The sequence below is a fragment of the Trematomus bernacchii genome, unplaced genomic scaffold, assembly GCF_902827165.1.
Source record: "Trematomus bernacchii unplaced genomic scaffold, fTreBer1.1, whole genome shotgun sequence".
NCBI classification, from domain to species: Eukaryota; Metazoa; Chordata; class Actinopteri; order Perciformes; family Nototheniidae; genus Trematomus; species Trematomus bernacchii.
In genome coordinates this window covers 6086939-6207310 of record NW_022987973.1, presented here as the reverse complement: position 1 = coordinate 6207310, position 120372 = coordinate 6086939, and the positions used below count along the sequence as shown (strand labels likewise).

The 120372-nt window shown below is 40.7% G+C and overlaps 7 protein-coding genes across 9 annotated transcripts in view; 2 read left to right on the top strand and 5 right to left on the bottom strand.

Moving 5' to 3' along the window:
- Positions 1-19429, bottom strand: part of gse1 (Gse1 coiled-coil protein) — a 163601-nt gene extending 144172 nt beyond the window's left edge. Inside the window, 1 exon segment of the mRNA XM_034116187.1 lies at positions 16723-19429. Within this exon segment, the coding sequence (XP_033972078.1) occupies positions 16723-19212 (2490 nt within the window). The 5' untranslated portion in view covers positions 19213-19429.
- A 26037-nt stretch (positions 19430-45466) lies between these two features.
- LOC117471371 (protein phosphatase 1 regulatory subunit 3E) lies at positions 45467-50604 on the bottom strand. Its single transcript, XM_034116334.1, has one exon. It carries the CDS (start codon positions 50004-50006, stop codon positions 49083-49085), a length of 924 nt encoding a protein of 307 aa, XP_033972225.1. The 5' UTR covers positions 50007-50604; the 3' UTR covers positions 45467-49082.
- On the top strand, positions 49679-53947 carry LOC117471370. Of its 2 annotated transcripts, XM_034116331.1 has the most exons (4): positions 49679-49839; positions 50667-50939; positions 51042-51269; positions 51873-53947. In XM_034116331.1, the coding sequence occupies exons 3-4, from the start codon at positions 51075-51077 to the stop codon at positions 52722-52724; spliced, it is 1047 nt and encodes a 348-aa protein (XP_033972222.1). In that variant the 5' UTR covers positions 49679-49839; positions 50667-50939; positions 51042-51074; the 3' UTR covers positions 52725-53947. The 2 variants fall into 2 exon arrangements, with proteins under 2 accessions (XP_033972222.1, XP_033972224.1); XM_034116333.1 differs by lacking the exons at positions 49679-49839; positions 50667-50939 and having other exon boundaries at positions 50955-51269.
- On the bottom strand, positions 53788-61759 carry atmin (ATM interactor). The gene is made up of 4 exons (XM_034116330.1): positions 61407-61759; positions 58839-58964; positions 57690-57889; positions 53788-57583 (listed from the first exon to the last, which is right to left on the bottom strand). Exons 1-4 carry the CDS (start codon positions 61635-61637, stop codon positions 55867-55869), a joined length of 2274 nt encoding a protein of 757 aa, XP_033972221.1. The 5' UTR covers positions 61638-61759; the 3' UTR covers positions 53788-55866.
- A 1283-nt stretch (positions 61760-63042) lies between these two features.
- cenpn (centromere protein N) lies at positions 63043-68761 on the bottom strand. Its single transcript, XM_034116656.1, has 10 exons — positions 68462-68761; positions 68297-68342; positions 68141-68200; positions 65301-65374; positions 65009-65182; positions 64819-64920; positions 64212-64266; positions 63942-64051; positions 63666-63789; positions 63043-63414 (listed from the first exon to the last, which is right to left on the bottom strand). Exons 1-10 carry the CDS (start codon positions 68630-68632, stop codon positions 63293-63295), a joined length of 1038 nt encoding a protein of 345 aa, XP_033972547.1. The 5' UTR covers positions 68633-68761; the 3' UTR covers positions 63043-63292.
- Positions 68762-69968: 1207 nt separating this feature from the next.
- cmc2 (C-x(9)-C motif containing 2) lies at positions 69969-72420 on the top strand. Of its 2 annotated transcripts, XM_034117140.1 has the most exons (5): positions 69969-70249; positions 70469-70536; positions 71088-71158; positions 71242-71313; positions 71419-72420. In XM_034117140.1, the coding sequence occupies exons 2-5, from the start codon at positions 70500-70502 to the stop codon at positions 71500-71502; spliced, it is 264 nt and encodes an 87-aa protein (XP_033973031.1). In that variant the 5' UTR covers positions 69969-70249; positions 70469-70499; the 3' UTR covers positions 71503-72420. The 2 variants fall into 2 exon arrangements, with proteins under 2 accessions (XP_033973031.1, XP_033973032.1); XM_034117141.1 differs by lacking the exon at positions 70469-70536 and having other exon boundaries at positions 71042-71158.
- A 1618-nt stretch (positions 72421-74038) lies between these two features.
- Positions 74039-119449, bottom strand: cdyl (chromodomain protein, Y-like). Its single transcript, XM_034117098.1, has 7 exons — positions 119119-119449; positions 103740-104349; positions 99530-99753; positions 77946-78118; positions 77652-77862; positions 77351-77494; positions 74039-77262 (listed from the first exon to the last, which is right to left on the bottom strand). Exons 1-7 carry the CDS (start codon positions 119140-119142, stop codon positions 77104-77106), a joined length of 1545 nt encoding a protein of 514 aa, XP_033972989.1. The 5' UTR covers positions 119143-119449; the 3' UTR covers positions 74039-77103.
- Positions 119450-120372: the final 923 nt, after the last annotated feature.

Below are 120372 nucleotides of genomic sequence, written 5' to 3'. Positions count from 1 at the left end.
CCGTGCATGTAAACTCAGGCCACTGACCGACTCAGCAACACTCAATAAAAGCAGCTCAAGCCTCCACACACACCGACTCAGCCAAGAGCTACAAAACAACAGGGAGAGACAGCTTTGATGTAGACGGACAGATACTCACACTCAAGATGCTTCACTGGTCAAAATGCTCGCACATGTGTGTGCACGCAAACATAAAAGCTAACACTATCTCACACAATCACTGGCTTTTACACACAGCCCTGAACAACTGTGACACCTGTGGAGCTGCGCAGTGTTGGAGCCCCTCCAGAGCCTGCTATCAGTCCAGCACCGAGCACACATGTTCCTTATTTAGTGGAAGTCAAACAGCATCTGATCACTGCTCGGCCAGCGTCAGTCTGTCTGAGGCTCTGGTTTGTAGCTTTGCTGGGCTTCCCGCTCTCCTGAGGCAAACCAACAGGTGGACAACTATCAGCTCACTAAAATCCCATCTGGCCTGGACCAAACACACAGTGTTATCATAGGCACAGAACAGTGAGGACAAGGTTAGTAAGACGTTATGGATGGCATTCCTTAAAGGGTCCACTAATCCACACAGACTCACATGTCACATTGTATTCATTGATCTGCAGTGGACTGGGTTTGAGCCATATTGGATCGGAGATCAAAGAGGACATTAGGTTATTTTAGTTACAAAAACATGTATGATAAAAAAAACTAACTGCTGATGAATCTCACAGATCATGAAATGTACGACCGGCAAAAAGTAATGGGCTTATTAAAGAATACAATTTCAGACTGGTATTATAATAAGAGTTTGAAGTTATATTTGGTTATATTTCATGGATTTTAATGGAGAATTGATTTTCTCTAAACCAACATGTGTATTGGTTTCACCGAAAGACTCCTCTGTGTGAATTTAAACAAAAGGAAAATTACTTTTTTATTTTACAATCTCTTCCGCTGATCTTTAAAAAAAAACTTGGATATCATAAAGAAATTGCCTTCATGTTAAATGCTGAGGTCATACTTTATTTGAGTTACCTAGGGGGATTTCATAATTTACTATAATTAAACACTATAAACTATTTGTTGATTATTTTTAGACTTTTGAATTTGACTAGTTCACACAATTTTCAAGACATTTTAAAATAAGGTAATTTGTAGGCAGCATTACAAAAAAGTTACTTAAATTTGTTACCAAAAAATCCAAGTGATGACTTTATTCCAGATATCTTTAAAGATCTGATTTAATTTCTTGTCAAAAGTCTGTGAGAATTGGAGGGTTTTCGGGGAGACTAGTACCTTCAGCTTTTCTTATGTCCTGGCCACAGCCCCAGTTTTCATGTGTGAAGGTACACTCCATTATATAGACTAGCATAAGGTAATGAGTGGACATAAGCACATTTAGGTAAGGTAATAAGTCGGGCACAAGCCAATTTATGTCAACTGAGTGTAACCTTGACAGATAAATATTCATTAGCAGGCTGCTAAGCTACCTGACCTGTGACCTGCTCACTTCCTCTCCTCTGAGGGTATCTAGGAGCAGAGCTTCAAGCGGATATGAAGCCTAATAAAGAATTCTCTCGTCCTTACCCATCTACTCTTTTCGTCCTTCCTGTTTGATGTGTAGCTGTCTGCATTTGAAGTGGTTTTCAAAAAGACGAGCATGCAGTAACAGAGGGGATGTCTCCCTAGAGAAAGGTCTCCCTACACATCACAGGAATAATACGTGTTGATTGTGATAACACTTTCAAATGTGGCATTAAATTAAAAAAAAACTCAAATTCAAGAAAGTTCTCTAAGCAGCCGTTTCCTCCAGGAACTCAAACACACCTCTCTTATCCTTTTCAAACTCTTACAGTACACGGATAACATGTGTCTCCAACCGGAAGGCACAACAGGCAGTAGGAATGACTTATGTTCATTCAGAGGAAATAAGCATCTGTGCCAAAGTACAATGGCCCTGACATCCTCCACAATAAGTCATACACACACAAGGATCTCCTCTCACTCTATATATACGGACTTCATTCCTGCATCGCTTCAGTCCACATAAGTGACCTTCTCCATGCTCTCTCGTTTGATACTATCAGTATAACCAAGTTCTCAGTCGAATCACTGTCACCAAACTAAAACAGTCTCTGACGACACTGGACAGAGGTTAGGAGACAGAAAATGAAACATCAGTGATGTAATCAAATAAACACGATAGTGAGAGAAAGTGAGTAGATGTAAACATTGGAGAACTCGAGGATATAAATAAGCTAAATAAACAAGTCCAGAGAGAAGAGTTAGGAGAACGGAAGAGCCAAAACAATAAAGGTTTTATGAATTAAGAGGAGAAAAGACGAGAACAAGGAACATGTGTGCGCTTTTGTTGAGGCTCAGAATAATGTTGAGAAAGACTAAGAATTGGTCATGCTGTGACACATGCACACACAGTCATAAAAAGATAAACACACTGAATGTTTTCACTTTACAACACACACACACACACACAAACCCTCTAGTTCCTGGCTGAAGTTTGTCATGGAGTGCGGTAATATTTCAGAAGGAACAAAATATGGACATCTGGATACTGACTGATATTCCTAAAAACACATGGCCTCATAGCTGATCTTTCATTCATATCTTTTCAAAATCATCAGCTCATCATAATTATAAGACAATAATCTACATACATTCTATGTATGTGCAAACTTAAACACGATGCCCTGCATCATAATGCATGTGGGATTAAAGTGATTTTATTCTTAGAAATATAACAAATAAAATGATTATATAAACACATGATTTAACATTAATCAGGATATTGAATGAAACAGTTTCACAGGAGACTACTTACTATAGGGAGTGGATTCAATTAGATTTGATTTTGTAGTTGGCAAAGTATACAAACTGAACGTACACAATATAAAAAGTTTGCCGTCTGAAAATTCAATATGTCAAACTGCTGATTCTGAGATAATTCAGCTGTTCAAATGACCAGACCAATAATTGACTAATAACTCTTCCCTCATTCTCAAATGTACTTCACTGTGTCTTGCGGTCTGCTTTGATGTGTGCTACGTCATCTGATTTAGAGAGATTTTAGTGATCATGACTTCTTCTCGCTGAACTCTGTGTCAAGAAGAGGAATATGTAGAAGAGTGAAAGAACAGGAAAGGACCAGAGAGAGAGAGAGATAAGGTACGAAGAGAGAGCAGATGTGTGGAGAGGGAGGTCAGGAGTTATCACCTACACTGTAGGTGACCTGAGGCGATGTGATAGGACTTGTCATCACCTTCGCAATCAGAGAGCAAGACATTGAATCAAAGCAAGACAGAAAGAGCCAATGCACGGACATTAAACCCAGAAACCATCTGCTTTATGTGCACAACGTTTTGCAAGGTTGTGCATGTGGTCCTCTGCATGTGTTTATCCAGCAGAGATACTTCTCTTTTCCAGTGTGAGAGGCAAACTGTTGTTCATATGGTTTTGTTCAGAAGACCCCCACCAGAATGGGACACCTCCACAGTCTTTAATGCCCCTTCCTGAGGTGTGAGATCATGTCTGCACCAGGGATGAACGGAGAAGCATGCACAAACCAACGTGTGTGTGTGTGTGTGTGTGTGTGTGTGTGTGTGTGTGTGTGTGTGTGTGTGTGTGTGTGTGTGTGTGTGTGTGTGTGTGTGTGTGTGTGTGTGTGTGTGTGTGTGTGCATATGTATGTAAGCATGTGTGTGAAGCAGATGGGAGGAAAGAAAGAAATTAGAGAGGGGTAAAAGGAGAGTAGCGACAGAAAGTCTGCAAGAGCATGTGTGTGTGTCTCCGTGTGTGTGTGTGTTGGACTGAGAGGGCTGTGAGGGGTTAGGGGGAGGCGGAAGGGAGAGGAGAGGGGGAGCACTGTGGTTAGGCATCCAGAGTCAGTGAACATTTTTCTGGCAGGCCCTCTCTATGCTCCTGGCTGCTTGCCCGGCTCTGAAGCAAACTTAAACAAACTCCTGTTGCAGCCATCTGCTGGGCCCGCGGGATAAATCACAGCACTGCTCCGCTCCGTACAACTCAGCCGCACCACTATCAGGTTACTGTGTTAGTGGCCTCACACACATTCACACACACACACACACACACACACGCTCTCTCTTAGGCATGCAGGCACACATTGAAGTCTCTCTCATCCACACGCACAGACACACACACCGAGCTACGCGTCAGCCTGGAGCCAGGGCCTGCCATGGGGCTCACACCGCCAGGAGAGGCCAGCAACATGTGGCCCTGCTAATACCACAGGGAAAGATGAAGAGGATGGGGGGGGAGAAAAAGAGGGAAGAGGGGTGAAAGAAGGGGGGTGAAGAGATAGAGAGAGGAAGGCTGAAGTGATGGGGGGACAAGGGGGAAAAGGTGAGAGATGGACAGAAGAGAAAAATGGGAAGAGACCTCTGACACCTAACTCGAGCTGTGTGATATTTTGATAGCGCCCCGTAGAAGAGAAGAACATAAAAACATCTACAACCCCTCTGCCTCTGTTGGCTTTCATAACAATTTATTTTTATAACGGGGGCTCTCTTTAAGGAGGAAACACATTTTAACAACACATTCTTCTTTCTGTTATTTCTTTGGTCAAGGATCTAACCTTAAACTACCATTGCCAATAAATCTTGATACAACACCATGGTAATGTCATGTACAGTCAGTAACGGTGCAGCTGTACCCCAAGGAGGTAGGGGATCACTCGCAAATTCGGTTAAATCTACTCTGGTGGCTTACCACTCCTCCCTGTGGCCTTGAGGCTGTGCTCTTCACATTAACCATGACTAGCCCATTGGTCCACATTGCACACAGCTCCTGACCGTGTGGGAAATACCACTGACCAAGTTGGCAGGTCGTATGTTAGCACACTGCTAGCCCGATAGCATTGGATTAGGACATGCTTTCAATAAGTCACGGACATAATCAGCATCTGTAAACAGCCTCATGAAATATAAAATAATAACATTCCAAAAGTGCAAATGGCGTACTTGAAAGAGAAAGCAGGGAAAAAGTTACAAATAAAATAATGACAGGCCTTGGGGAAGTATCTGTGGTATCTATCTGTAACACAGATGGGGAAACTGTATCGGTTTATGTCTGGCTCATAGCATGGACATGTCAGTGGGGGGGGGAGTCTTACCCATGGAAACTATTTACAAAGTCCCTTTAGCTCTTCACTATGTATGTGTGCTCATGCATTTGTGTTCATGTTTATGTGTGTGTCCACTCATGGATGGCTAATGTTGAGGATTCTCAGAGTAATCTTTCTCTGTTTGAAATGTGCTTTGGATTACTAACTGGATCACATGAACAACCCAAACTAAACTTTATCAAATGTGTACCGTTAGTATGCCACTTACACCCACTAAACGACAACTTCAGACAGCTTTTCAAACAGGCAATATCTAAGGAAATAAGTTCCTTTACAGCTCATGAAGGCTACCAATACTCTACTTTGAGCATACAGTGCAGACACTACATAACATCAAATGATTTAGAGCTACTGTATAGTCTGTGAACTGCATTCTTCCAGAGGTATCAGTCTCTAGCCTCATGGGAGGATCAGTCCTCTGTCTATTTCTTCCCAGCTGTCCCGGAGCTGGCAGCACAAGCTGAGTATGTGAGAGACCAGGTGGCTGGACCGGCATTTGTGGGGGTGGGGTGGTGGGGGAGTCACGGCCAGGACTTGGGGATACTGACGGGAGGAGGGAGTAATCCAAGGAGGGAATGTCTTCTTCAGCCAAAATAAGCACCCTGAAGATCACCAGCAATGCTTATCATTATCTCTCCTCTGGTTGGCTGACAGAAAGAGGGTGAAGCTGTCTGGCGTCTGGTTGGTCAGAGCCAGTGGTTGAGAGTAGGGCAAGAGGTTGTGAGGTATATTTAGTCCACTACAGGGGGCCTATTTTGGCTCAAGCAGACATCTTTAGTTGGCCTGTCAGCAGGGTGGGAGCAAATCTTCCTTATTTTCACCCCATTGGTAGTATTAGCAGAAAAGAGGGGAAAAGGTAAGACATGAGGATGCGAGAGCAAACAAAGTATGAAGTGAGGATGAAGACCCAAATAACGAGTCACACAGATGTTGAGCAGCACTTGGGAGGTCTGAAAGAGCAAGACTAATGAGCAGCACTTAATAGCAATGAATTATATCCAGTCTGCTAAGAGCATAAGTTATATGTTAAATGTCTGGCAAGGAAATAGGTCTGCCATTAGCTACTGTGTTATCACACACTCCCGCCGTGTCCAGGTGCAGAACCACACACACAGACACGCACACTTTCACACACGCACAGCTGTGGCACAATCCAGCTGCATTTTCCAGCAAGAGAGCAAACACCTGCCAGTGCTCCCAACCACCTGGCAGACACACGTGCACAAACACAAGCATGCAGCTGTTCTGTATGTACATTTTGTTCAATGACTACATACTGTATGTGTGGATGCAAGTGCATGTCTACGAATGTATGCATTTATACGTGACTGTGGGTGAGAGCGCGTTTGGCCGGAGGGCAGCTGGCAGAGAGAGCTGAGCTATAGTCGCATTACACTCCGTCCTCTATAATTACCACAGTCAAACCAGGTTTACTGCTGTAAAACCCAGACTCCAGGGAAGTAAAGCACAGCGGCCTTTACAGCATCACTTCTCTATCGAATTGGCCTCTTGCCGTGCCATGCCAGCCTCCGGTCTGGTAAGAACCAATTACTAAAAAACAGACGTACAGTATAGAAATTGCCAAACATCATGATTTGAGAATGTGCACCTGCCTAAAATAATATGGTATTCCCAAAAAAATGTACATTGGCTCTCTTCTAGATAAAAGAAAAAGTTGAAAGGCTTTAAATAAAAAGGTTTCACCCAGCAGAGTTACACAAACATTTGTACAAAACAAAACGAGAAATTGTTAGCAGCGTAAGAATGACAGAATGGTCCTTTGACCATGTAGGAAGCTAGGACAGTGTCCTGATCACAAAGTAAGAATGCTGAATCCCAAAAGGACTGCTCAAACCCTTAGCATTAACTCCCTCTAATGTCGACATAAAGAGGACTTCCTTAAATATCCCATTGCACACAAATATTACAAAAACTCCCAAATAACACTTTAAATGTTACACAATTACCTTTACAGTAGCAGTACCTACTGCTAATGCCACTTTTTCTGAGGTGCATCTCTGAAGCATGCTAATAGCTGACAAATAAGCTGGCAGGAAACGCAAGTCCAAGTTTCAAAACATCTCTTTAAAAATCTGTTGGTGAAATGACTATGCCCATGAGAGCTCTTCAACCTGCATGTAGTTATTTACTATATATAGGTCTTGTTCCATACTATAATTGTCTTAGGTAGTCCAGAAATGTAAAGTGCAGGGACAAGAGGAAAAAAGGGAAATGGGTAGAAGAGTAAACACCATAAGCGTGCGGCACACAGCCCATTCTTCACTAAAGCTAAGAATGAAAGGAGAGAAGCAGGAAATAATGTAAAATGTATGATAGAGAAGACAGAAGTACACAGTATGTGTTCAAGCATTGACAATTAAAATGATCCTTATTTTCAATCAGGCTCTGAAAATAATGATTAAAAAAGCCTATCAGGTGGCTTCACTGTTGAATACAATAAAAGGCTAAATCTCCTCGCTTTGAGAGCTTTACTCCCTTTTGTTTTCTCAAATAGTTGAATTGGTGTATACAGCATGTATGTGTATTTCTGCGTTTTGGTGTGTGTATTATGTGATGTGCATTTTATTGTGTTGTATTTTTAAATCTGCGAAGTGTAATATGCACGCCAAATCAGTTTCATGCTCTGTATTTTTAAATCATCTTCCCAGTGAAATAAATACAAATTCAATTATGTGGCTGGAAACGTCACACTCCCACGTCCAATCACAGCACAGCCATCTAGTTCACATATAGTTTACTATGTGTCCCCAACCTGACCTTTTGCATACACACATTTTGGTGCCAAATGTTCACAGCAGGGTTCATGGATGCAGGGTTTAGAGGGACACTGCCCTCTCTGTTCCTCTTTCACCCTGTCCACTCAAGTGTATTTGGACATTTGTTTTAATGAAGGCAAGATTGCCAGGCACAATTAATGATAGGCTATCAAAGAGTTTTGTTTCACTGACATTAAAAGAAACAACTGTTTCTGATTTGTAAACGTATACAACAGAATTTAGTCTGTAATATAACCAGCTAAAGGCACCTGTAACAATCTATTCCTGCAATCAGCTGACCTGTTGTGATAACAGACAATTAGCCATATTTAGGCTGATTATATCTCTTCTCAGTTTAGAGCTGTGGATAAACTGGGAGGTTGTTCTGGTCACCTAACTCTACTAATAGGGATCATAAAGGTGTAGGTTGTCCCGCCCTAATAGGTACAACAAAGCTGACAGGATACTGAGGGAGATGTCAATCAAGCAAAGTTCATACATGCTAACAGTTCTTAGAGGAATAATCAGCCAAAAAACTTAAAACAGTGAGGGAGTCAATGTTTGACTATGACCTGACACAGCTGTGGAAGACATTCAATACAAACCAATTAATACCAAGAGATGCCAAAAATAGGAAGATCCAGAATAAAAAGAGTGTAACCTGGCTCAACCATTGCCGAATAGCAGCATTTGTCCAGTGATTTCTACATTCAACATCCTAATTGTTGCCATGACGAACAAATAATTGCAGCTGTAAAGTTTTTCCAGATTTTTTAAATCCTGAATGCTATCAACAACATGGCAAGTGATAACCTTTTACAATTATTGGATCAGCCACTCAAAAAGATTGCATTTAATTATCACTTATTATCCCATATGAGTTTTCATACTGCATGATAAAATGCCGAATGTGCCCACATTTGAAGGCACAGGTGTGTGATACAGGTCCCTTACCTCCAATATAACACATGACCTTTGCTGACCCTATCCCTGAGTGCTGAGAAAATACTCACCTCTCCGCTTGGTTCTGCAGGGTGAGAAGGTCAGTATGCCTTATCTGTCAGCTACTAACTAGATGGAAGTCTGCACCCAGACAAGCCCCAAAACCACACCTTCCTTTTCAACTATCCTGCATCAAAAAACAAGCTTTAAGCAGTGGTGCTACGCTCTTATTCACTTAAAAACGACAGTGAGCTGCAACCGCGTCATTCACTCTTTGCACTCAATGACATTCCTATGTGTACAGTACCAACACAGGATGCGAGGAAACTTCTGACAATGCTTGATTCAATTACTCTCCTTTCCTATTTGGTAATCTCCTGCTTTTAAGATTATAGTGTCTGTTATGATCCTATTTGTCATATATTTATCAATTTGGACTGCCAACCAATGAAAACAAATCTCAGAAAAAAAATGTTTTGGGGTGAAGTACAGACATATCCCCTTAGGTTTGCTAGTTTATTTGTAACTTGCATAACAAACTCACCTGCATGCCAGGGTTGGTTTTCGGTCTTTGCCTTTTCACTTTCCTCTTTCTTTCTGCATTTCCTGCATCAAATCAAACTACATCAAAATGCAGCCTTGTGTCAAAAGCCAGAAAGCTGCCAGTCAAATAATTGTAATAACAACCATAAATTACATAATTTATATTTAAATGCAGATAACTTAAAAAGATTACAGTAAAGATTAAAAGTAAAAAAAAACTGACGGTGTGTCTTTGCTAACGTTGTTAGGTTAAAAGGATAAAGCCAGTTAAAAGCTAGCGAACTAGCTAACCTACCAAAGTAAATTGGCTGGTGTTTACACATTCAGCACTAACAACCCTGTACTTGACACATTTACACAAATAGCTCATAAATTGCTTAAGGGCTGGATTACTCACCACTCACAGCAAACTCACAATTTACAGAGAGAAACAAAAGAGTATTTACTCTAGTAGCATTAATTAAAAAAAAAGAGGCAACAAGGAATGGACCAAACCAAGTGTTACGAGGGGGGAGGACAGGGTATTGATAAACTATTATATCTGGTGGATGCTGATGTAATCAGATTGAATATTTCTTGCTGTCACTTATAACATGACAGGATATTGTGTAAGATTGTTTAAACTACACAATTACATGAACACACATATAAATTGCAACCTCATATTGTACACTTATCGACATTGCATTGATGTTTGTATTTGACCCTGCAACTACTGACTGTCTGTCCCAGTGGCCAAAGGTGGTACTGCAAAAAAAAAAAAAAATGGATTTCTCTCATACGGACCGTCCACACAGCAGCGTTAAAAAAATCTTGAAACGCTTCTGCCCATTCACTTTGAATGGGGTGACGTCACTTTCCCTCACTTTTCGCCGAACTGCATTGTGGGCAGGCGAGCGGAGATTTTCAGGATTTTCAGGATTCAAAGTTGAGCAATGTTCAACTTTTGAGGCTGAGGTGGAAGCGTCAGCCAATCAAATCCCGTGTACGCAAATCTGACAGTTCAAGCTCTAGCCAATCAAACGGCGTGTATGCTGGGAGAGACATACCGCAGGTCATTTCCTCATATTCCCAAAAATGGAGGAGAAATTAGCGGTAGGGAATCACCCGGTGCCTTATGACCAGTCCCTATTTACCTACCGGGATATAAACCGGAGGAGCCAGGCATGGAGGGAGGTGGCAGAGACAGTGGTATGTTTTCGCCTGTTTGGGGAGTTTATATCCAGTTTACTTCAAACTTTTTTGCTTCGTATGTCGGGGGCGGGAGATGCATGTGATTGGTTGTTGGTGCCTTGCTCGCAAAAAATCCCCAAACTTCAGATACGCCCACCTCCAAGATTTTTTTAACGTTGCTGTGTGGACGGTCCGATAGACCACTATTATACAACTTTTTTTTTTTTTTTAAATTGTATTTAAAACTGTTGTCACGTCGCCTCCAACTGCAAATAAGAATAGTCATTAATGTTTTTAGCATCATTTTTAATCCATAAATGTTTTACATTTAAAAAAATACCCAGAACACAGAAGAGCAATTATTTATTTTACTGACAACCTCCCAATGTAAAGCTTATAGGCTATGCAAGACCAAGTGAGTAGATAACTGATAAGAGGCATTCCAGAAAGTGAAATCACTTTTTTGACTTATGTGCTGGGCCAATTTTCACTCAGATGATTGGACACCATCATGGAGTAAGATCCAGTTCATAATACTTCCATGAAGGAGAGTTGGCCATGTGACCAATTTGTTTGAATGACCAAATATGATAACAACAACAATTAGTGCTGTGGGAGATCTATGAAGAGCCTTTGCAGGGCCTAGACATAAAAGGGAAGACAAAGAATAAAATAATAGAACATCTCACTCTCATCTGCTCCATACAGGATCTCCTTATTCAGATATGGGCAAGAATGTAGTGCTGAGGGATGTTAGCGGGAAGAGGGTGATTAAAGCTTTGAGCACTTAATCAAAAGCCACCTCCAGCAGCTTTGAAAGTAAGCTCCTTAAATACCAAAAGGATTCCCTGTGAAACCCACGGCTGTCAATCAGACAGCACCGCTGGAAGAGACCCAGCTGCAGGAACTTTAAAGAATATGTGCAATACAAACAGTTTTCATTAACCAAACATTCATACACATAGACGGGCATAACAACAGCACACACCATATGTTAAGACTGTACCACATTGCATGCTTCAAATTAACACAGTTTTAATAGAAACCCATTTTAAACCAGGCTGTGTGGCCAGCATGCTGTTATATATCCTTCTATGATGAATTGATGTAAAAAATGAGACTCCTTTTTCTTCTGTTTTCCTCTGGCTGCAATTTAAATCCCATTAACCCCCTCACCTTCTCTCAGCCTCCCACTCTTCTTTTCTCCTTATTTTTCTTTTTTTTCTCCAATAATTCACTTAGGATAATCTTTCTCTCCCTTTTCAACTTCACATCCAGATTTGATGTGTAATGTTACCCTCACTCCTTCTTTCACTACACTATAAATCTTCCTTGGCGACACTGTCAAGATGCCGGCATGTTTTTCCTGTGACAGCAAATACCTCCTTTACAGGATATGAGCCGTGCAGTGAGAACACACTCGATCTTTAAAACCAAGCACACATACATACAAAACTAGCAGCATATCAACAGACAAAAACACAAGCCACAGCACAAGACGTAACACACACACACACACACACACACACACACACACACACACACACACACACACACACACACACACACACACACACACACACACACACACACACACACACCACACACACACACACACACACACACACACACACACACACACACACACACACACACACACACACACACACACACACACACACACACACACACACACACACACACACACACACACACACACACACACACACACACACACACACACACACAGCGACTGAATGATTGAACTCAGTCACAGAAACCTGTCTCCGCTCGTCTAACAGGTCAACAATAATCATCCACTCAAAACAGTCAGACCACCATACAAAAATAAACACCCTGTGAGGATACAGACACACACACACACATATACATATGGGTGTTTAGGAGAAGTAGAGGCTTAATATGTTTGTGTTCCGAATCTGCGTAGAATTATGAAGTATTTATCTTTGCAAGGCTTGACTAATGGTTCATTGATTTGCTCTTTCAGTCCCTTATGTTCTTGTACAAGCAGAAGACACACTGTTAATGACTATGGAGGCTGTTGATTTAGCTATACGCCTTAATTATACACATCTATATCAAAGGAATGCAATCAATCCCAATAATTGCAACAACACAGTTATGCAGCCCTGGATCAGTTTACGCAGGGCCTAAGAAATGAACCATATCATAATTTCACCATATTTTTGTTCAAGACCACAATACGCAGTTAAGATTGATCTGTTACTAGAAAGCATACACAATTAACTGCTTCTACAATTACATTGAAAGATCATTTTCTACTATTAATATTTATTGATAATGGGGTTTAAGAGTTCGCCTTCACCTTACTTTACTTGCACAGCTGATTATTTTATCTTCATATGCAGAATATTCTGACAGTGAAATGACTTTAAAATGGAGTGAAAACCAGTATATCCATAACAATTTCAAACTATCACATTTATTATACCTCCTTAAAGGACAAGTTCACATTTTTCAACATTACCCACACATGCCTATTAGTATATTAACAAGTGCTATCGGCTGTTTCGCCTTCCCATATTGTTCTTTTAGTTTAACTGAATATAAGACTTCAGCAGTCTGACTTGAGCAGTGTCTTACAGTTTTTTTATTACAAAATACTTTCACAGAAAAAGTATTGAGCTGCAGCAGGGGGATAGTAAAATAAAAAGTGAGTTCCTATTGAAAGATGGTTACTTTGGGAGCACACTTTACTGTTTTGACACATGGTACACCATGAGTCAGCGTTAAACTACTTCCACGGCTCTGCATCAGTTTGATAAACAACACACTCATCTTTATGTGCAGAGTGTAGAAATGAGGCACAAAGAGATTTATTTTAAATATAGCCTTCATTGTGTTGCTTAAAAAGCACCTCAGAAGAACAAATGCAATATCTCCCATCTAGGCTATCCTGATCCCATAAAATACACAACTACGTGAATGCAACAGTTTGAGCAACAACAAAGCCACTGACATCTGTTTTACGGAGAGTGCAAGTGAAAGATCTTCTGACCAGCAGCCCCTCCCCAGACGGCGGCTGGTGATCTATACTTAAACGCCTGTCAAAGGTCATGTTCAACATACTAATTAAACACAGGGCAGCAGAACAGAGAACATGATAACCACCCATCACTTCTGTGTGTGTGTGTGTGTGTGTGTGTGTGTGTGTGTGTGTGTGTGTGTGTGTGTGTGTGTGTGTGTGTGTGTGTATACATAATACATGCAGGGAAAACAGACAGCACAGCAATCCACCCTTTTTCACAGAATAAGAATATGGAGTGCGCAATAATGTTTACACCGTATCGAGCAGTATAATGGGGAAAGATCCGATCTCATACTAGTCTTCATCAAACATTTAATTTGTCACTGTGTTTTGGTCTTGGTATTGACTCTGAATTTGGAATATTAAACAGAAAAAAGTATTTGAACTGGGGTATTTGTCACTTTTTTTAATGACATATTAAAATCTCTGTAACAATGCCTGAAGGAAGGGGGATGCTGACTGACCTATAGTGTAAACACACTTTCTCTTGACCTGGAAACTCTCTAACCGTGTGCACACAACCTATGCTCTGACTGAGTTATTGCAGAAAAGGTGTACTTAAAAATACATTTTAGTTGTAAAAACATTTAAAAGACAACTTTAAAAGAATTTCCTGATAATCTCTAAGATCCAGTCTGAAGTCACGGATACAGCTCCAGCCGGCATCTTTCTTAAGCCTTCGTATCAAATGCTTTGAGGCTCAAAAGAACGTATGATATTTGACCGGAGTTTATTCATTTGTCCGGAAATTGAAAGCTTCCAAGATACCTGGAACGCCACCAATTGTTTCTAAAGGAAAACTATCCTTGGTGTGCAGCTTTGTGTAACATGATAAACTACAATCAAAAAACAATAGAATACAAAGGAATAGAAAAGGAAAGAACAATTAGGGTATGTTTATCTTTGTACTGTCCCTTCCACCAGGCACACACAGTGCAGGGGAACCAGATGGGCCCTCCCTCTTGACAGCCCAAACCCCAGTGATGACAGAACCTCTCAAGTATACAGCGTGACATTAGAGGACAAAGCACCTGTTGCCGAGCAGCACTTTCACACCTCCCCTTCCTCACAGAAACACACACTGGCACTCTCTCAGCCATGAGGTCACTGTCTCACCCAGGCCAAAACTGGCTGTGCCACCTGCAACCATACCAGTCCAAAATGATCACTCGAAACCTAGCCTGCCCAGACCCCCCTCTCACCCGCCCACTCTTCAATGCGTAAATCTTGACAGGCAGAAAGAGCTGGTCCCAAAATTATACTCTTTATCACGAGTATTCCCTCACATACTTATTGTATAACAAATACTGAAGTCTGGAGACCATAAGAGTATCCGCCACTCAAATGCTTCTTTAAAAAGACAGAAAAGACGTTAGGTAGACAACTCAAGACAGCTGGTGTGAGTGTGCAGCGACTGAGGTTGCTGCTCAGGGTGAATGGCATTCACAGATGTTTTTACATGTCCTGCATGGCTGGACAGTTAGTGTCTGTTTGCATGAGAGAGCTGTTCACAGAGACAATTGTCTGTCTATGCTCCTCATCAACACATCATCATCCTCGTTTGCCCTGCACTTGTCCCAGATATAACCCAAAACACTTCTTTTTTTTACTATAGGAAAAGAAGGGTTGAGAACGACAGGGATTGTATGTGTGTTGTTGAAAGAAGAGTGAGAAGAAACCAACATTTGGATACAGAAAAAAGCAAGAAAGTTAATGATGACAGAATGATCTCTCTTCAGAGCAAGTGTGTAAATGTACTGTTCACTGAGCTGACCCATCTGGACCACCTATGCAAGTATCTTTACTCATCAGAATCACTTATTCTAATGATGACATGTTGTATTTTCTCAAGAATATGAATGAGAACCATTCAAATGGATGTAAAGTATGAAGTCTTGAAACACACATCACTGCCACTGCATATGTTTTGACATGAAAAGGGAAAGCAATGAAAGTCATGTTTCTTATTGGAGTCTTAATCTTAGTATCATGGGTATTTCCCTCCCAAATCTTACAATGGAATCATGAATAAGGCAATAGATAAATAGGCATGTGTTCTAAACTTTATATTGATAAAGATCAAAATAATATTATATTGAGATTAATATTACAAACATAAAAACTTAAAACTGAACACTTGATAAAGCTGATGTATTTGAAGGAAATTAAGTGTATACATGCTAATATAACGAATTAGCAGACCATTATTTTGCATAAGTGTTATGATTATTGTCATCACAATAAGTATTGTATGGGAACTCTAGATTTGCTTTAAACAAACTTCATTGAAAGTATTCTTTAAGATCTTCAACATGCTCAAACCAAAACAAACTGTTCAGCACGGGGTGGGACATACTCAGTCATGCTTACCAAAATAAACACACTCACACACACATGGACACAGCAAACACACGGCTGGCCTTGGCAGTCAGATCCCCATCGTTTTCCTCTGGTGTTGATAGAAGTAAGTTTTGATAAAAGTGTTTGTCTCATCATCATTGTTCAGCCAAGTTGTGTCATCCACCCCAACTAAGCGTTTCATTTTCAAGCCACACACACACACACACACACACACACACACACACACACACACACACACACACACACACACACACACACACACACACACACACACACACACACACACACACACACACACACACACACACACACACACACACACACACACACACACACACACACACACACACACACACACACACACCTGTTTGAGGCCTATTCTTCTGCAAAAAAAGGCTATACTCCATGGCACGATAAGCAGTTTCAAAGATATTAATGCATTCAGCCGAAATGTTTATGTAAAACAGTCAAAAGCACCATCTGCATCACAGTGATTTTCAATTCTTTATCACAGATATTCCACTATGCAAAGTGTTAAACTCATCCCTTGCCATGTGACTCAGAGGTCATATCAGGGCAAACACAGTCTGCGCTGCACTGTGGGAATGCAGAGGGGATTAAAAGGTGATGGGAGACTTTAACCAAGCTTGTCATTGCATTTAGACACATTTGAGGACAATTGGAAAAAAGAAACCTTTAGCATGTGCTTACCTTATGTCTAGTCTGTAGCAAGGCTGATTCTGGTTCTTTCTTCTCCCCGTCTGAAGATCCATGTCCAAGCCTATCCCTGTCCTGCTGCATGCTCTGTCCCACCTGCACCATGGCCTTACATTCCACACATGCGCCAATCACCAACCTCCTCCCATCATCCACCAGGAGCGTGCGTGTGCTGCGAGGTGCGTACAGGAAGACAGGTAGCCTGGCCACAGTGACAGCGCACAGCCTACCCTTCCTGTGCTGCTCCTTCCTGCAGAAGAAACACACAAAAGCCTCACAGCTGTACTGGCGTGCCCATGGGGAGCTCGGAGGTTGCTGGTTGGCACTGGATAAACTAGAGGTAGAAGGGGTGGAGGGACCCTGGCCCTTACTCTCATGTTGGGCCCACTGGGAGTGTAGGTCATGATAGCAGAGATTACAAGCTGACACCAGGCCTGTGGCGTCAACTGGCTTGGCCCGTGGTGCAGGAGGATGGACTGTGAGGAAGGGGAAGAAAGGCTCGCTCTCCCCACAACGCCCAGGCGGGTTGACATGGAGCTGGTACTCTCCACCTGCGCAGAGCTCGCCTCCACACAGGTAACACACTGACATGGAGCTGCAGGGGCGAGAGGCCACAGCTGTCTGGGAATGGGCCGGTCCAGAGCCCTCAATTGCCATGGCAGCGTGGTACCTGACTAGGAAGGAGCTGACAGACGTGATGAGGTCTTCACTGAGGCTGAGTCGATATGCCCCCCAGATCTCTTCCAGGATAAAATGGCACTGTGGGCAACAGTGCACACGGCCATTCCTCACCCCCTGGGCATTAGGTGGGCAAGGCAACATGTTGATGAAAGGAAAATACATTGCACCCCGGGATTTGCCAACACCAGCCTGTGCATATGCCACCCTCATATCTCCTGCACAGTCCTGACCACAGAGGAAACAGGCCTCGTGGGAAGCCATGGGTTCATTATTACACTCTATGGACTCTGAGGAAGTTGGTTGGGAAGGCTGGAGAGAACTGGTGTCGTGGTTGAGGGGGACTACATACAAACGTTGAAGGACAGGCACATCCGCCAGCTGGAAGCTCTGCCACTGCTGCATGAGAGAAGTGTGACAGCTGCCACACACCAAGGTTGTACCCGCTGGACTGATGGGTACTGCACCCCGGGGAGGGGAGTGAAGCCACAGGAAGGGGAAGAAGGGCTCGCCCTGTGCCCTCTCCTGTTTCTGAACACTGACTTTGAAACGGCCATCATGTCTGAGCCCAGTGCCACAGACAAAGCACACACACTCCTCTGCACAGGTGTCCACAGTGGGGTGAGACTTTCTTACTGAAAGGTTTCTGACATGTCTAAACTTTGCTGTAGTGCTTGTCTTTCTCTCATACATGTCTACATCATCATCACTTGTAATGTTAATCTCATCTTCATCAGAGCTGTCAGAGGTATTCTTCCTGGGAACAGCCATGTTACATTTAGTGGTGACAGCAGTGGTGCCAACTGATGACAGAGCAGTGTCGGGGTGATCCTCTGTCCTTCCTCGGTACAGCAGGGATGTATGTCTGGACGAGGCACAGCTGCTGTCGACAACACGCTGATTCTGACGCGGCTCTGCATGTCTGACATTCCCCTCCTCAAGCCATCGCCTGTTGCGCATAATGACCCCGTTGTCTTGCACAGGTGTGTCAGTGAAGGGACTGTCATAGCATCGCTGAGGGAATCTCTCCTGGGATTTAGCCAGGGATTCTGATGATTGACAGACATTATTTATAATTTTAGCACCGCGCCTCGCCGGCAGAACACTCTCCGCTTGTGGCGATCCCTGCGCCCCATAAACACCCACCGGGTAGCGCATTGCCCGCTGTGAATCTGGACTGTTTTTAACACTGATGACATTGTTCTTCTTGTTACTGTCTCTTGGCGATTTGCCAGATGCTGTCATGCACTTGTCTTTGCTCATACTGGCTCTGTCGACTAAATCCATCTCCTGGTCTGACATGTTCTCGTTGTCAGAAAAAGAAGAGAAATCAGAGTCTGCGCCCCCACTGATTCTCCTCTCCAGATCATAGGAAAGGTTCCACTCCTGTGGGACCCGACGAGAGTCGCACTGATAGGGTCGTTTCAGCCAGTACATGCGCTTCTCAATGGGCGTCCTGCTCCGCTCGAAAGAGTTCCACTGCTCGGACAGAAAAAAGTGGCACACAGCGCAAACCAGCGTATGTCCATCCGGGCTCAGTTCACACGCACCCGGGGCTGGCTCCTGATTTTGTAGGAAAGGGAAAAACGGAAGCCTCTCTTTTTGATATGTCACTTGTAGCCTCAATTCCTTCCCTGGCGTAACTCCGCTTCCACATATAAAACAGTGAACCAGTCCCCCTAATCCATTCCGGTCAGTCATGGAAGTGTTGCCGGGCAATAGGCTGTCCTCCTCGGGCATAGCTGCAGCCATGAGTCGGTGTTTGCGAGATAAGGCTGCCAGTTCGATGTCACAGGGGGAGTTCATCGTTTTTAAACATCAAAGACGCTACATGACAAGACGTCAACAGTCAAGTTATGCTCATGATTAACACTTATCTGCAGCTCAGTAAACCATAATCAAAGTTACTCACTGGGTGATAAGATACACGATAGTCCATTGAAACGACAGCATGCAGCGAAAGCAGCAAACCGTTTGTCTCTCATGGACACCGCCGAAAAAGTAAAAACAGTCCAGGCTAATTGAAGTCTGTAATCCGGATGTTTGCACTTTAAATCCGTAGGTATATGATTTGGGATCACGGGTCGCTTCTCCAGCGAACTTTCTGCCTGCGCGCAGCAAACTTTGGCTGCGGACTCGCTCACACTGTACAGAGCGCCATCCCCGATTCATGGGACCCGCTTCGACACCCCAAAGACAACCTCCACCCCCTGCCAGCCCCCAGTAATAATTTTACAGAGATTATGAGCACACACTCCCGCATTAGCTGCCCATTCTTCTAAGTGCAGGATTTCCACTGTATAACAGGGGCGTGAATTGGATAAACAGACTCCCAGCAGCATGCATGTTACCAACTGCAAGCAAACATTTGTGACTCATTAGCCTGTGTCAATTAATACTAGACACTTTAGGACGACTGTTAATGAGTTTTCGCACACTTTAAAAAAAGTTTTACATATTTCTGGTTATTTTAGTTTTGAACACAGTGTCAAGCCACATGAGACACAGATATTGATGCAACACATTTACAAAGCCTACAGAGCTCTGTTTTGAGTTAACAGTTAAGTCATTTCATCAAATAGGAATAAAAAAAAAAACACAAAATATTCAATTGCGTAAATACTTACCCACACTGAAAACTCATGTCATAACTTGTGCGGGCAGCTGTATTTTGATGTGTGTTATTGATGACAGGTCAAAGTTCAACCTTAGTCAGTTTCCTGGCATGAGTACAAAATATCATTCCCAAACATCAAAAGCTCTTTTTTTTTAAGTAACTTCAGAAAATGGATACAAGAACATTTAAAAGCACTGAATATCCAACCAAGTACTTGGGTCAGTCTCTTAAAAAGTGGTCTGATAATAGGGCCCAGCTGTACATCAGAGCAGGCTTTCCTTAACGGAGTGTCTGTGAGAAAAGGGAGAATGCCAATAAGAGCTGAAGGAGCTTCTTTATCGTTGGGTTGGGAGAGACAGTTCTCCAGGGGCTTCACAATTTGAAACGAGAAATCCACTTTTGAGAGAAATCTATGAATTTCTCTGGCCTTAGAAAACTAAAACTGGCATTTTTGGCAGCTTATTTAATATTTAGGACAATCGCAGCACGTCAGCAGAAACAATGCAACACATTCAGAGAAATCTATGTATCTATGTATGTATGTATGTATGTATGTATGTATGTATGTATGTATGTATGTATGTATGTATGTATGTATGTATGTATGTATGTATGTATCCATCCATCTATCTATCTATCTATCTATCTATCTATCTATCTATCTATCTATCTATCTATCTATCTATCTATCTATCTATCTATCTATCTATCTATCTATCTATCTATCTATCTATCTATCTATCTATCTATCTATCTATCTATCTATCTATCTATCTATCTATCTATCTATCTGGCAGCATGTTGGTCTGTTTTTGTGTGTTATGATGTTCAGAATCGGGTCTTTAAGGAAGGTGAGAAAGAGAGGCATGTAAAGAAAGGCTGACAACACAGTGGATATCCTCCTCACGCCATGCCTCATACTTCCCTCCTATTGCCGAACTCCAATATCTTTGACCAAGACAAGACAGCGAGTTGAGTAATCAACCCTTAAACATTTACGTCATCTAACCATAACACGCATAAACATTTATGTCTGTCCGCTCCACTGTGTGTGGCCCCTGGCCTCCTCTACTGTCTAGTGACTCAATGATGTTAGAGAGTCAGGGACTACCTCTACCTTAATACCTCTGCATTTCACCCTGATACCCTCTTCATCATCACTATGTACCCTGAAGACAAATTACATTTCCTCTTCAGCCTTCCAACCTAGAACTTAAAAAGGTTTATTTTAAATGACACTGCCAAGTTTCACTTTTACTTCTTGCACCCCCAAGATTCTCTTCAGCATGGCAACCAAGAAAGATCACAAAAAAAGACATTCCTGAGTGATGCTGACTTGTTTCTACTGACAATTGCTACAGAAAAAATTAGAAGTGGGGGAGGGGGAGTAAATATACAGTATATGTTTTATACTAGTTATTCTAATTAACATATCCATAGTGCATATTCTAAGAACCTGTCAAAGACATACACAAAACATAGGAAAAAGCACTGATGATGTCCAGCTAAAAGTTTCAACACTGACACGTGGTGTTCAATCTTAGTACTGCATAATTTGGGAGATCCCCATATGCACCAGTCAGACTGCATGGGGCTCATGTGGGCATATCACAGTCAGGCAGAAGAAAGAATGAAGGAGAGCAAGCAAGCAAATGCTATTAGGGGAAAGAAAACTAGAGAAAGCTGTAGCTAAAAATAATCATATTTATTTTCCCCTCTCCTTCTTTTATTTGTCTTACTTTCTCAGTGCAGTGGTTCTCTAAGAGCAATGCAAATCTGAGGTTCAGAAGGTGATAAGGTTGAAACAAATAAATAAAATATGTATTTTCCGCAAAACGTCTTCATCAATCTACAGATTCAAACCTTTTGTGAAATACTGGCTACTTTGACCTCTTACAGCCTCCACACTTCATAATATGGCCATCAGCTGTGATGTAGGACCCCTTAAAAAATAAAACATCACACTGTGACTGCTCATATGGTGTACATTATACTTACATGTACACTTTGTCTCTATGCACTTATGTGCATATATTTAGTATCAGAATCATTGCCTAGTACCTATAGAGGCAGGTCATACAATGTTCATTTTTCTGTTCATGTTAATTAAAAACTATAGCAACAAATATTACATTTCTATACTCACTTCAAGACCCACGATGCAAATCTTGTGCTTTACACCGTAACACATGGATATGGAGATTTTGACTTAATCTCTGAAACTGTGTTCAGTCCCTGGCAGATGCTTTAATGTGCATGTGTGTAATAATGATCTGTGTGTGCACATTCCCTGCTGCCGTTATGTAGGTCTCATGTGATTGAGATGACCGCAGTATTGCTCTTCATACTCTGTATGGAAATTGCTCTGCTCTGACAGACCCTCAGGCTGGGGAGAGTGGAAAGGGAGATGGGATTGAGGGGGGACTGGGATGTGTGTGTGTGTGTGTGTGTGTGTGTGTGTGTGTGTGTGTGTGTGTGTGTGTGTGTGTGTGTGGTGTGTGTGTGTGTGTGTGTGTGTGTGTGTGTGTGTGTGTGTGTGTGTGTGTGTGTGTGTGTGTGTGTGTGTGTGTGTGTGTGTGTGTGTGTGTGTGTGTGTGTGTGTGTGTGTGTGTGTGTGTGTGTGTGTGTGTGTGTGTTGAGATGGGGTTAGCGAGGGGAGAAAGTGGGAGGGTGATCTGAATAAAATCCTCTTGTTGAGTAGTGTAGACCCTCAAGGAGTTTTAAAACAAGGTGATGACAGGGGCAGGAAGAGGGCAAAGACACTACACTGTGTGTGAGTGTGTGTGGGTCTAGGTGTGTGTAATAGTAAGACGTCCCACCCAATGTCCTGCAGGCTGTCTGTTTCAATTTCCATAGACAATTGGAGGACAGTGGAGTGTCCTCAGCAGATTAAGCAATGTACTTCCTCCTGCCTCTTCTATTTTACAGCTCTGAGATATAACCCACCGCGCATCACATTCTTATTCTTTTTCATCAAAGGCACACAGCAGTCTTTTAAGTCTTATAAAATAGGCTGGAAATAAGTTGTGGAGCTGTGTCGTATTATTACTGGTGCTACCTTTAATAACTCTTAGCACCTGTTTCAAGTGAGGGTCATGTAACGTTCTTTACATGTTGAGTTCAGATGCTTCCATTGGGCGGAGGTTTAGACCCCCTCAAAGGTAGCGCTAATAGATACAGATAGCTCTTTCTCCCATCTGTTTTTGTTTTTTTAAACAAACTATAACTCCGGATGTCATGTCATTCCGTCTTCTCTGTCCATGATTTATGGTGACAGTGCAGGAGATATATGTGCTGTGTTGTATATGATGTGTTTTATGATATGAATGATGCATTGTTTGCTTTTGTAATTGATTATTGTCTTTAAAGCAAATTTCCCCTCTGGGACATTTTTAATCTTGAATTATATGCTGCATATGATGCATTGCTGGAAGCGTTGATTTCTGTATTAACTTTACCTTTGTCACACTCCCTGAACAAACTTGTGATCATAGCACCTAAGCATTTAAAAAAAAGAAATCCAGCATTTTTGTGTGTATGCATAAACAGCTCATTCACAGAAAATGCTCAAAGGTTTAGCCTGCGTATCATGTTTTCTGATACTTAAGGCTTGTGACAGATACTGCACGTCATAAATACACCTGATTCCTCCATAGGTAATATATTACCAACGGACTCTCTGTAGTCAAAGATCACCGTATGTGCATGTGCAGTGCAAGCATAAAGTATGTCATCCTTTATGTGTCTGGGCTTTCAAGGCCATCTGGGAGGAATTATTTGACCGTTGCACCAGAGGACTCCAAACTTAAGCACAGTGATCTCCTGGGATCTGAACATGTCAGTAGGTGTGAGAGAGAATATAGGTATAGTGTACTTATAAGAAAAAGTACTTTTTTCAAGCAGGGTGAGTGCAATTCCAGAGTTTTACCAAAGGAAAAAAAAAGTATTGGCTGTGTATAGCACAGAAGATTATTGTAAAAATCCTAAATATACATCAACAGAAGTGATATTGTGCAGAAGCACATTGTCAAAATGTAAAAATAATTTACAAAGCAAGGAAACCTAGACAGAGCTAAGATATAACAGCCTGCATGTATGCCAACAGCTATGATTAGGTTCAATACTAAAACACAACTAAGCAAGTAAGGCCCATATTTTGTTCTCAGAGACTACTCAGCAAAGCTAGCGTTAAGATATGTTCTTGGTGTTTATCTAAAACTCTTTTCTCAGATCAAATTGATTTTACGCCTCAGATTTATTAACAATGACAGGTACAGTAACACATCTCTGTGTCTCCAGCAGCCTCTAACCTCTGCTTCATTAACAGCTTAACAGCCCTTCCACTCTCCTGTTAATACAGCTTGATCTGCTCTTTCTGTCACATCTTCTGCTTCAAAAAAGTGCATGTACACCTAACACAGATGTTTTCTCTCATTTTTGCCTGATTAGCCCAATCCCGAGGACTGATTAGACTCAATCAAACTGGCAAGATAGACATGTCTGTTGACTTTTTAGTCACTCAGTGCCTTCCTTTCCTCTCCTCTTCACTCCTTTTCCCCTTTTCCTCCCTGTCCTTCTATTGTACTCCTGTTGCTCTACTACTCCTCTTGTGTCTCAATATAACTCTGTTGATGAAGATTTCAACATACTTGTAGAAATATTTCTTATTCCTTTTAAGTATTTGATGTAGACATTGCTGTAGTAATTGCTTATGTGTAAGTCTTATGATTAGTGTATAATTGATCTTCTTGGTCAGCCTCTCATAACTTGGTTTTTCTTACACCGATCATGTCAAAAGGTCTGCTGTGAAAAAGGCCTATTATAGCCAGTGTCAAGCATGCACTACATTTAAGAAGAGAGGACATTACTGTAAAGTTGTTTCAAGTAAACAGGTGAAAAATAAAAGAATAGGACACATTCAATCAGTAGATTAATGTTGAAAGGAAATATAATATAAATAATTGTTATAAAGAGATGTGGATCCTCCAACAGGAAGGGCAGGACAAATGTGAGAGCACGATCACTGAGTAGTCCTCTTTGTGTGATAACATTTTAATGGCTATTGTGTTTATTGACGTTGAAAAGCAGCTGTTACCTTATGAGGCTAGAAATAACAGCCATGCTTAGCTGCCAACCACTGCTTTGCATCCTGGCAGGCAGGAAGTTGGGTGAACGAGGTCATTCCAGGAAAGGTGACACAGGAAGTAAACCGAGCCAAAGTGTCAGCAGTTCAGTTCCTTGATGAAGAGTCATCATAGAGGCTGATAAACAAATCATACATCATTCATCACTCACTGAAAAAAGAAATACAAAATAACCTAGCGCCAAGGTTGTGTGAGGTATTAAGGAGGACTTCTCGTTAAAGTAACAATTGTAACAACATGCACCTTCAAATCATTGTCAAAAAATATGAAAGTATCCAGTTCTATCAGAAGCACACACACACACACACACCCGCCCACCCACACACACACACACACACACACACACACACCACACACACACACACCACACACACACACACACACACACACACACACACACACACACACACACACACACACACACAACCTCTGGAGAAAAGCCTGGATTTTCTCCTTGTTGTTTATTTATTCATTTATTTCTGCAGGATCTCTTCCCTCTATCCAAGGTCAAAGGTGCAACAAAGGAATGTGTTTCCTCCGAAAAAGGAAAAACTAGCATGTCCAGCTCATACAGTGTAGACTGGGCCACAGTTCATTTAGTTTTCTGGACCCTACCATCCTGCTTAAATTGGCATTCCACAAAATGAAATGCAATTTTCTACAAGGTAGTTAAAGCTGTGGCCTCAACTTCAAGGCAAACACTTTGAGAAAATCATTAATTTTAAACTCCTTTTTTTGAATCCTTTCTTCAGTGAAATCATCTTCGGTAAGATTTCTTTCCACTTCTTGTGTCTGTGAACATGTTGTTAAAGATAAATGCAAACTAGAGAGACTGTAGGCTCTATCACAGATTAATATAGTCATTGGACATGTGTGGGTCAGAGTGCTTCCACTTTCCCTTGTAGCTAACCCCATCACAGCTGTAGTTGACCTCTTAACTCTTTCCCAGAGAGGCATAGTCTGGTTGGAGCCTGTGTGTGTCCTCATAAAGTTGACCTAATCTGCTTTCACCTGTACTTGTCAGTCAGTCATGAGGCCCCTCCCAGGCCAGAGGCTCCGGGCCCCTCCCACCAGAGACCTTGAAGAGTCTTGACATACTTCTGATGAACATTCCTCCCCTCTCAGGTCACAGAGACCCAACGGAAGAAGAAGAGAACATATATGAGGGCAGGGGGGGGGTGGACAAGGAGAGAACAAGAAACCAGAAGAGAGAGACAGAAAGAAGGAGAGGACGTGTGGAGAAGTGAGGACGAGTGATAAGAGGCCCGATGGTGTGTTTCCCTGCTGGGTCATCAGTGATCGGCTTGGAACTGGAGATCCTGGGACACCTGTTCTCTGCAGCAGATGTTAGCAAACTATCTCTCACTCTGTCATCCATCTCTAGGTTACAGTATGATGTCCTGCTTGAAATGCAGTCAGCAACTTTAGAGACACAATTTTGGAAAACTGTTTCACTTGACCTTGTTTAACCCAAAAGTAAAAAAGACGTTTGAATTTTGCAGGATGTAGATGAGGATGAAATGGGAAATAAGTGAAATTACAAAACACACACACACACAAAGTTGTTAGGTCCCCACAAGTATAGTAATGCTAGGCCACACACACACACACACACACACACACACACACACACACACACACACACACACACACACACACACACACACACACACACATACCATGTATACATCACTTCAGGGGACATTACATTGACTTACAGTACATGCATTTCCTGGAGACTTATCCTAACCTTAACCATAACCAACACATGCCTAACCCTAACCCTTAACCTTACCCTTACCCTAACCCTAAACCTAACCAAGTCTTCACCCTAAAATTAATGATTCCCCTCATGGGGACCTCCATTTTGTCCCCATAAGGGAGGCGAGTCCCCACACGTGACTGTGTAAACAGATTTAGGTCCCCACAAGTATAGTAATGCTAGGCCACACACACACACACACACACACACACACACACACACACACACACACACACACACACACACACACACACACACACACAGGCTTTTTAGCAGAGGAAGCCTTCCAATCTTCTGAACCTCCTCCTCCTTCCTTCTGCTCTCTTTGACACATCACCGTCTTCCGCATTTGCAGCGACAGCTTATAACCAAAAACTAATGGTGAGGATGAAAACACAGGACATCAGGGGCGAGAGGAAAAGGCCAGCCGAATCCGGTGATGGTGCTGCTCGTAAAGAGTCGCCTGGAATAATGGGAAAGGAATGTAGTGTAACGACTCCCCTGGGACATCCAGCCGAAGGCCCTCTGGCTCGAGAACAACAAACGGGAACGCTTGAGGAGCACAGGGTGCACACATAAGGGCTTTAACAGCACCCCCCCCTCCCCTGCCCCATTCACACACATACACTCATAGATCCACACAAACACACACTCAAACCCCCCCCCACACACCACCCCCTTCCTGTGCCGACCCTACTGGAGTCGGCTGTTGTTGTTGGCTGCCTGCCACCTTCGGAAGAAGCGCGCCCTCAGCCTCTCCCCCTCTCCCCCTCTCTTTACTCCCTTCTTCCCTCCCTCTCTCACTTTGGAGCAAGCTGCCAGGGAAATGCTGATGACATGACATCTTCAGAGAGGTCCCTGGAAAGAGTGATTACCGCCCACCCCCGTCCATATCAAATAATCCTATTCCTTGTCTACCACCCCACCTTAGAGTCTATTCAGCACTCAATATCCACCACATCTACCAGGCTGTCACCTTGCTGTCTCCATCTCCTATCGCCCGTCTATCTTTGTGTGTGTGTGTGTGTGTGTATGTGTGTGTGTGTGTGTGTATGTGTGTGTGTGTGTGTGTGTGTGTGTGTGTGTGTGTGTGTGTGTGTGTGTGTGTGTGTGTGTGTGTGTGTGTGTGCGTGCATGTGTGCGTGCGTGCGTGCGTGCGTGCGTGCGTGCGTGCGTGTGTGTGTGTGGTCATGTATTTCTCTTTATATTAGCAGCTAGATCACTTGTCCTCTGACCCAGTGAGGAGCAAATACATTTATTGTCAACCCCTGGCGAACGCATTTCCTCACATGCAGTCGCAGCTGTCAAGAGCGAGCGTTTCCTTCTCAGGTTCTGCCCTTTAACCTGTGTAATCACATGTGTGTGTTTCCGTGTCTCTGTGAGCGGAGTGTTCAAGCCAGGTAGGAAAGCCCCTTGTCTCCTGTTCATTTTTGCTCCAGTGAACAGAGGTGCTGTCTGATACATGAGGTGCCTCACATGCACGCAACTTACATAAGGAGTCTTTAATTCCCTGCTTACACACAAGAGCACACACACACACACACACACACACACACACACACACACACACAATGTCCTCTCGAGGCTTTTCTGGATTCCTGGGGTGCTTCGGTCACGCGAGGAGCAGTGTGAGAAGAAAGATGAGGATAAAAAGTTTGGTTTGAAGCCATCTTTACATCCAGACCCCTGACTCACAGCTTGGTCCCTGTAGTCAAAGCTATTACAAGTAAACTAAATCAAATTTCCAGACGATGTCTTGGGAGACAGCGAGGAAACAATTAGGTGTCTTACTCACTAAATATTTCGGAGCACATATTTGTTGTAAAACTGTTTAGGGCAAAGATAATAGACATTTAATTTCTGAATGAGGTGATGAATGATGTGCTGATGTCTATGTATTGTAATGTTTCTCTTTGATACCTATTTTTCTTTCCATATGCAATTCCCAAAGATTACTTCATAGTTGTGGTGTTTTATTTCGAGTGGTGTGGCTCTAGGAATGTTGCTCACCAGTCCACAGACTGAAATATCTCAACAACTACTGGATGAGCTGCCATGACATTGTGCCCTGATGATGAATCCATAATGACTTTGGCTTTTTTTAAGCACCATTGTAGGTCAATTTATTTTTAGATATCAACATATACTTGATGGATTGGCACACAATTTTGTTCAGATATTCATGCCTCACATATGATGATTCCTAATTACAATGTACTTTGTTGATCCTGTGACCACAGTAGTACACCGCAGTGTGTGTGTGTACCAACAGCTACAGGTAGACACACACTTTCAATGTCAGAAAAACTAATGATATTCCCATTAGCCTCAGCTAGCCCTTGCAAATGTAAGCACACTACGACACATAGTAACTGATTTTATTGATGTTAGCATGTAGCTCAAAGAGCCACACTGCCCAATTCAAGCCTTACAGAGCCTCGAGCTTGGCTGTAGACTTTAACTTTTGTCATTGTGGTTTCTGTTGCTCATCCTAATTAAAAAACCATATCAGCATGAAAAATGTCATTTATTTGTCAGAGAAAAGCTTCCCTCACATTCTTTATTAGTTGAGCCTATTTAACAGATCATTCAAAGTAGCGACATCAAGGGGACCATTGCCATGCATCTACAGAGAGTGAGGCTTTTTTTTCGTCTCCTATATGTCTTTCTATTCTCCTGCTCTCTTCCATGACAACCCCTTTCACAATCCCCTTTCCTGAGCCATGCCGGGCTTTGGGCCAGAGAGCAAAAGAGGCGTCTATCTTCTTCTTTCTCTCAGACAACACAGTTCCATCACATTGAAACCGCAGTCTCCAGTACTATTGCTCCTCCAGGCTGCTCATCATACAATTTGAATTAGACAGTGCATCAAAGGTTAGCCATGACAGGAGCTTGGTCCTGGTTTGATGTTGAATGTAATTGAGAAGCCACATATAAATCTCACCCATTTTTCTGTCTTAGTCATACTGTAGCCTCTCCCACTTTAAACAGGGCTATTGTCTCATATGTTATATACACTAACAAAAACAAACAGACATGATTCTTCAGTTTGGAAGTTGACAGAGTTGGATATGGCTCTCAACTAGATTTCTCTCATATTGAAAAGTACTTTTACTTGTGTTGCCAAAAGAAGAGATTCTCTATTTCTTCATCATCATCTCAGCAAAGGAATCTAAAATGTAAATGGACCATGGTGGATAAAGTCTTCTGTGTCTTAGTTGTCTCGGAGTAAATGTTGTAATACTATTAGAGTACATTAGTCATTACGGATCTGGGTGTCCTCTACATCCAGGAATGCGCTGTTGTGATTGTCTGACAGTGTGTTTCCATGTGGTGTGAATCATATGAATAAATGTGAATGTGCATGTGTCTGAGTATGCATATATTACTGCATGTAAAAAGGAAGTTTACGTGTGGTACATTGCTCATCTCCAGATGTGCGGAGCAGGTGGCCACCATTACTCTCTTCTGAGCTAAACTGCATTCAGGGAAAGACACACTCCACAGCTCATATATACTAATTCTCATGTATCACCATTTACCTGACAACAGAAAGAGCACAGAATCAAAAGGCAGCCTATGTGCATTTAATTGAGTTTCACCCTGTCTCTGCATAGATGTCTGCAGGTTCTCATGTGTGTGTGTGATTGAGCACATGTGTGTTTATCATGATGCCTCACCTCAGCTCTCCCACAGCTTCCCAGCAGTTTCCCGAGGATGAAAGCGAGTGAAACCCCAGACTAGTGGGGCTCCACAGCCAATTAGGATTGTTTATTTAGCCAGCCACGGCCGCCTCGCAGAACAGGAGCACACAGCCAGCCACACAGCCCTGCATTGGAAACCTCTTTCTCTCTCTCTCCCCCTCTTTTTCCACTCCTTCAAACTTCTTTGGCACCATCTCCTCTCTTGCCTCTCTCAACCCTTTGCCCTTTTTCTCCAACGTTTATTACCCTCCAGTCAGATGAAACCTTTCCAGGTTTTTTTTTAGAAGTCATAAGCTCATAATGGTCATCAATAAATTGGAGATGTTTTGTTTTGTTTACCCAGCAATTTCTTTATTTCTTTAGGGATGCATTTGTTGCTGCTAGCATCAGCACCTATCATCAAGCCTTGCATAAAGCACACATATACATAAAGACTTGATCAAAAGTTATTATTCCTCTCTCAAACTCTCGATATTCATCCTCTGACAACATAACACTTTAGTTGTTGTAAGGCCTGTCAAACAATGTTGCATTTCCAAGCAGTCTAGTGTTGAAATGTAACCAATCTTCCATTGTTGGAAGCAGATCATGACAGTATTGTGGTTTCTCCCTTTTTGAGTGTTACTGATTTCTGACCAGTATAAATCCTCGAGCCTTTTGTCTGATGTTTCCACTGCAGAGAACTGACATTATAAGTACTTTCTGTGCAAGGGTTATCACCCATGTTGCTGCTAAATAGGCAGGAGTTATCTGGAGAGAAAAACAATAAAAAACTTGCAGATTACACATATACCCAAGGGTTCACACACACATTCATGCAACCTACATGTACACACACACACACACACACACACACACACACACACACACACACACACACACACATTTGTTCCAACCTCACCTCTCACTCTCAACTTCTCCCTCCAGGTTTCCAATGTTCCTTCACACCAGCAATCAGCCAGCATCCTCATCCTCATCCAACACTGTAATCAGGGCTCTACATCTTCTCCCTTTCTGACCCTAACCTCTTTTCCTTTCTTTCTCTGCTTTTTTTCCCTTTTCTTCACATCAGCGCAAACTTCCCATGATGGATTGGCTCACTGACTGATGCCTTAGGGGGGTTTTAGTGCTATGTGCACCGGTGTGTGCGTTTGGGGGTATTGGACAGAAGCAATCTGCTGGGAAGAGAGAATAAGGGGGAAGTAGGCAACATGATATCCCACAAAGATACATTCCGTTTGTGTCCAATACCTTCACTGGGGAAAGATAAGTCTTTATTCAATCAACCACTCCAACACACCTCATACATTTGTAAACATATATTTTATGGAGTTGGTTTGAGGTGTTTGTTCTGGAAAAAAATCAGCTGGTTGCCCCCTAGAGTCCTCTTTAACTCGAAACACCCAGAGGTTTCCAAGTGTTTTTGTATATACACAAGCAGTAACACACACATGTACGCATGCATACATTAGCACACACAGGGCGCCCAGGGCTTCCAGGAGAGTGGAAAATGTAAAAGGATCTTTGTGTACCTCTGCACAGACCGGCTGTGCCTGGGCTCCTGAATAGGTGGGGAAGTACCTGTTTACTTCGACACACAGTTAGTAACCCAATCAGTGTGTCAGACAGGTACTGGGGGGCCAAACGGGCTGCACGTCTCTCGCTGGGCAACAGGCCAACTAAGAGAGTTCACCCCAAGGTCACAGAGCAGGCAAACTCATTCCTACAAGTTAAAGGGTCAGCATCCAAACTGGACAAAAGCAACTTATTGAGATAAGTTCAGTATTTTGAACTACTTTTGGTAGTCATAAAACTGGCAGCGCACACATAACTAATTGACAGTAAAAATAATTGACCCTCACAGTTTGAGTGTTGGAATGAGTTGGTTTACTCAAAGAGCAGCTCAGTGCAAGAATCAAGGTCTGTTCACTGACCTGTTCCACATGGGTGCCTGTGGTTTGGGCCTGTCGTGCCAACACTGTGTGTGTGTGTGTGTGTGTGTGTGTGTGTGTGTGTGTGTGTGTGTGGTGTGTGTGTGTGTGTGTTGTGTGTGTGTGTGTGTGTGTGTGTGTGTGTGTGCGTGTGTGTTCTCTTACCCTTCCTTCACCATCACTCAAAAACGTGTGCATGACTGCAGAGACCAAATGATCATGGAAACCAACCACCCTTTACAAGACCTGACAGCTTCCTGATGAGTAAACCTAGACTGCTGGAAAGTAAGCGTTGACTAATTTATTTTCATTCCTCACAAAGGTGTTTTATGACCAACCTGAACATGTCATTAAGCATACACTTTACACGAAAAAATTAACACCTAAAATGATTAAGGAGTGCTTAAAGGTAGGGTAGGTAAGTTTGAGAAACCGGCTCGAGATCGCTAGAATTTGAAATAACACAACCGGAGAAAATCTGCCACTTCCTTATAGAGCCCCTCCTCCAACACACACGAACGCGCACATGACCAATGAGGGCACGAGATAAGTTTGTGCACAGATGGAAGGCTGACAGGCAGGTAGGCCATCCAGTTATTTTAGCCGGGTCGGCTAAAATGATTGGTCGTACTTTTTACAGTATTACGGCTTCCACAGATGACATTTTTTTATGGATTTTTTGTCAAAGCACTTAAGATATTCATTGCTATCGGGATGTTAAGAGCATTCCATGGAATATAACAAAAAGTGTATCTCGAGCCGGTTTCTCAAACTTACCTACCCCACCTTTAATCTTTAAATGGCATATTTTATACAAAAATATAGTTGTTAATAAAAGATCTGTGTTAAAACTATTTTGCCTGGGTCTGCATGACAAAAGACTGGTTGCTAATAATGATGCTTTTAATCTAAGAAAGATACTGAAAAACAATCACATGATCATGGAGGTGGTGTATAACTATCCCAAAAACTGAAATAGACCTTGGAGTTTGTAATAATAATCTGAAAATATTTTATTTAGATCTGACAATATTTCCATAAACATTTACTTTCAAATTGAAATATACATTGAGTAGTCATGCTACTAAGTCATGCTACTGTAATAAGGCATTCACCTTTTAAAAAATAGATAACAGTATCAAATTCTTTTTTTCTGGGGGGAGACATTTTAATTGTTGGTGTTATCACAGCACAGTTTAGAGATCAAAGTGACCCCTGAAACAAATATATATCTTAGAATAGAAAACTACAACAAAAATAGACCAACTAATGGAAATGTTATCATTTCCAGTAAGTATTGCTGTTGTATTGACCCCTCCATACTATTCTGGGCGAAAATTTGGCTCCCATTAAAAGGCGGCTCACATAAAAAGATAAAAGTTGGTTTCACATCCAGCATGTTAAATACCCAAAGGCCTCATCAATCTGGGGTTGGCAAGATAAATACTATAGACTGTCATGCTCAATCAATCTCCTTAATTCACCCCCCATGTGAAACACTACTGTCTGGACTGTGCTTGGTACATCGCAGTCTTTCTCTCATGGCCTCTTACTGTCAGGTTGGCAGAGCGGTTGCTGGCCTGCGACTGGCAGGGCTATTGTTTTCATTTCCCTTCCATTAAACACAGCCTTGGGAGAAAAGAGAGGGAAAGTAGGAGAGGAAAGTGGAGAGGAGGGGTGGGGAACCATCTTGGGAGGATCTGTTGCTACTAGACAGTGTGTTTATCATAACAGCTGCTGTCCGCAGGGGAAACTTGGCAGGCTACATCAAAGGCTCATTCACAGCCCACCTCGACCATCCGACACACATAGACAACCGTGCATACAGGCACTCGCAGAAGAACGTGCCATCTTCCCATTCAAGGTGCAATATGTATTGAAAGAAAAGCCTATAAAAGGCTCATTCTAAGGTTAAAGGAAGTTATGTTCCAGATTTTATTACCTAAGCTGTTAGCTCTCAGCAGTGAGGACTTTTTACGATTGTTCTGGTTTTTGTGTAAATGAATTAAAGTTCCATTTGAGTGGCGCCCCTTGTATATGCCAACACATTCTTCAGATGGAGAGCTGCGCTGGCCTCACTTCAACACATCTCTCTCACAGACCCTTGTTAATAGGCAGCAGTCCTTACAATTCCTCCCCTGAAGACAGAGAGAGAGAGAGAGAGAGAGACAGAGAGAGAGAGAGAGAGACAGACAGAGGGTAGGGAAAGCCAATGAGAGCACTTTTATACAGCAATTTTACCAGACTCCTCAAAGGCTCAGAGGATGAGGTTACAATTTATTTCCTTGTTAAATTTCCCCCTGCTCTGTGAGAAGAACACAATCATGTTACTTTGCTGCCATCATGAGGCCGAAAAATCAAAAATCAACTACTAACTATCCATCCATACAAATCACAGTTACATTCTAGAGGTTGCATTCGAACACCATACTATTCAATATGCCAGAAAAATATGTAGTAAATACCAATACATGGTAAATGCAGTATGCCAAAAATATCAGTGTACTTCATCCAGTTGCATTTTACTGTTTGCGAGCCAGTATGCTTTTCTATTCTGACCCAATCGCTTGTGCAGTAGATATATGAGCAAGAGGGTCAAAGTGTATGGCGGATTGTTATGATGAGGTAGTATGCTCCAATTTTCACACTGCATGCAACAGTAAATACTTTGTAACAGAAGCTGCAATAATAACAGTTTGAAAAAAAGTATGTGATTTGCCACACAAATGATTATGCGTCTTAAAAAAGACTTGTCTTGGGAAATGTTGAATATAAGTTCAACGAAATTCATGAATGTTGGGAGCAGCTCATACCTAAAAAGTGGGAAAAATATAATGTTGCAAGGTCAGATTAATCAACTAAACATTGTAATGTACATATTATTCATGTTTATATTGTGATAAATATAGCTAATACAAAGAAAAGGACGCTTGATTTGTGCCATGGTGCACATGCACACTGGATTTTTGATTATAAAGAGTTTGAAATCAACGTAAAATGAAATATGTTGTTACAATGTTGTAATTGTGCTGCATTGTTTACAGTATACATCCATGAATTAAGTGCAAAGCCATATAAAAGGCATCTATCAGTTGGTCAGGCTGGATGCATAAAGGAAATATTCTCCAAAATGATGAGCAAGATTTCTGCATTGTCAATTTTTAATTCTTCTATATATATTCTTGATGTGCTATGATTAGAGTAAAATAAATATTTCAAAGGCTAATCTGATGTGTGTTTTTCTGTAAGGCATCTCTGGTTTTTAATAGGCCTAATCAAAATGTGCAAGTACTGAGACAAACACCACCAGAGCTGTAATGAAACATAATCAAAGAAGTCAATATTGTACTAAAAATATATTATCATTGTTATTTTATTTTGTATCTCTATGTATATAATCAGAACTGTTCATGTGAAAAGCAAGGAACAGACATTCAAAAAGGCTGAGAAAGAACTCTATTTTGGTTTAAAAAAATATCAGACAGGCAGAGAGACTGCTGACAAACTATGTTTTTGTACATGGAGACTGATTAATAAATCGAACAAAATAAAACATTAGGGGCAGACTGCACTCAGGGGGCACGAGTTGAGAAAGTCCTCCTCTATTACAGCAAACATTTTGACTTGAAATCGAAGGAGTAACTAATAACATAAACGACAGCTGTGTTCTATTCAAGAGTCTCAGCAAGTCGTAGCACTAAGAGTAAGCATGCAACAAGAGGACACTAAAACTGAAGCAGATAAATAGGATGCAGCCAACATGTTCTCGTCAGCAAGTCAGCAGGGTTGCTTGTTTGGTTGCTCTGTTTACACACGAAAAACAGTTGTTACGTTTGTTGGCACTCTTTTTATTATCTAACTCAAACATGCATAACTGGCAGATGATTATACCCTCAGTCCTTTGTTTAGCCCCTGTACAGCTAGACTAGGGAACAAAGCAACTCTCATGCTGATTTCCACAAATTGCTTTTAGATGTAAAACAGAACATGCTGTCTTTTTGTCCCTCACTGTAGATAAAAATGTATTCCATACTTTCCTCTGTGCTATAATCAATCAACTCGATGACTGTGGAGCTATTTTTGCCCTCAGCAAAGATAAATTGCCCAACACAAGTTTACTCAAGTTTTGAAATCTGTTAGGTGGTACAATGAAACAGAGAATATTCTGTTTACAAAATGAGTAAGCTCTAAGACATTCAAAACTGAAAGCATGCCATTTCAGCTAGACAGCTTATAAATGTAAAATGACAGTAAATGAATGCTACATACTCTCATCATCATTTTGTTCCCATTGAATGCATACATGAATAATATTCAGCCCTGCCCTGGTGGCTGAATATGAACCATAACTACTGTTTTAGAAAGGCTGCTACTGTATGACCTGAGAATTCATTTTAAACCAAGTCACAACAACTGTTTCTGTCTCATTTGTGTGTGTAACCATAAAACATAAAAGCACCTGTTATCACATGCTGAGGCCCCAAATGCAATATAGCTCCAGTTCAACCATCTGGGGATTGTATTCACACATACAAAAACAGGCACGTACACACTGAGCTATGTCTGGATGACATCAACACAAAGATAGTGACGTCAGTGTGGAGCACCTTTCATATTTCACCCTGTTCCAGTCTGTCAGGATTGATCAAGGTCATTATTGTTTCCACACAATGTAAGTGTCTGGAGATTAAAGTGATTAACGAGGAATATATCTTATCATTTTTAACCTAGAATCAATGTTTTGGTCTGTCTGTCTGTCTGTCTGTCTGTCTGTCTGTCTGTCTGTCTGTCTGTCTGTCTGTCTGTCTGTCTGTCTGTCTGTCTGTCTGTCTGTCTTGTTAAAATCCTCCCCTCTGGATCTCTCCCCGCTGCCCGTGGCTGCCCAGCTGAAACAACATGGAGTGGAGGACATTTAAGAGCCATGCTCCATCCTCTCTCACACACTCACACAGGGCCGCCAAAATCATAAGCCCTCCACTCATCTTCTGCCAAAACCTCTTCCTCGTGGCACGGAAGTGTCAGCTCTGTTTGACAGCTGCTGTGATGAATTGTTTCTATTAACCCCTCATCGGCTTTTCAAAATGATAAATACAGAGATCCAGGGTGGTTAATCTGCTGGTATATCACCTGACACATAATTGGGGAGTTAGGGGTCTCACCTATGCTGGAGTAGTAGGTCACCAAGGCAACAGGGAAGTCTATGGAGAGATGAAAGCAAGTGAGTGAGAGGGAGACAGGGAGTGAGAAAAGCATACCTGGTAAAAACGTGTTCTCATACTCACTGGATAAGAGAATCCATTTTCTTTTTTTTCTGATGTGACGCCTTGAAAGAATTTGGGAAAAATTGGGGCCTATTTTTTCAGTTTGTTAAGAGGATAGATTTCCCGGTTATTCCTGATATAAGTTTTTGCATTATGGAGAGTTTCCAGCATTGCTTTGGTGATAAGCACTGCAGATCGAAATGAGCTATTAGCTCAAATTAGCTCATTAATGTTTTTGTATGCATGGTCCTTGTTCAAATAAATACATACACAATTATTATTTGCTCTTTTGTTTAGCAACTGTTGCTTTTTCCACTGTAATTTACCGCAAATAATTGCCTACTACTTATGATACACACTCTGCTGTAACAACTGTATGCTGTTGCAAAACCGAAATAAATGTGCTGTTCTACATAAACTTATGTTGGCATGTCTGTGGTATCTGCAACATCACAGCGGGTGAGATCATTACATATGTATTAGGGTGTGCAAGAATATTGAGGAACATGCAAACAAGAAACATATAACAAACATACATAACAGTACATTTCCGACAGCATATGTGTGTGATTGGCCTGCATACGATGGTGATATAATGGTCATGTTGACACACAAACACACACACAACCACCCACCCACACACTCAAACACAAACACACGTACACAGTAAAGGAGGAGAGCAGATGGATTGTGAGAGGGTGATAGAGGAGAGAGATTGTGTCCTTCGGGCAGATGGAGGCAGTGATGCTGTCTCTGATGACGGGGCCCCAGAGACAGGAGCCATTGCCTCTCTGTGGCAGCAGGCTCATACTCTGGGTTTGTTCTCGGTAGTCTGCTAACCTGTAGAGCATCTGGACAGATGAGACCATTTTTGAAGGTTATGAGCAACACAACACATTAGATGAGGCATCAAACAAAGCCTCTTTTAATAACTTAAAGATTTACACCACTTGTGCTCTGTGTGTGTTTACATGAGAGCAAAATATGATTAGTCCCCTTAAGGACAGTCTCACTGAGGAGTTCTTAACCTTTTCTGTAGCACTGGAAAGCAAATATTCTCTAAACATGTTTGCCCAACAGAGGGCAGCAGAGATTAAGCTTGAACCTCAGGAGTAAAAGTCACCATATGCAGAGTCTGAGTGCACACATGCATGAAGGGAATCAAATAGGTTCATCATCACACAGATACACTTCCTCCCACACGTGCAAGGCCCTGAACAACCCTTAAATAAACACATGACGAAGGCCTGCATATGCTCCACAGTCTGGATGTGTGCTACAGATGGGTTTAAGTGCACATAACCAGCATTATAATCACATTTTGTTATGTCTACATCTCTTTTCAAGGAAAAAGTACTGTATCTAAAGATAATGTATCAGGACCACAGAATAAAACAAGATGTCAAGAATTATACATTTAAAAAACATTGAAATGTTGTATTGAAATTATGAGTCTGATGGTCCAATCTTAAAACATGTCATTGGCTCTGTCAGTCTAATTGACCAAATGGAAACACACTGAGACTCATAAAGAAATGACACCCAGGCACGTACAGTACGTGAGCTAAGGGCCGCTGGTGAAGGAAGGCTACAGCGTGTCCAGTCACACGTTCGCTCCATGTGACCTGTCTCTGGTTGAGGGGGGGTCAGTGAGACATAAGAGAGTGCTTTGGGATAGAAGCCAGACACACAGAGAGGTGTGTGAGGGGTCCAGCTACATCATTATTTAATGAGACCTGTTGTGAGTGCTCTGCAGTGAACCCAAAGGCAACAGGGCTCATAGAGATGTAGCCACCAGGGGGACATTTGATATGATTCAGGGTACCATAAGGCAGAGAGACACAGAGAGAGAGGGCATCCTAAATATACACACATCATTCCCTGAGCCACACAGATGTGTATACAAAAATGAACTTTCAGTATTTTCATGTTCACACATCCATGACTGCTTCTTCGTGCCTGGTGCATCTCCAGCACCCATCTCCAGGAAGAGACGCCCCCTAACAGGCTAACAAATATTTGACCTGACAGCAGTCACGTTTCGCTGAATCACTCGCGCGCCCTGTCCTGCTCCCTAACAGCAGACAGGGTTTTATTTTGGAAATAAGGGTGGGGGTAAGAGTCAGTGACGTCATTCCTGGTGAAAAAGCCCACGATTGCCCTGCAGGGGTGATGATGGTGAGAACGGAGAATTGTGGGACTTGAGTCACCCAGCGTAAACAGGGTAAACAGTGAGAGACAAACCGGCATCTTTGGCTCCTGTTACAGACACACTGGAGAGACACACAGATCCTGTTCAGCACTGTTCAGTATTGTTAAGGGTGACCTTTTTCTTTACTGCTGAGTGTATTCTCTCTTTTTTTATCTCTGGCAGACCCCAATCCACTCTGAAAAGACACACTAATGTACACACAATGTATTTGTATGAACCAAAAAGCTAATCTAATTGGATGGTTTTACCCAGGGGACTAAAGTCTGTCCCAGAATGGATTGGGTGCATATCCTGAACATTGTCATGCCTAACAAACCAGCACAGAGCTTAACACACTCTGATGTTCTAATATTCTATAAAGCTTCATGAAAGTCAGGACTTTTTCATTTACTCTGCTCTATTTCGTCATTCATGACACATCTAAGGTACACAGGTTGGATCCTGTCCTTTCATATTTGTTCTGATTCTTAAAATCCAAGAAGCAAATCCTTCCTATTATCCAATCAAGTAAGTCCAATACTACCGCTCCTCTCTCTTACATTCAACATTCAACCACAACCTTCCACCCCTGTCTGCATAGTTTTGGTCTGTGGCTGTTTCTCATGGTTATGCCCCTAAGATCCAACTGAGGGAAATCTTAATACTATATAGGGAATAGTATTCTACACCTCAGTCCTGACCTCAACCCTATCCAACACCTTTGAAATGAACATGACAGACTACGAGCCAGGCCTTATCGCTCAACCTCAGTTCCCAACATCATGCATGTGTGCCTAGACGGGAACACATTCCTGCAGCCAGATTAATGTGGAAGGCCTTACCAGGACACTGCTATTACAGTTTATAAGAAGTTCAACAATAAAAATAAAGTAATGCTTTTGTATTTCCAAAAATAGACCATGTAGTTTATGTAGTATATATATATATATATATATAGTCAACTTATAGGAAGCTATATTTACTCTCTTTAGCACTATAGCTATAAAACATTTACCATATTTTGCGTTGCGTCCCAACAGTTTTGTCTGAGGAGAAAGTTCTTCAAATGTCCCCAATTCATTACCTATTTTGGCGTGACAGACAGGCCATTTTTAGAGCGGCAGTAACAGACCTGTCAGCTGGGAACTGATGATGCTTGATGTTCAACTGATTATCTCGGCTGGTCACATGGTCCTTCAGCATGGGATTGAATGCACTGGTGTGTGAGCTTTTTATTTAAGTCCCCATAGCCGACTAAGATGGTCTTTCCACCCGCTTGTCAATGAGATGTCTTCTGTTTATCCATCTTAGGTCAGACTGACATGATGCAAAGCTCATGAGAGTGTGGATACAATCTGGATGTGTGGATTATTTACGAGTGTGCCTCTGGCCCAGTGTTCTTCACTGGTGCCACTGCAAGAAATGCACTTTTCTGCTGTCTGAATGCTCATTGCTTTGAATATCAGATACATCCAGAAGGACAGTGAGAGCATAGAGGTCAAGTGAGGACAGAGTGAGTTGAGAGGGGAAAGGAGAAGTATGCAATGAACAGAATGGAATAAGAACCATTTCATTCATTGGAGAGCGTTGAGAAGAGAGCATGGGAATGAAAACAATGAAGAGAATGGAGGAAAAGAAAGAGATTACAATTTCAAAATAAGAAAGGAAGTGCTTATCTAATCCTTTTGTTTTATTCAGAGCAATATCTCCCGCTGTATTCATATGAAACAGAACTTTGGGGTTTTATTACAGGAGGCTTGGTAGACCTGAGGTCACGAGATGAGCAGGACATAGTTATTAAAGGTGGACAGAACCGCCTCTACAGCTCTTTGTATTCACATCACACACAGGACAAGATAACTGCTTCTCAAGATTCTTTCAACTACAATTCAGTTTTGCAATATCAGGCGTATACCATTTCATGCATATTGAATTGGGAATAGCTAGTTGGATAGCATTAGTGCTATTGCAGCCTTCTGTGCCTCTTTCAAGCATTGCAGAAACATTAAAAAAGGACATCTTCTTTGTGACTTTGGAGGAAGTTATCAATCACATTAGGTTTATCTGACTAACTTTGGAATGCAGCCTTGGCACATGGCCATTGTTTTGTTGGGAAAGCATTTCCTCCCTAACCTGTTTTCTTTACCATGTCTAAATATGGTGTGTTGGCATACTTCCACTGAGAGCTCCATGTCCGGAAAGACCCCGCTGATAAAGATACGCCCAATGTAATAGGATGGTTTGGTTATCTGTATGTGTGCTTATGTTTCTCCCTAGCTTTCTGTTGACCTATAGGTTTCACATAAATGGGACAAAAGCTAAACCTGCATCTTCTTCAGTTCGCTGCACTTCCTGATGCAACTTGGGTTTCCACCTTCATCAAAATTTCATGATCCTCTATCTCTCAGTGAATCGTTAAAAAACTCTAAAAACAACAACACGCTCTGCAGTCTTTGGATATTTCATGAGACACTTTCGTGTGTGAATATTTGAGCTCCCTTTGGCTTTCATAAAAGAAATCAGATAATTCCAGCACAAATCAAGAAAATGCATCACTGTTAGGTACAGTAGCAGCACCATAATCATGTATAGGATGAAGTATACCTCAACACAAATATAAATATTATATATGGCAATAAACACAGAAAATTTAAAAAAATTATTTTGAAGATGAAATGCGTAAGGAGTCGGTGGGAGAAGGAGATAAGAATTGTGCTGTACAGAGGGAAAGAAAGGAAAGGTGAGAGCAGGCTGTTTGACAAAGATTCAGTCTGACTCCTGCCTATGTGATTTCCACCTTTTTGTGAAAGAGTGAAGGTGCGTGTATAAAGGGAACTCTGTCCTTTGAAAGTTCAGTTTTAACAGGTTTTGGGGAAAGCGACATAATGGTTGCTTCACCCTGAGGGGAACAAAGATGATGAATGTAAAAGAAGAAGCTGCAGTGAAATGAAAAAGGAAGACATTTTGGTGGGCTGTCTAAGTAGACAATTCAAAACAACAACATTACTTTTCCAAAGTTGTCAAGACCTTTTAGCTGATTAATTATTCAGATCCAGTGCTCACTAAAATGAGGTTATGACTGTTCTACATGGCATCTGCTGAGTCAGGATTAATGTCATGTCACAGCATTTCTCTAAATGCCCCACATTCAGTTTTCAAACTAGAAATCATGAGACCTATTTGTGTTACGAACTTACGACGACTTGACCACGTTATCAGAGCTGTAGGACACACTTAGCATGAGAAGCTACGCAGGTGTGGAGAAAATGGCTCTGCGGTTGCAGTTTAATAAAGCCAGACGCCTGAGGGAGAGAACAATCAAAACGTCATCATCACACGAACACAGCCGTTACATAAGCAGCTGTTGTTACACAGCATGACAATGTTTCCTATACCACGGCTTGTTTTTACTCAGGCAAGCACACAAAACACTTGCCTTTGTATATTGACTGACTGGATTCACACTCGACCAAAAAGTCAAATATATAGAAATGAGATCAAATGAAAGTTAAATGTTTCTAAGTATAAGTGAAATAAATCCACAGAAGATAAATTAACCACGTTGCAGGAAAAGCCAACCGTGAATATCTTAATTCCCTGCTTCACCACTCACTGAGAGCGGGTATTTTAATCTCTCTTTATCTGTATTCTGCGGATTTATTTCATGTTCTGCTTCAAGCTAACTGCTGAGTAGCTCTAATCTTAGAATTAAATTGGGATCTCACAGCAGGTTTTTATTGACTGGCCTCATGGATTCACACTGACTGGTTACTGAAAGCACTGAGCTGGAATACAGAGCAGCAACAAACAGTCAGGATGCCTTCAACACGACTATAGGTAAACAACGTTGAACTGAACTTCCTCTGACTGGGGGTCAACACATCACTCATCACTGCTTTAGGTTAACATGAAGATTAGGCAGGATTGTGTTTCCTAACACATAAACTCCCAAATACAACACCTAAACAACATACACTTACTACACATGCACGGATAAGCTTCAAATACAGCACATATCCATTGTGTTCCAATAAGTGGATAGGCTGTAAATGCATGTTTGTTGTGTTCCACATACAACACTTCGCTTCACTTTCCATCAGTCAAGGTCGCATTAAATCACTGTGCCGTTATCAGCCATTTAATTCAGTTAATGAAATAATTGGAGGCTTTGTCGATGTGCTTTAGAGGCTGTGGCTTTATCTAATTGCCTGCCAGTTGGCTAACTATTTATTATATGAGAATGGCCTTCGCTATTTAGAGAGAGCTTTAGAGCTTTAGTAAAGAGATTGCAAAATTATTGTATTTTGCTCTATTAATAATATTTATATTATTTGGACCACTAACACAGAAATAAATTGAAATAAAAGAAAACACAAATAAGCTATGAATCTTAGAGGATATAGTCAATGCATCGGTTGGTATGAGCATCTAAGGCAGGGCTCTCAAACTCAAGGCCCGGGGGCCAAATCCGGCCCGCGACTTCATTTTATGTGGCCCGCAAGAGCTTGCAAAGAATATAATACGTTTATTATATGGTTACATGCATCTCGTTTTGTGACATGCGCACTGAAGAGACTTGCAATTATTTGCCCTGGACTTCTGCTTTCAGACGTAGTTAATTACTAAGTTATTATCCTATCCGATAATAATCCAATTCAGACGCAATAATGTAATATAATACATTATTTTATATATATATTATATATTTATATAGTTACAACCGGCCCTTTGAGTGCAACCTTTATGCGAATGTGGCCCACGATGAAATTGAGTTTGACACCCCTGATCTAAGATGTTGAAGTGCAGGGATATTTTTAAATGTTCAGATCTAATATGATTAAAAGACTACTAATAGCTGATTAAAGTAAAGCTAAACACACAGCTGCATTAAGTCTGTCTGAAGTTAAATATATGCACTTACTCTTTGAGCCATGAGAGCATACTTATATTTATATGGTAGGGATACAACAACAACAAAAAGGTCAAATAAATGGTGTTATTTCAAGCTTTTTTCCCATCTTTTACATGCTGTGTATTGCACATTTTCTCAGCTCTCTTGCTCCAACCCCTCCCATTCCAACAACAGAAAGGGGGCGTGATGTCGGACTGTGATCAATTCAAGGACATGTCCGCAGCCATGACAACAATGGCGATGGCTGCAGCCCTCTGCAGTGTGCTGCTTTATGAATGGGCGCCAGCAGCAGCTGAGACGCTCAGCTGATCTAAGTCAGACACCTCGGGAACACACACAGGAACAGCCCTGCACATTAGAACACATGCACTCTATTATCTTATTTAAATTATTATAATAAATACTGTGGAGTTTCTCTAGATTCTAAGAGATGTGATTTATTGATTGATTACCATTAAGCAATACAATTAGGAGCTATAAGGATTATAAAGGCTAGGTATTGAGATAACATTTTTGATAGTTTCAAGTACGGGCAGAGTAATTGTTTCCATCACAAATGTCTTTATTAACCATTGTTTTAACAAAATATAGGTTACATTAGAAAACTAAGCATTAAATGTAAATAAATGTATGTCACAGTTGTTCATGCAAACATGGTTAATAATAAAGTTCACTGCAAGAGACAAAATAAAAGACAGCTCACAATATAGATTAACACAGTCCGATGACTGAGGTGTTACAAACAGAAGCGGTTGCATAGAATACACAAAATTTAGAAAACTCACTGAAATAAATTCTATGTCATACAATGGCTATACATAAAACAGACGTGATTGAGGCTTTTCACAGTGAGAGAAAAGAGCAGAAGAATGGAAAAACATCTTGGTTAGTAGCTATGCACAGGAGAATATGTCATTTACAATGTACAGTGACGTAATCCTTTCCTTGTTCCCACTTGTGCATTGGACCTGCTTCGACAAAGTCTGCACAGTGTCAGCTACAATCATACGTCATTCATGCCAAAACTTATCTACTATCAAAGTGCATCTTGCTTTCCCTTTCTTGCACATATTTGTCCCTTTGTCATGTCTACAGTGCACATGTTTCCACCCATTAGAAATCACATTATTTCTCGACAAACAAGCACTTGCATTCTTCCATCTTGCTTCATGTCTCTTAGTAAACTTTTTAATAAGGCATTGCACACCCATATTTGTGCACATGGGTTTCCGAAGTTCTCATTTCATTCAGATACACTGCTCACATTTTGGTACCTATTTTAGGGAAATTCTGCAATACCTTTCTGATATATCACAACGTTCTTTTGAGACAAATTATTGCAGCGATTGGTATAACCAATATTACAAGCAGCCTTATTTTAACTTATATTTAATAAAGGTTTGATAATTAAATCTAATAGTAAGTGTGCTTTGGGAATTTGGTTGGGCACATACAGTATATTATTTTCCAACTTCACAGACTTTTACCTCTCGCTTCCCTCAATACTGCTTTCATAATGCTTCAAAATACACACAACATAGAATAGTAACAGGAAGACATTCAATATGAAACATTAACACATTTACATACATATTTAAATATCAGTGAGATCGGATGCAAAATGTTACGTTGAGGTGAAAATCTAATTAGACCAGAAGCCCTTCGTTTTCTTTATGGTAGGGATGCACCAATAACAACAGCAGTGTTGTTGTAACCAGCCTAAAACTGGACACTGCTATCTTACAGTTTCCAAACTTTTGGAAACTTTAACCAGAGAGTCACATGGGAGGAAAAATGGAGAAAGGATCATATTCCGACAGTCATTTATGTCAAGTAATCTCAAACTAATTGACCGAGCAAATATTGTTAGGACTTGTTAAAACCCAATGTTAAAACCTAAAAAACACAATCTGTTTTGGCAGTGATTAATTGGTATTGATGCATCTCAGTACCCACGTCAGACTGGATAGTTAATGCTTTCTGGTGTTGCACAGCATCAAGGCTTGAACAAAGTTTACACAGGCCAAAGCAGACAATATGCAAATACCGACTGATTTAAAAACATAGCACACAGTAAGCTCTGCCGTGGCAGTGTATTGAAATAAAAAAATAAAAAATAAAAAAAGCAGGTCTAGATGTGATAAAAGTAGAGAAAGCAAATATGAACTCAGTGCTGGCCACCTCTCACTTTGGCAAAACGATTCTAACAACAGGTATAGCTTCAGAAACCGTGTTGGATTTATAGACAAACAATACTGATGGAAACACAGTGGAACTGCTCCAAAAACGAAGTGGTTACAGGAAGAGTCTTTATCCCCATCCCAACATGATGGCCTCATTGAAGGAAAGCTTCCCTCTGATGCCAAGATGATGTAAACACAGGACACAGAAGTGTTGTTCAGATTAAAGTCAGAGCACTGGAATTAAAAGCATCCCGTCTGTTGTTTCTCTTGCTGAACTGAAATCAAGTTTCTACACTAAAAACATAAATAATATCATACACCTCAAAATCAGCATGATGAATATTGACATTTTCAAATCAAAGTATATGACTATGACATATTATAGCCTGTTTGCCACAGAGTACATTATCAGAAATGGTCGGAAGAAAATTTGGAAGATTACCCGATAAAAAAAAACGTATGACTGCTGTTGTATGGAGATATCAGACTAGTTGTTTAACATCAATCTGTGCATATGGTTTGGAAATGAAGTAATTTGATTACAGTTTGCCAACTAAGGATGGATATATCAGGCTCAGGAGGTTCAAAATGTTTAAGGAGCAGCTCTATTCTTGCACAGTGGCGAATGAGGATATTATCGTGTACCTTTAAAGCCCTGTAAATACAGTCATCCGTGAAATAGCTACTTTGTCTATAAACAACAGTGCTCTAAGAAAACAGAGTTACACATGAATAAAGAACATTAAAAATGATTACACATTGTGTTTTGATTCAGCACATTTGCAATAATTCTTTTCTGATTCAATGTATCCATTGTAAAATAATTCCTGTGAAAATAACATCTGTTTTAAAACGGTCTACCTGAAATAGAAGAGAAAAGGTTTGCTAGTAATGAGGTAAATTTTACTTTGCAACCATTGCTACTAAATGTATTTTCTTTGGTGGTACAAAAACCACACTCAAGTTGTTAATTCTGATCACAGTACAGCATGGGATAACTGAAATTCACCCTTTATAAACACAGCGTTTATGATTTGATGGAATATGCTTAATGGTTTAATCATTAAAGAAAACGTTTTCATAGTCTTGAACTTTGGTAAGGGTTTCTTGATTTTCGAATTTAGCAAAAACAATTATTCAGCAAAAATGTAAAATGGGTGTGGGATAGATGCTGCTGGTTTATGACTAAGTATGGTGTCCCTGGATTGAAAGCCTATGGACACTGACTGATTCCCAGTACCTAAAGGGCCTTATTTAAAATGTAATCTAATGCTTTCAAGCCTGATGAAGAGAATACTGTACAATATTCAATGCACAACTTCCCAAATCATGGCTTAAAATAAGGCATTTTTCCATGGCATGACAGTGGGAAATCATACATTGAATGTTTTAATAACACAACCTGCCACTTCTTTCTGTCTGTCAAATAAGACAATGTGGGTGTTTCTCCCAGCCTGCAGGAGAATGCTGGATGAATATGCACTAGGTTATCTTGGCATCCATATTAGCCAAGATGCCATGCTTTCTGCTTCCCATCAAGCCAATATGAATGCACGCACGCACGCATGCAAAGCAAACTAATTCAAACAGCTCCGTGCCCCCGACCATTTAACAGCTTCACCTAACAGGGACTGTGATGCCTATAGTCGGCATTGCCTGGCACGTTTTTCCGTGGCACGTGTTTCTATATTACATAACGTGAACATGCCCTCCCAAAGGGCACCAAGCTGTACAGAGAGCCCTGACATCAAGGCAAATTATCAAAGAGCATCCCTAACCAGGCACCTATCAAAGGCTTATGCTGTATATTCGCCACTCGATCTGTTAACGCAGCGGGACAAATATTTGAATTATTGTGGTAGAATTGTGAGTGTCACAGCATGTGACATGTTTTTTTTTTCATACTTAAGGTTTCCAGGGATCAGTTACGCGCAAATTACGCACGCAGTGTGCCACTTAAGACGACAAAGCTCAAATAAAATGAATCCATCCATTCTCCCATTCTCGCGGCGGGGACATCTTGAGTCGGTGACGCCTCACTTTGTAGTTGTTCCCATTATTATTGTCCCAGAACTCTTGCCCTCCGACGCAGTATTTAATTGCAAACTGAAACGTGCCTCCGTTGTCAAGGTAAGTAGGCATGACGATCTTGAAACGGAACTTATCGGTGTCACCGTTGGTTGAGTTTGGTACGTAGGAAGCCAGGCTGTCCATAAATGTTATCCAGTTGTTAAGGGAATACCGCAGAGAGACGCTCTTTTCAAACGCCATGTTTAACACGCGCACAACCCCGGAAAGGTTGTATTCATCTGCCTCCACTGTCTCTAACAAGACTTTCACCTCCCTCACTCTCAGCTCAAACTCGGGTAGTGTGCCTGGGTTGGTGAATTGCAACTCCATGAATACAGGCTGCGCAGGAGTACGTGGGAACTGTGTGTCCAAATGAGTAAGGTGTAGGTGTCCTTTGGGTAATTTGGCCAAAATGCGCTCAGGCACATTTGGCTCATCTGTATCATCGAAATGCTTGACTGAAATGAGCTCCAAGCCCAGGGAGTCGGCGAACCGAACCCTTTTCTGACTGGTTGGACTCCTGCTGCGGGAGATCTCTAACTTGGCCCTCTCTGTGGGTGTGGGCAGAGACTTGCATCTCCGACGCAGATTTGGACTCTGTGGAGGCTTCAGGCAGATCTCTCTTCCCCGGGGTCTCTCCTCCACCACGGGGCTATCGGTAGGTACACAGTTATCGTTGATCATGTCAAAATCTTCCCCATCATCAAGCCTCGGGTTTGCCGCTGCCAGGCTTCCGAACAGTCCGGCTATGCAGCTGTAGTTCCTGGGAAGGCAGTTCTTTGGGGGCAGCATGACCACGACAGGATGCAGAGAGTCCGCTTCCATAAAACACAGCAGAATATGCACTGCAGATCCGAAGTGGTCGTGATGAAAAAGACCGGCGTGGAGAGATGGAGCCGTCAGGTGTCAGTGTCCCCCTCGCGGATAGGTGCTCCGGCTGCGTCAGAGGTCGACACTGTGCAGCTCTGGACCAATAAACCAAGCCGTGGCTATGCGTGCACCAACAAAGAGCGAGTCTAACTATTGCAGATCTTGTATTTTAAGGTTGTGAAGAATATATGCCATCGCTTCACAAAAAAAGAGAATACTTTCCCATCGGCAGCGTCCCTCACATCATGTGGGGTTCTCTCTCGTGACGTGAGCCTGCGTGACGTCTGTTGCTCTACGTGCAGAAGTGAACGTTGCAATTTACCAATATGGTTTCCTCCTTCACAAGCCAGTAACTTCCTTCTTTTCAAATTGTAACACGACTACACGAGAGACCCAAATGCTGACAGAAAATGCAAAAATAACTGTCTTTTATCACATTTTATTGAATGTTGGCATGTTCTGTGTGAGGACGGTTCGGCTCATTCATAATAATAATTAATAATTAATTACATTTATCATGAACAGCCTCCTAACATAAGTCTCAGTTTTCTTATGTTTTACTATAATATATATTGTACTGCATAAGAGTGTAACTGAATATTTTTGGCTTACCAGGGAAGTAATAATTGATCTGAATGGGGAGCAGGAGCCCTCCCCTTTTCTCTACGTCACATCTCCCCCGTGCTGCCTCTACGGGTTGCTATGACGACGTCGTTGCAGCTCGTCTGTAATGGCATTCAGAGTCTCTGCACTTGTGTTTGGGAAAACTCTGTGGACCGGAAAGACAGATCACCACGATAGTTATCTGTGAATGCTGCTTTCTGCTATGGGAATACGTATACAAATCCGTGTAATGCGTTTAATGGGACTACAGATTTCTTCCTTTTGGTGAGTGAAGTTTAAAACAAAATAAGTATAAGTGTAACATCTAAATGTAGCCTGAGCCAGCTCTTTCCTGTTATTCTGGTATATTTTTTTCTCTCTGTCTAGATTTCACCATGAAGCACATGAGTTAACTACATAATGTCGACTTTAAAAGAAGTGGATACCTCATCTGTGAATGGATCATACAAGGAGCTTTCAACACAGGGGGAGGCAGTGGGGGAGCAGACACCAGAAAGGAGACATGCTGATGCCCTTCTAGATTTGAGTGAGGAGGTCTTCATGAACGAACTGGAGCCCCATGAGTATCATTGTTACCCTGGTTGGGAAGAAGCTGTACGTATCTTATTACTGCAAACCTTTTTCTACTGCCTGCCTTAATCTGATTTTGTGAATTATATTACAGTGTATGTTGATCATGAGTAAGTGTTTTCTAACACAGGAGTCAACATGATGTTAAAATAAGAACAACTATTGTATAAACGTTTACTTAAATGTCTAAATAATTATATTTACACATGTTGATGTATCCCTTATATACAGCTCTGGAAAAAATTAAGAGACTATTCCAAATTGTTCTTAAATCGAAATCTCTACATGTATGGTAGCCATTCCATTCCAGTGTCTGTTGATTTTCAACACAGAGAAATGTTGTCAGTAGTTTATAGAATAAAATAAAAAACATTAATTTGACTCAAACACATACCTATAACTAGTCAAACCAGAGAAACTGATAATGCTACAGTGCTCTCTTAATTTTAAATCCTGTATATCTTTTGTTCATGATATTATGTAATACACTTAGGAATGAGGTAACAATATTAGCATAATTTCCACTACCTTACTTTTAAATTTGACTTAGCAATCCTTGTCGGTTTTCAGTTTAAACATATCACAACTGTTGTATTTATATTAACATTATATTTCATTTGACAACAGGTTCATGGTTGGGCCAGAGTTGCTCCACTGAGCTGCATACTTTTGAATCAGAAGATATACAAGAAACCGAAGCCTAAGGAGGCTGAGACCCTGACCCCCTTGTATGTTGACCCAACAATCCCTAAAGCAGACAGCTCAGCCAGCATTGCAGAGCAACACTGTGAGTCTGAAGAGGGCCTGCATGACAGCTTTAAGAAGGCCATGTCACTAAACCAGCCGACGGAATACTGGATTAACCCTGCTGCTGCAGCTCTGCAGAAAGACGCCTCAGATTGGCCTGTCCCCAGTGCAATGCAGGACCCCATGTCTAATTTATTACACAAAGAGAAGACAGAGAAGGAAGGGATGCTCAGAGAGACCCTGCAGCATCACCATCTACCCTCCAGATACTCAGAGAACAGGCACACTAAGCCTCAAATACACAGACATAGGCCAAAGAACATGGTGGTTCCCATTAAAAACTTCACATTTTTACCACCAATTATATCACAACATCAGAATCCTCTAAAAGGCCAGCCCTGCAGTGGACGGAAGGCTCCAGAAGGAGAAATCCCGGAAGAAAACTTAACGATGTTTGATAAGAAAAGTGGATCAAGAGTGGACCGTATTGCTAAGCCTGAGCTTCCTGCTAACTCTGCAGCAATGGCCACCAAGTACCGGACATGTCAGCAAAACCCCCACTTGTTCTCTGCTGTGAGTGTCTCCAGGAGGTATCAAGTACCAGTGTCTTCCAAACCTGACACAGTGCACGGCGCCAGCTACTCAATGGGAAAGAGCCTCACTCAGGCCCTCCACCCTGGCACTGCAGGTGCACAAGCCCATATGCACACCGGCAAGACTGTGTGTATGTAATGTGCAACTCAGGATTAACCAAGTAAAAACCGATTTTATCTAATGTGTATCATGCATGTCTTAGCCTCACCACCACATACAATGTTAACATCAACATTTGGTATGAGACATACAACTCATTGCAGAGAATGTGGTACAACATACTATCAATACCGATGACAGTCAAGTTAGCATTTACATGTTAGGCTTTTTAATTGCTTTAGACCTTTATTTTGTCATGAACAAATCCCACAAGTGCTCATTAAGCTGTTCTAGTTACCTAGCAACTGTGTAACTACCTCATAAGAAACATGGCTGTGCGTCTGCTTCACACTTTCTACTATTTAAACCTCAGCCACATTGGTCAAAACTAGCGAATTGTGAAACTGTAGCCTTGGACTATAAATGCTAAAGATATAACCTGTTGCCAAACTGCATGTGCTCTATCAAATGTAATTGTAGACAATTTTAGTTTTATATCAGCCAGTGTGTTAGGCTTCCTGGTAATTGGAATCTGGGTTATGTAAATGTAATACAAGGGTTATCAGTGCTGCACTATATGCTGGGATCATACTGTACTGTATGTCATGTTGGTCTCCAAAGGACAGCCAATTACTGCCACATGATTTACAACTGGCATGATCCTGTTACTTTGTTTTTTTTTACTACCTCTTTGTATAGCTGCCCTGTTAAATACAAAATTATCCACGATCCGCTTGTGGCATTGTTATATAATCAAAAGACCTGCGGTGTTAACTTACTAGACTAAACTCTCGTCTTACCTGAATGTGCATGTAAAATAAAATGGTTACTCCAAAGTAACATTTGCAAGGAGTTGCTATATCCAGCACAAGCCAGGACTCAAGAGGAAACTGCATCACGGAGAAAATATGAAAGACATTACATTTCAGTTAAGTACAGGGAAACTTGTAAAATGTTTCTTTTCTTTTCAAGGAGAACGTTTCGATAAGCAAGCCGAGTGATATGTGTGTGTGAGAAACCTTTGTACTGATCCTGGTTGAGTGCAATGTTTTTTCTTCTTCCACTTTTATCCTATAAAAAAAGTCACAAGTAGCACAACGTACACTTTCCAGCAGTTTATTTAGAACATCTGTAGTGTAGCATCAACAATTAATCAAGGCAACCATTAGCACTACACATATAGGCAACATAAACGTCAATTCCGCTTAGACAAATATTTTGTGCTGGGAAAATATCTGCATGCACTCCCTACAGAGAAAAAATAAAGCACTGTAACAGACACTTGAGACTGACAAGGCTTCTACAGAGATCTGTATTAAAGCAAGGCATTCCCCTGTGCCACTAAACCAGCAGGGAGCAGCTGTAATGCTGTATTTGCATTCAGGAACCACGAACGAGAAGTATTTAACTCAATACAAGAAATATTGAAATGTAGCATAGGGTAAAAATCGTTATTAACACAGGGAAATGATCCTTGAACCGTTTGGTGTGTGCAAAAAATAGAGCATGTTTATCTTGGGCAGTGTATGTTCTGTACATTCTTCAGTTGAAATCTAACAAAGTATTAACAACCCTTCCAAAAAGGAGTCAAATGGTCTTGAACAAATGATGTTAAATTAAATGCTGCACAGCATTATTTTTCAAGTGACAAACCATAAATCTTTCCATTGAAACCATGGAGGACAGTCCGATATTTCATGCAAACAGGATGAAAATACCAACATAGAATAGATTAATCATGCAAAGGAACAGAATCAAAGGATTATGACAAGTTGGATACTTTTCCAAAACAAGTAGCATTAATAATAAATGACTTTGAAGCAGCAAATCGTATGTAACAGAACTAAAGTTAGTACTTGGGTTAAGGCACCAACATAACTAAATGAACAAATAATCAAGGCCTATAGCATGTTTCCCCATGTACAACACAGTCTGGTGCCTGTGTTTAGAGAGGTAACTTAGTGCAACAATACAATCAAATCAAAACATTCAGAATAATATAAACAAATAGCAATAAATTAAAAATACTGTTCTGATTGTTAAGGGTTGAAAATCTGATGATGGAATATATTCAACAAGGTTATTTTCAGTCAAAATCAGGTTGTGGATACATACGATAGCTCTGAGCTAATCCTTGCTCTAATCCCCTTTGTGTTTCTGTACAGTAACACAGCACTGCTACTGTATACTCTAACAGCTAGCTAATGAATAAGTCAAAGACACCGACAGCTTAGTCTGCTTACTGATTTGAACAGACTGCTTAGCTATAGAGGCCCATACACACAAAAGTGTTTACACAACATCAAACTTCACAATCACATTTCAATGAAAAGTGTGCAACAATAAGACAAACAATTACTTTTCACTTGTGCCACATCTGCATGAGTAATGGTGTGTTTCAGAGATGCCTCTTAACAGCTTTTAGCGATGCTTTGTTCACTGTTAAAGGTTTAATGGGGTTTTGTTTTGGAAAACATAAAGCTAGTCAAGTTTTCCACTGGCTGTAAAGCTCACAGGATGTTATTCAGATGTTATAGTCTTGCTGCCACTGATGAACCACTATCAACAAGGGAGCAAGCTGAGAATAGATATATGATGTGACTGTGCTGACCAAGTAAAGGCTTCATGCACATTTCAAAACATGTACGTAAACTCAATGCAAAATGTTGTTTGCTGAGATGACATTGTTTTCATGCAGTAAATGCACATCAGAATGCTGTCATAACCTTTGTATACGCCAGTTTTCTTGACAGTCACGCACAGCTAAAGATGTTATCCCTTTTTAGTGCAGATCTAACATTGATGAAATCTGTCATTTTTAAATGGCAAAAGTAAGACCAGAGTGAAAATCAGATTGGTTATACACTGAAACATAGAAGTAAACTGGCATTTAAGAGAAGACACAAACAATATGTTACTTAATGTGCAAATAAATATGTAAACGGTCACAGGAGCTATCAAATCATGCCCATTGAGCTAATAAAGTGCAGGAGAGCTGTGAGGATGTACACCTGGAAAGGCTCTGGACAAGATGTCTACAGTGGAATGTTCAAAGACATTTTCGCAGACGGCTAACTGCTAGGACTGTGGTCCGCTGGAGGACAGCAGGGACTGATTCCTCTCACAGGAACAGAACGGCATGAGAGACCTGTACTGCAGGAGCAGCTTCACTAAGAGGGCTTCAGCTGTTGGGTTTCTCCGGGTTCTGCAGGAGAGCACAGAGCTCCTCGCATGTCTGGGTTTCCACGGAGCTGAAATGAGACTCCATATTCCAGGCCAGGTCTGCTGACAAGAAGTCATCCATGACGGTTTGTGTTTCGTTGCTAGTTAGGAAGAGGTTTCCCAGGCTGTCTGACTGGCTGGTCACAGTCTGAGTCTCTGTGCTGTTCAGCAGCCGGGCCTGCTCACCCTGACTCAGAGGAGTCGGAGCAGAGAGACCTGTTGCAAATGAAGGGATATCAGTCTGTGTTTCTGTATCTGAAGACTCAGTGCTCATGGAAAAGCTTGAATGTCGTAAGATGCTGCTCAGGGGCATGTGGCTTCCGGCGTTCAACAGGAAATGGAGGTCAGTCTGAGTTTGAGTATCAAATAGCTCCAGGTCACTGGCCTGGGTCCGACTTGGTCCCTCACTTTGGTCCAGTTCATCCATCAGGAGGAAGTCAGTCTGGGTCTGGATGTCCAGAGACTCCAGAGGCGTGTCCCCACCCAGTCCTCCCAGCTCACTCTCCTCTGTCTGGGTCTGGATGTGCACAGCATTAAGAAACTCTTCAAAGTCAAAGTCTATGCCAGTGTGTTGCTCCTGAACAGATCCCAGACCTGCTCCACAGCCTGCAGAGGCCACTGAGAGCACCTGGTGGCCTGACATGCTGTCGGACAGAATATTTTCGAGGTCATTTAACAAGGTCATTGTTTGGGTCTGGTTATCTGCCATGTTGTTTGAGTTGAGCTCATCAGTCTGCACCCCAAAACACATACCACCTCCCGCAGCATTGAGGGTGTCGTCCATCTCCAGAGCGGTCTGAGTGGAGACGCTGTCGAATAGGTCGGAGCACATGATGGCCTGGTCCTGCACCTTCTCCTCTGGCTGTGGCACAAAAACATATGTCTGCGTCTGCCTGGTTTTGTATGGGGGCAGAGATGAGGAGGAGCAGGGAATTTGACTCGTGCACTGGCTGTCTGTCTGAGCCGCAATAGAAGATGTGGCTCTGGCCCGGGGGGGGAATGTCTGTGTTTCAACGCTGACTGGCAGGAGGACTTGGGCACTCACGCTGATGTCTGTTTGGGAGCAGGACGACACCGAGGACTCACCCAAAGAGCACAATGCCAGGCCCTCACCAACCCCTACTCCTGTTGGCATTTTCGACAAGTATGATTTGTCCGTCTGAATGTTGGTGGAGGTGCTTCCTACTCTATGTCCTGCCAGGCTAGCTGAGTCATCTGCAGGGTCCAGACTGACCTGTACCCCTGTGCTGATAGGCCCAAGGCTGGAGCGGGACGTAGGCATGCTATTTTTGAAACACAGACTCTTAGCATCAATTTGGGGATGTGACAGAAGGTGAAGGGTGCGGACGGAGCCATGGCTGTCCACTGCCAGCATGACAGACCTCAGAGTCCCCCCTTCTGCAGATGGAAGGAGGACAGGCAGGTGGGCCAGGTGCATCACAGGAACACTGACCAGCGCCATCTTGGGCTTTGGGAGGAGCATCTTCTGGAGGCTCTTACGGGGGTTTGAACTCTGATTCCCCGAGTCCTGGATATGGATGGTTGTGTGAGAAGAAAGAGCAGTGTCTGTCAGCTCTTGACTCACTGACATGATCCGACAGGTCGACTCGTTTATCTTTACCTTTTCAGAGCCTCCTAACAGTTTCTCCATCTTTCGCTTTTTTACTGGAGGAATTCTGTAAAGCAGGACAATAGAAGAGAGAAAGCGAGCCAAATTAATATTTAGCCATATCTATTTGAATGGCTTCAATATAAATCAGTCTGAGCCATGCAGGTACATGCCTGTGTTCTGTAGGGATCTCGTGTCCTGTCCTGTAGATGTGGGAGAGGAGAGCAGCTCTGCTAGCATAGGGGCAGCCACAGGTACAGTGGTAGGTCTTCCCACAGTCTTCTATGTGCCTCTTGAGGTCCCACTCAGTGCTGTAGCCATTGTTGCATTTAAAACACTTGTGTTTCTTCTCTGCATGCATCTTCATGAAGTGCTACAATGAAACAGATACATGAGCAAGAAATTAATTGCATACAATTGTTTTGCTTTTTTTAAACTAAAATGTCCCAATTTGGGATCAATAAAGTACCTCTTATCTTATATTTTTGTTTAATCTTGAAGGTGACTTGATTTTAACAGTAAGTAACAGTTGGTCTCAGCAATGTGCGATTGGTTAAATATCTAAGAGGATATGAGGTACGCTGATAAATAATGCTAACAGCTTGTTGTTGTTGATCAACACATGGCAGTAGAAAAGTATTTGGGTATATATATATATATATATATATATATATATATATATATATATATACTTTAGCTGTACTAATTTGATTCTGTAAAATGTACATGTGTAACATTTTTGGTACCGATCAGTGAAAAAAAGTATACAGATATTTTGCTAATTAGTTATACCAGTGTGAAAAAAAGCGTAGAATGTGTTACTGGTTTAAATCCTGCATTTAAAATGTTACTCAAGTATGAGAACAAAAGTATCATCAAAATATAATTCAATTACCAGAAGGAAGAGTACTCATTAAGCAGAATACTCTATTTCAGTATTATATATTTCTATATTACAATTGTAGATGCAATTACTATCCCTTTATTGTTGAAAGCTGTAAAGCTTATTTAATGTTGTACTGCAGGGTAGCTTAATAAGATAAAGTAATAACATGATTAGAATTAGAATTTGCAAAGTTACTAAGGCTGTCAGACCAATGTAGTCGAGTTTACACTATTTCTCTCAAACATCATATAAAGTAGAAGTAGTAAGTAACATAAGTGCTTCAGTTAATGTACTTAGTTATTCATATTAGTTTATTTGTTATGACCGCTGGTACCAAGTGAAACATTTGGAGCTGTTACCACATAACTGAAACCTCATCATTTTTGCTATATTACTTGCATGGACAGGATAACAGATCCTTGGAGAAAAGGCTTACTTGTTTCACCAGGGAGAACTGGGAGAAGGGTCTGTTCGGCCCCCTGGGACAACCCTCAATTGGACAGCAGTAGAGCTTCTGAGAGCCCTTCATGTCTTTTCTGACCGTAGGATTGACAAGACCATCCTGAGGGTGACAAAGTCGGTGAAAGACAAAAGAGAGAGGAAAGTCAGAAAAAATGTTTGCATGTTTATATCATGCCCTTAATCATCATGGCTTACAGTGAGCGTTGCACAACTCAATGAATTATGCGATTACCATAAATACAAGCAACCATCAAATAGCACTACAATGCTTATGTGTTATTCTAAGGGTTGAGCAAAGTTTTAAGATGGCAATCTAACAAGTTTACTGTTAAAGACCTTTAAGATTTTAGCGGATAAACTTAGGTTTTACTTGAACTACAATATATCTTACATTAACCGATGTGAAAGGCACACAACACCAACTGTATACCTCAAATTCAACAATGTTGTCTTTATGTACTCAATTTGAATCCATCTTAAAAAGGCATCATTATGTCTGCCACAAATATAAGTGATAGTTGCAAATGTGTTTCTTCCCTTCCTCAGTGTAGCTAAATATGCTATGTGCTTTATCATAACCTTTTGAAGAAATCTAGGCTCTGCTTTACATAACTGAAAACTAATGAGCTTGGCAGTATGGGATGTAACTGTTTCCTGTCCCAAGGCAGATGTTACCATATTGTACATCATTGTAGAAAAGACAAGCAAATCTTACTCATTACAGAGAAAAGCACCAACACTGATTATAAGTTGCATGGGGGAATCAGACAAAACCCATGACGCGATCAAACACTGCCGCCTTCCAGCGGTCAAGGTGACCTCGATCTGCTTTAACACTGAAGGGAACAGAACAGCTAAAGCTGACACCATTTTGTTTGTCATAAGGAGTTAGTATAAACAGATGTTTTGCTCTCATTGAATGTTGTGTTTAGTTGACTTCATCTACATCATCTGGTCATATAGGCTTAAGCCTGAGTCATGTCAAGATATTATTAGTCATTAGTCAGTAGCTGGATGTGGTCTAAAACTGGTTGAAATGCACTGCTCTGATACTAAGGGGCTACACAGCCATTTATGTGGCTATAGCCTTGGTCCTTTCTTATTTCTGGGAGACATTTTAATAAGTCAGAGTAATAGTGTAATTCTGCTTCTCCTTGCTGCCAAAGTAGGTGATAGAGATGAAAAGGCCAATAGCCAAGCACGAAGCGGGCGCATTAAACTTAGGAAAGGTATCCAAACTGGGCTGAGTGAATGAGTTGGTATGAAATGTATTAGTGTTCATGGCCAGTAAGAACTAGGAGTAATGATCAGCTAATATACATATATTATTACTTCTGTCTTGTGATGCGGTAGAGCTACAGTGGTGTTAAAGTGGCTTTAATAAAACCAGATATGATGCCCCACATATCATTCTTGCGGTCTGACTCAATAGAATTAGGCAGTAGTGAGCTTTTTCAACATATGCTAACTTTGTCATCATCAAACAGTACATCTCTGCCCCTGTTGACATAAGTTGTACATAGCTGTCGAGTTAAAATAACATGTTTTATTTCTTTACATTTCTTTAAGGCCTAGTCTTAGAGAGTGGGGCTCCTTTTAAAGAGAATAATGAACATGAAGCGCAAGTACATTTGGATTTTAGAAGTCAACTGTAGTTCTTAAAAGGTTTGTCTACACCAGTAATATTCAGGCATTGGAGTAAAGAGGGCTTACATTTGAATTGTAAATAAAAAGCCAGATGGTACCTCAAATGTTCAGTAGGGCCACAAATCAGGCATTTAAACACACCTTTTCAGCTTGGCAAAAGTAACTACTTCTGAGATCTAATTCAAACGATCGTTTTCACCTACAAAGGGCTTAGTCTAATTCAGGACAAAATGCAGCCTTTTCCATCAAAGAACTTCATTCATGGAGGGGAAACAGTGAATGACTGCCTTCCACGAAAAGCCATGGTCAGTGAGGACAAAAGGGCCAGGGTCAAAAGTAGACTCTGGTCAAAATGCATCGACTTCCTCCACTTGGATGTCTGTTAAGTATTGGAAGTAGAATGTATACTGTCCTGTGATCATATTTCGAAATGTAAAGAAACTCCCTAAAGAGATTTCCCTTTACAGCCTATCGTTAGCCAAACCAATAATATCCTCCCCAAAACTACAAACAGTCCATTAGTTGAAGGTGTTAGGATGTAATCTTAGCTGTATAAAACATGTTGATACGGTCAGTTCAGCACCAACCATGACACGCGACCCTAATCATTAATTGATGACATACGTTAGCTAGTTACCATGAAGCTAGCTCCCTAAATGCAACTGTCATGGAGATTCACTGGAATAAGTCAACATTTACCAAACGTTTAACCATGACTTCGTGTTCAACAAGCATCACTATCGTTCGTCACGTCAGCTTAAATTAACTTGTTGTGGATGACTTGCGTTTTCCTGTTTGTTGACAGCGTTTTCACGAGAATGAGTTAGCTAAGCTAGCATTGCCGTTAAGCGAAAGGCTAACGTTAAGCACTAACCAGGTTTAGTTAAGGGTTTACCTTTATCCTGTGTGACTTAACAAGATGCATGTTCAATGCAGGTGTGTTGGGGAGAATCTTGCCACATCCTTCCACGGTGCAGAGGATGTTCGTCCTCACTTCTTTGGTCAGCTCCGTGATGGTAGGTTTAATTATTTCCCGTGACTGCGACAAAGACTCTTCATGGCATCTCGGACTGTCTTTAGTGGCGTTACCTCTGTTATTCGCCCTGCTCGTCGCAGAAGCAGCCATGTTTCTATGTTGACAGTCCGTTTGTTTTCTGCTGAGACCTCCAGCAGCATCATTGAATTAACATTGGCATGTCTTCCCTCAGCTTTGCCTGAAAGGCTGCAACACTCCACTATTAGCACGACTGAACCAGCTGATCTTACGTCACACCCGGTTTAATGACGTGCTTCCGTTTTACAAGAAACAAGTAAACCATCAAACTAAAGTTTTCTAATGTGGCTGACTCCTTTAATATGTTTATGATATGACTAATGCACTGCTATGTTTGAAGCACTAAAACTGCATTTTTCTTCTAGAAGCTGTAACTCCTTTTTTCAACCAAAACTGTTGATATAATATAGTTTGATCTCACACAGACATTTTCTAGAAATTGTTTAAATCAAACCGACTTTTGTAGGTTGTAGCTGATAGCAAAATTTAAAAAAATAGAATCCAGTTTAGCAATTCCATAGCCTAGCTCTACAGAGGAACCAAAGAGAACTGATGGTTATAACAGCCTGTTTTCATTTTATTGTTAAAGGGAGGTATCACAGATCTACCGTACAACATAAGGAGGGGTCATTGTGGGTTAAACATGGGGGGCTATTGACAACATAGACTGTGGGTGTTTCTCAATCGCGAGTAAAGCTGCTTCAGAGCCACTATTTCAAGCATACTACGTCAGAGTGCCGCCGAAGTACTGTTCCAATCTCCAGTATACTTGGAAATCTACCGAGCCCGGCGTACTCCGTTTGGAGAAATATCGTGTGCACATGAGTAGACTTCGCGGTCTTAAAGTCCCCACAATGCTTTGCGCACGGACCAATTTCCCCAAATCTGTGGCGGAAGATGTAAGGCGGGGCCTCTCATATGACGCACACCTGCACACTTGCTAGCCTGTTCCACTCTTTGTTTTCCGAATGTCAGGAAGTATTCTTGACTCGCTTCTGAAGCAAGATGCTCGGCAGACATGTGCTACCAAGCAAGCGTACTCACGATTGAGAAACACCCCGAAACTTTGGAAAATACTCAATTGACATGGCTAAATCTTATGAGCGTTGGGTATTTTGATCACAGTGTAGTTGTGATGAGAAGAATCTCTTTGTGGGCAGCTTGCACAGGAGACTCCAGTAACTGTTCTATGCACATATGGGAATGCAAGTACAGTTTCAAGACAAACCTGAAAAAAGTTTGAACGTATCCTTTAAAAACGTTGTGCTGAGACAATGGAGCTTAAATAAACCCTGTAATATCGACTGTAAACGCCAAATTATGAGGAGCGTGAATACCAAAGTTCACTCTCACAAGCTGTTACTCCACAAAACAATGTTATAACACTATATCTGATGAAAAATACTTGAAGTTGAAATGACAGGAAGAGGATACAAGTTACAAACTTCAAAACATTTTTATTTTTTTAAAACAGCTTTATATTCAATTTGGGACATATGTTTCATAGAAATAACATTCTTGCACTAACAAACATAAAAATGACAATTATCGATTGTTAACTAAGATATTTGCAACTGGGTAATAAAGGTACATTCATTTCTACAGATCTTGGAGGGGCAGTGGCTCTTGAACAAGGAGATTGATGATAGAACAATAAGAGCAAACCCTGGGTTGACCAGACATGGCGCCATGCTTTGACTCCTTTAAAATCAAGTTCCTGTCACCCATCAGTTCTGTGTTTGGCGCATTTGTGAGGAAGGACCAGGTCCATTGTCTGTGATGACAAAATAATTCTTTCCTTTTAGGGGTATAGATGAAAGCAGAGGTGTGACTGGGGTGGATGCAATTCCTGTAAAAAAAACAAAATGACCGTAAATTATTTTTGATTGATTTAAGAAAAACACTTTGAATGCACCGACCAAAATATTCATGATAGATAATGTCACAAGAGCATTACAGAGGGGATAATTCAACGTGTGTTTATGTGCCCTCGTGTGGTCATTTATGGAAATTGCAGAATTATGAAACATTCAATAGTTTTTTATTTTACAATGTTAGTATAATTTCCTTTCTAAAAACATAAATGGCTGTGACAAATACCTGAAGATGCGCAGTTTTTGAGTGACTCCAGGAGGTTTGTGCTGGAAAATTTGACAACACATCTGAAGGGCTCCTCTCGCTCCGTCATGAGTGTGTTGGTGTGGTCTTTGAACTTTGTCTCCAGCTGAGTAAAGATTACAGAGCATAAATTAGATGATCACAGCACCAAGTGATGCTGACTCTGTGCAATTCATGCCTTTTGTTTACTAGACTTTGATACTTAGCTATTAAAGATGAAGCTAAGTATTTTAATACACAAAGCATGCCTCGGGATACCTTGTAAACTGCAGACTGTAGCTGAGGTAACGTCCCACCACCAAAGGCCTCACAGGCCATCTGAAGTCTGTTTGCTGCAGGCTTAGCTTGTTCTCTTTCTACGTGTGGGTCTGTAAACAGAATGAAAGCCAAATATATCCAATCACATTGCAAAAATCAACCAGAAGTACATGTTAATGCCAAATATACATAGCTAAACAAACAATGTTAAAGTAAGTGTAACATAATATGAAAAACTGGCTTTTGGTCATGATGATTTGATAAACATACTTGTGACTGTTTGTTTTCTTTCTGTGAGAGGGCTGGGATACTTGGTGGGGAAGACCTTAAAATTAGAACAAAAAACATTTCAATTTTGTTTTTTCCTGTACAGTGGTACTCTTAATTGCATGACAATTCTGACAGTAAAATAAATAGGTTTACAGCAAATCCATAATTCAACTTTATTTTCTAAATCACTGGAAGTATTGTGAACCCTCAAAAAAAAGGGGTGCAATGGGTAAACTTGAACGAGAAATTAGCTCAACAACATGATTGACAATAGATGTATACTGTAAAGCCTTTGATAAAACTTCCCTTTTTTAATGGCAAATATCTAAATGACATTTAAAATGACATTGTAAGTATTATTTAAGTTCTGTGTTATTAATATTTAAAAAAAAAACTTCCACTACAAAAATGATACATTGCCATTTCGGAGCAATTTTAGGTGGTCAACAATGTAAATAAGATATTAAAGATGCATTAAAGTCATAAACTATTCATTTTGGAAGTGTTTGTGTCAGGACACTTCTTAACACATGGACGCTTATAAGTAATATTTGGACTGGGCATACAGAGCTTTGTGTGGTGTGTGTGTAGTTGAAAAACACCTAACCTGTTGATATTTCCTCATCAGCAGGTCCCTAATGGCAGTGAGATTCCGGCCACTGAGGTTGGCATCCTTGAAATATAGATACCTGGTGGACAGAACCATGGCCTGTAAAGAACATACATCTGTTAAACGGGAATGGAAAGACAAAAGAAACAACAACCTGGTAACCAACTATATAAAAGTGAACCCTCACCTGGGATAACATGGGCTTTTGCTTTGAAGTCAGACGGGTCACAAAGACATATGGTGTTTGAAGATAGTGAACAACATATGTTGGTTTGAGATGGTCGGGGTGATTGGAGGCGTCTCCCCATGCAATCCGAATCCAAACGGCTTCATCCGTGTGTTTTTTTATTTTGATGGACACCTTGAATGCAATGTTTAAATCATACTTTAAATATAGGATGTTAAACGGTGATATCTTTCAATGTTGAAACGTTATAGTTTATATGATTTTGCCGTGTGAGGAGGAATATTGGACTTACTTCTCTCACAAGTTCTCTTAGGTGAGATTTAAATTGTTCCTTGAACTGCGTCAGATCTACAGATTGAGCATCATCTGTGGAAAAGGGAAATTATTAAATAGACAATACGGGTTTGCAAAGTAAATTAAAATGTATCCCAATAATGTTTTAAATCCCTGGAACAAACAGATAAAGAATACATGTGTGACAAGACCATATCATCAATTAACCCTACACTATAACTAACCAAACTCCAACAGATAAGCCAGTGTTTCCCCTATATACAAATAGTGGCGGCGCCGCTGCTATGGGGCGCCAGCCAGGTACCCAAAAAAAAAAGTCTTACTGTATGTTCAATAAAGGTGTATTTTTGCTAAATCTTGAGACATTGCCACTGTATGTACTAGGCAGGGCCGATTTTTGGCATAGGCAGTTGCCTAGGGCGCCAGATCTGGGGGGCGCTGCGCTGGTAGCTCTGGGAGGGGAAAAAACATTTTTGACCGTTGGCGCTCATCCTAATTTTCGGCCTTGATGTAACAACATTCATCATTAAGTAAATGTAACACCTTTTTCACCCCGGTTACACTTTTCATTTTCCCTGTACGATGGGTGCTGTAAGTGATGAAAGTGGGGGATGTTGGCTTATCAGGCGCCCGCAGCTCACAGCCAAAGTGCGAGCATGGGAGCGAGAGAGCGAGCGAGGGAGAGAGAGAGAGAGAGGGCGCACCGGTACCGGCGCTGTTGTTATTCGAATCTGGTGCTAGCTGCGCTAACGGATATAAGAAGAAGATGTTTCTACAACCAGGGTGGAGGAGAGCTCTCCTGTCAGACTGAGAGGATCAGTGAGGTAAAGGACTCTCTGAGTGTTTAGATAGTTCATTTTAGTCTAAGTTATCTCAGTGGGTCTCAAACGTTTTGATCACAAATTATGTAAACACATATTTCCAAGGCACTCCTTTATAATTATTAGGATAAATAAAAACAGGTTTGAAATCATTCCAATGTATACTATAGGACAGTAAACCAAAAATATCGTTTAAAGTTGGAGAGATACAAAAATATGCATAAATAAATAAATGTTAACTAGGTAAAATAAGATATGAATGTTGAAAACAACAAAAATAAAATAAGTTACATGTATTTGTTATTGGCTATGGTAGGTTATTGGTTATGTTAATATACTTATTTGATTATTAAAATGTAAACCGATCTTTTTCATATGGGTGTTTTAGAGTTGTACCCCCTAGATCAGGTCTCTAGTAATTGTGTGCTCAAAGTGCACCAGATTGAAGCATTTTACTTGTTCAAAAAAATCTTCCCGGGGGGGGGGGATACCCCCGGACCACCCTAGGGGATGTGACGTCCACCCCCCAATTCAAACATGTTCATACAATACTGAATACATTTGAAGCCATTTTGACGTATATTACCTATGTCAATAAGTTTCTGTTTTTGTAGTGTATTTGTCTTTTGTAGAGATCTTTCATTTATTCTTTATATATAAAATCTCGCCTAGGGCGCGAGCTTGGAAATATAATTGGCGGCGATTTCATTTGAACGGGGGCACGGCTCAAAACGAGAAGCATTCGGATCCAAGTAGACGGAAGGAATGAGGTATTTGCGGTCTACAATGACAGAGAAGAGACTGTCAAGTTTGGCTGTACTCAGCATTGAATCAAAACGCACTAAAGCTTTGAATCTTAATCAGTTTGTGAGGCGTTTTGCTGAACAAGATGGTAATCGCCGCATTCAGCTGTAATAGGCATGCCAAACTTGATGCTCTGCTCACGGATGACTCGATGAGCATAACAAACTGTTAAGATGCTGACCTTGTATGTGTGTATATTTTTCTTTTTCTTTGTCTGCCCCCAAAAAACTGTTTTAAGTCCTGAGAAAGTCAAATAAGACGGTGTGTCACAGCTACACTGCCAGCCAAAAAAAAGTAACCACTTTGATTTAACTAGGCCAGTAGGTAAGGACTTTCCACTGGATAATAACTGCAGCGATGTATATGTTTTAGCTGAATACACGTTTTTTAACCCTAACTGATGCAGTTAGTCACTTCTTTAATGTTTGTTCTTTCTGATGTAAAGTCAAGGTTGTAACTGTTTGCAGTAAAGTGGTGGGGCGCTGAACTGTTCCTTTGAATCTTTTGAATTTTGATACATGATAGTAATTACTTGTCTTTCAAATTTGAAGGAGGGTGAGCAGGAACATTCATCATTAACTCCTCCAACAACTATAGTTTATTCAATAATAAATGAATATGTGAATCATAACAGTGATTGACAGCTGATAGGAATAATATGATTGTTAATATTATCATATTAATTCAGACAAACATCGATGAGACAGTTAATTAATGTACTTATTGCAGCAGTCTTCATAGATTTGGTACCCCTGCTGGTCTAAGAGTGAAACAAACTCATTCAGTTATTGTTCAGTTAAAATTCATTAAATTATGCCTGCCACCTTATATATTTATATGTAAGGCTTTACTGATGTGCCACAATAATGTCACCTATGTTATTGAGTTAAAATATAAATATTGTGGCTTTCCAAGTTAACATTGATTGATATGACTGCGATTAAATCAGCATACTTCTGCCAGGGGATGCCACCCCTCAAAATCTCCTGCCACCCTCTTGCCACCCCATGAATATTTGTCTAGATCCACCCCTGTGCTGGGCCCACGTGCCTTAGCACCGCTGCTATGACTCCATCCTAGGGGAAACACTGTAAGCTGACTGGTTGAAGTAACCAACATTTCACTCGTAAACCCACCAGTAGCTGTAGTGTTTGGTTAGAATATAGCTGTAAACTTCCAGCCATCCATAGTACTAATAAGTATTTTAAATTACCTTCAGGGTCAGTAAGCTGGAAGGCATACCACATCCCGTGGTCTGGATTGTCTATCATATCTAGAGACAATGACAAAAGGGGACACAAGAAGGGTTATTGGATTGGACTTGGCATTACCTTTACCCAAATGAGATAAATAGTTTCACTTTACTTACAAATCATCTCGAGTTCTGTGAGGTGTTTAACTGCCAACTCGTTTTCCTAGGTACAGAAAAAAGCGAAATCACTACTACTTCAGCTTGCATTTTCATAGAAAATGTACTGTTTTACACTGTTTATCAAACAGAAGAACCTATAATATCAGAGAAGTGTCTGCTTACCTCGCAAATAGCGAGTAGGTTTTCCGTTAACGCCCATTTTGAATGAACGCTATCCATGGCCCGCTGCTGTTCCCCGGTCAAACGGCCCCACTTCTCCAGCGTTGTTTTCAGCATTTTAGTCGGTATCTTTCTCATGAGTCGTTGCACTAGGCGTTTCTTAGATTCATCCATCCTTCCTCAGATAATAATGCTATAATATTAGCAGTTTTATTGGATCGTTTTTTGAGTTAATTAAACTGTTGAATCCTTACAGCTTGCAGTGTGACAGGAGAACAAATCCAAACAAACCGCCTACCAAAGAGAACACGAATGGACCAATCAGATATGTCGAGAACAGTGCACGTGACCCCTTTAGCGCCCTCTGTTGTTTCGGAGTGGTATTGCTCCTATCACTGTAATTATTTAATTATATGACTCACATTCTATGCTCACATTAGGAACATCTGCAAAACGGTGGAAGACATATTTAGACCCTTTACTTAACAAGCATCACTACAATATTCTAAAAATTAGTGATTACTAGTTAAATACTTATTTCACCTATCATTCTGCCGTAAAATAGCAAAAGTGTATTAAGTAGGCTACATGTTTTACAGCAACTGGCTCTGCACGTTTCCCCAGCCATGACATAACAATGCTAATACTGACCAATGTTTACATATTGATTTCATATTTTACACTTACACGTACCTGGTCTTGGTGGGGTTAGAAAACGAGTTTATTCTGATTTTAAAAAGCAGTTCCTAAACTTGTAGTCAGGTTGCTTTAAAATGGTAATAATAAGCCGTAGGGATTGAGAGATCATTTATAGCAGGGGGAAGAAGAAAGTAGAAAGTTGTGATACACAAATCTATTTTAATTTTGTTTTACTTTCTGAAATGTTTGATTGTCTTGTAAATATTTGGTAATTTAAAAATGTTCAGTTTAAGAAGTTTAGATGGAAATAAAGGATTCTTTAGCAATCTGAATAGAAATTAACAAGTAAATATAAATTCCAAAAATGTAGTCAATTGCTATATTTCAAACACAAATAGAAAATAATTTGTACCTGGGAATGTACCCTTTTTATTTGATAATTGCAGGGGTACACTAACAATATTGTCAATAATACATATCAATAATAAATCTCTCTTAACATATTTTTTGTTAAACTTACAACAATATTGTTAGTTGGAAACATGCAAATAAAGCATACATTTTTGTTATTACATAAACCAATACATGGCCTTTAAATACAAATAAAATAAGACAGGAAACACTGTATTTAGTTTTTACAACAGCACTATTAGCAAACATGTAACCACAGAGAGAGTTTTTTTTGGTAGTTGAATCCATAAGTAAAAGCGGAAGTACGTTGAAGGGATATATCTTGTTTCGTCTCTGAACTTCCGTCAGCAGATGTCCCGCCTTTTATGAGAAGAACGCATGCCATTGGTGCGTTGCGAAAAAAGACTGACGCTGATTCGCTGTATAGCATTATCAATTTACTATCACCAAACAACAGTTACGAAAACCAAAAGTGTTGCCAGACAGACGTCCTTCAAGTTCTTGCTGTTTTTGTAGGTTAAATTCATGTTAGACAGTTTCAAGACTAGTATAGTTATCTTATATTGTAGTAATCTGCGTTTCTATTCTACGGAAGACCAAAGCCATACGTATATCTTCAGTGGTTGATTGGGTTGATGCTGTGTTACATACGGTTAACGTTAGCAGAGGCCTAGCACTGAGCTAACGTGATAATTCACCAGCGTTTTCTGGGACTTCTCAGATGATACACTCTCCCCACTGGTAAGTGTATCACCTTTACATGCAGCCGGCAGTGCACTGTGTAATCAAATAGCTTAAAATAAACCAGTTGACATGATGTAGCATAATGTGTGAGAGAAACTAAAAACACCTAGTGTATCTCTAGTGAAGGCTGAATTGTTATCATGATTCAATAGGTTCAGGGTGAATGCAGGTAGTTGCATTGTTTTATATTCTCCTTCTCTCTGTGTGTGTCTGCAGCTAAGTGTCCACTGGAAAAAACAGCATCACAATGACAGCTCAGGAAGGAGAGGGATGGGGAGGCATTAGTATCCTTTAGAAAAAACATGTCCTTTACCTGAGTATAACAATGCTGAGATGACATGGTGGAAAGTGGCACAGAAACAATAAGTCCTTGTTAAAATCGATTCATTGTTTGATCCAATTTTTAAATCAAAAGTTCCAGATGCTTTTATATCATTGTATATTTGAAATTGACTATGTTTGGCTTTTGGTTTGTTCGCCAGGCAAATCAGACAATTTGGAGATTTCCTCAAATTCTGATTTCACAAATGTTATACAGTAGTCACAATCAATACAATTCAATACCAGATATAAAGTTATTAATGAAAATAACCATTGGTTCAAACCTGAGAATGTTAAGCATATTCCTATTCTATGAGAGTACAGCATAAAGTGTGTTTAATGGTAAACGTGCCTCCACCAAATGACGTGTATGACAGTGATTTCAGTAAAATCCCACCGTAATTGTCAACTCAGTGCTCCTCAATCAGTGCTCCTCAATCAGTGCTCCTCTTGTTTTGTGGATTTCAGTATTGCCGCAGTGACACAGTAAGACCTTAACTCAGCATGCACCCTGACCTTTCATCTCACCTGCACAATGAAGAGTGTAACCAACTCATCACTCTTCTGAGGCAGTGCCACACAGAGGTATGTCATGCTCCTAAACAATGTTTTTGCTTCATTTACACAAAACATAACAATATAAATCTTGTTTTTTTTCTACCCTCAAGCACAATGTCGCAAAGTTCTTTGGCACGTGTAACGAAGTGGACCGTGCCATGCGTCAGTGCCTGAAGAAAGAGGTCTGTCAGTTATTTTTAAGCACCTTGTGAATGACCGACATCAAGAAATCTGATTATTGAGCTTTGTTCATTCATTGTTTTCTTTGTTTGTTTACCATTCAACAGAGACTGGATAAGCGGGAACTCAGCAAGCAGCATGCCAAAGACATGAACAAGAGGCTGAAAGCAGGGATAATAGAGGATCTCTGAAGGACATTTCAATGCAACTTTAACACTGCCACTACCAGTTTGAAGGAGTGAGATAATGAGACACTGAATTAAGCATGACACTGTGTAACAGGCCTTCCCTATGGTCTCAGGAAGGTGACAACTTCTGTCTCTTTGAAAATTCAAAGGAGTGTGGATTATATAAGTAATTAAGCATTGAGGTCTAAGTGTCATGTGCTATACATCATTTTGATATTATTTGAAAGGAAAGGTTATTTAAAATATGATGTGCATATACCAATAATGATATGGTTAAGATGCAAAGCTTACTTACAACATGTTTGACTCGTTATCACCTGGACAGACTGGGATTTACAGCGTTACCAGAACATTTTTTAGTAAAAACAACATAATCGAGAACTTTGGATGAAAGATTGCTGTTAGGCAGAAGCCTTCCATCAAACTGTTGAAGTTAGCAAGACACCTCAGGACTATTCTTCTACCATCGTCTTGGGATTCCAAAGCCAAGCAAAAAAAAAAAAAGAGAAATCAGTATGATTTTAAACCAGACCAACACAATGTCTAAGAAGTCAATTAGTAAATAAGTAAGTGACTGGTTTTCTAACCCTAATGGAGTCTTTGGTCAAATAACTGCCAAACTGCGTGTTTGTAGCCAAGTGACTTTATTCAACTACAAGTGTTGTTTTAGATCTTAAGTGAAAGCGTGTTGTTAGCAAGACACCTCAGGACTATTCTTCTACCAGTTTCAGGGTATTAGAGATGCAAGTAAAAGATGACCTAAACCCGGATGAGCAGTGGCTCTTAATGTCAACACACACCCATGAACATGCAGAGTGAACACATTCATTTTTGTTTGATTGTTTATTTGAATGGGGAATCATATTGATTCGTTACAAGTTTAACTGCTTTCAAATAAAGTGATATTATCCTTATATTAATCCATGCTTCAATATCGTGTCATCATTGTAAATCATAATTTCTATAACTGATTAAAACTTTGTATGCAGCTCTTGAAAAGAACTAAACGTATTTACATGATACTTCATAGGATGCATTAGAAGATGGTGAAGGCTTCCATCTTTTTTCGCCTGCTGTAGGCTGTAATAACAATTAAATAGATTAAATGTTTTTGAATCCATTTGCTCTTAGGAGATCCTATACATATATGGCTAAGATGCATGCGGAATAGGCAAGGGCCTGTTTTTGCAAAAATGTTTAGATATAAATATTTGTAGTAATTTAAAAAAAGGTATTAAATTGAGTTATATTGAAATAGAAATATCTTACAGTCTGTTGACTTGGTGAACTGCGTAAAAACCCTGGTCAAGTTGTAAAGAAAATCTAAACTCAAAGGTCAGGTAGTAAATATTTTAGAGATTTCAACTGCATCTCATGCTCTCCATTCAGCAACTGGAGCTGGTAAAGGTGTCATGTCAGCTGCTGGTCATATGACCCCTCTCTTTGTGTAAGGATGGTCTTCTCAATCTTTCTCTTGCTCTTGACTGGTTCGTGTTGGTTGACCTTTGTGTTCACGTGATTGAAAAGTCACATTTATGTCTTGAAATACACCTGAACTGTCTTATTTGTCTGAATACCATGAGATGCTGCAGAGTTCTCAGAATCACAGGTAAGTGGACCTTTGAGTTGCCTTGTGTTGAAAAGGTGCTATATAAATAAACTTGCCTTGCCTTACCTTTTAGCTTGGGTCCTCTTCATCTACGTAATGCAGGGGTGTCAAACTCAATTTCATGGCGGGCCACATTAGCATTATGGTTGCACTCAAAGGGCCGGTTGTAACTTTAAGACTATATAAATATACATATAAATATATAATAAATATAAAATAATGTATTATATTACATTATTGGCTCTGCATTGGATTATTGTCAGTTCTGGTAATAACTTCATAAATAACTACGTCTGAAATTAGAGGTCTAGGGCAAATAATTGAAAGCACATATTCAACAATTACACCAATTGTATTGTATATTATATTCTTTGCAAGCTCATGCAGGCCACATAAAATGAGGCCGTGGGCCGCATTTGGCCCGCGGGCCTTGAGTTTGACACCCCTGATCTAATGGTATTGTTCCCAAAGCTCTTATTTTTATTTATATTTCAGAGTAGGCTACAAATGAATGAATCAGGCCTGTTCATCAATGAGAAAAGACTCTTAATTTCTAATCAACACAAGAAATAACAATTCACTCTCTTTCCAGCAACTGTAATGAGGTAAAAGACAACACTACTAAAAGATGTGCCCAGAAAACCAATCAGAATAAAGCTCAAATCTTTTATACTGTATTGTAATAATATTCTATTACATTTTGCAGTATGACAGTCAAGAGACATTGACTGCAAAGTCACTATTTTAGTGACTATGATAATTAATACTGGAGTTGGTCATTGGGGTTTGATATTTGATCTTATCCTGACAAGTCAGAGTTTTGTTAAGGGGCAGTGAGTGTTGGGTGGTTTGGTTAGCTGACTGAAATGAATGGGAAATGATCAACAAATGCAGAGATAGTTGTTTGAGAAATGTAAAACAAACAACACATTGTGAAAGCACTGTTTCTTTATTTGAATCAGCTCAACCTTTACAACGCATGGATACATCCTTGACAGATATTTATATTGTAAGGCACCCCAAGGTGTGCTTTGAGACAATGTTTGGAGAAAGAAAAAAACATGTCAAAATAGAGATACATGGGCCAATATATGATATTGTGGTTATAAAAGACAGAAGCACAGAAGCCTGTCAAAACACAGTCATTTGCAATAAATAATGGAGCAAATATGAGTTGTTCTTTTTAGTAATAACTTAGTTACTTCAAGTTTTGTAATCAATCACACTTCAAAAACAAGCTAAGGGGAGAATTTGGATCCAATGTCTAAAACAGAAACATATAGTTCAAAACAAGTAAAGAGATGTGTTTTACAACTAAAGTTTCACAAATGTAATTAATTAATTTCACAAATGTTTGCACTTTTATTGTCATTACACAGTACAGGTACTATGTAATGAAATGGTTTCTCTGCATTTGACCCATCCTAGTGTTAGGAGCAGTGGGCTGCCATTATGAACGGCGCCCGGGGAGCAGTGTAGGGAACGGTGCCTTGCTCAGGGACACCTCGGTAGCACTTGGTCTTGCCTGGACTTGAACTGGTGACCTTCCAGTTGCCAAGCAAAGTCCCCATGGACTTCGCCACCACCGCCCACATAAACACCCATGTCTCAAAGGAACAGTGTGAGTTACGTTCAGTGGACCTGAGTCATTTGCATTCAGTAGCCACATTACACAGATCCCTCTCATCGTCTTGGGATTCCAAAGCCAAGCAAAAAAAAACAGAGAAATAAGTGTGATTTTAAACCAGACTAACACAATGTCGAAGAAGTCAATTAGTAATGAAGTCTTTGGTCAAATAACTGCCAAACTGCGTGTTTTTAGCCAAGTTACTTTATTCAACTACAAGTGTTGTTTTTAGATCTTAAGTGAAAGCGTGTTGTTTTTTGTTAATTTTATTTGAGTACTGAATGACTTAAAAATCATAAAATGCTGCATTAAACCACTTTTTATTCCCTGTAATGACATAAAACTGACAAATAAAAACCATTTGACAAACCTTGTGGAGCATTATATATTATATGCTTCAAATAGATAAATCTGAAATAAAATATTTGTTTTGATTATCTTTTCATTCTAATATTATACATTATATTATCTGACATTCCTTTGATGTTTTAAAACTAAATACATAATCTGATAATGTCAACTGAAAGGATACATTTACACCTTTTTAGTTTTGAAATATACATTATTTAACCCATTTTGTTCAGTTATTTATGGGATGATTTAGAAAGGATGATTAAAGGGGGCTTCTGGTGAAACGAAACAAAATGGCACTGCACATCCAAACAGTTATTTGAAATAAATAGAAAAATAAACTACACCATTTCTAACAATACTTACAATATTTATACAAAATATACCCCGACATACAAGGTATTCAGACAGGCAACACATGATATGTACAGCATATTACATGCCATTAGTCACACAAAGCAGTCTACATTATATATTATTCTATACTGCATAACAGGGACAAATATCTTCTTTTTTTTACAAAACAATTTTCACAAACCTACATTCTTTTGGTAAAACAAAATAGATCCCTACATATAATGTACATTAATTGAAAATGTACTTTATCTTTACTCCTCACATGCAGATGAGGACAAAGTAGACTCCAACTATACGACTGTTGCATTTCCACAATATCGATCACTGACAATTAGTGTAGTCACAATGTGATTACCATGAGGACCAAACACTTATCATCTTTTTTGTGTGCTCTAAACATCCAAGCAACAAAAAAAACTGTCAGCTCATATCAACATAATGATCACACATTTTAAACGATAATATCTGCATTGTTAACTGGAAGCCTTGTTATACGTACTAGCCAACACAGTACTGAACACGGCTACTAAATGTAGCTTAAACTAAATGGGATAAAATCCACCACTAATCCTGGTAGTTTATCATGAGACACGTGCCAACGATGTATTTAATCACATAAAGTGATTTAGTACTCAACTCAAGATGCCATCTGATTAAGGGTAGACATGTTTGTATACTTAGTGCTAGCCTTCACATAAAGCTTCCATTGTTGTCTATTTGCATTTAATTCAAGTGTTCCTTCAAAGAAATCCTAACCTCAATGGAATTTTATTTGAATAAATAGAATAAAATAATAAAATAACTCAGGACAGATGGATGTTGATAAAATGAGGATATTTATAGCCTCATGACTACATAAGCACTTCTCTTGGTTTCATGTGACAGAAGCAAATTTAATGAGATTATTGTAACACATTTACTGGCTGTTTTCTGTGTAATAGACTAGACTTAATGAAGATAAATAGACTTCTACAGTATGAACAATGAATAGTGTAATAAAAAAAAGAGTATGTTTAATTATCCAGAGTGTTTAATGAAGATTCAAGCACTGAATGTGATCCACTGATTGTATGAGCATATGAGTATTTGCGGCCATTTTTCTCTTTAATAGAGAGGATGGAATGTGCACGTAAGGATCCCCATGAAAACCTTGATTTCAATTCAAAACAATAAGCGACAAAAAGAAAATCCTTATATTCAGAAAGCAACTCTTTCACACAATTGCAATAAATATATTTTTAACATATATATTATCACCTATTTATGTGCTCTCAGACATTAACTGATTTCTTACATCCTGACAATTTCAAAGACACATATGTACAGAAACACTGTACCTCCTGAAGAACCTCCTTCAGACTTTACTTAGGCAATGCACATTTGGCCCTTTGCTCTTTGATTTCTATACAATAAACAGCTGGACAGTTATGGGTCCAATAAATATATAACAGAAGTAGATTCACAATAGAAGAATACCAGGAAGTTGTTGTTGGTAGACATGTGAGCAAACAGAACTCCAGAGAATCCCCTCTGCTGATGGATGGAAACAAAGACCCTTAATGCAACTTTTCCTTTAGTTTGAGACTGCACATTTTCATCAAGGATGTCCCTCTATGGATAACCTTTGATCCACATCAATCAGTTTTCTGGGTGTGGGTGCTCATTTCTCATACGTCTTGTTTTGCAGATAACTGAAGAGTGCCTCTAGTCCTTTGGTGGAACACCAGAGCTGCTTCAACATCTGACACTCCTTCTCATTCACCTCCTCCAGGACTGACATGATAATGCTCCTCACCAGGCATTTGGATTCTTCTAAAACCTTAAAAACACACGTAAAAAAGGAGTGGAAGTTTTGGTTATATTCTAGTAAAAGCTTTGCCCTCTGCGTCGTCTATATCAAGACTTACCACTGCATTACACGATGCCATTTCCTTCACACGCAGCATCACTTCTTGGTTAAATGTGGTTGGCCAGAAGACCTGCGACACCAGACCTCGACTGCATGCTTCTTGTGCCGTGAGTTTTCTTCCACAAAACAGCATCTCGTTGGCCTGCCATCAGGAAAAGCAAGGGGGAAATACAGAGATTTTCAATATATAATGCATTCCAAAATGTTTGCGTAAAAAAAGGGAAATTAGTTGGTTATAAGAGGAAACAAATTAGCTGAAGTGGTATTTGCAATAAAGCCTTGATAGTGCTGGCACCCACCAGAGCTACACCCAGGATCTGGGGAAAGGTGTAAGAGGAGCATCCAGAGGGGGTGAGGTGAAGGGCGGCACATGGAGTTTGGAACCAGGCTCTCTCACTGGCCCACACCACATCACACAGGGGCAGGATCGAGGCCCCTAAGCCCAGGGCAGGCCCATTTATTGCTGCCACGATGGGTTTCTTGAAGTGGATGAAGGCCAACACAAACTCCCTAAAGGGGAGAAAAAACAATCAGTACAAACTCTGTCAAGAGTTAGAAAAAGTCAGTGTTATAGGAGAAATATTGACTCTTACCTGACAGCCTCTGCGATGCGGCTGCTCTCTTTCCTGCGGTCAGTGGACAGGCGGCCTATCAGGTACGAAGGCTCCAGGCCGCTGCAGAAGACGGTCCCCACGGAGCTGAGCAGTAATAATTTACTGTCATCAGCAGCTGCATTACCAAGAGCTCGACACAATTCCTTCATGATCTGAAAAGAGATAGGAGGAATTGGCATTACATTCTTAACTCATGTGACACATTGAGAAAGGTTGAGCAAAAAAGGATGAAATATACTGTAGGTATTCAATCCTGAGACCAAGGGCTGACTTCGACTCAGAAACACTTTTGGCAGACAGGCCTAAGAGTTAATGAGAAACACTGGGTGTGCAAGAATGCTTATTTCCATTCCTACAACACTAACAGTTTATGGAAATTATTACAATATAGTGTTTCATTTGTTACAAAAACTATACAAAAAAGGATAATAACGTAAATTGCTAGTTTCTAACCTGTTAGGCCCCAAGCCTGTTTTTCAGGTCTCAGGCTCGAAAATGACATTTCCAGAACAAATGACCATAACTACACTTCTAAAAGGGGAAAATTGATAATCTTTTTTCTCAAAGTAATGATAAACCTGTGAGTTGGATGTAGAAAAGTCAGAATCAATATAGATGTTTTTTATTTTAAAGAAAATTCAGATTGAACATAGTAAAAAACTGTAAATTATAGTGTCCGTCCAAATATTCTTTTTTACTTATAGTGAAAACTACCCTTGGATGATGGGTTAGTAGACTAAAAGCTTTAGGAATCCAAAGTACAACATATAATAAGTACCCTGTATCAAGATTGATGCAAAACAAGTGACATTTGACCTTTTTAGAGAGGTTTAGCAAAGAAAAAACACTTCTGGGGTCATTTGGGTGGATTGTACCTATCTCTGGCCCCCCTTGGTCAATTTTGATGATTGACATCTCTTTTTAACCGCTAGAGCCAATAGAATCGAGGGAAAGTTCCACATACACACACACAGGTTACCAAATAAGGAGTGAGAGTGACGCGTAGCCAAAACCTGAGCTGCGACACAGTCTGGTGGCTACCATCAGCTAATTTGTATTCTCCGATTTTTGCATAAAAATGGAATTATGGATTATCAATAATTTTTTCAAAGTGACAGACACATTGGATTAACCTATGGATTAACCTTCAGCCGCGTTTTGCCTCGTTTTAATGCCATTGAACACGACTTTTGATCAGAATAACAGCTAAGGTGAGCATATCTCCTTGTTTTGCTACCTACAGTATGTGTTGTCCTGTCTCAGTGTGAACATAGATTAAACAGCCAGCCAAACTCTTTTGAGAGCCAGGGAATGAGCAGCCATGCTCCTTTATTGACTTATTTGCAGTTCACTGACATTGAAACGGAGTGAAACTATAAAAAAAGAAATTATAAGGCACTTAATGATCTCATACATGCAAGTGTAACATACACAGATTAACACATAGGACCGCTAAGTGTAAACAAGGTAAATATAGCTAATGCTAGCTGTGCAATAAGCATGTATACAGGCTAGTATGGCTAACGCTAGCATGTATGCTAACACTACTGTGTATTAGTAATACATACATTACAGTGTAGAGGGCCGTCCCGCATTTTTATAAATGTAAGAGCATTCAAGCATTGTAGTTTGACAACGTGGACCAAATGTAGATACTACAAATACTGTGTAGATTACTGGTGCAGCACGGCAATAAACCATATCAGCATATCAGGTCTTTTACATGTGCAAAGTAACTAGTAACTGTGAGTGCTTAAGTAAATGTGGTGGAGTAAAAAGTAAAATATTTTCCTTGGAAATGAAGAGATTTGCTCACTGAAGGCTACTTTTTTATTTGAACACTGGGCAGCAAATGTTGTTGCACTATGCCACTTTCAGAAAAACATCCATCACAAATTCTTGAAATGTAAATGGTTGATAACTCAACATTTATTGATTAAAGAAAATTGACAAACGTGAAAATAAAACATATAATCAATCAATCAATCAACAAAAAAACACTTTATTACAGACTCAGGGTACAGATAAAAGACAAGACATTACATAGATAAAAGACAAGACTACATATAATAAATGACATATAATAAATTACATACACAGCATAGAGCTCAATACTATTCAACCATAAACAACGACCAACAATATCAACAAAGAAAACTGTTTTCAACCATAAATAATTTACTCCGCCCCATTGCATCCCCACAACCTCCTGGTGTTCGTGGCCTCTGCTCGGACTTCCTGGATTTCTTCCAGGCCAAAGTGAATAACGCACCTGCCCCCCCTGCTCCGCACACAGCTCATACTCCAAGCACCGCTGCTCCAGCTGCATGCTCCTCATACTGCCACCTCTCTGCCTTCTCCCCTGTGGATGCTATCCAGGTCGCTAAGCTGGTCTCTAAGGCCAAGCCCTCCACCTGCTCTCTGGACCCAATGCCCACTGTCCTGGTTAAGGCAACCCTACCCTCTGTTCTGCCCACCATTGTGGACATCATTAACTCCTCCCTGTTAACTGCCATCTACCCAACATCCTTCAAAACCGCCTCAGTCACCCCCATTCTCAAGAAACCCGGACTTGACCCAACTGACCTCAATAACTACCGGCCGATCTCAAACCTTCCCTTCCTTAGTAAAATCTTGGAAAGAGCAGTCGCCGACCAACTCCACCATCACATGTCCAACCATGAGCTCTATGAACCCTTTTAATCTGCCTACCGGACCCTCCACAGCACGAGACCACCCTGATCAAAATCACCAATGACCTCCTCATCGCGGCTGACTCAGGTTTCATCACTACACTAATTCTCCTAGACTTCTCTGCAGCCTTTGACACCATCTTCCATAACATCCTCCTTACTCGCCTGTCTGAACTCCATGGCCTCACTGACTCCGCCCTCTCCTTCTTCCACTCATACCTCTCTGATCGGACACAGTTTGTCACACACGCTGGCTGCAGCTCCCCCTGTGCTTCCGTCAATCATGGAGTCCCCCAAGGCTCGGTGCTCGGTCCCCTATTTACAATACACTTCCTTCCGATTGGTGATATCATCCGCAGCCATGGTCTCTGTTTCCACTCCTATGCTGACGACACCCAACTGTACATCAGCACAAAACCCTCTGCCCATCTCCCCCCTCAGTCACTAATTAACTGCCTCCATGAAATTAAAACCTGGATGACCACCAACCTACTCAAACTTAACAGTAATACAACTGAGCTCATGGTTGTGGCCCCCAAGGCACTGCTCGGGAAGGTTGAAGATCTGCTCCTCAACATCGACGGTTCCATCATCTCACCATCCCCTCAGGTCCGCAACCTTGGCGTTGTATTGGATTCAACCCTTTCATTTCAGAACCACATCAAGTCAGTATCAAAATCAGCCTTCTTCCACCTCAGAAACATATCCAGACTCCGGCCATCACTCTCCGACTCTGTTGCGGAGAAGCTCATTCACTGTTTCATTACCTCCCGCCTGGACTACTGCAACGGACTCCTGTCCGTGTTTCCCAGCAAAACCCTGGACAGGCTCCACTACATCCAGAACTCAGCTGCCAGGGTTCTCACACGCACCAAGCCCTGGCAGCACATCACCCCCACTCTCTTCAACCTCCACTGGCTCCTGGTCAAGTCCTGCATCACCTACAAACTCCTGCTCCTCACCTACAAGTCCCTCCATGCCCTCTCCCCTCAGTACCTCACAGATCTCTTCTACCCATATATCCCGTCCCGCACCCTTCAATCCTCAGACTCCGGCCTGCTCTCCATTCCCCGTTCACGCCTCCGCGCCTTCAGTGTCGCTGCCCCCACCCTCTGGAACTCCCTCCCTGCTGAAATCTGTAACGCCCCATCTCTGAACATCCTCAAATCAACCCTGAAAACTCATCTGTTCAACAAAGCCTTCGAACATTAACTCACTCTTACCCCCCCCCCCCTGCAATGTAACACTTTCTGCCCCCTGTTTTATGTCTTGTCCTTATGTTTCTTGTTAAGCAACCTTGGGTTGATGAAAGGCGCTATATAAATTAAAGTTATTATTATTATGATTATTATAAAAAAAAAATTATAGTTTAAGAATAATTTAAATTAGTGTCCTACAAAGAAACAACAATACCAATGTAATAACAATAATGTGGTATTAGTAATATCACCACGAAAGCTACTCAAAGGACCATGTGTTGAGATTGTTGTCATACGTTATCAATCAATCAACGTTTATTTGTATGGCCCAATATCACTAATTTTACATTTATCTCGGGGGACTTTACAGTTCGTACAGAATATAAATAGCATAAAAAGACACCCTCTGTCCTTAGACCCTCACATCGGAAAAGGAAACATTTCCAAAGAAACCTGACAGTTACCGCGTGGAAAAATGGGAAAAACCTAGGGGAAAGCAATAGCGGACAGACGTGCAACAGATGTTTTGTGAAAATAAAAAAAGATAATACATTTAAAAAAAAATACATAGTGAAAATTATAACAAAAAAACATATTTGCGTCGGTGCCAGTCGCACACTCAAAATGTCCTTGGAGGATCATTTTCTAGTGTGCTGTACAATTTGACTGGAAGAGATATGGACTGAAGTCTGGGCGTGGGTTTCCTTGAACATTGCTGAGCCTCTCATGTCTGAGTTGGAGGGCGGTGTGAGTCCTGAGCAGCTCACGATACTCAGCGTTGATGTCGCAGTGCCTCCTCCCCAGATTGGTGTACTCCTGCTGCAGGTGGTAAAGCGCCTTATTGCTCTCATCCAGGGAATATTTCTGCTCCCTGAGCCTGAACTCGGTGTCACTGATGTTTCCAAATTTGTAGTTTGTCTCTGCACGTTGTTTTTCCTGAAGCCTGGGGAAGGTTTCCTGAGCCTTCTGCAGCGACAAGGTCAATTTGTTGTTTTCCTCCAGAGTTGTGATCTGCTTCTTCAAAGCTTCTTGAAGCTCGTCGCGGTGCTTCTCACACCTGGTCCTTTCTTTGTCCAAACTGGAGGAGATCTGATCAACAGTATGGTGCAGCTCAGAGTTTCTTGTCTTTTCCTGTTTGAGGGCTTCTTCGAGATCGGCCTGTCTCATCTTGATCTTTGACTCCTTTGCTTTGAACTCATTTACAATGCACTGTAGATTAGTGATGGTAAACTGATTGTCAGAAATGCTATCATTTTTCCTTGACAGCATCTCTTCTTGGCCCGCAGAGAGAGAGCGGAGTTCAAATCTTTCTCTGTCATATTCTCTCTCCAGGACAAGGAACTTAGCCCTGATGTCAGCATTCTCCCTCCTTAATGTCTGCATGTCGTACGCAGATGCTTCTCTCAGTTGTTGAGTGAGGATTGAAAGAGGTCCAGCTGACGCCTGCTTTCCAACCATCCTCTCAAATCGCTTCTTCTCACTTTTTAGAGACAACTTTAGGAGTTTCTCGGCTGTCAGGCTTTTTTCCAAAGCCAGGGTCTTCTCAGACAGCTCTTTCTCTTGGCTCTGGATCTTCTTTGAGGCTCTGGAGAAACGAGCCTCCTCCTTCTTAATGGCCTCCTCCAGTCTACTGCAAGCTCCTCTGTCGCCCTGAAGCTTCTTCTCTTCAATGTGCTGCTTATTGAGAGCAGCCAGTTCACTTTGCAGTCTTTTGTTCTCACAGGCGAGGTGTTGGTTCCCCCGAGTCAGGCGGGCCAGTTCTTCTGCTTCCTTCTTCTGCAGAGAGACGGCCGCCTCGTAGTCCCTCTGCAGTGAGCTGCTTTTTGTTTGCTCCTCTGTGAGGTCTGAGGCACACTTGTTCACTCTCTCCTGTAGTGAGGTAACAATGCTGACCTTGGCTACAATGTCGCTTTGGAGATTCAGGACATTTGAGTGCAGGGATTCAATGTGTTTGTCTTTTTTCAGACTTCCCTCCTGCAGCTCAGTGAGGCGGTCCTTTATTGCTGTAACTGAGGCAGTATTCAACACCATCAGCAGTGAGGTGTCTCTTTGGTGCTGGCTGGAGGATGCATGATGATCTATCTGGAGCTTCTCAATCAGCTTCTTGTCCTCTTCACGCTCAGAAGTCATTAAAGTGATTTTGTTTTTCAGCTTTGTTTCGCCACGCTGCGGCTCTTTTTGTGACCGTGTCAGAGCAGCGTTTATGAGCTTTATTCTGTCACGAAGGGAATTATTTTCATCTTGCTCATACTTCAGAGCCTTTGCAAGAGCGTCTTTTTCTTTTTGCTCGTCCTTCAGGGCTGCTTTGTGCTGAGCTGTAGATGTTTTCTCCTTCATCAAAGCCTCTTCAAGAGCAGCTCTGGATTTTCTCTCCTCATCCAGGGCTTCCTGAAGGCCAGATGATTTGTCAGATCTCGTATTTCTCGCAGATGAATTGTCAGATCTCTTATGGCGCAGTTCCACTGCAGCGCGGAGCTCGCTTTAAGCGTGCCGTGTCGTGCCGTCCCCTTTTTTGGTTGTGCTTCCACTAGGCCAATTACCGGCGCGGCACGGCGCGGGGCCACTTTTTCACCTCTTTTCTGGCCCTAGAAAATTGTGGTTCTATCGGGGCCAACAAACAGGGCTGAGTCGGGCTGAGTATGCTAAACTAGAGAGAGGAGCGCTGGCAAGAGGGCTAGAACTACAACAAGATGGACATATTTGACCGTGATTTAATTGTAATACACGTTTCAAAATGATGCCGAAGTAACAACATACTGATACCGGTTAGTAAAAACCATGAATTAATGCTTTGTCAAGTCTGCAGACAGACGGCAGGCGAAAAAACCTTTTAAAATTCGTGTTTTTCTAGATGGAGATTGGCTAAGCTAACGCAGTATATGCCCCGACCGTCCACACTCACAACAACGGCCTATACAGACATAAATAAAGCAGCGACTGTATTCACCATGACACAGGCAGTCTGTGGTGTGTACTTGTTTAACTTTTGTCGAGTTTCTGAACATATATAAGGAGCTGTGAGCTCTGAGTGCTAACAGCTAACGGCTGTGTTGTGTTTCTGGATTTCTCATTGAAGATGACGTCACGGCTCCGCCTACACTGCGTTACTATAGTAACTACCCCAGTTCCTAAACTGTAATGGAAGCGCAGCATGAAGTGAGTCGGCCCTGTTAAGGCCCAACGCGGCCAAGCCGTACCGACCCGTACCGAGTGTGGCCGAGGCCGACCGTGTAGTGGAAATGCGCCATCAGAGTCCTCTGTCTGTGAAACATAAAACAATTATTATTGTGTTGTCTATGTGCAGTGTTTTTTATTAAGAAAACAGAAGTGGAGTTAACTCTGCATCAATGGGTGTGAACAAGTATGCTGTGATCAATTGCATTAAAGATGATATACTATTTTGATATATATATTATTTTTTAAACTGTAGTAAAGAAACTAAAGCGTTGAGTATTAGCTTTTTTACAGTTTTCATGAGTGTAAGTGTAGACATGTGTGCCACTGAATCTTACCTCAGCAAAGGAAGTGTTGCTGTAGTTTTCTCTGTTGCCGGAGATGGAGGTCTGCTCCTTAATATCTTCCTCCACCTCCTCAACAAACTCAAGAATCTCTTCGATTTCTGACTGTCTTATCTTCAAAGTTCGCAATCTCGTTGATTTCGGACTGTTTCTCATCATTCAAGTCCAAAATATCTTCGTTTTCAGACTCTGTCTCATCTAGGTCAGACATTTCTTTAATTTCGGACTCTTCCTCATCATGAAGGCCCAATGAATCTTCGAAGTCTTCATCCACCTTCGCATGCTCATGTGGGTAAAAGTTGGTTCTCTGTAAAAATGTAAGAGTACGGTCTTGACCTGCTCTACAGATGGAGCGTCTTATTTTGGACAGTTTGAAACGCGAGGGTCGTGATTGGTCCGTGATTGGTCCGTGATCGGCCCGTGATCGGCCCGTGATGAAGAGCCGGCCCCCAGTCTGACTTGATACCGCCCCCGTGATAAATAAATGTAATTATTGTGAAGCCAGCTGCAATGGATCATTGATCCACCAGGGGGTGCAGTGGGGTTCCACACTGGAGCTCATGTGAAATCAACTTCGATACAGTAAACTGGATGTTGTGGTGCCAAGAGACGGGAGTCGGAGGCGGGGTATCAAAAGTACAAGCTAAACTTTTATTTAGCATCTGAACACACATGTAAACAACTTCATGCCCGGGAAGCGAAGACCGGCGGAAACAGCTGGTCTGGTTCACTAAAATGTCCGTGCGGAACAATACCCCAACCCATAGATCCGTGGGTGAATAATGTCAATCACCACAATGTACAGTATGTCTGGTACTAATGTATAGCGGATCTTTGTTAAGATCCATATGTCACGGATAGGATCATAGTCTGTGCTAAATAAGACATGTAATCATTTATAAAACATCACCATGTTGTTATTTAACAAAATAATGTTGTTTAGTCGAAAAAAAAAGAACGAGAGGAAATGCGGAGGGATCTTGATCCCTGGGTGTTATTTTTCCCCATAATGACCAAGTCGCTGCAAATTATCTCGCTTATTACATGGCCACATTCTCAACAAAGTAACGACATGACTCCCAATATTAATTGAAATGCTTTTATGGATTTAGAAAATGTTTTTATTGATTTAAAAAATAGTTGTATGTATTGATTTAAATTGACATGCATCCGCCAAGAAAAATAGTCCGTTGTTACCGTTTTTTAAACAGTCAGAATGAAACGGCAGCTCTCAGCTGTGTGTTTACACACCTAATGGCCCATCACCCACAGCTCTCTCCCCCCCTGATCTTTCTTTTCCAACAGTTAAGTTAACTGTAGGTTACTCTGAGTGACAAGCTTACATATCACATCATAATGTATCATATATTTCCTTATCTGAGTCAGCTTCTTGAGCCGTATCTGGCCGTGCAACACACAGTGTCATATACTGTATGCAGAAGTATTATTTTAAGCAACACATTAAGTTGACGAAACACTCGAGTCAAATGTAATTAAAGTCAGATCCACTCGTGTCTTATACGGGGCAGTGATATCATAAACCTGTTAATGTACGCATTCAAACGCTTTTTCTTTTACCAGCTGTATTCACCTTGCAGGTGCAGCTATGTGGCTTTTATCCTGAATAAAGTGTTTAAGTCATGGATGTTTAAAGTTTAACTTCTTCATATTTGACTAATATTAAAGTTCACTTTTCATTCAGGAAGTATGACGCTGCGATGTCAGTACGCTTGTCCATGTTTGAGATTGGTCGAATGCTCCAAATACCACCCCTTTCATGTGAACGCGCACCTAATTAGATAGGACACGGCTGGCTTAAGCGATCCACTTGATAACCAGCGTCGTAGTACAGTTTAGCGAGAGCGCGTATGTTTTGGATTGGGCCAACCGGCTAACTCAAACATATCCAGGTTAGGAAAATCCGGCTTCGTAGTACAGGCCTCTGGCTGTTTCATTCTAACATAACGCTCCAAATATGACTGTTTCCACTCGGACTTCAATACAGCAACACCATTGTTTGGTTTCCATGGTAGCGTGTCTCTTTAGTAGCGTGCACTCCTTTCCTGTAAATTACTAAATTAGTTTTTAACTGAAATGATCAAATAAAGTCAAAATGTCACAGTGTTTACAAACATTGACCATACCGTTCACCAGCCCCCACCCCCCTATGTTGAGTAGGCTATACTCTTTGTTTAAAACTAATTGGCCATCGGAATGTGTGTGTCCCAACCCCCCCCTGTGATATCTCTTCTCCAGCAGTCTGTAGGTTTGTGTTCGCATATTTATGCTGTCGCAGTTCTTGTTGTTTCTATCGCGCATTGCCGGTATGAAAGGGTCTGTGCCGGAAATATCAAGATAACACGGCAGGGTCCGTTACAGTTTGTTTTCATCTGATTTCAAATAAACAAAGTCTTGGCTTTCAGAATATTAAACTTGTTTCGGCAAATTTAGATGATAAATACAACTATGAAGCTTGTAACGGCATAATTACTTAAGCGGAGAACGGAGTAATTTAACGTTACAGCAGGCATAACAACAGCCGGTGTTTATTTTATTATTATATATAGTCGTTATTCATTTGTTTTAAAGCTCAATAAGGAAGATTTAAACTTTCACACACAGCTTTTTCCAGCGGTATCCATAAATCTCTTAATTTTGACCTCAAAGTGCACCAGATTGATGCATTTAACTTCAATATAAAGAAAAACATCTTCTGTTGTAACAACAATAACATTATAAATAGTAACATAGCTGAACATGACTGAGGCTTTTTAACATAGACTTTTCCAATGTCTGAGTGTAATATCTGCATTTTCTATTTTGGTTTGATAACTATATCTATGGATTTCAATGGCTACTTTTTTTACGATGTTGTATTTTATTGTTGCCTCTGTGTTTAGTGTCCTGTCTGTCTGTAACTTTGTGTGGTAGTGTTACCACTGACAGGTCTCTCTTGGAAATGAGACCTTAGGTGCGTTCACACCGGAGTACTTTGGTGTACTTTTCCCACAATAGTTCATCAGAACTACGATATATTTGCGTTCACACCAAAAAGCCCCAGGAACTAAAGTAGCTCAACTTAGTTCGCAAGACTCGCTTTTCAGTCCCTGCTACAGAGCAGGGTCTGTCGTGGGAGAATGTAGTTCGTACGTCTGATTGGCTGTGCGGAATGCAAACCACGCCCGTTTGACTCAGAATTTTTTGTTGTAAGCGGCCATTGTATTTCCTCGCTGGACAGCACATCCGAAGAGATTCCTTTTGTGAAAGCAGTTATTATAGCAACACTAAATAAATCAATTGGAGTGATGAGGATGTGTCTGCGCTTCTGGCGATTTACTCGAAGGACGCGAAGCGCCACATTCAGAAGCTTCTACTGCATGCAGTTTCAGTGGATCAGCAAAGTTAGCAGACCTGGCAAAGTCATGTCGGGACGACTACGAAGGTAAAATAAAATACATGCACTGCACTGTTTTAATCTGCACAATACTGGTCTTAGATGTACTTTTATTTGCTCAGTAGATCGAGCTAGCCATGGTAGAACTTGCTAACGTTAGGTCCAAGCTGGCTAATAACATCTAGCTAGCTAGCTATTCTCATCCATGCCCGCTATGAACACGTTTTGACTTGTGAATAAGTGCAATGTTCTGTAATTTGCTTCACTAACTCATGGCACTAATCGTGTGTTTCAGACGAGGTGTTTCTCTCAGGATTAGAAACTAGTTTTCCCCTCCGGGATAAAAACGATAATATAACGTTAGCAATTAGCATGCTAGCTGGACATAATGCTACCTCTGTGGCTAATGCATAGAGGTAAACAACAGATTGTAGTTGCTATAATTTCAAGTAATTTGCAACATTCATTCTACATGTTAATGGTAAAAGCTTAAACAGTTGATTACCTGCATGCCACAAAGACTGATGTTCTAATATTTTTGCACATTTAAGTAGAAATGTAATTGAAATTCTATTTACTGCCTAAACATTGTTCCTTCTCATAGTATTATCCTAAATAGTTTGACCTTGTTTCCTCAGAAGGCTTCTCAGACTACATGGAGGATCCCTCAGAGAAACACAGTTTCCACGTTCAGTTCCCCCCCGCTGAGAGTAGGCAGCCTGTGCCCGGTCAGCGGACACCATCAGGACCACTATCTGATCACAGAGGATCCCATCCTGACCGCTGCTGCCATACTGCAGCAAACGGGAGGGAACGGAGGTGAAAACACACTTTATACATTTAGATATGTGGAGCACAAAGAAAAGTGTTGAGTTTAACTATAAAAATATTAGGTTCAACTAACCTAATACTGTTATATGAACTTTGCTGTGTTTTCAGCGTAGCTTTGTAAAGGTAACATTTAGCAGCTAAACTGTGGATAACAAGTAAACCACATTGGTTTGTTATTCAATATGGCCACCAAAAGCTTTTTGAATCATTACATGTCACTTGTTAGACGCTTTTATCCAAAGCTTACCTACTCAATACTGTGGGCAATCCCCACAACGACATGCTACACCCTACCCCTACACACTACCCCTCCGTTTGCGCGTTCGCGCGGAGGGTCCGCCACATTAAGTGCTGTTCCAAACCAACGAGTGTGGAGAGGTGTGGAGGGGGAGTGGGCTATCAAGCCCTCAAACAGCGAGTCTGCATCGGTGCTGACTTGAGACCGGTCTCTACCTGACCGGAGTCACGCTGTGTGTGTCCGTCAGGAAACACGCTGTTAAAAAGTAGTTCCAGCAAACATCCACTGATAAATTGCGATGTTAACAACCTCATGATAACCTCATATCTTTTTAACTTAGGATCATACCTGTGTTTAGTCTAGAAAAAGGTAAATGTGTGCATTTTATTATAAAGTTGTGTATATTTACAGACTGTTGCAAAAACTAAGAAACTTATAAACATCAGGTTTAAAACTAAAAGAGCTTTACAGAAAAAGTAACACAATGAAAGATGTTTGGAGTTTTATTTTAGTTATTAATTTACATTTTTTGTCTAAGAGAAGCTGATTTGAAACCGTTGTTACATACAGTTACGGCATTTCCTGTTTCTGCCGGAGAGAGGGGAGTTTGTCCCAAAGCTTGCCGCTGTATTTACTCCCTCCATCTGACAGGAGGGAGCCTCGTTGAGCTGCGAGTGTGGCTACAGACGGAGTTCACTCCGTCACGGAGGGGTAGGGTCGAGGGAGTGGTTTGGGATTGGGCCTCAGAGGTGGAGATCGCCCACAGTGATGACTCTGACGTGGGGGGCTCTCTGTTATGGGCTGCTCCCCTTCTGGTATTTGGACAATGTTGTGTCGTTGTTGCGATTAAACTGATCTTGTATCTTGCATATTTCACCTTAGGAAAGTGGGCACGCGATGACAGCTTCCTTGACACCATCATGGCGATGGACTGCCGTGCCATGGTCAGCAAGGAGAATGAGGACCTGCGTGCCAAGGAGATGCACGACGAACGGCTGCTGCATTCACACAAGGCCCAGGAATCGAGGTGGAGCAACAAAATACCTTTCAGGCTGGGCTTCTGGCAGTGCTAAGCGAGCTGATTAAATCCAACAGGCCTTCAATACAAAAATTAAGAAAAACTTGTCGTCGTTCATAAACTGTACAATGACTTGTTGGGAGGCGTGTGGTGCAGTGGTCTGGTGCGTTGGTGTTCGGATCAGGGGAGCACAGGTTCAAACCCCACTGCAGTCAGGATGTCGTTGTGTCCCTGGGCAAGACACTTCACCCCAAATTGCCTACACCTGGGAGAGTTCATTTTGTATTATTGTGATTATATATATATATATATATGCCACTGTTATTAATACTGACACTTCACTTTGCACTCTATGTTCTATATCTATTGTTATTATATATATATATATATATATATATATATATATATATATATATATATATATATATATTGCCACTGTTATTATATTGTTTTGATACTACTGACACTTATTGATCTGCTGCTGATAAATAAAAGAGAACCTACATTGCGATTAAACAGAAAATGTATCTTGCTTATTTCTCCTGACACTTTATCTTTATGGTGACCTGTGTAGCATCCTATACATCACATGTAAGTGATTATTCTGATACCATCATGACACCATGAAACTGGCGAAGCTTTATTTATTGTGTCCCACCCCATATATGTGTCTTTGAAAAAGATCATTCAATTGTATTTCAAAATGGCGTCCATCAACACAAACACTATTTATAGAAAGATAAATGGTTAAGTTTGTAATTAACAGTGTTGTGAGTTCAATATTTTAATTAATTATAGTAAGGGAACATAGGAGGATATATAATAAAGGTGTTAACTGCTGAGCCTATTTACTGTGCAATACTACAGACATGTTAGTGGTATTATTTTTTATCTAACTCTTTCCTATGGTCAGACAAATCAGAAGTCATTTAAACAATTTGAGATTGTTCTTTTTGTTTCTCAATTGATTTTCCAGAATATGCACCACCTAGGCACAGACTTTATATCACAAATAAATGAATGACATGTACTACAGTAATTGATTATATTGATATTGCCTACTCAGATATAAATGTGTATAAAATGAAATCAATTCAAAGTTTCTTGCTGCTTTTAATGCAATTCATGGCTGCAGGGCAAACGTCCAAAATCCTTATTCTACAATCATTTAATCAAGACACTTGTGTATATTTTACTTTAATTTGTAATAAACAAAAAAATATGAATGGTTGTCATCAAGCTGGGTCGCCGGTAAGGCAGTCCATTCCTCCCTGTACTCATCACCACGACGCTCACACAGGTTATGCAATACGCAACATGCTGCCACCTGGATTTTGATATTGTCCATGTTGCAGTCGTTTCGCTTCATCAAGCACCGCATATCTGGAACACATACAAAGACACAAATTAGCCCTACATAACTCCATAAATCCTACATTAGATAGTATTAATGTGATTTACTGAACGTACCATTGCTGTTCTTTGGGCGTGATAACGGTCATCATCCTCAGCTGTCCTACGACGAAACATGTCCATAGCGTGTGCTTGTCGCCGTCCAGTCCTTTTGTTAAGGCTTCTTAACCGCGATCTGTATTTGTGGCTGAGTTATTGGCTTAAATAACTCCGCACCAAAACCACAACTTCAGTCAACTCCATAGCGTGTCTGACTGAGGTCGGAAGGTAAACGGAAGCATACAGCGGAAGCGGAAGTTTTTTTTCTTCTTCTCTCGGTTTTTTGGCGGATTGCAACTTTAAGGTGCATACTGCCACCTACTGTACTCGCCGTGAAGTTGTTTGCGGCCTGCCAGGAAAAGCTAAGCAGAAGAAGAAGAAGTGACGTCAGCGGCTCATTTGCCTAATCCACCCCCAGGAACTCATTTTGGTGTGAACGCGATCTGCTTTAGTTCGTCAGAACTAAAAGAACTCTCATGAACTAAAGTTCTCAGGAACTACTGTGGGAAAAGTACTTGGTGTGAACGCGCCTCTTGTGTCTCAATGAGATTTTACACCTGTATAAATAAAGGCTAAATAAATAAAATAAAAATAAGGACACATCCTGGGGATTGTGTTTACAAACATTGACCATACCGTTCACCATCCCCCACCCCCCTACTGTATGTTGATTTTGTTTGCCTACATGTAAATGGGTGGCATTTAGTACCCCCCTCTCAGTGAATACCTGTTGTACCTGTCCGGGGCTAAGCCCATAGGACGATGCTCTGATGTCAACCCCCCCCCCATTGACAATTCACGAGCGTCTAACTCTCTCCTCCCTCCCCCGTCGCACCTTCTAACAGAGCCCCCCCACATATCAAATCCCAATTTAACCCCTGGCCTCTGGAGCAGAAATGAAAGAGTTTTAAAAATGTTAACGTTTTGGTAAGTTTTTAGGGAAATGTTGTTATATTGCAACGTTGGCCTTAGGTGGGAACAGAATTTCTGTATTTCTACTCACATAGTCTGAATAAATATATTGAACAACTAAGGGTTAATTTGCAGGATTGATTGCTTTCTTAGCCCTATATCAGTACATAGCATGAATAATAATCACACATCACTCATATTTGTTATGAATAATCATTTATCATTTATTAAATAGTAAGTCACTTTGGATACAAGCGTCAGCTAAATGCAATTTATGAAAGCCTCCCTCAGGATTTTTTTAACAAGTGTTTTTATTGCTCTTGGGGCATTAAAAACAAGATTTTAACTTTAGTTTTTTATATAATATCTGCATTTTCTCTTGTGAAAAACTAAGTCTTAGTTTGGCCATAGTTATTTAATATATAGCGCCATCTCCTGGTTAAATCCTGAAATTGAAAATCTGGCAACGCCCTCTTGGAAAATAGTGGGAGGGCTTAACATTCCCAGATACTGGTCTTTGGCAGGTAACTGGCTGGTAGTAGGCAGGAAGCTGTATGCTGGAGTCTGAAATAAGATGCTCCATCTGTAAAACTACGTCGTGTGTTGTCTGTATTTGCTTCCCCTGTCACGAGTTCTGATCGCTCAGTGATGATCCTTATATTTCTAGAATCTGTGGAATCAGGATGTTAGCTAAACTTGTTTGTGCAGATCCAATAAGTATATCGATTGGTATTGCTAGAGTTTCTGTGCCAATGGCGTTAAGATTTTTTCGCTCAGGGCTAATTCAGAGGCTCAGCGTTAGCCTTGTGTTTCTTTTTGCAAAAAAAAAAAAAAAACATCAGTTAGCTGAGTTTCTTCCCGTTACATGGATATGAAACATTCATAGTTTATTAAATCTTAAGAAGCCCTCAGACACTGTTGCTTGCAGATGTTGTGGTTTCGGCCCCTTCGGCGGGTCCGTGGGGCTAAAGTTTCTAATTATGTAGATACGATACGATACTATATACTTTATTGTCCCCGTAAGGAAATTTGTTCTGGACTCCGTCCTGCAGTTCCGCATACATGTACATATACAAACATAGTGTACATTAAGAGACATACACATATCATCAGTCATACACTGTTTGAACAAACACAATACACAGACGCACATACTGACAATGGCGACCTATTGCACAACCCTCATGGCCAACATTTAAAAAGTACATTTCATTACATTTGACTACATTGCATTTCATGTGAATGTTAAGAAGCTTAATCGACATAGGTAGGAATGAGTGCTTATAGCGGTTCAGCCTGCTCTTGGGAACCCTGAATCTTCTACCAGAAGGTAGGAGCTGGAATTCTGGGTGGAGTATGTGGGTGGGATCAGACACTTTTTTTTTTGCTTGTCTGATAATGAACTGCTCGTATATGTTTTGGAGAGATGGGTGTTTTTTAACCCCCATCATTTTCATAGCAGTCTGTACCAGGCGAGCGATCTGTGACTTTGACTGCACTGTCAAGTTACCATACCAGGCAGTAATACCATACCTGATGATCCTCTCTAACACTGCATGATAGAACAGTAACATGAACTTCTGGTCGACTCCGAAAGCCCGGAGTCGACACAGAAAGTACAATCGCTGTTGAAGTCTAGAGCACAGACCTTGAACATGCGCCTTCCAGCTGAGTGTATTATCTAGATGGACACCAAGGTACTTATAGGAGCTGACCTGAGTTATGGGTTCATTGTGGATAACCACCGGCCTAAGGTCACCCACTGCCTTTGGGTCCCACACCATCTCCTTAGTCTTCTTCACATTCAGCACTAGATGGTTAAAATCACACCACTGCACAAATCTCTCTATTTCAGAGTGATAAGCCGATGAACTGCTGCCTTTGTGCATTAAGCCAAGGATGGCTGTATCATCTGAGAATTTGATGATATCATTCTCGGGGTGGATTCTCGTACAGTCGTTTGTGTACAATGTGAAGAGGACCGGGGAGCTCACACAACCCTGGGGGGCTCCTGTACTGATGGTCCGGGGCTCTGAGAGGGCATTGTTGACCCTGACATGCTGAGTGCGATTGGTTAAAAACGAAAAATACCATTTCAAGATAAAAGGATTTATATTGATCTTTATCAGTTTTTGAAGCAAGATGTGAGGCTGCAGTGTGTTAAAAGCCGAGCTGAAATCCACAAACAGTAGGCGTACATATGCCTTAGGGTCTTCCAGGTGTTTAGTGACCAGGTGTGTGATGCTATTTAGAGCATCGTCTGTGCCACGCCCTTGCTTGTAGGCAAACTGAAAAGGGTCTAAATGTACATCAACCTCTTTCTTTAGCAGCGGCACCATGATCCTCTCAAAACATTTCATGACAATGGATGTCAATGCAACAGGCCTAAAATCATTGTTTACCTTTGGACAAGGTTTTTTGGGGACAGGTTTTATTATTGATTTTTTCCAGAGGGTGGGGATGGTGTGAAGATCAACAGATTTTTGAAATATGGGACACCATGCTGATGTCAGTTCTTCTGCAAATGTCTTGAGAAGGAATGCAGAGATGCCATCTGGCCTTCTTAGTACAGGTGTGTTTGAAAAGTGATTGGACCATCAATAACGTTAATTCCATTGTTTTGCAAGTAACAATGTATTTTTAACCACAATATTCTATCTTCTTCTGATTTTATAAAATAAAGATGGAAGTAAACTTTTAAAGAAGCCACATTCCACTGAAAATGGCATTAGTAAAACCATTTTACACAACAATAAAATACAGAACAATGGGATTTTAAGCAGAAAAAGCTAGACATAGTGCTAAGAAAATGTAATATCCTCACTGGAAAATAATTTTGGTAAAGTATGAGCATTAGTATGTAAAATAAATAAAACTAATCAAAATCCGATGTTGGTATTGACTTGCTAGCTAGGCAAGACTTATACCAATTTGAATCTTTAGAAAAGTTGTTTGCATGTTGTCGTGCAGATAAAGCCAAATACTAGAAAAAGATCTGATAAATAAAACAAAAACAAATGATCAGTGTTCAGTTGATCAACTAACAGTAAAATCATGCTGTGCCGAAACAGGCTTCACTGCCAGGTAATATCGGAGGTGCATCGTTCAGCATCACAGACACGTGTATGGCCTTTGTCTCGTGTGAGGAAGAAGGGAGAGAGCCTCCATTGTCAGACAGCCGACCTGATAAGAAGTCGTTTGGAAACCCACACCACCACATCACTGACTGCAGTCAATCGGCCCACTCTATTGCTGCATTTGAATCAGATTATCACCCTCGACCCATATTAACCATTCAACCTCAAAGGGAATCTGATTCTCTGTCTCACCAAGCACATCATCTATCCCCAGTTTTAACTAGATGTGATGTGTGTCTGTGTGTGAGTATGAATAACGTTATTCTAGCAAGGTGAACTAAAGATCCTGATACGTAAAGCAGCGGCAGATGCTGGTTCCAGTCTGTGAAACAGAGAGGAAGAAGAGAGCTTCAAAGTGACATTTGTGGGCAGTGAGCAGATGCCTCCAGGACATTCATAGACAAACACAGACGGTTTCCACAATAAAGAAACTTGCAACAACAAGCTACAGTTCCTTAGAAATAACATTGTCACGCAGGGGTGAAAATAAGTCAATCAATCATATTTTCTATGTATTTTCAAATCAAATATTTCTTGCAAGTTTCTTAATGCGTGTTGATATTGTTGGTTAAAGTATTTATTTTGCATTTTTCTGTAGGGCGTTCTTTTATAGCAGAAATAGCTGGACTTTTTCAGGGGGTACATCCAAAAACCACTCCCTCATTCAGTTATTCCCTGCTCCCTGTGGAACATACAATCGTTTACTAGAGCAGTAGAGTACCATGGAGATACTTCAAATCAAACAAGAAAAGAACAGGTGTAAATAATGACAAACATAATGGCTGACTTTATTCCATTGCTTTAGATTCAGGGTCCAGGTTTTATGCATGCTGGCTCACTGTCTCACTATCACGGCTTACTGGGACTATTAACTCAGACACGTTAATCTAATTAGTAACACCTGTGCTAATTTCAAAATATCTGCTTTGAAAAGGGCCTGGGACTTAATACCCATTCTTAATCATTGCTGCATTTATGGCAAGTGTGCAACAATGAGCATATAGTATTTACTAAAAAAAAGAAGAAAATTGACTAGGTTGTTTCCAATTATGGTTTCACTATAAAAAAAAAAAGCGGTATACTTAATATTTGACTGATAAGTCCAAGATAATGTCAGATTCTCAACGTCAGTGTGCTGCCCGATATAAATATCAAAACATTAGAATAGCAGTATAGCACAGACGCAGAAAGCTACTGTGTGTTGAGCGTGAAAGGTGACAGAAAGAGTTCCAGTAACAGCTCTGGGGACTTTCTCACCTAAAGTGTTAGGATAAAAATGTTCGGGATATTTTTGAAGATTTCCAAAAGCCATTCAGCAGGCACATCTGCAGACTCTCTTGTTCCTGTAGCTTCAAAGACTGGGCAACAGAGAGGAGCTATCAGAGCTATTTGATAAGCCCACGGCTTACAGGCTTACTGTCACACATGAAAGTACACACACATGTGCACACAGTTTAGGCCACTTCAGGGCACTACAGGCTGTCGTGCACAAGACACTGTATCAAAGCCAGAACCCCCCTCTGGGGAATATCTGAGACACATCATTCAATCTGAGTGAAGGACAATTATCTTTTCTTAGATTTATGATATATGAGAGGTGGATGATTGTGACACATGCCATTATCTGTTGCGACTCACTATTAAAGCAATGGACCTTTAAGGAATCTGTAAAAAGCAACATAAAAGCATAACAATCTCAGTTCTCATTACTTTTTTTCTAAATGTCAAAACTGTTAAAAAGTATTAATGGATCATTTCAGAAACGATTTGACATATTAACCGATTAAAATCTAGCTAGTGATATAACACCATGGTGAGTCAGACATGATATATTTAACAAATACTGTATGTTATAAAATGTAGGAATAGTCAACACATCAAAAATCCCAAATCCTAAAGGTTGGGGAAAGCTCTGTAAAAGCAAGTTACTGAATATTTCCAGGGACAATGTTGAGGGAGCAGCTTGTTGTTGATTGCAGTGTGGAAATGAGCAAGCAGCCACAGGCTGCTGCTCTCCTGCAGGCAGCCAAATCTACAAGTGGATCATCACAAAGCATGAAGCCACTGCATCAGAGCAGAGAACCATCAGACCGCATTTAGTGTCGCACACATTCATTATAAAGCTGTCACTTTTCAACCTCTTCATTGAAAAAGGCTCATATAAAGCATCACATTGTAACACTGGAACTCAAAGGTCTACACACACTCTTAAATGGATATAGTGTTAGAACCAATGTTGATTTGAAAGGCTTACATAGAACCATTACACCCCTGTCATGTGACAGATTACACCAAATCACAGCCAAACTCCTGAATTCATAATGCACAGTTTGTTCCGCAACTACATGTCTGATTGACATAGAGTTAGCGAGTGATTGACACATTTCTGATGAAACTGTGATAAAACATGCCAAAAGTCAGAAGACAGGTTGTTGCTTTTGCACCCTAATTGCCAGCAGAGAAGACTCATTTCATCAAGCACGAACATCTGTTTTCAGTCATCAAGAAAATAAACTGCCTGTTTAAACCAAATGATCGGACACTAATTGGACAAAACAGTTAAGTTATTGTCAACATTGCAAACTGTTATTTCTATGTAGAAAGTAGTGAAAAACATTGGAAATCTGGCCATCCCAAGGGTCTTCAGTTCTCTGGAAGATGCATTACATGCTTCCCTCTACAAACTTTCTGCATAAATATATAAATAGCTCAACTAATATTTTACTGCAAAAACAACAGATAGCGTAACACTGGGTTATATGTACCCCTAAGACTCTACTTGTAGAAATATTGTTTGCTAGGAGGCAGTTTTAGCAAAAATCTTTTTCAGTAGCCAGGAGCTATTTCCTAACCTTTTTGAGCGTACATTTTGTTTTGTTTAGAAATGCCCTGAGTCTGATTCATGCAGCTAAGCATATTTTTACCTGGCAGCTGTCAAATAAAACCACAGTTTTCTAAGTTGTCTTTTAAAAAGCTCCCCTGGAGCCGTTTGGGAGTGTAGCATAGCTCCAGGGCTTCTCTGCAGCAGTTAATGAGGAAACTTTTCTCATTTAGAATTCCCAGACCTAGCCCATGGCAACTGGGGTACGATCAAAAAGTGACATCAATGAACGTAGCTCTTGATACATAGAAAAACTAAAACAAGGGGGAGATAAACATCCCAGTTCTTACCTCTGGTGTCAGAGCGTTGTTGTCTGTAGTTTGGCTGGAGAGCAGGATGTGAGTGAAGCCTTCCTCCTTCCTGACCACGATGTCTCGGAATCGACAGTTGCTCTCGTTCTGTCGCACGTTATACCTGAGCCGCTTGTCGAACACGTAGCCTTTATCCTCGGCCAGCTTCCGCTTTACTGAGCTGTGTAGATGCATCTTGCCGTTGGCCAGAGGAGGGCCTGACACTGAGGAGGAAGGATGAAACAGGTCAATGTCTCTTCTTGGACGTGTGTAGCTTTTAGACAGTTAATCACAAACCACCATTAAAAGAAACATTGTCTGAAATATGAATTAAAAAAATAAAATAAATAATAAATAAAATATTTCAACCATGTTGTTGAGTCAAATGTTATCCATTTCAATCGTTCGCTGTACTAGGAGTTAACTTTGATAAATATACACGATACAGGATTTAGAAGGAACATTTTGGGATAACGATTTAAACACCAATCCACATTATTTATACTTCCACCAGGGGAAATTACCAGAGACTTTTCAAAGGATGTTGACAGAGTAGCTCCTAATTCTTAGAGATAAGCTTGGTATACAAATTATTTGTGGAGCTTGATTTTACTGGCTCTACGATATATTTGCATATCTGATGTTGAAAGGTTGTTGGTCTATGTGTGCAACGTTTCCTAAATAATTATGTATACGTGTCTTGTTGTTATGACATCATTCTGTATATTAACAAATATCAAATAGGTGGTGTGAAAGTTGAAAAAACAAGCATTAAACAAAACAAATTGAGAACATGAAGTTTGCATCCATGTCTACAACTAAAATACAATTTGAACTTTGACTAGAATCAGATATATGGACATGCACTCAAAGCGTAGATTGAGGAATTATAGTTATTACATTTGTTGTAATATGTTTGTTATTTTGCATATTCCATTCACTTTTGTCAGGACAATTTACTGACGTCATTATATGGATTTTTATGTAAGAACTCCTGCCACTCACTGACTTCCTGTGCCCTTGCAATCATCTATTTCTGTCATCAGACAACATTTACTCTGCATGATATCAGAGCTTTCACAGTGGGATTCATTGAATTAGAATTTCTGTTGATCACATTAACATATCTGGCTTTTATAGAGCACACACACTTTTTTCTGATTTGCTAAGATTTTAAGGCCTTTTCACACAGAGAGAACTTGACTTTTTGGAGCAGTGCAATCTCTAGATGACCATCATGAATTAAAAAAATGTTTCACCTACAATGATAAAAAGGTTTTCTGTAAAAGCTGAGAAACAAATATCTCTCTCACTTTCATTACTTGAGTAGATAAAAGAAAAAAGAACCTTGACTAAAGCTAAATATGAGTCCTTTGTATAAGATTTAGAGATGCAGTAGTCATACGTCACTCAGGAACACAAGCGCAATCTTCCAGCAAGTGGTGTGATGATTTTTTTAGAACATTTTAAACATGTCAGTGATAAGGATGCTAATATAAAGCTGGATTTTTACCACAAACAACTGTCTGATATTAAAAAAGTCAGTGGAGAATTTAAAACGATCTAAAAGCCCTCTATGAGAGTCTGTGTTTTTAACCATGAATGACTTCCATATAAATAATGCAGTGGAGCTGTAGACCCAGCCAGCACTTTACAAATCAGCATGTCTTGACCTTTGAATCACTGATAGAAACAGCAATCGCAAATTAAGATAAAAAGAGTTTGCTATAGGGTTTCTTCAAATGATCATTACCATTATGTAATGGTAATGATCATTTGAAGAAACTACACATTTGGCATGTTTACATTTTATCATCCCCCAAGATTTCTAAGACTCAAACCTAACATTTGACAATTTAAATGATAGTTTAAAATGACAAATAAACAGCGATTAGCCTGGAAACATGGGATTTCTAATGGCAGCAGTGATTCCAAACGGTTGTAGGACAAGAAGCTGTGGCTTTGGTTTTACTCACAGCCTCTAGACGCATGACAACAGATAATTAAGACGTGCTGTCAGAAAGTGGTGCAGAGTGCTTCCGTTATGAAGTCACAATCATTATAATTTATTAACAATTGCAACATCTTCATCCAACAATTTATTTTAAAAAGGCAATGCTATAATGGCAGTAGGACCTAATATCGCCATTTCTTTGCTGCTGGCCTAAAATCAGAGGCAACCTCTTCCAGCAGATTACTGGGTGGAGCTGAGGGTGCTGAATGGGGTGAGCGCGTAGTCTTTCAAGGATTAGGAAATAAGGATCCATAATGGCTGCCAGACAGATATCTGTTAGGTTGGTGGCTTTAATGTTCTCATATAGAGACGACCCGGTCTCCCTATTGTGGGGCTTTGAAACATGAGAGACTGAGAAACTGACTGACTCCATATAGAAGTTCAATGGAATATTTTCTACTTTGAATTTTACTTTCTTGTGTTCCTAATTGGCATAGCCTCAAAAGTACACTAGCCAAAAGTGAAATACGTTGAATATTGGCAGGAGCTGGTCGATAACAGACAGCAAAACTGAGAGCACATACTATACATATACATATATGCACATATTCTGCATGTTCTGTATTTGAGAACAGACCAGTAAAAGGCCTGACCCCCATAACTAAAAACACAACATTTCTTTAACAGGTATTATGGATAGTGAGAATAGACAAACTAATTATTAATCCTGCCAATTACATTTGTATGTTACTGTTAAAATATGGTAAAAAAAACTAACAAAAAACAGTCATTCTCATCTGGATTTTGAACAAGACCAGATTACTTTTCGTAAACGTTTGTAATGATTAACAATAGGCGTACAGGCCCTGGACTGTGACCCAGGACCCAGGAGTGAATGTCAAAGGCGTTATCAGCTTCTCCTGTAGTAAAGGACCAGATTTAGGAGGAGCTTCAAAAGCTGTGTGTAAGTAGGTGTCACTACAGCAGAAATGTTTTCCTGCATCTATAAAACAGGATATGATAAGGAAAAACATTTTCGGTTAAAACTTCTATGCATGTCATTGACTGGTCTGTGAGTCCTGTATCCACTAAATGTACAAATATAAACAGGATACATCTGCACGGCTTATATTAGCCATTGCTATTTTTAGCCAATCAAACATACTGTATATCAGTACGGTATGGACTTACATGTCTAACAGCCAATAGGCTGGAATAAATGGCAGTACAGACAGGTAATTGGTAATGTCCACCCACACTCTCTTCTAATGCCAATTTTCCACTTGTGATACACTACCCCATTTAGTCCTGTGTCATTTTTTACAAAAATATCCATACCAACTGCTGACACTCAACTCTTTTGTCTACTTGTGACATTTAAAAAGGCAGACTGTCACTTTTAAAAAGGAACACATATTCTCCCTCTTTAAAAATATCACACCCTTGTGTAACAAAGTACACGCACAGATGTAGCTGCTACAGCTTTACTTGCTCTGATTGGACCAGTGACTCTTGGTGTCTGATGTGAGCTCATGCTAGCAAACTTCTAGATATTGCTGTGTAACTGAGATTATCAAATCGGTTTGCTTATTTTATGACTGTTCTCTACTTGTGCTATTGCTATTTTCATTTGAACATTTACCATTATCCTGTACTGTTATCGTAAATTGAGGCTGAGGGGGCCAAGGTTCAGCAAAGGTTATTCTCAATTAACCTGTGATGTCTGTTAGTGGCCCTAAAACATAATGGATACAATAGGATAGGAATTCTGGTTCACTTTTGCGCTCTTTAATGTTACCATATTAGCCATCACATGACAATGTCAATATCTCCCTTATAAAAGCATCAGCTGATCATTAATTTCTTAAAGGTCCCCTATTATACTGTTTTTCATCAATATATTAAAGGTCTCAGATATATACAAAACATGTCTCTGAAGTGTTTGGCTCGAAATACCAAACAGATCACCAAATGTAGCATTCCATAATCCCCTCTGCAAAAAGGGGGGGGGGTACCTTGGTTGGTTATTGGCTAATGGTTACACAAGCCAAAAAATCATTATGACATCATAAAGTGGCCAAAATCTGATCAGCTCATTTTCAGAGAGGTTTTTATATAAATGGATCAGGACAAAAAGTGAGCGAATCTTTTTTTCCTGACATTTTCAGAACCTCTTTACACAGAGGGGACACATGTTTATGTACATAAGACAGGAAAAAGTGGATTTTGCATAACAGGTGACCTTTAACATCTTACCTAGCTCAGTGGTGAACTGTTGTCCAGTGGTTTCCATGGCTCCTAGTTCTCTTTCCGCTCTGTCCAAAGGGAGTCTATGTGGCCTTGCTGCAGTCCTGTACATGAGAGGGTCCATGTCTCCATTCTGCAGTCCGTTATGAGGGACCCTCATTGGAGGAACAAAGTGATGCCCTGCCGGTGGAGGAGCCTTGTACGTCATGGCTTTTCTTATCCGATCCCCTAAGGCATGCTTCCCAGGTCCAACAGCCACCTTCTTCTGCTTCTGAGTGGGACCACCTGACCCTGAACTTCCCATCCCCAGAACAGCTCCTACTCTAACTCCAACAGCTTGGCCAAACGTCCTTTTTTTCTTTCGGGCCTCAGACCGAGCTCTGGAGTTTTCTGTAGCAGATGGCTGGCTGGTGATAAGGGGCTCCTGACGGTTTTTTGGAACCTTGGGCCGTTTGTGTGAATGCAGTTTCAGGCTGTTGTACTGGTCAATAAATTCCTCGCAGTGCAGTAGGTGGTGTTCTGGCTCCCATGTGTCCTCCTTACTGCCATAACCTTTCCATCTTATCAGGTATTCCCACTTGCCCTTCTTGTTCCGCCTCTTGTCCACGATGCGCTCCACCTGAAGGCAACATACAAAGAAATTAGGAAAGGTTTTAAAGAATAAAACATGATGTCAACGATGACCAAAGTAATGTGACAATCTTTTTTGCCATAATCAAGTATTGCTGTAATTTTGTACAGTTTGATTTTAAACTGTATTTTGAGCCATTGCTAGGGAGTGTAAAAACGCAAAAAATGATATATTGTGTGACATTGGTCGTGTTCAATATTAGGGCTTATTCTTTGAGATGAGCTACAAGCTGCTATCATCAATAATCCTTAAACATCAGCCTTTGGAGGCCAAACCAAACCCAGAAAAGCCTGTGTAATTTAGAATGTATTAGACCAGCAGAGAGCATAAAACATCAGCAAATGCTTATTTTGACGAAGGTACTCTATTATGTGCATCTACGAAATAAACCCAGTCTAAAAAGGGACACTTTTCAGAAAATACACAAATTCTTATTTGATTAAACTACATGACTACGGTTCTGGTGTCTTTCTTTATCAGCATAGTAAGAGAACAACCTGAATGTAATAAAGGATGGCATATAACACCAACACATATACATTTGAATTAAAAAAGGAAGATGGTGCATAAGGCAATGACATATTCCATCATTTGCTAAAGGACTAACTACTATGATTGTCTACAAACTTGCGACCAATCACTCAAGTAATCAGAGTGTGAATCATTGCTTTGCAATTCAACTTGATTGCATTCAACTTGATTTGCAAGTCAGAAGGTGCTGATAAGACTCTTCTAAGCAGTACCATAGTTTCATATTAGCACATACATCCCTCTTTCACAGACAGGGTTTTGGCAGACTAAACTTGGGGTTTTAATGCCAGTGAAAAGGAGCAGGAAGTAAACTAAAATGTAAATTCTGGTGGTTTTCGAATGACCAAATCTGGATGAAAGGTTTTGATATTATATACTCATTTAATCCAAACATTCACATTTTGGACTACATCACCAAAAAGTATATAACACACAGGAAACAGACAAAATCACACATCAAATCACATAAAAACAGCCTTACCCCACACAAACATAGACTGTCAGCACCACCTATTCTCAAAATATGCAAGTCCAAACCTGCACCATTGATGACACAATACAGGTTTTGGTTGAATATCTATGCCAGTGTTTCCCCGATATACAAATAGCGGCGGCAGCTGTTTTACCTTTTATTTTTTTATTAAAATAATAATAAGTGGCGACCCTTTTTCATTTTTGATTGTTTGTTATGTGGATTTGTAGTATTTGTGTTACTGCAGGTTCAATAAAGGTGTATTTTTGCTAAATCTTGAGACATTGCCACTGTATGTACTAGGCAGGGCCGATTTTTGGCATAGGCGGCAGATCTGGGGGGCGCTGCGCTGGTAGCTCTGGGAGGGGAAAAAACTTTTTTGACCGTTGGCGCTCATCCTAATTTTCGGCCTTGATGTAACAACATTCATAATTAAGTAAATGTAACACCCTTTTCACCCCGGTTACACTTTTCATTTTCCCTGTACAATGGGCGCTGTAAGTGATGAAAGTGGGGGATGTTGGCTTATCAGGCGCCCGCAGCTCACAGCCAAAGTGCGAGCGTGGGAGCGAGAGAGCGAGCAAGGGAGAGAGAGAGAGGGCGCACCGGTACCGGCGCTGTTGTTATTAGAATCTGGTGCTAGCTGCGCTAACGGATATAAGAAGAAGATGTTTCTACAACCAGGGTGGAGGAGAGCTCTCCTGTCAGACTGAGAGGCTCAGTGAGGTAAAGGACTCTCTGAGTGTTTAGATAGTTCATTTTAGTCTAAGTTATCTCAGTGAGTCTCAAACGTTTTGATCACAAATTATGTAAACACATATTTCCAAGGCACTCCTTTATAATTATTAGGATGAATAAAAACAGGTTTGAAATCATTCCAGTGTATACTATAGGACAGTAAACCAAAAATATCTTTTAAAGTTGGAGAGATACAAAAATATGCATAAATAAATAAATGTTAACTAGGTAAAATAAGATATGAATGAACAACAAAAATAAAATAAGTTACATTTATTTGTTATTGGCTATGGTAGGTTATTGGTTATGTTCATATACTTATTTGATTATTAAAATGTAAACCGATCTTTTTCATATGGGTGTTTTAGAGTTGTACCCCCTAGATCAGGTCTCTAGTTGTGTGCTCAAAGTGCACCAGATTGAAGCATTTTACTTTACAATGTTCAAAAAATCTTCCCGGGGGGGCATACCCCCGGACCCCCCTAGAGCAGTGGTTCTCAAACTTTTTTCAATAGTGCACCCCCGTTGAAAAAGAAATTCAGCCAAGTACCCCCTGATCAGCGCAAAAACTATTTGTTAGGGAAAAACTGCCTATATAAAGAGGTACAGTTCAGCCTGAGCCTTGCACCATCAGTGTCTGATTTAATAAAACAACATTGTAACTGACACTTCACTTAAATGCTACATTTCAAATGTTTACAATCCATCACTAAATTCATGGCAAACCAATTTTAACATCATGCAATAATGCTAAGACGACATTAGTTGAATTGAACTGATCTTTTTGATAAGTTGTACTTACAATTTAGTGAGAAACATGGGCTTGTGCTTCACTGAGGATCTTTATCATTCTGACAGGGAGGCCACTGCAGTTATTACACTTCACGTTTTGAAATATGTGTAACTCTGTTAATATAAAACCCACACTGCTCAAACTTCGTAAATGTTCCTAAAATTGGTATATTTATGTATTTATTTATTTTGGGGCGTGGGGAATGAAGAGAAAAAAAAAAAAGAGCATTTTATGAGCATGGGATTTTGACCCCTCATATAAACAAATGCATAATGCTGCACTATACTTTGCAGCCACAAGCCGTTGCCAAGCAACGCTTATTGTTTAGGTCCTTTGACACGCAGGCAGTCATATAATTAACTAGAACTAGCTAGATCTGATTTGGACATAAACGCGAGTGAAGTATAACCGGACGCGAGAGAGAGATCAGAGATCAGATCAGCTGCTGCTGACGGAGAACACGCAGCTCTTCCGGATCACAGCTCCACCCGCTGTGATGGACCGTTGAGCGGAGCAAAATACACTAAGAGTTAGACCTAATACACTTAGCTAGTTTATCTACTCTGGAACTAGCTAAACTAGTTATAAATATGTGTATTCTTTACTGTTGGGTCACTTATTACAGGTTCAGCAAGCTGCACAAGACTGACCGGCTGTCAGGAGACGAGAGAGAGGAAAAGAGAGCACCCCGTTTATTTTTCCCATTTTATTATCCAGAATTACTGTAAACTTTTGAATAAAGTAGTTAATCTACTATTAGTAGTTTGTTTAAATGCATTAATTATGTTGTTTTTTTTCATTAACCCCTAGGGGTCCGCGTACCCCCATTTGAGAACCACTGCCCTAGAGGATGTGACGTCCACCCCCCAATTCAAACATGTTCATACAATACTGAATACATTTGAAGCCATTTTGACGTATATTACCTATGTCAATACATTTCTGTTTTTGTAGTGTATTTGTCTTTTGTAGAGATTTTTCATTTATTCTTTATAAAATCTCGCCTAGGGCAGAAAATTGTCTAGAACCGGCCCTGGTACTAGGCCTCAAGAGCCTTTCTTGTGCTGGCAGACACATAGAAACAAATTTGCGGGGCGCACTACGCACGTGCACACACTAAAAGATTCCACGCGCTCCGCGCTCACATTATGCTGGGCCCACATGCCTTAGCACCACTGCTATGACTCCATCCTAGGGGAAATACTGTATGCGTAATGTTCTTTATCACTGCCTGACATCAGGGTACATTTATGCTGACAAGCACATGACGTGCAATGTACAAATCACAAGCATCCTCAGGCATCTTCTGATTTTAGTGTCTAATAGCCAACAGTTACTCTAAAACAGGGATCACCAACTACATTTGTCCAAGGGCCAAAATTATTCCTAGAGACACTTTCGGGGGTCAGCGATTTTATATATAGCCCTGAATTTTGAAGGGGGGGGGGGTGCTAGTGGAGCACGCTCATGTACTGTCAAGTCACCGGAGCCTCGTAGCGGGGGCTACTGCGGAGCTCATAAAGCAGACTCTTCACGTTAACGAAGGGTCTGCTGCCTCTGTTGGACTCTGTTGGGGGGGGGGGGGGGGGGGTGCTGGTGGAGCACGCTCATGTACTGTCAACTCGCCGGAGCGCATAAAGCAGACTCTTCGCACTAACGAAGGATCACTTCTTCTTCAGGGCAGGGAAGGCTACGCAGTACGCAGGCTACTGTTCCGCAGCTGCTGCCTCTCTGTTGGACTCCGGTACTGCACATTACTCACGAGACGTTGGCGAACGCACTAACCACTCCGCCAGCGCCACAGCGCGTGCCGGTTGAGAATGTCTGGCGTGCCAGATTTGGCCCGCGGGCCGCCAGTTGATGGTGACTGCTCTAAAAGATACATGCTTATTCCAGCATTCTGGTCTTTAAGACTTAGAATACAAGTAAGGAAAATAAAAGTTTGTACTCATAAGACATTTTGTGCTGTGAGACTGATGGAAAATGGTTTCAAGGTTTCTTCAGAGCCTCTAGCACAGTGATGGCATTAACTGCTCATCATGTCCTCAGATGTGCCGTGCGCATTAACAGGAGTAAACAGCCTTTGATCGGTGTGCCGCAGGGGTGTCACAGAAATGAACAGACAATTAGGTTGCTTAAAGTCCCAAACAATGTCACACTTAACAGCATTGCAGAGAGACACGCATGCAGAGAAAAGAAGAGAAGGAAGGAGAAAGCATGGGGTAAACCGGTGTAATCGGAGAGGGTTAGAAACACTTGATGCTCAAGAACGAGCTGGCACAGAGTTAGAAAATGTGGGGCAGTGTTATCCTCCAACACCAAGCATACAGTAGTGTTTTCACCACAATGTTTGTATACATTCTGACTATCAGCAGCATTTTTTACAGGAGGACCAAGCAAAAGGCTCCATTTACATTAAGCCATCTCAGATTGTAAAGACTATTTTGTGTGAAATGACCTGCATCAGCACTAGTGCTTTCGCTCTCTACAGGATTTTGCGGAGACCTCTGCCCGCAGTAAAAACGGCTGAACAATCGAAAAAGGCCAATCTTTTCTTCTTCATCCTCTATTCAATTGGCAAACCACAAAACCGAGCATCACAGCAGACATATGGTCAGTGGGACAGACCACAACATTCTAACTGGAGGAACACTTTTTGAAGGGGGAACAGACTTTTAAAGACCAAATAAAAAGTGCTAATTTATGGTTGTGTCATCGCCTGACAGAATCAGCAAAAGTACAGGGTTTGACAACAGCGCCATTGTGTGTACAGCAGTAGCGTAGGCAGAAATGTACTTTAGGGCGGGCCTGTATAAAATAGGGTGGGCCAGCTTTTTCCAGGGGGAAAAATGACTTTAAAGTAGGCCTGGCCTATAATAATAATATATAATAATGCCCATTGCCAAGCATCGTTGTAGCATTTCCCTCCGAATAATGGTCGAAGACCTGACTGATGATATGAATTTATTGAAATCTCCAATATCAACGTAAGAGCTATAAAGACACAAAAATAACAAATACATTTAGGCTCCATCCGTATTAGAATCACTTTAGCATACTACCAAAAGTGAACTGTAAACAGACAGCAAAGCTACAAAACAGCATACAAACGAATTAGGACACAACCCACATGTTTATATTATAGTTAATACTAACTTTGTGCCTCTTCGGGGGGTGCTAAACTTAAACATAAACTTTATCCTTTACTTTCTCCGTCTTTATATGTAGATTAATCTCCGCTCCTTTTCTCCATCACGTTGTTTCCATAGCAACAACAACTTCCTGTCAACAGCGTAAACTCGCCTTCAAAATAAAAGCATCTAAATAACACAGGAAGTTAACCTAAATTACATTTAAGACATATTTACAACTGCAACGAAAGTAACAAAAACAATGTAATATCCTTTTCAGTTTCACAGAACACAAATTGGGTTATTTACAATCGTTATGTAACTCTTTTATTGCACTAGGTAACAGCAACAATAGGTTGTAGCATTCAAACTCATGGACTCGCCGACAACAACACGGCACTCGATCAGCTGTTTGGGTTTATTGATAAAACCGAGACTTCACGGCCAGATGCGGCGTTCGTTGTGGCCGGAGATTTCAACACCGCCAACATGAAGAAGGTTTTGCCAAAATATTACCAACACATCAACTTCCCGACGCGCGGGGGAAACATACTGGACCATGTTTATTCCCCTTTCCGGAATGGATATAAGGCTCTCCCTCGCCCTCCCTTCGGCAAATCAGACCATATCTCACTACTGTTGTTGCCTGCTTACAAGCAGAAACTTAAAAGGGACAGACCGATAACAAGGACAGTACAACGATGGAGCGAGGAGTCAGATTCAGCACTGCAGGATTGCTTTGCATCTACGGATTGGAGTGTGTTTGAGGACAATAACATCAACACACACACGGACACTGTCATCTGCTACATTGGGAAATGCATCGATGACGTGGGTACCGAAGGTTTCTGTACGGACATTCCCAAATCAAAAGCCCTGGGTAAACGGTGAGGTGCGCGGCAAACTGAAAGCGCGCACTCTCGCGCACACAGCGGGAGATTTGGAGGAGTACAGGAAGTCTAGGTATGATCTCCGGAGAGCAATAAAAAATGCAAAGAGACAGTACAAAGAGAAGGTGGAATCTGACTTCAAAGGCTGTAACACTAGGAATATGTGGGCGGGACTAAGGACAATGACTGACTACAAAGGAGCAGCGGGGGGTGCTGCGGGAGTGTCTGCGTGCGCATCTCTCCCAGATGAGCTAAACAGTTTTTTTGCACGCTTTGAGAGCAGCCAGGCTGTGGAGGTACAGAGGGACCAGGAGCTACACTGCCCTTTTGTTTTAAATAGGGCAGATGTGTGTAAATCCTTTAAAAGGGTTAACCCACACAAGGCTCCTGGACCTGATGGCATCCCTGGCCGTGTTCTCAGGGTGTGTGCAGTTCAGCTGGCAGAGGTGTTCACAGACATCTTCAACAGGTCCCTGCTGCAGTCTGTAGTCCCCACATGTCTTAAACACTCCACCATCATTCCTGTCCCCAAAAAGACAATCATCACCTGCCCCAACGACTACCGCCCAGTAGCACTCACCTCCATCATAATGAAGTGCTTTGAGCGGTTAGTCAAATTATTCATCACCTCCTCCCTCCCTGAATCTCTGGACCCCCTGCAGTTTGCCTACAGAGCAAACAGGTCCACAGACGACGCCATAGCCCTCACCCTCCACACTGCCCTCTCACACCTGGACCCGAAGAACAGGAACACATATGTGAGAATGCTGTTCATTGACTACAGTTCAGCATTCAACACCATTGTGCCCTCCAAGCTGGCCATCAAGCTCAGAGACCTCGGGCTCAACAGCGCCCTCTGCGACTGGATCCTGAACTTCCTGACGGGCAGACCCCAGGCAGTGCGGGTGGGAAATATCACATCCTCCACCCTGATTCTCAACACCGGTGCCCCTCAAGGCTGCGTGCTCAGCCCTCTCCTCTACTCCCTGTTCACCCACGACTGCGTGGCCACACACAGCTCCAACACCATCGTGAAGTTTGCTGATGACACGACCGTCATCGGCCAGATCACAGACGATGACGAGACGGCATACAGAGAGGAGGTCGAAAACCTGACATCTTGGTGCCAGGAGAACAACCTCCATCTCAACATCAGCAAAACAAAGGAGCTGATTGTGGACTACAGGAAGCAGCAGGGAGAGGGACACGCCCCCATCGCCATCAATGGGACTACGGTGGAGAGAGTCAAAAGCTTCAGGTTCCTTGGGGTCCACATCACTGAGGACCTGACATGGTCTCTTCACACCACCACCATCACCAAGAAAGCTCGACAGCGGCTCTTCTTCCTCCGCAGGTTGAGGAGGTTCAAAATGGATTCCAGGATACTCTGCAACTTCTACAGGTGCACGATAGAGAGTATCCTCACTGGCAGCATGACGGCCTGGTACGGCAGCTGCACCGACCTCGATCGTAAGGCTTTACAGAGGGTGGTGAAAACTGCACAGCACATCACCAGGACGGAGCTGCCATCCATGGAGGACCTTTACTCCCAGCGGCTCAGGAAGAAATCACTACGGATTATCAAAGACCCCCATCACCCCAGCCACAAACTGTTCTTTCTGTTGCCGTCTGGCAGACGTTACCGCAGCATCCTGGCAAGGACAAGAAGATTCGGAGACAGTTTCTTCCCGCGGGCACTGAGACTGTTAAAAAAATTGAACTGTTGAAACAACTTCAAACATTCAACTGCTACTCAGTAGTATGTATCTAATACCTAATATATATATATCATTCCAATAACTTGTATATAGACTCATACTGCACTATTCCACATCATAACTTTATTTCATTTTTATAACTATTATTATTTTTGTATTGCTCTTGCTCTTATTGTTATTATGTTATGTTATTATGTTGCATTGTTGGAGAAGCCTGTGACATAAGATTTTCAACTGCATAATTACTCTGTAGCTATGTCAGATTGACAATAAAGAACCTTGAACCTTGAACTTGCAGTGGTCCTCACTTTTTTTATGTCTCTCCAACGAGTTACGCAGGTGTTTCCAGTCTACATATCCATCCCTCGTAAATGCACCTTCAGCTCCTGGGCTGGGGAAATGTCTGCACATTGTACAGAAAAGCGCGTCCCTGCAGGCAGCTCTCTGCCTCTCTCACGTTACTATGGCGCGTGCCGGAACCAACAACCAGTTTTTACCGTAAATGAGTTTGGTTCAGAGGATAAAACACATACAACATTAATTCAACTCGATATTTGTTCACTTGAATTTCACTTTGAATGCTTGGATATTCTCAATGGGTGAATACCATTTTTTTATAATAATAATAAAACAATTTAATTAAAACATTTACATTTACACCGAAGCTTTCTCAGGGTGGGCCAATGAGTAAACTGGGTGGGCCTGGGCCCACCCTGGCCCTATGGTGGCTACGCCACTGGTGTACAGCTGTATTGACATTTAAAATCAACTTTCATAGAGAGGGGTAAAGGCGACTTAAGATTGTTTTCTTAACTTAACTTTACTTAAGCACACCCCAACCCTAACTGGGCATCATTGTTTTGCAAAACATACAAATTGAAACACCATGCTTGTACTCGATATACTCGGGAGTCTTTGGTCGAGAAATCTCTGGTTTTGAGTGGGCAACGGCTAAAATGAAAAGGAAAAGATGCATTTACAAATGTGTCCGATACATCATTTGTAAGTAAAAAACGAATATTATTACCCGAACTCAACAGTGTAAGAGTGCACTACATATTGTATTGCTACTTCCCGTTTAAACTTGGAGCAAAAACACATACCATAGTTTTGTACTCAAAGTTGAACAAAGCAAAAATAGTCCATGCAGGTAAAGACCTTTTTGTTTCAGTCCCAAAAGACTGAGATCAACTGGGGACTTAAAACCACTTGTTTTTTGTTTGATTTGACTGCATGCACCATCATTGATTATTGCAATTGTTTTCGATGTATCTTTATGGTTCAAATGCATTATTGTAACTCTCTTTTTATAAAAGTTGAATAAATGTATTGTTATGTAAAGGAAAATCTACGTTAATTGAGTGTGAACGCTGTATAAAAGGTTTTCTTTCTAATCCACAGATGTCAAAAAAACATTCATTATCCATTCGTAACTTTTGCTTCTGGCTTTATTTATATCCTAAAGGTAGGTTTTGCTTTACTGTCATATAACATAAGGTATAAGGGGGAATATAATTGCCAGTGACTCATCTGTATGCCATCATCTCATTGGTCCATCAGTGTTAATCGGGCACCGTTAAGCTGAAGAGTTTATAGGCATTACAGCATAGCTACAGAGCCCACGCACACAGCTGCTGTAGTTGACATAGCTAACGCACACCTCCAAATGTAACTGCACATTAAAAAGGTACGGTGGCTTTGGAGTTACCTCATACAAAACCGTAAATGGTCAGCTCGGGCTGTTTGTGTTTTCTCCTGCAAGTTAAAGAGATGGATTAAACTAAGAATAAAAGGTCCTTTTTTCTTAAATGACAGCTAGCAAAGACAAGCCAACTACAAAACTTAAATTCACATCAACCAAAAACTGCATGAGAGAAAACAATGCTATGGGAATCAGTGAAACTCCCTTTAATTCTATATGTCTACCATACATACAGCTATAATCCATCAGAAGCTTGTTTTTAATAAGGTACACTAGCATGAACATTCACAAGTTCAAGCAATGTATGACCCTTTGCAGTCAGTAGATTTGTTCATATTTACTTTAGTGTAATTTTGAGAGAACATGTCATTGACTACTGCTTGTTAAATCAGATACAGAGGATTGGAAAAATAGATTTTATACATCCGTGGTGAATGGTGATACATGCTCAATATTTCCCGAGATGTTTTGAGCACATTAAACAGCCTTTGATGGGTGTCCTGCTTGGGGTGTCACTGAAATGAATAGGATATTTGAATGCGCACTGTCCCGGATGTCACACTCAACTATATATCAGAATAGAAGGGAGACATACAAAGAAAAGGAGAATCAAAGTGGAGGAGGCAGATTGAGGAGGTTTAGTAACACTTGATGCCAGTATGAGCTGAAAGACTGGAGGTGGGCATGTCCTCCATCAGCAGCCAAATGTATTTTTAGCATCATCCAGCCCAAAGCTTAGTGAGAAGAACATATTGTCAGGGACGTAAAGACAGGTGTGTAATGTAAACCTTCACTATGTGGTTACAGGTGCAGTAGAGCACGTCTGACCACATCCCCATAGCCAGCTGAGCCTGCATTGAAGGACAATTTGCACCACTCGACTGCATGACACCGACAAGACCAGGAAGTAACACCTGCGTTACACACTGGAATAATATACTATTTTACTAGAACATCCCACTTTTTTTTTTTAGCATGATATCAAATATGTATTATGTCTTTACATTTCGTATAAACATGCTTTACACAAAAATCTAAAATAACCACTTTTTTAACATGGAAAATCCCAGTTTTATTAACAGTCAAAGTCGAGGTTTTTGGTAAATTAGTCGAAAAACTGTGCTTAATAAACATCTTCCATATTATTATAAATTTTTTTAAACTTGCTTTGACTTTGGAAATATACCTCAGGTGACAAAAGGATGTTGTTAAAGTTGGAATTTAAATCTGTGTCTAAAATCTAAGAGTTACAATGACTATTACATGAATAATATGTTTAAAATGTTGGAATATTAACTGAATGGTAAGTTATGTACCTCTAGTGTTGTGAAGGAACATCCTGTTAGAGTCTGCAGTTTTGTGATTTTTTTCACTACTATTCGCTTTAGAGCACTGTCAAAACAAATTGATAGCCGTAATGTTACAATATGCCATTTGTTAGATTCAATAACATTTTGATCAAAAACTACAGTCTACAACAACCCATTAGCTGACTGCTGCAATGTAAACAAATAGTGGACAGGGAGATGTGATTTTGTCATCAATTAGCTGCAAAACAAGCTGGTGAGGAAATTAAGTGCATCGTTATATATTAAAACGTTGCTCCTGTTTTCTTCTGGGAAATTAAAAGATGTTGGATACAATTGGGTGTGGGGGGAAATATATTTAAAAAGGGGTCCAAAACCTCCTTAAAATCTGGTCAGCATTGGTATCACCAAAGTCAACGGGATATAGCCCACAGACACCATGTATGTCAGTGCAGAAAATGAAAGGTTAATCCTCTGCGCGCACCATGGATATTTGTACCAAACATCAGCATGGCTAAAGAAGAAGCACATTTGAGCAAAGCTTAAGAGTGCAATGAAGGAACACTGAACCACTGCCTTTTACACTAAATGTAATGACTGTTTGTAACCATGATCGAGAAGAATAGTGAAAAAATTGAATAAATCTTTTGTTACTCATTAATGAAAATACAATCTTGTATACAGCCGTATTTCAAGATATATTTAAAAATGTTGGATTTAAATGGACTGTAAGAGTTGTGTGAATATATTTATAGTATAGATATTGGCAGTAAACAAATAATCAATACATATTTAAAAGATAGGGAAAACCTTACATTCAATACACTTTATAAACAGTAAGTCTATAGATAATCTAGATTTTGTTCTTCGAATGTATGCTTACAGTAGAGGTGTAATATGACATTCAGAGCATTGATATCATATGGGGATGTTTCTGGATGGGATGTATTCTGGCTTATAGCACTGTCCTGTCCCCTGTAGTGTTTAGGAAGCATAACACCTCCCGTTTACCTTAGGTTAGCACTGTTTGCTATGTCAGCATGTAAGCTGTTGTTTGTATTGTCCTGGCTGTTAGCAGTGTTACTGTTAGCCAGTGCCATGGTGAGTACCCTATGGAGGCAATCCCTTTGATCTGAATGTCATTTTCAGCCCCTTAAAGTGGTAAATGTGCTTATTAAATAAAGGGTGAGCAGTGAGAAACTGTAAACAGCAACTGACCCCATTAACTGTTGTTTCTTAACTACACTGTAGAATTACCATTGCCCACAATAGCTGCCTCGATCCATTTGACTTTACAAAGCCGGCAGAAAGCTTTACTTTTATCCGTGATTTTGCAAAAATGCTTATTTCTCAGATGGTTTGATGTCATGATATCTGTAAGACACAACTTGTTACCCTTTTTCACAGTAAAAAAGTGAATGATGGCCTAGTTTACACAGTATATGAAGCAATGGATCAGAGTGACAGGGCACAACTGGTGCGCACAGTATTAAAATCAGACTGATCTTGGCCACACGTTATTTTCAATATAAAACCAGAAAATAACATTCGACTCAACTTTGTCCTTAGCATTACTCACTGATGGGGGTCACTGCTTGCTCTTCTCAAAGCCTTTCAGTCAAGGCTTCACATCCTTGACTCCCCAACATTTTCTCAACAAAATATATATCTTTTAACCTTCACTTTTCAAACGATTCCTTACAGCTCCATCTAGCAAACCAATCTACAAAACCTTGTTAGCTATAGCCATTGGTGCTGGCACTACCAGCATGCCAAACTATTTGAAATGATTACTTGGAAACATCAACATTAGGTGAAATTGTTCATATTTTGATATTAATGTTATATATTTCAACTGTTTATAAATTAAAGCTAATCAGTGGCATCAGCAAACTCTTCTTAGCTTCTCAATGTTGGTCCATCTAAACAATTGGAGCTGTTCAACCCAGAGATTCAACTAACTATTTCAATGCCTGCCAACAAATAATCACTGACAAAGATAAAAATCATAGTTTTAGAGTGATAAATTAATCAACTTCCATTTAACACTGGGTAATAGTACAGGTAGCCATACACCAATCCAAGAGCCCACAAACTTAAAGCATTTTCTAAGTAGAAATTTGATTTATAAGCAAAAGTATAATATTGACAAGTATTGCCTTGATGTAATTCACGCAATTATGAATTCAGAAGTTAACCTGAATGTTTTCCTCAAAGCAAACAAGTTTTAAAGCACAGTATTAGTATGTTTGACTGCATGAAGCTTATCCCAGTTAAAAGAAGCATAATAAAGCCAAAAACAATATATACACATCCATGTTGTGAGATGAAAGCATATAAAATAATAGCCAACAAAAATGAACATAATTGGGTGGTGATGTTTTAATAAGGACTTTTTTCACATCACCGCACGTCCATGGATCCTCTTCCAACAATAACTAAACATATATAGACAGTCAGCAGAGACAACTGTAATAAAACAGTTTATGAAAAGGAAATCACACACTGATTCTCACATATTTAATATAGCCTACTGTCTTCAACAGATGTCCTGCCTCATCATATATTGTATGTCAGTGTTGTGAGTAGTGTTATCTGCTTGAACACCCCTGAGAGGATGCCCATGTTCCTTTTAGATATCATTTCTTTGTGGCGTGTTTGAAATGTGATCTTTACTTTAAAACATAGAATACTTGTTTTGTCTAACTATATAATTTGTCCTTGGAAGTCGTCAGACATTCGCAGCCCCCCCATCTCTCTCTGTCACCACAATATGACACCATGTCAGCATGACAAAGGCTAATGGCAGTAAGTCAGAGAAGCTGATGTTGAAACCAGGCTTCATGCAAATTCTGGCACAGGTTCCAGAGTGATGTTACGCACGAGGGCAGCGTGACCTTCCTACTACACATTTGGGCAACTTTTACGCCCAAAACTGTCGGAGTCACTATTAAAAAAATTCGCACATCAACTGCAAAAGGAGCTCACACATAGCCTACTTGTTAACACTGCTCGATACAAAAATAAACTAGTGTCTCATATTATGTGCCAAACATCCAACAAAACAGTCACACAGATGTAAAGGCTGTGATGACAACATATATTTTTGGCATGTATGCGCACCTTCAAAACCATCACTCCGTCTGTAGCTATTCACCATGACCGTTCACACAGCGCCGCTGTCACTTTACCACGACTTTCAACTCGGCGACAGACTGAGGAGTTCAGCCCGTAAATGGCATCTTATCTCTTCACTACAGTCGTGAAGAATTATGTCAAAGTATATCAGAAGCGACACAAAGTATACGCATAAATTAACCAACATAGTCTTTGCAAAGCATGAGAAGGGTTAGTTTCGCCTGTTAAAGGGCTTAGTACACCGCTTTTTACATGCGCGACGCCCTCCCCTTTACTTCCTAATTCCATTTTTCGTCAATATTACAAAGCATTTTCCATAGACATGGTTTTATCCTACCTCGTAAAGGTCTCCTGAAGCCATTCTCGGGTGCGGACTCCGGCGGAGCGAGGTTCTTGCCTGCCTTGTTGGCTTTTTTTGGACCCTACTCTCTCGGTGTTTCGCCGAAAGCTCCGATAGACGGGAATTAGCGAGCAGCCGTGTTATTCTGAGCAATCCGCAGTAGCAGATCAGCAGACAGTGTCAATCGAGCCCGGCGCTCTGCGATGGATCGTTCCACACTTTAAACAAACAACCATCGGGGCGGTGCTGTTTACCCAGACCCAAGTCGAGGACTGTCTGAAAATTAGCCCCCAGCTAAAGAATGCACAGCCTGATGGTCTGCATGCGCCCTGTGTTGCAATCCAACTACTCAACGGGAGATGGTATGCTAGATGTCCTGTGTTCACAGAGACCAGCTGAGACAGTTTCCTCTCTATCACCCACTCTGCTCTTTACTGTAAACAGAAGATATTATTTAACCTTGTTTAAGAGTCCATCAGGAAACATTCAGAAGAAACTATTTTAAAGGAGTAATGACTTACTGGAAGTTTCACTCCTATAGCTTTAAATTCATGCTCATGCATATCCCCTTTTTACTTTCGTGTCACAACAAAATGTGAACTAATTTGACTATGTATACAGACATGATGTATTAATTCATTAAAAATACAGTACACAATAATCACATTTCCATTTTACAATCCTCCTGTTGCATTTAAAATGAACTCATTCAACAAGGACACAGTTGGGCTGCATCAACACAACATTATCCGTGTTGTACTCCACAGGTTTATGGGAGTATATGGTAAAGATTGATATGGTAAGGAAACACGTGAATAAGCATGTCTTCATTACTGACTATTTGTGACTTTGAAATAATGTGACTTCAACTAAAATGGTCAGAAGTCCTTAATCGTTAAAGGTTAAAGAAAGATAGTAAATGTAAATATACTGTTATCATAGACTACCTGACTTATGTGTCTTCTTTGTATTTCATTCTCAGTGTAATTCTTCTCTATCAACCATTGTATATCTGGAATTTTTGATGCCATGCACAATGTAGAAATAATAATTTAAAGAGGTCAACTGAATTATGCAGTGTAGAAAGTAGCAATACATTTGATTTATTTTGAAGTAGATTTTCTATATCATTCTTTTTAAACTACAAATGATGACCACATGCCTCTGCATACATAGTCGACCACTTACTCAACAAACCAGGAAAAACATTATGTTTCTAAGACAAACTCTGTACTCATATACAGTACAATG

What these genes read in the sequence shown, in the direction of transcription:
- LOC117471371 (XM_034116334.1), bottom strand. Translation starts at nt 50,006, where the DNA reads ATGGAAGCGGACTCTCTGCATCCTGTCGTGGTCATGCTGCCCCCAAAG.
- LOC117471370 (XM_034116331.1), top strand. Translation starts at nt 51,075, where the DNA reads ATGTCGACTTTAAAAGAAGTGGATACCTCATCTGTGAATGGATCATAC. An exon ending in ACCCTGGTTGGGAAGAAGCT is followed by an intron (nt 51,270 to 51,872) that starts GTACGTATCTTA and finishes ATTTGACAACAG; the next exon opens with GTTCATGGTTGGGCCAGAGT.
- atmin (XM_034116330.1), bottom strand. Translation starts at nt 61,637, where the DNA reads ATGGCTGCTTCTGCGACGAGCAGGGCGAATAACAGAGGTAACGCCACT. An exon ending in TTAAGTCACACAGGATAAAG is followed by an intron (nt 58,965 to 61,406) that starts GTAAACCCTTAA and finishes TGTCACCCTCAG; the next exon opens with GATGGTCTTGTCAATCCTAC. An exon ending in AGTTCTCCCTGGTGAAACAA is followed by an intron (nt 57,890 to 58,838) that starts GTAAGCCTTTTC and finishes GTTTCATTGTAG; the next exon opens with CACTTCATGAAGATGCATGC.
- cenpn (XM_034116656.1), bottom strand. Translation starts at nt 68,632, where the DNA reads ATGGATGAATCTAAGAAACGCCTAGTGCAACGACTCATGAGAAAGATA. An exon ending in ACCTACTCGCTATTTGCGAG is followed by an intron (nt 68,343 to 68,461) that starts GTAAGCAGACAC and finishes TTCTGTACCTAG; the next exon opens with GAAAACGAGTTGGCAGTTAA. An exon ending in AAAAGCCCATGTTATCCCAG is followed by an intron (nt 64,921 to 65,008) that starts GTGAGGGTTCAC and finishes TGTTCTTTACAG; the next exon opens with GCCATGGTTCTGTCCACCAG.
- cmc2 (XM_034117140.1), top strand. Translation starts at nt 70,500, where the DNA reads ATGACAGCTCAGGAAGGAGAGGGATGGGGAGGCATTA. An exon ending in TGAGGCAGTGCCACACAGAG is followed by an intron (nt 71,159 to 71,241) that starts GTATGTCATGCT and finishes TCTACCCTCAAG; the next exon opens with CACAATGTCGCAAAGTTCTT. An exon ending in GTCAGTGCCTGAAGAAAGAG is followed by an intron (nt 71,314 to 71,418) that starts GTCTGTCAGTTA and finishes ACCATTCAACAG; the next exon opens with AGACTGGATAAGCGGGAACT.
- cdyl (XM_034117098.1), bottom strand. Translation starts at nt 119,142, where the DNA reads ATGGCTTCAGGAGACCTTTACGAG. An exon ending in CTTCAGGAGACCTTTACGAG is followed by an intron (nt 104,350 to 119,118) that starts GTAGGATAAAAC and finishes TGTTGCCTTCAG; the next exon opens with GTGGAGCGCATCGTGGACAA. An exon ending in CGCATCGCAGAGGCTGTCAG is followed by an intron (nt 77,863 to 77,945) that starts GTAAGAGTCAAT and finishes TCTCCCCTTTAG; the next exon opens with GGAGTTTGTGTTGGCCTTCA.